This window comes from Haliotis rufescens, unplaced genomic scaffold (genome assembly GCF_023055435.1).
Source record: "Haliotis rufescens isolate VD_foot unplaced genomic scaffold, xgHalRufe1.0.p SCAF_11, whole genome shotgun sequence".
Lineage (NCBI taxonomy): Eukaryota > Metazoa > Mollusca > Gastropoda > Lepetellida > Haliotidae > Haliotis > Haliotis rufescens.
In genome coordinates, this window is record NW_025963791.1 from 1,715,409 (window position 1) to 1,859,587 (window position 144,179).

The window sequence follows — 144,179 nt, forward strand, 5'->3', positions numbered from 1 at the left end:
GTACAAAGACCATTCTCATTAAAAAATAATCATGTCATGCTGCAAAGAACAAGAGAAATACTAAAACATCAAACTTCAATGGTCAGAGAAACCTATACATAACAGCAAATATAAAACAATGTAAGAATAAAATTTACAGGTACAACAATGGGATTTTTGAAAGTGCAAAACAGCAAAAGCACATACCCGAATGACACGGTATGTTGTTGAAGCCAGGACTATAATGACACAGTAGGCTCAGTGCAGAATTCCTGAGTATGTCGTCAATTTGTTTTGAAATACAAAGGGGAGACAACTGTTAGTTTGGCATCAAAGTCAATGTGAAATGACAAGAAATCAAATCTAGTTCTAATCCAGCTGAAAACAATTAGATTATGCCTGAAACAGACAGTGATGCTATTTTAACATGGGTTACTTCAAAATGAATATACGAAATGTTTTCAGCTTTTAGGTTCAGTTCTTTAATCTTAACTATGAATCATAACCATTTCCAAAATACACCTTCCGTTTCATTTATGTTCTTTTACTGTGTGGGTGTGTAGTATATTTCAAGCATCAATAGCCTGATAAAAAGTAACATAAAGAAAGATGAACTTGTTTAAGTGACCATGGAGCCCAACTGGACAATAATACACAGAGACACAATGCACATACACAAGGGGACGTTATCACAATGCCTACTGTGAGTGTTAGTAAAACATGTGTAACTGGTGTATTTTACCACACTTCACCAACTGAGACAGGTGCTCCTTCAACTGACACATTCCTTAGAATCATATTAATGAACCTTCACAGGTATAAAAACATTCCTTTGTGACATCACAAACAAGGAAAGTTGATTAGGAGAGGGAGACATCAGCCTGACATCAGTCTTACATATGTCCACTTGGAATTCCTGTTATCAAGAATATCCCTATCACATAGATAAGAAAAAGAGGACTGGCAACTGACAGGCATATTATGAGGTATGATCTATAACTTATATTTTGGCACACATAGCCTCTTGGACTAAGAGTGAGTGAGGGAGGGAGTATTTCACACCAGTAATCAATCTCACAGTGAGTTGTGTTTTACACGGTTTGAACAGTATTCCAGTTATGAAGGGAGTTAGCTTGTCAGAGGCAAACCCAAAGTGATGCAGGTCTTATACCACTTTGGTGAAACCCACTAGCACAGGTATAGGGCAGAGTGAACTATAATCACAGCAAATCTGGGATTCCAACCTACATCATAGGTTTCTGGCACACCTCAGGAACACAACTCGAACAGAGAAATGTGGCGCCTTAGACGACACAGCCACCCGTGTAACTAAGTTTGGAAGAGTGTTCCAAAGTGTTATCAGTGGTCCATGGCAGCAAGTTAAATTGCCAGACAATCAGTTAATCCCAGGAGCAACTTCCAAGTTCTCAAAATGCTAAGCTGCCATTGTAACCACCTAACCCGCATGTGCCTGTTAGAGCAAGCATTAGGCGATGGGACCGGCCTCAGAACATTCAGCATGTAGCATGCTGGAGATCCATGTCCTGATGTGCCTGTTACAGCAAGCATTAGGTGATGGGACCGGCCTCAGAACATTCAGCATGTAGCATGCTGGAGATCCATGTCCTGATGTGCCTGTTACAGCAAGCATTAGGTGATGGGACCGGCCTCAGAACATTCAGCATGTAGCATGCTGGAGATCCATGTCCTGATGTGCCTGTTACAGCAAGCATTAGGTGATGGGACCGGCCTCAGAACATTCAGCATGTAGCATGCTGGAGATCCATGTCCTGATGTGCCTGTTACAGCAAGCATTAGGTGATGGGACCGGCCTCAGAACATTCAGCATGTAGCATGCTGGAGATCCATGTCCTGATGTGCCTGTTACAGCAAGCATTAGGTGATGGGACCGGCCTCAGAACATTCAGCATGTAGCATGCTGGAGATCCATGTCCTGATGTGCCTGTTACAGCAAGCATTAGGTGATGGGACCGGCCTCAGAACATTCAGCATGTAGCTTGCTTGAGATCCATGTCCTGATATGCCTGTTACAGCAAGCATTAGATGATGGGACTGGCCTCAGAACATTCAGCATGTAGCATGTTGGAGATCCATGTCCTGCAAGACCATTATCCTCTGGAAACAGACACATGTAGCACTTTGTACACTTGAGGCCTGGTCATACACAACAACCATTTTTCACAGAAATGACACAACTTCTATCAACATACAGCATTCAATGCAACATGTTATCTTCTTCTAATGTTTTATGGTAGAAGATGTACTGCACAGGAAAAGTCTTACAAAATAAGCATGTACAGATCACAATGTGCCATTGTCAGTTGAAAAGAAGAAGTATTTATAAGAGATTTCATTTCACCCTACAAGGAAAAAAACACATATAAACCTATAACCTATAAATAACAGCTCCTGCCTCACATTTTTCATAAATTCCTATGAAAATCTAAAATCTAAAAGCTAATTTTTTATGGCCTCAACACAATACAGGCACAGATGTTGTGGAACACACATGGAGCAGACACACAACAAGGGCGGAGCAGTGGGAAGCAGAGTAGATCAAGCTAGTGACCAGTAGGGTGATAACACCAGTATCACATGCTACTACTACTTCCTGGTGATAATTACTATATCACATGTCAAACAATCGTCCATAGTTCACCCTATAATCACAGAATATCTACAGATCAAATCAGTCGATGAGTGAGTTATCATGTTACATGACATAGGCGATATTGCCAACATACTGTGACGAAATACGAAGTGTACATTCTTTACACCTTATAATCTCAGGATCAGCTTAACACAGCTAAACTCTTACAAATGCACACTTTAAAAAATTCCAAACCTGAAGAACCTAATCATCACTCTTTGACCACTGATTAAGTCATCAAATGAAATACTTCAAGTGCCAACATTTCCAAGATCTTCATGAGAACTGAATCCGTAGTTTCCATTCTCCTGTGTTGTAAAATGGTAAAACGATAAAATTTCAGAAAGGCCAGACCAATATATTTTCCGTTTTACAGATGAGTCAAACTAATTGGCAAAAAAATGAGAAAAATGTAAAACATATTTCATTGAAACATTATTTTGATTGCATTTATGTTAAAACCTAAAGGGAATTAACCTGAAAGGAACTGTGACCAAAAAAACAATATTTTGCCCCTGGCTTATTGGCATTTTGACCACAAAAAGTCTGTATTAAAAACATTGAATTAGTCTGGATTTACAAAACTTTAATTATCACACTGTAAACTTGTCAACCACAGTTAACAAGTTGCTAAGATACACTTCTGTGTAAAACACAAGACAACACCATCAGTGAGTAAAACATGCTATTAAAGGTCTCTAAACCTAGCATCCCATACATATTTTACATCTACCCCAAGCGTACAATCATTGGGTCGACTGATACTATTACTGGTAGAAAAGTATAAAAATTTAACACAATGGAATGTACACAACAAAGCCAAGCTAGATGATATACAAAAATTGTACCAAAACAATTAAGCTTCTATCTTCAGCTTAAGCTACGAACACATATTGGCACTAGCAAAATATGCATAGCAAAATACACACCTTCAAACACACAATCTTTCCATACTTCACAGATCTTAGAAAAAGAACTCATTTGATTAAAAATCTTTGAATGGCATTTAGAAGTGATACACATAAGAGAGAAATTATGGATGTAAACTTTGTTAATATGAGGAACACCATGTTTCAGAGTATATACTTACTCCTTCATCATTCACCTGATGAAGGAGTAAGCATATACTCCAAAACATGTACCTCATAATGAAGAAGTTGACATTCATAAATTCTCTCTTCATTTGATTGAAGTCAAAATAGAATGTCCCAAAATATATTTCATAAGTGTATGCTTTGATGACGTTTTCCTTCATACAAAGTAAAAATAATTTTAAAGACATGAGGTTGGTTTTGTTTCCAATTACTTCATCTAATAGCCCAACAAGGAGAATTCCACTGTTTTTCATTCACAAAACAAAATTAAGCGTCTTTTCTTTTAATAAAATCTGATTAGCATGGACAAAATACCTAAGAAAATAGCGACTGAATGGTTTAAACATTTATGAAGTATTTCTGTTGCAAAAATAAACATATCTATTGCATCCTGGTGACTGACTAGAAAATGCATAAGAAAGCAAAAATCAATCGATGAATAATGAGGTGACTGTCACATGTCAAGTGTCCACTGATATAAAACCTTGAAAATAATTGGGTGTACTTTGCACCTGTCATAGGATCCTACCAAATACATTCATCCATACTGATAATAATAAGGATAATAAGGATAAAAATTAACACGACAGATCTAGCTTGACTGTATGAATATCAATGTCTAGTCAACAGTCAAGGTGTAAAGGACCCTTCATTGTATGTTCAAGAATCAGTGTTAGTACAGTGGGGTACAAAATCAATATATACCATCCAGGATATTTGTAGAGTGTCTTACATAAACACGGAAAAGAAATGGCTGGTAAATTGCATTAGCAAGAGTACCAAGGATGATGCGATGCTGGTGGCACACATTGCCGTGACTGCTGGCCATTGCATATTGATTAAGTGAGCAGAAGCTGTAGCACAATTTGCAGAAACTGCCTATAATGGTAAAAATAACAAACACAATTATAAACTGATCGACCCTATGACCAGCTGGGACAGCCTTGCAACACAGCGGTACTTGTTTACAATATTAAGTACACTACCTCAAGAATGGGTAATTACTGGAACAGAAATGGGGGGTCTGGCGGGATATATATTACACACAGATATGACTGAATGACAGATTATTGACGTTTGGTCTGTATCATATACTCACCACCAAAAGAAACGCAGGCCATAGAAACATATGGAAAAGTATGTATGTTAAGAAGAGATTTTTCCAATGTATACCACTTAATGACAAAACTAACAATCAGCCAAGTGTTACCACAGTCTTTGTCCTCATCACAATATGGTGCACGTGATTTATATGCTAATCCTGCACGAGACAAATGGTGCATCTGTTGGTTCACAGAAGTATGTTCATTTGTGCATCAACCAATCTTATATCTCTTGAATAGGAGTAACGCTTCATATACTAACCAACATGTAGGGTATTCGCATTTCTTTGGGCAGTGAGCATACCTGCAAGTTAGCAGGATTGGTGGGTTGGTTAGTTTGTTGTTTAAAGCCGCACTCAGCAATATTCCAGCTATATGACGGCGGTCTGTAAATAATCAAGTCTGGACCAGAAAATCCAGTGATTAATATCATGAGCATTGATCCACGCAATTGGGATCGATAACAAGCATCAACCAAGTCAGCGAGCCTGACCACCCGATCCCGTTAGTCGTCTTTTACGACAAGCATAGTCACCATTTACGGCAAGCATGGATTGCTGAAGACCTATTTTACCCCGGAATCTTCACGGGTCAAATTAGCAGGAAGATTGCTGAGTGTGGCATAAACAAAGAAACAAACAAAACATTTCTAAGTACTGTTAAGAATCAATTTCAAATGTAATTTTTCCACCAGATTCTGGCTTCACTCTGAACTAGGTGGTTCAAACAGTGTCGTCCAACTGGCCAGCAGGTAAGTAGCATGCACAGCTCTACAATGAAAGCCCTGTTAGAAAGTCTCTATATACACAACAGCAGCCCTAATACTGGCAGCACTAGCACAACATGAGTATTATACAATAGGAAGCTACAACATATGTTTAAGATACATACATAGAAATGACACACAAATTCGCAAATAAAAAACTAATCAAATCATGATAATCTATAAAAAAAAATATACACTTGAGAATATGTCAACCATGTACTTAAAATGTCAGAAACTTCAAATCACTTTGCACAATATTACTAAAATATCCAAATTAATTATCAGACTAATTATTTATACTTGTGAACTATGAAGCTTTAATGTCCCGTATTCAAGACCTTGTTTTTTAGCATTGCACCAACATTTCTGACCTTTACCTGTAAAAGCGACTTAGAAATAAAATATCAATGACAAAGGAAACTAAATTTCTGACCTTAACTGTCATAATGAAATCAACATTTATATGATTTTGTTAAGTACAATTTGACATTATTCAGAAATTTCCCAAAATAAAACAATCGACATGAAATGGAGGCATATCACTATGTTCACAACAAACACACTGTAACTGTAACGCAAGACAAACAGTAATTGTAGCTGTCTATAACTCTCAGCCATATTGAACAAAGTTAACTCTAGCAAATGACATGCACTGTGTATCCCCATACCCCCATATATTTCCAAACCACATCCATCACCAAACTGAGACGGCTCTGTTACACTATTCACAAAATGTCTTGATCACTGACAGAGACAATGACTTCTGAAGATTAACTCTACAGAACTGGGAAACATATTTATAGCAAGTCAATCAAGTTTATAAAGAGGCAAGTGAATGAAAGCTTGAACACAGTGAATACTGCCTATTGCTACATCAGCAAATTTGAAGCCATCACCAGCAACCATCAAAGAGAAGCTGATGTGAATGATTATTGTCCCTGTGCCATTTTAACCAAAACAATCCTGAATATTCCACCTACAATTAGAAATAAAGCTAGGCTACTGAGCTAATGTACCTAAAGAAGGTTTGAGGAAAATGCCCCATGCACAAAAAATACAAAACTGTAGACTTAACCAAGGAACATGTCTCTCAGTGTTTCCTGCCTCACGTGTATCTCTGTGAAGCTGAGAGAATACTGGCAATCCATCAGACAGCCATTCTACTGTAGCCACAGGTGCCATCACTTGAGACTGATGTTGCTGTGTGCAACATCCTAACAGAAATATCTTGGTTTCAATTTCAACAGTATCTAAGTTATATCCTGGCACGTCCATGTGGGAGCCGCTTTCAGCAATATTCCAGCAATATCACGGCGGGGGACACCACAAATGGGCTTCACACATTGTACCCATGTCGGGAATCGACCCTGGGTCTTCGGCATGACGAGCGAATGCTTTAACCACTAGGCTACCCGACCGTCCCTAATGTGGGAGAAAAGCCCAGAGTTGTGCAAATTGTCTATATAAACCCTTTGTGGAGACCCACGAGAAGGGTGGAGTACCGACAAACCAAGAATCACAGATGAGACAACAGTTTTGACCAATATGAACAACTTATTTAACTTCATGTACTTATCTGTATGATCAGTGGCAGAAACACACAATGTCACAACAATGTCCCACAATAATGTGATGACCTCAGTCTGTTTTCCACTCCACAATCACACACTTCTTATCCTGTGCTCTCCCAACTTAGAAACTGACAAAGGAGGGTGCTTATCAAAGCCATATACAATCAAGTCACAGCAAACAAGCTTTGTTCAAATGTCAAATAAAACATTTATGATAATAGATACTATGCAATCATATACCCCTTCAAGGCTGCTGTTTCTGTACAAAATCATTAATGGACACATATAAAATATGGATTATGTAAATTTTCTAAGTAGGGGGCACTTATAACAATTACTTGTTGATTGGTCAGTGGCATTGGTTGGAGCAGGTGCTTTTTACAGCAAATCTTGTATTCATTATGTCTTACATTTATGCAAATCTCCAAGCTGATACAGCATCTTCCGAAGAAAACAGCACATCACGTGTCCCACTACGTCACAGATGCATACCCCAACACACTATATACAAAGTGAGCAATTATTATGTACACAACACAAGACATACCAATTCAACAATAAACTGGACAACAATCATCTTTGGGTATCATCAATGTAAGTAATAGATAGCAGTAAACAAACAGCATGTTCTTAGGACAAAGAATCCAGGAACAGACTATGCATATACAGACATGGTAAAAATGGAAGAGTCCACTTGGAGGTGATTCTAGCAATGCTGAAGCTGGGTTTGTACATACACAAGGATTGTCTTAAATTCTTTTAAGATGTAATATGATGGAAGAGTCCACTTTCCAGCCATGCTGATTGAGGATATTTACATATTTATCTCCTATTTATGATATAAACTATCTCAACAGTAGATGGGGATACTCTGACATCCCCATGTCCATAGGAGTCCATGGGGAGTAGACAAGTCATTTTGACTTGGGACATATATATATATTCTAAACATATCTTCAGAGTCGAGTGGTTCTTCCAGATTTTTACAAGTCTGAAGACTAGTGGCTATCTCTAACCCTGTGTCATATATCTACTTTGTTGAAGAGCTAAGTGTGCATACATGAAGGAAGGTCACTGTAGCTTGGGCATGACAAGCTTCCTACATGAACCCGGTACTCTATTTTGTGATTTCTAAATGTGTGCAATGAGCATCTTCATATGCAACACATGACTTAGTCACCAACATGCTTGTCAGTCATGTTTTAAATCCTATTTATCTGTAGTACCTCATCAAACAATAAAAGTCTCAAACCTACAATGGAAGTAATCTTACAATCACTAGTTTCATAACTATCCCAATTATTATTCACACATTGGCAGTGAAACGTTGCTAACTCATACCTGAATACCAGTACATGAAGACAACAATTGGTTATCGACATTAACCAACATCACAAGGCCATAGTGAGTGAGTGAGTTGGGTTTAACGCCGCTTTTAACAGTATTCCAGTTATATCGCGGTGTGTCAGCTTAATGTGGGAGGAAAGCCCGAAGTGATGCAGGTCTCAGACGTTTACCACTTTGGTGAAACCCACGAGCATGGGTATGGTGCTGACAAACCTAGAAACATAATCGGGGCGAACCAGGATTCGAACCCACAATCATAGGTTTCTGGCATGCCCAAGGGACACAACTCTGCACAGCGAATCGTGGCGCCTTAGACGACTGGGCCCCCAACAAGGCCATAGAGAAAATAATTAATAGATTTTTATCCCACCTCACTTCACTGTCCCAAGTGCCTACAGATGGAGCAAATCACTTTGTGCAATGCCTTGTTTCTTTAGTCCATGGAATCATACAATGGTCAGGTATGGCAACATTCACCAATCAGTCTCTGCCCAGGAACAGTTGGATTAATAAAATAGAAAATAAAGTCAGCAAAATTCATCCAGCTTCAATTTTTTTTTTAAAGATTTGGAAGGAAAAGTAATACTTTATTTGTTGTGGCCCTTGTGACAATGGTTGGACAAAACAAAGTTAACTCATTGATGAAACATCAAGTTTATGCTGTTGTTAGCACGGTGAAAATGGTGAAGAATGATAGATCCATAGGACAATAATGGCTGTTGTAGACACAGCTGTTGGCACCATGTACTGTAGACCCGGCTGGTGGGCGCCATGTACTGTAGACACGGCTGGTGGGTGCCATGTAGTGTAGACACAGCTGGTGGGCGCCATGTACTGTAGACACAGCTGGTGGGCGCCATGTACTGTAGACACGGCTGGTGGGCGCCATGTACTGTAGACACGGCTGGTGGGCGCCATGAACTGTAGACACAGCTGGTGGGCGCCATGTACTGTAGACACGGCTGGTGGGCGCCATGTACTGTAGACACGGCTGGTGGGCGCCATGTACTGTAGACACAGCTGGTGGGTGCCATGTACTGTAGACACGGCTGGTGTAGGTAGATATGGTTCACACACAGATCCAGTTCTTCTCATCATCAAGTACATCAAAATCACAGTCTTATATCTAGCAATAAACTATAGGGTGCTGTACTTCACATTTCTGTAGACACACCCTCCCTGGAACTTCACAGAGTCAGACAGTCTTTTGTCTTTAAATATATAACAGATGGCCACTTGTTTCACTTGCTTCAACTTGTAGAATTCATAAGCAAGTTACTGTTAATAGTAAATTAAATGAAGCATTCATGACGGGTACCCAGGAGGTAGACATAGGAACCAATTCACGCTCTCATGGATTCAGTGATATAATTTGGACTGAAATGATACCCTAAGCACATGATTTGATATCATACTTTAAAACTATTACCAATAAAACTCTTTTTTCCCCAATCCTTTTCTGATGTCATGTCTTCATGTTGTATTAGCACCATTGCATGATCAGTCCGACTAACCAACTTGAGTACTGCGAAGCAGACGTCGGTGAATCACTTCAGCCTAACAAGACATGGGTGACACAATCACTGGTCCCTCGTGGCACATTGACATGAGCAAGTTATGAGCAGGATTCAGTATTTGGTGTCCTTAGGTCAGCAGTAGGCAGCAATCTCATGATGATGGGCAACACCAGATACTCATGAGGTTACAACGTCATCAGTGTCTTCCATCACAAACTATAGCTACATTACACAATGTTGGGTAAATCAGGAACATATCTTATCATGTCAAAGGACAAAAGGTGCAAAAGATTAAAGAAAATACTGTGATTTATGTAAGGTCAATAACTAAAATATGTCTAATGTAAACTATTCTTTACTTAATCTATTGAATTAAAAGTGTAAAAATATCTACATCAATATATGTTAGACAATGTAATGACTACATTTCTGAGCTCAAAATATATCTAACAATAAATTCAACCCATCGGATGGGTCAGTGTCTTTGCTGACATCCCATGACATCCCATGGCAGCCATGTGATCCCCTGTCTCCTGGCTGCCTCATGCTTCACTGGAGCCCTGCATGGCCCCGGGGTGGGGGGCCAGGTTGTTGTACTGCTGCATGCTGCTGTACCTCCCAGGGTGGTACTGAAAGTCATGTAAACAAAAGTACAGCATATATAACTTGCCACTATCCAAGCCATGCATGTTAGAATGCATACAGCAGCTATGCTCTGGTCAGACGGCCATGGAAGGCTGCAGGAGGGACAGGATAGCAGGGAGAGCATGATTGTATAAAATGAGGAAAACAAAGCCTTTTAAAATGTTTGGAAACAGAAGGTACTACAAAATGGTGAAAATGGACGCATCTGTATTTTATGTGTGTTTCTCACCTCCCTCCAACTACTTTTCATTTTAAAGCTGATCCATTGGTTGGAGTGAGTACACACCAACCCACCCAGCCAGTAACATGTTTAAAGAATTCCTTGTGACATAAAAACATCTGTGCTGTATTCTATCATAAGCATATTAACAGAGAGTAAGTAACTCTATCCAATGCTTTATTTTCCCTGTCTTTTAAGCACTCCAATATTTCATTCTTTAAAGCTCTCAACATCAACACCGCCACCATTATTGTAAATATCTTGAACAACTGACAATTGATTAGTTGTATTCTACTGGAGCATGGAGATGAGAACACCAGAACATTATAATTGATGCCTGTGAAAATGGAGTGTAAACCAGTGGTCAATAGCTAGAGCAACAGCCCACACTATTTGGGACGTCACATTCAGCCAGATCAGCAGTGCCATGGCCTCATCCACAACAGGCTTTGACAAACATGAGGCACTGCATGTAAATATTGGGCCCAGGAATCCACACGAAAAAGATAATTAAGGCTCATCATATTTTCAATTTATGAATCCATATACCCCTATTTAGAAACTGGACATGTCACCAAAATATGGAGATGACCATTTAAATTTGTGTCAGAGCCCTTTGTCTTTCTCGACAATAAAACAAGTTAAAATAAAATCATACAGGAAAATTAACCTTAAAAATCCTAGATATATTTTTCTTATTGAAATGAAATCTAACATATATGATGAAGTTAATGTATGTTACAACCACTTCATATATATGAAGCACAAGCAGTTCTTTCTTTCAGATCAGTCAGTAAAAGAACGAAATTCAGAGCAAATTACAGAAATAATTAATTAGGGTGATAGGCAAATGCAGCTACAAGCCAAGCGCGATGGGTGAAGCGCTACTGGTCATGGCACTGGTAATTGTCATGTTGTCATGATTTGGATGAAAGAGAGCGCAAGTGAGTATGGTTAACGCCACTTTTAGAGCTTTCCAGTAATTTTAGTTGGGGAAACCAGGAATGGGCTACATATGTGGCCAATGGAACCCAGGTGTTTTGGTCTGACATGTAGGTCCAAGTTATCCTCAATCTATCAGATATTTAAACAGGACTGAGTTTTTCAATGCTTATGGTTTTAAAAAACTGCTTTGGGTTTTAAAAAAAACACATCCTCAATTGAAAATAATGTATTACAGGAATTGCATTTTGACACTGAACCTCTTCAGCCAATGTTTCAAAGATCAATGTCACCTTTAATAAACACCTAACAGTCCTACTGTTTGCACAGGTAAGCACTAAACATTGTTATAAAAATAACTGTCAATGCCATAATTATCTTAAGACATGGGTGTCATCTATGTAGAGATACTTACTGCGGGAGGAGGGGATTCCCCCATTGGCAAGTTCAAGGTCGCTCCAGACTCTTCATTAACACTTCTGAAACAAACAGTTCATGATAAACATTTCATCATGAATTTGGCATTAACTTTGCTAATTTACTGGAATGTTATTGGTCAATCAGATGATTTGATGCCTGCAACACCACATAAGAATAAAGTTTGCCCAACTGAACTTACATAGAAAGCTATGGACTGTAGCAGCCTCTAGCTGTCATGTTATTTAGTGGAGTAAAACAATGTTTCCAAATATGTACATGTATCTGCATTTTATCTTCTGTAAATGATGAAAATGCCAACAACTCAGGCCCTTGGGCAAGTCACAATGCCTTATCATGTGTTCTTCATTAGCTAGCTACAAGAAGCATGAGAGACAAGAAACCAATTCCACCCAGGAATCCCTACACTGTGAACTACAACAATAGGATGTACCAGGTAGAGGTCAAGAATTTGGTTATTGGATACAAGTTTTAAGAAGAGCAACAAAAGCAGATGTCCCAAGACAAGCAATAGCAAACAAACACTAGAAGTAAATCATGAAATAAATGCGTCTCCAAAAGAATGCGACTGCTGGCCCCTAGCCAAAAATGTGACTCAATATGAATGCGACACCCCCTCCTCTTACTTACTTAAATTAGGAATTTAACGTGCGCTTTCCGACATATGCTTATTTCGCGCACGGATCGCCTCCTCTTACTTACATACTTACCTATATTGGAGATTTAACGTGCGCTTTCCGACTGTAAGCGTATTTTGCACACGGGCCCGCCCAGGCCATTTAATGTGTTTCCGAAAAGGGCGAAAGTGATGTTTGCAACCCAGGAGGGGGGGTTTGGGGGTTGCTTATATTGCGGTTTCGAAATTTTGAGATTAGATATAAATTATGCCATTTTTTGTTTGTTGACACTTTTAATTTCCGATTTTGAGATGGGTAGGTTTAAGCTTATTTCTAGGATTTTAAGGGATAGTTTAGCTGCTTTATCGGCGTTTTCATTGCCGTATATTCCTACATGGGCGGGGATCCAAATGAATACTATTTGTTTGCCTGCCTTAGTTAAGTCGTTTGAGCTTTTTAGTATATGATTTATTAGTTTAGGGCGTTTTTTGGTGTTTTTATTTTGGAGGGCTTGTAGTCCACTGAGCGAGTCGGTAAGTATTAGGATTTTTTGTTGTTTTTTAGATTGTTGATTATGAAGGGCTGAGGCCATGCCCATTAGTTCGGCCATGAATATTGATTGATTGTTTGGGAGTCAGTAGGATTGTGTGGCTTTAGTTGGTTGTGTGATGTGGACTCCAAAACCTGTGTGTTTGGAGATTGGATCTGAGGATCCGTCTGTGTAAATGTGTCCCCTCCTATTACTTACTTACTTATATTGGAGATTTAACGTGCGCTTTCCGACTGCAAGCGTATGTCGCACACGGGCCCGGCCAGGCCATTTAATGTGTTTCCGAAAAGGGGAAAAGTGAGTTTGTGCAACCCAGGAGGGGGGCTTTAGGGGTTGCTTATATAGTAATTTTGAAATTTTGAGATTTGGAATGAATGCCAAGAGTGGGTGGAGGACGAACTAAGGGAGCTGTGTGTGTTGGGTGGATGTCAGATAAGGTAGTTTTGGTTATAACATTTTATTTGGGGTTTAAATGCGACTAATTAGTCCTGTTTTAATTAGGTATATGCCTAAGGCTTTGAATATTTCTAATTTATTTTTTGGATTTAGGATTGATTCTAGTGTAAGTGCGGTTTTAAGATTTAGGGTGGTCTGTAGTGTTGTTCGGTGTGTTTGGTAGTGTGTGCAGTGAATGAGTACATGTTCTGGTGTTTCTTGTTGTTTGCAATGTGGGCAGTTTCCTGGTGTGTGTGGATTAGCTATTTATGGTGATTATTTAGTTTGGTGTGGCCTGTTTGTAATTTAGTAAATATTCTGTCGATTTTTTTGGATGGGTGTAGTATTTTTGGTTTCGTTAGTTTTTTTTGAGTACTTTCCTGATTTGGCTATTTGAGTTTTGGTATATATTTTGCCATTTTTTGTTGATTTTTTGTTTAGTGACACTTCTGATTTCTGATTTTGAGCTGGGTAAGTTTAAGCTTATTTCTGGGAGTTTAAGGGATAATTTTGCTGCTTTATCTGCGTTTTCATTTCCAAAGATTCCTACGTGGGCAGGGATCCAAATGAACTCTATTTGTTTACCTGCCTTAGTTAAGTTGTTTGAGCTTTCGAGTATTTGATTTGTTAGGTTTTTAGTGTTCTTATTTTTTAGGGCTTGTAGTCCACTGAGGGAGTCGGTAAGGATGAGGATGTTTTGGTGATTTTTAGATTGCTGATTGTGTAGTGCTGAGGCCAAGCCCATGAGTTCGGCCGTGAATATGGATTGGTTGTTTGGGAGTCGGTAAGATTGGGCGTTTTTGGTTGGTTGTGCGATGTGGACTCCGAAACCTGTGTGTTTTGAGATCGGATCTGAGGATCTGTTTGTGTATATGTGACACCAATTTGGCCAATTTTCGTGTATGTATGCCAGTGTGGTGGTTTTAGCGATGTTAGGATCAGTCTGTTTATTTAGTGTATCGGCTAGTGTTGTGTCTATTTTTGGTATTTTAAGTTTTGGAGTGAAGATATTGGATGATATATTGTTTAACCCGAGCGTGGATTTATATCTTACAAAAATGTCCTCTGTCAGGTTTACAGGAGAACCTTAATCCAACCTCACATTAATCCAATCACACAACAAATAGCCCCGCTTATTAGCGCTGAGTAGAGTACTTCCGCTAAAACAATACATGCGCGCTGGCTTGTGTCAAAGAACACAGACACTGTGTTATTGTTGATATACATGCAATGTTTAATAATGCAAGCACTTGCATTTTTCGCATTTAATTCACGCTCGGGTTAATTTCAAGATTTACAGTATTTGTTGAACCAAATTCACTGCTGTTTGATGCACTTAAGTTATGCATTGCTCTTTCGAAGTAAGGGAAACAAATCTGGTGTACATCAAGGCCTTACAGATAAAACATTAGTATACTTATCTGACACAATACATTGCAATTTCCTTCTTCAGCTAACTCTGATTGGTAATCAGATTGTTTTTAAACAGTATGTGGGTCAAAAGCATTGTATGCTTGTGTCGCAGGCCTGGAGCATGAAGGAGTGAGTGAGTGAGTATGGCTTTACACTGCTTTTAGGAATATTACAGCAATATCACGACAGGGGACACCAGAACTGGTCTACCCGACTGCCCCAAAAGCATGAAGGAAGATAGATACACAAGTTGCAGCTTTAAGGCATTCATATCACACACCCACATACACCCACACACTCTCCCACCCACCCACCCACCCACCCACCCACACCCACACCCACACCCACACACACACACCTCTCTCTCTCTCTCGCACGCATATGTATAGAAATAATGAACATTAGCATGATAAATATGTTTTTGTTATTCCTCTCTACCAAGCTTAGTATACATAGGGCATTTTGAAACAAAAGAAAGAAGAAAAAGTATCTAACAACAACCTATAAAAACAAATAGAAAATAGCACAATCTACACAACAAGCAACAGTAAAGAGACCCTGTATAACATAACGAGGCATGCAAACACCTTCACTCACTTTGCAGTGGTATCCTCTATCCAAAATGGTCGAGATCCTTGCTCGCTAGCTCTAAATCAAAGTTCAACAGATTCGCATGACTGATTTGCAATATATAATGATAAAACTAAAACTATCCTAAAAAGGTCAAATAAGAAAACATGCCACTCATAATCATCCAACAAAACAGCAACAAACTCTGGCCTGTGTTGTGCTCCTTACAAATACACCTATATTCACAGACGGAGTCGGTTCCACCAAGCACCATCACTGATGGCAGGCTTTTAACAGATCTCAGCTCAACATTCAAATAGATTTCAAGGAGAAAAACATGCTTCTAAGGACTTATTTTGTTCATCCCTAAAACTGAAACTTTCCCCCACGGTTTGGCTGTCAGTTTGTTAAATGGGTACCCGGTTTTAACGTTGCTCAATCTTGTAGGTGAGGGGAAATGGGGTTTAACGTCACGTCCAAGATTATTGCACTTATATAGCGACATGCATGTACGTGTGTGTGTTCGTGTGGCTGCTTGTACTAGTCCGGACTGATGCCGATTTATAGTGCTAGCTCACTGAGATACCATGCCGCAGTTTCACATGAATACCCCACTCAGACGGTACACTGACTCCGAGCCGACCAGTCCTTGTTTTAGCCCCTTAATGCTGAGCGCCAGACAGGGTAACAAGTACCATCTTTTAACATGTTTTGGTATGACGCGGTCAGGGATCGAACCCTGGACCTTCCGCTCTCCGGACATACGCTCTACCACTAGACCACGGAGGCGGTCTGCTCAATCTTGTAAGTGACAGGGAAGGAAACAAAGCTGTGAAATTATACTGATAATTATTTTTGTAAATTTTATTTAGGGAGCTTCATTCCCATGAAAACTCCAGCACTTCAACAAATTGTAAATCATGTACTTTCCACTGAACAGGCTTAAATTCAAGCACTTCTCAAGTTTGTATGAATCCTGTGATGGAACTGCTAGAGAGACCTGGGATATGTGCAGCACTATGTGGCGCCAAGCCTTCTGGTGGGATCAAGTTCGAAACAACAAACCAATGGCTGATGTGAGCATCGATCCACTCTCATCAGATAACAAGACAGCTATAGGTGAGATGTCTTCATCAGCGGTAACCAATGTAACTATTATCCAATTTCTGGAGCCATTCTGATCCCTGATGAAGAAACCTCCAACTATGATTCTTAGGATTAGCATGAGGTATGGGGTCGTTATAATACCACAAAATCCTAAAGAAAGATTTGGCAGAATGAAATAAATACTCAAGATTATCAACTAAGCAGTTTAACTGCAGAAAGGCACAACAGAACAAATCTTGCACCTTAGTTGCACAACTTCAAAAGCAAAAGGACTTCAAAAGCCCAGACAGAAACTGCAGACTACAAGGTTAAACAAATATTCCAAAAATAAACCTGCCAATGATATTTTGAATATCCAAATGCCACAAATATGAGTGAAATTGTTTCATTTTCAGTGTCAACTGAAAGCATGTAAGCTTTCACAATACACTTCCAGAAGGAAATAGTTTTGAACAAACCTGAGTATCGTCAGGCAAGTTAACCAAATGATACAGTTGTTGAGTTACAAAATTTGCTGCAATTGTACAATGGATTCCAAGTGTTGCATCAAGTTGTAGCAACATAAGCTGAATGTTGACAATAGCAAAGTGTACAATGTTCAGTGGTACTCACAAACTTCTCCGACCGAGGCTGGGGATGCTATTTCCCCCCTCCCTCTCGTAACTCCGCATCGTGCCGTAGCTCTCATACGGTGGGGGGCGTGGCAGGAAAGGATCAGTGTCATCCACAGGATAGTAGCCACGCCTACGCACAAAATAGCCTTGATCAAACACCTGCATATCATTTTATCACACTAAGAACAGGAAATTCAAAGTGTTATAATGTAACTACTTCACTTTAATTCAATATTCAAAATAAATTCATTTTTTAGAAATTGAAAACAGTTTAATCATGGAATTAAAGTTTACTCCACACAAAACAAAATTTGCACTTACATAAAAACAATTACTGAGTAAACAAAATAAAGGAACACATTGTAAAAAGACTAGTTTACTGTTAGATTCAACATAAATGCTTATTATTCATGACTTCAGACAATATAGGCACATCCTTCCATCTGATGTTCGTGATCCACTAGCATAAGTCAGTCAGTCTTAGTACTACCAGTATTGGAATGCCCACTCTTTGCGCTAGAGTAACACAAGTACTAGCAGCCTGTACAAAAACTTTTGAATCTACTAGTCCAAACTTGGCGACACGCAACTTTTTCTGTATTATTAGACTATAATCAGCTGAGCTTAGTTGAATGAACAGAAGTTTTCTAGACTCCGACATCAGACTTGATGTTTAAGTGGCAGACTGTAGAAGTGCATTGATGCAAGTGGGCCCAAATCATCTTGGGAGCAAACATGGCTTCTAATAACAGCTGTTCCATTACTTCTTTCCACCCGTATATTCCCTCACAATAATATGGAGGAACCCCTCCTCTACTAACCTTTTGCCAAAGTGTGGCCATGTGCGTGATGCAAATGCAATGGCAAAAGTGATGGTGAGGCCCACAATCAGAGACATCAAGCACATAAACGCCAGGCCAATCCTGATGACAAAACACACATTTCAACCTCAAATATTCCACTATAGCATATGACATATACTCTACAAAAACATAATGTAAATGCAATGCTGATTTCAAGATATTTTAGGGAAAATTATTTCATTTTCTTAAATTCTATGGCACATTTATATCATGATATCAGGCTAAAATACCCTAAGAACGTAGACACAATAACAAAATGACTCCAAAAAATGCATTAATACCACAAACACCTTATTACTGTGTTTAGAAACTGTAACATCATGTTATAAAATCTGACATCTCATAATTGTGAAGTTTACAGATATGATAGTCACTTTGTTGACTCCGCTACGTCACAGTCATCTGTCATCAATCAGCATGACTCCGCTACACCACAGTCATCTGTCATCAATCAGCATGACTCCGCTACACCACAGTCATCTATCATCAATCAGCATGACTCCGCTACATCACAGTCATCTGTCATCAATCAGCATGACTCCGCTACACCACAGTCATCTGTCATCAATCAGCATGACTCCGCCACACCACAGTCATCTGTCATCAATCAGCATGACTCCGCTACATCACAGTCATCTGTCATCAATCAGCATGACTCCCCTACATCACAGTCATCTGTCATCAATCAGCATGACTCCGCTACACCACAGTCATCTGTCATCAATCCGCATGACTCCGCTACGTCACAGTCATCTGTCATCAATCAGCATGACTCCGCTACACCACAGTCATCTGTCATCAATCAGCATGACTCCGCTACATCACAGTCATCTGTCATCAATCAGCATGACTCCCCTACATCACAGTCATCTGTCATCAATCAGCATGACTCCGCTACATCACAGTCATCTGTCATCAATCAGCATGACTCCCCTACATCACAGTCATCTGTCATCAATCAGCATGACTCCGCTACATCACAGTCATCTGTCATCAATCAGCATGACTCCCCTACATCACAGTCATCTGTCATCAATCAGCATGACTCCGCTACATCACAGTCATCTGTCATCAATCAGCATGACTCCGCTACACCACAGTCATCTGTCATCAATCAGCATGACTCCGCTACATCACAGTCATCTGTCATCAATCAGCATGACTCCCCTACATCACAGTCATCTGTCATCAATCAGCATGACTCCCCTACATCACAGTCATCTGTCATCAATCAGCATGACTCCGCTACACCACAGTCATCTGTCATCAATCCGCATGACTCCGCTACGTCACAGTCATCTGTCATCAATCAGCATGACTCCGCTACATCACAGTCATCTGTCATCAATCAGCATGACTCCGCTACACCACAGTCATCTGTCATCAATCCGCATGACTCCGCTACGTCACAGTCATCTGTCATCAATCAGCATGACTCCGCTACACCACAGTCATCTGTCATCAATCAGCATGACTCCGCTACATCACAGTCATCTGTCATCAATCAGCATGACTCCCCTACATCACAGTCATCTGTCATCAATCAGCATGACTCCGCTACATCACAGTCATCTGTCATCAATCAGCATGACTCCGCTACATCACAGTCATCTGTCATCAATCAGCATGACTCCCCTACATCACAGTCATCTGTCATCAATCAGCATGACTCCGCTACATCACAGTCATCTGTCATCAATCAGCATGACTCCGCTACGTCACAGTCGTCTGTCATCAATCAGCATGACTCCGCTACGTCACAGTCGTCTGTCATCAATCAGCATGACTCCGCTACACCACAGTCATCTGTCATCAATCAGCATGACTCCGCTACACCACAGTCATCTGTCATCAATCAGCATGACTCCCCTACATCACAGTCATCTATCATCAATCAGCATGACTCCCCTACATCACAGTCATCTGTCATCAATCAGCATGACTCCCCTACATCACAGTCATCTGTCATCAATCAGCATGACTCCCCTACATCACAGTCATCTATCATCAATCAGCATGACTCCCCTACATCACAGTCATCTGTCATCAATCAGCATGACTCCGCTACACCACAGTCATCTGTCATCAATCAGCATGACTCCGCTACACCAGTCATCTGTCATCAATCAGCATGACTCCGCTACATCACAGTCATCTGTCATCAATCAGCATGACTCCGCTACATCACAGTCATCTGTCATCAATCAGCATGACTCTGCTACACCACAGTCATCTGTCATCAATCAGCATGACTCCGCTACATCACAGTCATCTGTCATCAATCAGCATGACTCCGCTACACCACAGTCATCTGTCATCAATCAGCATGACTCCGCTACATCACAGTCATCTGTCATCAATCAGCATGACTCCGCTACACCACAGTCATCTGTCATCAATCAGCATGACTCCCCTACATCACAGTCATCTGTCATCAATCAGCATGACTCCGCTACATCACAGTCATCTGTCATCAATCAGCATGACTCCGCTACGTCACAGTCATCTGTCATCAATCAGCATGACTCCGCTACATCACAGTCATCTGTCATCAATCAGCATGACTCCGCTACACCACAGTCATCTGTCATCAATCAGCATGACTCCGCTACATCACAGTCATCTGTCATCAATCTGCATGACTCCCCTACATCACAGTCATCTGTCATCAATCAGCATGACTCCGCTACATCACAGTCATCTGTCATCAATCAGCATGACTCCGCTACACCACAGTCATCTGTCATCAATCAGCATGACTCCGCTACATCACAGTCATCTGTCATCAATCAGCATGACTCCGCTACATCACAGTCATCTGTCATCAATCAGCATGACTCCGCTACGTCACAGTCGTCTGTCATCAATCAGCATGACTCCGCTACATCACAGTCATCTGTCATCAATCAGCATGACTCCGCTACACCACAGTCATCTGTCATCAATCAGCATGACTCCGCTACACCACAGTCATCTGTCATCAATCAGCATGACTCCGCTACATCACAGTCATCTGTCATCAATCAGCATGACTCCGCTACATCACAGTCATCTGTCATCAATCAGCATGACTCTGCTACACCACAGTCATCTGTCATCAATCAGCATGACTCCGCTACATCACAGTCATCTGTCATCAATCAGCATGACTCCGCTACACCACAGTCATCTGTCATCAATCAGCATGACTCCGCTACATCACAGTCATCTGTCATCAATCAGCATGACTCCGCTACACCACAGTCATCTGTCATCAATCAGCATGACTCCCCTACATCACAGTCATCTGTCATCAATCAGCATGACTCCGCTACATCACAGTCATCTGTCATCAATCAGCATGACTCCGCTACGTCACAGTCATCTGTCATCAATCAGCATGACTCCGCTACATCACAGTCATCTGTCATCAATCAGCATGACTCCGCTACACCACAGTCATCTGTCATCAATCAGCATGACTCCGCTACATCACAGTCATCTGTCATCAATCTGCATGACTCCCCTACATCACAGTCATCTGTCATCAATCAGCATGACTCCGCTACATCACAGTCATCTGTCATCAATCAGCATGACTCCGCTACACCACAGTCATCTGTCATCAATCAGCATGACTCCGCTACATCACAGTCATCTGTCATCAATCAGCATGACTCCGCTACGTCACAGTCATCTGTCATCAATCAGCATGACTCCGCTACGTCACAGTCATCTGTCATCAATCAGCATGACTCCGCTACATCACAGTCATCTGTCATCAATCAGCATGACTCCGCTACATCACAGTCATCTGTCATCAATCAGCATGACTCCCCTACATCACAGTCATCTGTCATCAATCAGCATGACTCCGCTACACCACAGTCATCTGTCATCAATCAGCATGACTCCGCTACATCACAGTCATCTGTCATCAATCAGCATGACTCCGCTACGTCACAGTCATCTGTCATCAATCAGCATGACTCCGCTACGTCACAGTCATCTCTCATCAATCAGCATGACTCCGCTACATCACAGTCATCTGTCATCAATCAGCATGACTCCGCTACACCACAGTCATCTGTCATCAATCAGCATGACTCCGCTACGTCACAGTCATCTGTCATCAATCAGCATGACTCCGCTACATCACAGTCATCTGTCATCAATCAGCATGACTCCCCTACATCACAGTCATCTGTCATCAATCCGCATGACTCCCCTACATCACAGTCATCTGTCATCAATCAGCATGACTCCCCTACATCACAGTCATCTGTCATCAATCAGCATGACTCCGCTACACCACAGTCATCTGTCATCAATCAGCATGACTCCGCTACATCACAGTCATCTGTCATCAATCCGCATGACTCCCCTACATCACAGTCATCTGTCATCAATCCGCATGCCTCGTTACGTCACAGTCATCTATCATCAATCAGCATGACTCCGCTACATCACAGTCATCTGTCATCAATCAGCATGACTCCGCTACGTCACAGTCATCTGTCATCAATCAGCATGACTCCGCTACATCACAGTCATCTGTCATCAATCAGCATGACTCCGCTACGTCACAGTCATCTGTCATCAATCAGCATGACTCCGCTACATCACAGTCATCTGTCATCAATCAGCATGACTCCGCTACGTCACAGTCATCTGTCATCAATCAGCATGACTCCGCTACATCACAGTCATCTGTCATCAATCCGCATGACTCCCCTACATCACAGTCATCTGTCATCAATCCGCATGCCTCGTTACGTCATAGTCATCTATCATCAATCAGCATGACTCCGCTACATCACAGTCATCTGTCATCAATCAGCATGACTCCGCTACGTCACAGTCATCTGTCATCAATCAGCATGACTCCGCTACATCACAGTCATCTGTCATCAATCAGCATGACTCCGCTACATCACAGTCATCTGTCATCAATCAGCATGACTCCGCTACGTCACAGTCATCTGTCATCAATCAGCATGACTCCGCTACATCACAGTCATCTGTCATCAATCAGCATGACTCCGCTACACCACGGTCATCTGTCATCAATCCGCATGACTCCGCTACGTCACAGTCATCTGTCATCAATCAGCATGACTCCGCTACACCACAGTCATCTGTCATCAATCAGCATGACTCCCCTACATCACAGTCATCTGTCATCAATCAGCATGACTCCCCTACATCACAGTCATCTGTCATCAATCAGCATGACTCCGCTACACCACAGTCATCTGTCATCAATCAGCATGACTCCGCTACACCACAGTCATCTGTCATCAATCAGCATGACTCCGCTACATCACAGTCATCTGTCATCAATCTGCATGACTCCCCTACATCACAGTCATCTGTCATCAATCAGCATGACTCCGCTACATCACAGTCATCTGTCATCAATCAGCATGACTCCCCTACATCACAGTCATCTGTCATCAATCCGCATGACTCCGCTACATCACAGTCATCTGTCATCAATCAGCATGACTCCCCTACATCACAGTCATCTGTCATCAATCCGCATGACTCCGCTACACCACAGTCATCTGTCATCAATCAGCATGACTCCCCTACATCACAGTCATCTGTCATCAATCCGCATGACTCCCCTACATCACAGTCATCTGTCATCAATCAGCATGACTCTGCTACATCACAGTCATCTGTCATCAATCAGCATGACTCCCCTACATCACAGTCATCTGTCATCAATCAGCATGACTCCGCTACACCACAGTCATCTGTCATCAATCAGCATGACTCCCCTACATCACAGTCATCTGTCATCAATCCGCATGAATTCGCTACATCACAGTCATCTGTCATCAATCAGCATGACTCCGCTACGTCACAGTCATCTGTCATCAATCAGCATGACTCCGCTACATCACAGTCATCTGTCATCAATCAGCATGACTCCGCTACACCACAGTCATCTGTCATCAATCAGCATGACTCCGCTACATCACAGTCATCTGTCATCAATCAGCATGACTCCGCTACACCACAGTCATCTGTCATCAATCCGCATGACTCCCCTACATCACAGTCATCTGTCATCAATCAGCATGACTCCGCTACACCACAGTCATCTGTCATCAATCAGCATGACTCCGCTACATCACAGTCATCTGTCATCAATCTGCATGACTCCCCTACATCACAGTCATCTGTCATCAATCAGCATGACTCCGCTACATCACAGTCATCTGTCATCAATCAGCATGACTCCGCTACATCACAGTCATCTGTCATCAATCAGCATGACTCCCCTACATCACAGTCATCTGTCATCAATCCGCATGACTCCGCTACATCACAGTCATCTGTCATCAATCCGCATGACTCCCCTACATCACAGTCATCTGTCATCAATCAGCATGACTCCGCTACGTCACAGTCATCTGTCATCAATCAGCATGACTCCGCTACGTCACAGTCATCTGTCATCAATCAGCATGACTCTGCTACATCACAGTCATCTGTCATCAATCAGCATGACTCCGCTACATCACAGTCATCTGTCATCAATCAGCATGACTCCCCTACATCACAGTCATCTGTCATCAATCAGCATGACTCCGCTACACCACAGTCATCTGTCATCAATCAGCATGACTCCGCTACGTCACAGTCATCTATCATCAATCAGCATGACTCCGCTACGTCACAGTCATCTATCATCAATCAGCATGACTCCGCTACGTCACAGTCATCTATCATCAATCAGCATGACTCCGCTACGTCAGAGTCATCTGTCATCAATCAGCATGACTCCGCTACATCACAGTCATCTGTCATCAATCAGCATGACTCCGCTACGTCACAGTCATCTGTCATCAATCAGCATGACTCCGCTACATCACAGTCATCTGTCATCAATCAGCATGACTCCCCTACATCACAGTCATCTGTCATCAATCAGCATGACTCCGCTACATCACAGTCATCTGTCATCAATCAGCATGACTCCGCTACACCACAGTCATCTGTCATCAATCAGCATGACTCCGCTACATCACAGTCATCTGTCATCAATCAGCATGACTCCGCTACACCACAGTCATCTGTCATCAATCAGCATGACTCCCCTACATCACAGTCATCTGTCATCAATCAGCATGACTCCGCTACACCACAGTCATCTGTCATCAATCAGCATGACTCCGCTACATCACAGTCATCTGTCATCAATCAGCATGACTCCGCTACATCACAGTCATCTGTCATCAATCAGCATGACTCCGCTACATCACAGTCATCTGTCATCAATCAGCATGACTCCGCTACATCACAGTCATCTGTCATCAATCAGCATGACTCCGCTACGTCACAGTCATCTGTCATCAATCAGCATGACTCCCCTACATCACAGTCATCTGTCATCAATCAGCATGACTCCGCTACGTCACAGTCATCTGTCATCAATCAGCATGACTCCGCTACATCACAGTCATCTGTCATCAATCAGCATGACTCCGCTACGTCACAGTCATCTGTCATCAATCAGCATGACTCCGCTACATCACAGTCATCTGTCATCAATCAGCATGACTCCCCTACATCACAGTCATCTGTCATCAATCAGCATGACTCCGCTACATCACAGTCATCTGTCATCAATCAGCATGACTCCGCTACACCACAGTCATCTGTCATCAATCAGCATGACTCCGCTACATCACAGTCATCTGTCATCAATCAGCATGACTCCGCTACATCACAGTCATCTGTCATCAATCAGCATGACTCCGCTACGTCACAGTCATCTGTCATCAATCAGCATGACTCCCCTACATCACAGTCATCTGTCATCAATCAGCATGACTCCGCTACGTCACAGTCATCTGTCATCAATCAGCATGACTCCGCTACATCACAGTCATCTGTCATCAATCAGCATGACTCCGCTACACCACAGTCATCTGTCATCAATCAGCATGACTCCGCTACATCACAGTCATCTCTCATCAATCAGCATGACTCCGCTACACCACAGTCATCTGTCATCAATCAGCATGACTCCGCTACATCACAGTCATCTCTCATCAATCAGCATGACTCCGCTACGTCACAGTCATCTGTCATCAATCAGCATGACTCCCCTACATCACAGTCATCTGTCATCAATCAGCATGACTCCGCTACGTCACAGTCATCTGTCATCAATCAGCATGACTCCGCTACATCACAGTCATCTGTCATCAATCAGCATGACTCCGCTACATCACAGTCATCTGTCATCAATCAGCATGACTCCGCTACATCACAGTCATCTCTCATCAATCAGCATGACTCCGCTACACCACAGTCATCTGTCATCAATCAGCATGACTCCCCTACATCACAGTCATCTGTCATCAATCAGCATGACTCCGCTACACCACAGTCATCTGTCATCAATCAGCATGACTCCGCTACATCACAGTCATCTGTCATCAATCAGCATGACTCCCCTACATCACAGTCATCTGTCATCAATCCGCATGACTCCGCTACACCACAGTCATCTGTCATCAATCAGCATGACTCCGCTACATCACAGTCATCTGTCATCAATCAGCATGACTCCGCCAAGTCACAGTCATCTGTCATCAATCAGCATGACTCCGCTACATCACAGTCATCTGTCATCAATCAGCATGACTCCGCTACACCACAGTCATCTGTCATCAATCAGCATGACTCCGCTACACCACAGTCATCTGTCATCAATCAGCATGACTCCGCTACATCACAGTCATCTGTCATCAATCAGCATGACTCCCCTACATCACAGTCATCTGTCATCAATCAGCATGACTCCGCTACACCACAGTCATCTGTCATCAATCAGCATGACTCCGCTACGTCACAGTCATCTGTCATCAATCAGCATGACTCCGCTACATCACAGTCATCTGTCATCAATCAGCATGACTCCCCTACATCACAGTCATCTGTCATCAATCAGCATGACTCCGCTACATCACAGTCATCTGTCATCAATCAGCATGACTCCGCTACATCACAGTCATCTGTCATCAATCAGCATGACTCCGCTACATCACAGTCATCTATCATCAATCAGCATGACTCCGCTACATCACAGTCATCTGTCATCAATCAGCATGACTCCCCTACATCACAGTCATCTGTCATCAATCAGCATGACTCCGCTACGTCACAGTCATCTGTCATCAATCAGCATGACTCCGCTACATCACAGTCATCTGTCATCAATCAGCATGACTCCGCTACACCACAGTCATCTGTCATCAATCAGCATGACTCCCCTACATCACAGTCATCTGTCATCAATCAGCATGACTCCGCTACGTCACAGTCATCTGTCATCAATCAGCATGACTCCGCTACATCACAGTCATCTGTCATCAATCAGCATGACTCCGCTACATCACAGTCATCTGTCATCAATCAGCATGACTCCCCTACATCACAGTCATCTGTCATCAATCAGCATGACTCCGCTACATCACAGTCATCTGTCATCAATCAGCATGACTCCGCTACATCACAGTCATCTGTCATCAATCAGCATGACTCCGCTACACCACAGTCATCTGTCATCAATCAGCATGACTCCGCTACATCACAGTCATCTGTCATCAATCAGCATGACTCTGCTACACCACAGTCATCTGTCATCAATCAGCATGACTCCGCTACATCACAGTCATCTGTCATCAATCAGCATGACTCCGCTACACCACAGTCATCTGTCATCAATCAGCATGACTCCCCTACATCACAGTCATCTGTCATCAATCAGCATGACTCCGCTACACCACAGTCATCTGTCATCAATCAGCATGACTCCGCTACATCACAGTCATCTGTCATCAATCAGCATGACTCCCCTACATCACAGTCATCTGTCATCAATCAGCATGACTCCGCTACGTCACAGTCATCTGTCATCAATCAGCATGACTCCCCTACATCACAGTCATCTGTCATCAATCAGCATGACTCCGCTACGTCACAGTCATCTGTCATCAATCAGCATGACTCCGCTACATCACAGTCATCTGTCATCAATCAGCATGACTCCGCTACATCACAGTCATCTGTCATCAATCAGCATGACTCCGCTACATCACAGTCATCTGTCATCAATCAGCATGACTCCGCTACACCACAGTCATCTGTCATCAATCAGCATGACTCCGCTACATCACAGTCATCTGTCATCAATCAGCATGACTCCGCTACACCACAGTCATCTGTCATCAATCAGCATGACTCCCCTACATCACAGTCATCTGTCATCAATCAGCATGACTCCGCTACATCACAGTCATCTGTCATCAATCAGCATGACTCCGCTACATCACAGTCATCTGTCATCAATCAGCATGACTCCGCTACATCACAGTCATCTGTCATCAATCAGCATGACTCCGCTACATCACAGTCATCTGTCATCAATCAGCATGACTCCCCTACATCACAGTCATCTGTCATCAATCAGCATGACTCCGCTACATCACAGTCATCTGTCATCAATCAGCATGACTCCCCTACATCACAGTCATCTGTCATCAATCAGCATGACTCCCCTACATCACAGTCATCTGTCATCAATCAGCATGACTCCGCTACACCACAGTCATCTGTCATCAATCAGCATGACTCCGCTACACCACAGTCATCTGTCATCAATCAGCATGACTCCGCTACATCACAGTCATCTGTCATCAATCAGCATGACTCCGCTACGTCACAGTCATCTATCATCAGTCTGGACCTGGAAGTGTGTTGGTTGTGAGCGTGAGAGTGGGAGACATTGTGTCGGTACTTACATTGTTTTGTCACAGATGCCTTTGACAGATTTCACATAGTTGTTGTGGATGTGCTCACAGTTGACGACATCATTCAGTGCCGTCAGGTTACTCACAACATACTTCAGCTCCCGCCGCAGGAAGGCAACTGGTTGGCGAATCTAGCAAGGATATTTAGAATAGAAATTATCAACCAGTGGAACATTATTCACTTTCCAGGTTGTGACAGAGTGAGTGTGAGTGTATGTGTGCTCGTGCGAGTGAGCAAGGCTTAATACCACGTGTAACTTGTTGAACAGTATTTCATATCAGCTCGTCAGCATATCCAAGGGTCAAAGTGCTTAAGATCGTAGAAATTTACTACATTGGTGAAAACCAATGAGCACAACCTCATGCCACTAAACCAAGGATCATAATCAGCAGATCCTGGCACATCTAAGGGGCTCTACTCTGCATACCAAACTGGGAGCCTGAGACACAGGGAAATGGAAACTGACTCAATGTAAAAAAAATAAAGTGATATTACCTTATCTGAGATGTTGTATGGCTTGGCAAGAGCGACCGTCTTGTTGAGAGCTGATGTGGCCTGGGCCACCGCTTCATTGGCTTTAACTATGCTCTAGGGTACAAAAAAATAGATTTCTGAATCAATGTTTTACATATGGCATAAATACTGAATTATTAACATTATTAACCAAATACAGTTTCATTGAAAGATGCAGAATTAAACATTCCCTACCTCTGTGAATGGCTTGTTATTATCTGTACATGTCAAGTAAGCTTCAAGCACATCTAAAAAGGAAGATAGACACAATTATTAAATGAAATTATTATTATTTGATTATTAAATTATTATGAAAAGCTGATATGATCTGTATGTTTAATTCTTGATGTTATTTCCCAATATGTGGTTTCAACTTGAGAGTGTATGTATCAAGAATGAAGTATTAAGTTTGCTTGTCATAAGAATACATGTCTTATGTTATCCAGCTGAAGTTGAGTTATCTGCCCTTGCCATCTACTAAACCCTGGAGTGTGAGTGAGTGAGGTAGGTTTAACACCGCTTTTAACAGTATTCCAGTTATATCGCGGTGTGTCAGCTTAATGTGGGAGGAAAGCCCGAAGTGATGCAGGTCTCAGGTGTTTACCACTTCTGTGCAACCCACGAGCACAGGTATGGTGCTGACAAACCTAGAAATATAATTGGGGCGAACTAAGATTCGAACCCACAATCAAAGGTTTCTGGCGTGCCCAAGGGGTCCAACTCTCGAAAGCGAATTGCGGCGCCTTAGACGACTGGGCCACCCGTGGCCACCCGTGCCCCCCCTAAACCCTGGAACAAGTGTGAGCAGGAGTGTGGGGATGAACAGTATCTCAGTTATCATCAGGGTGGAAGACCAATCCAAGTCATGCAGGTGGTTACCACTTTGGTGAAACCCACAAGCACAGATATGGTGTGTCTAAGCCAGAAACATAACCAGGGTTTACCAGGGATCGATTCTCAGGCCCACTGCTCAGCAATTTGCAGGGCCATAGACTGGTGTTGTGCTGACAAACCATAGACCATAATCATGACAAATCTGGGGTTCGAAACCATTACATCAAACCCAGTACACCTAAGGGCAACAACTCTGCACAGCAACCTGCCATGCCAGACAACTTGGTTGCTCCAGACTCCTGCAGGGTTAAGAAACCCAACAGAAACAACATATAAAAAGATTTGAGGCCTAAACGTTTTTGTCCCTGTATTAAAAGAGATGCATTATGAAAAGACAAAATGACATGAGAAGGACCCTGTAATTGTGGCCATGAGCACAGAGATTTACAACTCCAGAATGATCTAATTAGGACCATTATGCAGAAACTGTTTGACTAATGATATCACTCATCAAGAATACATTTCCTTACACATTATCCTATTCATAGACAATGTGTACTTACCTTTCTTGACAGTGCCAGATACCGTCCTCCTGACAAATAAGTCAGGATCAGAACACAGATCTCCAGTGGCCTAAAACAGGTAAGAGCAGTTGATGAACAGCGTACCAGGGGTCTTCTGATTCACCAATATATTCAAGCATCACAAACTTATACGATACCTATTCAAGTTTTAATTCTGTATCGATTTTCAAATGTAATAGTTTTGCAATAACCCAGGACAACTTAGACTAGCATTTCCTTACCACCTATGACTAAGCTATATGTTAACTCTGATTGCACAACATTAGAACAAGCCTACATTAACCAGTGAAGGACGTTAAACAAAAAGTGGTTGATAACACAACCTTGTGTTAGTCGAGGAAATTTCACACAAAAACGGCACAAAATCAACATCCTAAAGCAGAACTAATCAAATAGTGTATTCGAGTTGAGTTCTGTTTTGGTAGAGAATAGTACTGTCAACATGGCTTGAAATTGTTTTTGCCACCAGTGACCACAAACAAGAGAAAAAGAAAATTAGCAAAATCTAAATGTATTTTACATTTGTATACTCATCCAGCATTGCTCCTTAATGCATCTACTGCATACCTTATGACAGAAATGAAGGTCTGGGCTTAAGCAAAACATTTTGTTCCAATCACGTCTGAAGCCAAAACCCTACATAGCCGCCATGTGACCAAAAGGAAGTGGTGACGTCACAGGATCTTCATATTACTGCTTGTCACACATAATTTCATCTGAAATTGTAGTGGGTAGGCAGGTCTGCCCTTAGATGTAGTAATGCAGGATAAATAATACAAAGGTAAAAAATATTAAGATTTTACATATTTTTTTTAACTTATCCTGCATTACTCCTTAATGCATCTGTATCAGATGGTACGATGTAGGGCATACCTTCAGATGTAGTCCTCAATATAGATAAACCCTCATAACACAAAGGTCGAGGAAACCATATAGCAGATCAGTACTACTCGCTCAATCCTGTCCATGGAAGGAAAACGAGTTGAGGGTGTCCAGGTAAAAAAAAGTAAAAGAAATTTTTACAAACCTGTAGAGGTTATGAATTCTCTGATGAAATCCTCCTTGGGGCACCTATTGCATTTTCCTTGCTCAAGAAAATCTACATGACATAGTTGTAACCATTTTCCTTAATAAAAAATGTTACTACCCAAAAATATTGTTTTTGTATGATATACGACCACCCTTACGGGGCCTCACCCTCCACGGCGCGTCAAGCCAGGGGGAGCAACTCTCACCCAAATCACTTTCCATATGTCAAATGCTGACGGAATGTGGGGAGGTGGGTGGCCGTGCCCAAAGGAGGATTTCATCAGAGAATTCATAACCTCTACAGGTTTGTCAAATTCTCTTGCAGATTAAATCCTCCTTGGGGCACCTATTGCATCAAGATAGACTCCTAAAGATAATATAGGAAGTGGCATCCGTCAGCAACAGGCGTAAATAAATACATCGTATTTGATTATTCATACAGAATAAAATATAGAGTTCAATAAATGGAACCAACCTTATCGTGAGGCACCACCATCGAAAGGCGGGGGCTAGAGACAGGGAGTGGTCGACCATATATTATGATAAAGCCTGTTTTTGCGGCTTGTCATAAGTTGAGAACTCAAAACACCCGCCCCCCCACACTTTTTTTAACAAGTGATGTAGGGGCGTAGATAACGAGAGACTATAACCTGCGCTGAGCTAGGCCAGAGGGTCCCCGAGGATCGAAGGAGTGCGTGTGCAAATACAATAATTATTATGGAAGACAGTTAGTTCGGGATCAGCTGACATTGCATGAATGTCGCCTACCCATCTGCCGGACGTTACCGCCACAAGGAACGCCGTCCTCCAGCTCAACAGCTGAAGAGAGAGAGACGACAGATCCCGAAAGTACCGTCGATGCGGCCAGGCCGTCATCTAGTCGCGACTGGAGGAACTCAAGCACGGCTTCGAGATCTGCAGAAAAGGGATCTGCAATCCCTCCATCGACACACCAGCGCACATAGCAGGCCCATCTATCCTCGTACTGAACGTTTGTCGAATCCCTCCGCGAAGCCAGTATTGTGTCTGCAACTCGTGCAGGAATACCGCTCTCTGGAGGCGATTCCAGACAGTGGCCAAGCCACCCACTGAATCCTGGGATTCAGGTGGAGTGCCCCGTTCTGGGATAGGAGGTCCGGTCGTAAAGGTAATAGAACAGGAGGCTGAGCCAGAAACCTGAGTATTACTGGAAACCAACTCTGCGCCGACCAAAGAGGTGCCAGGAGCACAAGTAGTCGCTCAGGCTGAGTGGCTAGCTGCGACAGGACCTTGGAAATCAGAGGAACTGGGGGGAATGCCCACAGAACTCTGTCCGTCCAATCTAGCTGGAAGGCGTCCGGTGCCACCAACCTCAGGAGCAGAACGTTGGTGTCTGGTGATTCACCCCAGACGCAAACAGATCCACCTGGAACGACTCGTATAACAGGGAGATAATCCCAAATATCCCCGGGTTGAGCCTCCACTCGTCCGCACGGACGTTGTCCACCCCCGGGAGATAAACAGGTAGCACCCTGATATCGTGAGAGTCGCACCATAGTAGGAACTGCCCCGTCTCTTGGAGAAGCGACGGTGATACTGTTCCCCCCTGCTTCCGGATGTAAGTCATCGCCGTTTGGTTGTCCATCTCTAGACGAACCACTTGGCCACGAAGCAGATCCAGGAAGCGTTGGAACACCAACCTGACCGCTCTCAGTTCTAGCACATTGATATGCAGTTTGATCTCCTGCTGGGACCATAGTCCCGAGGAAGTGTAATCGTTCAGAACGCCTCCCCAGCCGGAGAGTGACATGTCTGTTTGAACTGTGAGAGACGGAACGGGAGTGTCGAGCGGGAGCCCCCAGGACAGATTCCCGACCTCAGTCCACCACTGAAGGTGTGTAATGAGCCACTGCCGAGTCTCGAGCACAGTCTCGAGATCTTCCGAGTTCGCCCAAAGTCGACGGAGTGCTTGTTGAATGGGTCTCATTCTCTAGCGCGCCCCCCAGTAACTGGAGCCATGTACGAGCAGTGTGACTTGCGGACAGAAGGAACTGGGAAGTAACACTTCTGACCTTGGCAATGCGATCTTGTGACTGAGATACAAGTCCGCTCACCGTGTTAAAATTCGCCCCAAGGAAGACTAGATTCTGAAAAAGGCCCAGATCTGACTTCTTGAGATTGACTATCCACCCTAGAGTGATCAGAATGTCTATCACATCTTGTGTAGCTATCTGACTCAGGGATTGTGATAGAGCTCTTAGTAACCAGTCGTCGTGGTACGGATGGCAGAACCGACCTTTCGACCTGGCCACTTTGGCAGGAATCAACATCAGCTTGGTGAACACCCTCGGGGCCGTGGAGATCCCGAATGGTAGAACCCTGAACTGATAACACCTCCCGTCGAAAGAAAGCCTCAGGTATTTCTTGAACTCGGGGTGTATGGGTACGTGGAGATAGGTGTCTTTTAGGTCTATTGACGTTAGCCATTCTCCTGTCTTGACACCTGAGACCACTGAGCGCAGTGTCTCCATCCTGAAGGACGGTACCTCTATAAGTTTGTTCAGCCTTCTCAGATTGAGAATAGGCCTGAACCCTCCGTCCTGTCCCACGGGAACCGGTTCGATCGCAGCTTTCATAAGAAGTGCGTCGACCTCGGCACGGAGGAATTCCGCCTTCTCTCGGGTAGCAGGCACCGGAGTGTGCTTTATCCCGGAGAAGGGGGGCAGATGATGTTTCCACCGAGGCAAATGGCCATTCCTTAGAGTGGACAGGGTCCAGGAATTGGACGTAACTGTCTCCCATTCCTTCGGCCGCCTACGGGGACATCCGGCTTGAGGCAGTGGACCCTGGCTGTCGGCAGTTCGAGAACTGGCGACTGTGGGTCCACCGGGGGGCTCTTCGGGCGCTAATGGGCGCCTCGACCAGGTGCCTTGCCCCGGCCCCTGCCTCTCTTGCTCCTCCCGGCGCCCTTACCTGAAGGAAGCGGCTGCTTCCAAGCAGGTGTGGACTTCTGACCCGGCACGTCAGTGTAGGAGGAGTCAAGTGGAGAGGTCCGCTTATGCGGTTTAACGCTTAGTACCTCCAACAAGGCCTAAGATGGAAGCATACAATTGAGCGGCCTCTTGGACAACCTGCTGAGCCCCAGGGAAGAGGGTGGCACCCATCTTATACGGCAAAGCAAGGAGGTCTTTGCGTGTGGAAGTCGAGTATTTAGATACCGACATCCACAGCCTGCACATGCCCATAACAGCGCACATCATCTGCGAGGCACAGCTACGAATAGCGTCCCGCGCAAGATGACTGTGAACTTACGTAAGTTTCGCGGCCAACTCCGAAGAGTCGGCCGGCCCCTCTCCCGCTAACTCCCTCTGTACAGCAGACAGATACGCGGAGTGTACGGACACACGGAGCTGTTGGCATGCATTACGATATTGCTCCTCGAAGCATATGTAAGCAGCCTTCAACTCTGCACTGCACGCGGGAAAGGGGGGCAACCGCCGGCCCTGCTTGACCTTAGTCAAGTTGGGGGTCGAAGACCCCCCCAGGGTAACGGAAGTCCAAATGCATTCATCCACCACAGGTACCTCAAAGTCACCAGCGGGTACGGCTTAATAAGTTCGGGCAGGTCGAACTTCCTGCGGGCACCCGACAACAGAGGGTTAATGACTTCATGCACCAGGGAGGATAGAACACGGAGTCGCACCTGGGGCGCCTTGCTAGGAGCAAAAGCGTCCCCCAGAAGGCGGAACCCAGTCAGATCCGACTCTGGCATGGGCGCAGCCACCTGAGGCACTACCTGGACAATCCTGTCCCGCACGTGCCTCAACAAGGAAGCGAAGGAAAACGTCCCCAAGGTCTGAGTCCTCCCCCCCCTCCTCCATCCACTCCTCCTCTCTCGATTCCCAGCCGGGGTGTGTTGGGTGGTGGTGGGTGTTGGGGGGGGGGGGTGGTGGTGGTGGTGGTGGTGGTCTTAGCAGATCTGATATCTACCCCCGCCTTTAAGAGACCTTTAAAGTGAAGCAAGTCAACTTGTCTCTTCTTTTGGGCCCGGGGGGTAAAGGTAATGCATATCGGGCATGACCCATCGTTATGCCCGTCCTCCGCCAGACATTTCAGGCAGCTTTCGTGCCGGTCTTGGGGGGGAATGGTACCTGAACAACCCGTACACAGTTTGAAGGTCTTTAAAGAAGACCGTAATTTCTGAGGTGGGTGGGAAGGGAATTAAAGTGTATCAGTGTGATATAAAGATCGGAAAGATACATGCATAATTTGTGAAACTAGAAGCAAAGGCGTAATGTAGAATGCGATTTGTAACGCGATACTAATAGCCAATGTCGTAGTATAATTATAACACCAAAGGTGCCTCTTACGTGCTAAGTTGTAAAACCCGTAAAAAAGGTAAGTGTAGCTATAAATTAACGTACCACCTTGGGTTTATGTAAAGGAAAAAACTGTAGTCCAATGCTGTATGATATAACTAAACCCCAAGCCGTTTTTAATGGCCTTGGTGTTACATGTATCAGTCCGTGGAACTACAATATGGACGCCATTACGGCCATTTGAATTCAAATGTACCGTACACGTGGCGTATAATTACAACTCTATAACTTTACAATGCGAGGTATCTCATCCAAAGTCCTGACTATATTCCTGAGCAAGGGATCAGGCGGTCTAGACGTAGGGTGGGACCAAATGGTGTCCTTTCTGTCGACTATGGGGCTGGTGCTACCGCTCTCAACTGGCCCAAGGGATGCGACTCTGCACAGCTAATCGCGGCGCCTTAGGCGACTGGGCCACCCGTGCCCCCCCTCGGCTATGGAACATTCTGATGATCAGGTGAGCTATTTCCGGAGCTCTGCTTAGATCGAAAAGATCTAGATGAGCACTTGGAAGAGATGCCCCAAAAGTGGAGGACCAGTAGTAGTAGACACAACATGCAGAATATGAAGATCCTGTGACCTCATCACTTCCGTTTGGTCATGTGTCAAGCTGTGTTAGGGTTGGGCTTCAAACTTGATTGGAACAACTTTTTTCTTCAGCCCAGACCTTGCACAGCTTCATTCTTTCATAAAGTAAGCAATAGATGCATTAAGGAGTAATGCAGGACAAGTTTAAAAAAATCAATATTTTAACACAGGCCTTATCTTACTTCAAACTCCTTAAAATGCTCCTTACCATTGAGACTCCTATGTAGAATCCAGAAGCTCCCCACATGAGAATAAGGCAGCAAAGACTGCCCACAGCAGCTCTATAACAGAATCACCAGTAATGTGAGATCCTAAAAGTGACAACGTAGTATCAGTATCACCATCATGATCATCAGACCAGTACTGGTACCAATGCAGCTGTTGCTTCATCAGCATTCTCATTATTTCTGTTATTAACATCTACAACTAAACAGGTGTCCTGAGATGGCTTACTGCTAATAATATTAACTGTGTCCTCACGTGGCTTACTGCTAATAATATTAACTGTGTCCTCACACGGCTTACTGCTAATAATATTAACTGTTTCCTGACATGGCTTACTGCTAATAATATTAACTGTGTCATCACGTGGCTTACTGCTAATAATATTAACTGTGTCCTGACATGGCTTACTGCTAATAATATTAACTGTGTCCTGACATGGCTTACTGCTAATAATATTAACTGTGTCCACGTGGCTTACTGCTAATAATATTAACTGTGTCCTCACGTGGCTTACTGCTAATAATATTAACTGTGTCCTCACGTGGCTTACTGCTAATAATATTAACTGTGTCCACGTGGCTTACTGCTAATAATATTAACTGTGTCCTCACGTGGCTTACTGCTAATAATATTAACTGTGTCCTCACGTGGCTTACTGCTAATAACATTAACTGTGTCCTGACATGGCTTACTGCTAATAATATTAACTGTGTCCACGTGGCTTACTGCTAATAATATTAACTGTGTCCTGACATGGCTTACTGCTAATAATATTAACTGTGTCCTCACGTGGCTTACTGCTAATAATATTAACTGTTTCCTGACATGGCTTACTGCTAATAATATTAACTGTGTCCACGTGGCTTTCTGCTAATAATATTAACTGTGTCCTCACACGGCTTACTGCTAATAATATTAACTGTTTCCTGACATGGCTTACTGCTAATAATATTAACTGTGTCCTCACGTGGCTTACTGCTAATAATATTAACTGTGTCCTCACACGGCTTACTGCTAATAATATTAACTATGTCCTCACGTGGCTTACTGCTAATAATATTAACTGTGTCATCACGTGGCTTACTGCTAATAATATTCACTGTGTCCTCACACGGCTAACCGCTAATAATATTAACTGTGTCCTCACATGGCTTACTGCTAATAATATTAACTGTGTCCTCACACGGCTTACTGCTAATAATATTAACTGTGTCCTCACACGGCTTACTGCTAATAATATTAACTGTGTCCTCACACGGCTTACTGCTAATAATATTAACTGTGTCATCACGTGGCTTACTGCTAATAATATTAACTGTGTCCTCACACGGCTTACTGCTAATAATATTAACTGTGTCATCACGTGGCTAACTGCTAATAATATTAACTGTGTCCTCACACGGCTTACTGCTAATAATATTAACTGTGTCCACGTGGCTTTCTGCTAATTAGGCTAAATGTGAGGCTAAACTGATTTAAGTTTTTGTTTGACAGGATTTTCATGGTCATAATGCTAAAAGTCAGAAGGCAAAATAGATTGAGGTTAATTTCCGAAAGTCACATCTCAATATTACTATTCAATCAAACAGCATTATCATAATATTTTGTCCTCCAAAACCACAACGGACATAATGCAGACAGATAAAATTCACAAATATTCATTTTTTTCACTTTTCCAAATTTTTGGCAGGCCAGTTTGTGACATAAGAACATAAATTGGCACTGACCCTACCAGGAAAAGATTCCTCCTGATAACATGAAACAACATACCCAAACAAACAACAACCTAACACTTGCATATTTCAACCTCATATCTTAATGAAAACAAAATTTAGTATTACCTAAATAAGATTATCCGTAAACATATGTATTAACATTAAGAAGAAAGTAACTATAATACATACGTCACAAGAACACACTTGGATGACTTCACAATGCCAATAAGGAACAACAGATTCAGGAACACAAATACTGTATTCAGAATCAAAGTCGCAAGCCATCTGAAATTGAAAGACAGATTTTATGTAGTTCAAAAACATTTTCTCAATATTCTGGTCACAATGAAATAGTGAAAACAATAAAATAAAAACCTGAACAAACGGATCATTCGCAAGGTTATTTGTTCTACAGAATTGCGGGCACCATTTTCATACATTTCATCTTATGTTGGTTGTGATTTAAAGTGAGGCTCAGTAAATCATATTCAGCTTCAAAATAACTTTCCTAGAGGTTTAAAGCCTCCCTTCCAAGGTCCTCCACGTAGGAGCCTCAGAGCCACTGAACCCTCAATACGTATCATGGGTAAATAAGAGACAAACAGTATAACATGAATACATATGCCAGAGTCTTACACCAACTTCAGTTTCAGCAAATATCATAGCTGGGGACTGCACACAGTACCCATGATGGGAATCAAACCACAGTCTTTCATGTGCCGACCAAATGCTCTAACAACAACAATATCCAGCTGTCCCTTACCTCATTCATGTCCATGTTCATTTGGTTTGTTTCTCATAAATAAAAAATTACCATCCGATTAATATGTAAACAAAACATTTATATCCACCCAATCGCCAATTTAAATATAGATCATCCTGCCCTGGAAGAAAATATCATATTTTCTGTTCCATAAAGAAATCTACGCAGTATTTCATAGTAAGGATATTCAGCGGACAGTAACTCTGCCGAATGCGCTGCTTCTTCCCCGAGTAAAAGCTCACTAGTTAGCTAATTTGATCCACCAACCTGTAAAATTCTATGATGTCAATTTCTTCTTTGATGCTCTGCAGATTAAAGCCACCTGTGTCGTTTTGTAAAACCTTTATGTCCGTGCGGAATTCGGCAGATTTGTCAATAATGGTCTTAATCAAGAGGTGAATGGAAACCCTGACTGTTCCGTTCCCTATAGAGTCAGTGACATTCTGTAGCGCCTGCACACCACGCCTAGAGATCTGGCCCGCCAGGTCGTCCAGCACCGTCAACTGAAACACCAGCCAAGGACTGAGAACAGTACGAGAGATCCAGAGATCACAGGCACTCACATATCTTTGAATATTAGTTACAAAAACATTTCATATTGTTTCTTGGTTTATGGTAATGTAAGATTGTTGGCAGTGGCGGGAGAAATATATTTGAATGTGAAAGATGTGTTCTTCAAAAGATTATTTGCATATGCTGCCATGTGTGTAGTCCTAGTGAAGCTTGTCATACAGTTTAACCTATTGATGCAGTTTTTATGTGGTGAACATGTAAGTTTGCATTTGGTGGAACAATATGCAAATAATTACTCTTGACGAGGTTAATATGCCAAACAAGACCCGAGGACCCAATCCCTGAGATCATGTGACATGTCAATATTTGAGGTCAGTGTCAGTCACATGACTTGGGGGTAAACATTGAAAAGAATCACACTGAAATGGTATATTTAGAGACTTTCTGTATGACTGACATTAAGTTTGGTTGCGATATTGATTATTTGATTACTATAGGATAGCATCATTAAAAAAAATATTATTGTGTTATTTCGACCACCAACCTTATTTAGAACCATGTTTGTTTGTTGGACTGTTTGTTTTGATGTTGGGTACTCTAACACACCATTGAGGATTGAGGAGTTGTTACTCACTGTATGTTTAGCATTCTGCAGCGTCTGGTTCGTATCTGCCAGAGAGTCGGCAAGGTCATCTACACCATCATTCGCCTCCTCATTACCGTAGAAACCAAATGCTAGTGCAACACTGTAACCAGATTATCATCCACAAGTCAATATAATCTACCGTATTCGACGTAATAGGCGCCCAGGGCGCTCTCAAAATTAGAAATAGGGGGCTCTTAAGTCTTATTAGGATATTATTTTGGTGAAAAAAAAACCAGTTGAAAGATAAGTTTCATGGTTTATGCTGACAGCCTGAAACGTTTATAGACAGATATATTTTTCCAGAATTAAATTGCCCATAATTAAGGGTGCATATAACACACGGGTGTGTATCATACACGAATAAATAAGCCTTGTGTACATTGATCAATTGGAAGGGGTGCTAATTGGGATTGTTCACTTGCTAATATATTAGCAAATATCGCCGTAGGCGCTTATTAGAGCGGGGTGCTTATTAAGTCGAATACCATATTTCTCAACTTTGTTTCATAAGTATCTTCCCTTGAAAATTTAATATGTGCCCTTGCAATACATCAGATCCAGTTCATAAGAAGAACAATATTCACTATGACTAATTTGGCGACAAGCGAATATTATAGAATTTGCTAATTGTCTCATATTGAGACATATTCATATTTCTAATGTCGAGTTTACATGTGAATAATTTTCCCACAATCTGACAATTCTATCTCATTTTCCTTCTTTCTTCATTTTAACTTGCGATAGTGAGACTACATTCATCAGAAGCGAGGACATCATACCATCCCAGTGTGACCATCAGACCAATGAAGACCTTCAGACAGCCTGTCTTGCGTCGCTTCTTTGGTTTGTCTTTGCAGCACTGGACCACATAGTAGCAGGAGAAGAGAAGCAGGGAGATTATGCACCACAACACTGGCAGGGCTGCAAAAAATATCAGGGCCTGAAACAGAAAAAGTGAAATCTAGTTACATCTCATCCTGGATTATCCAGTGTATAAAATATCTTCATTATATTAGAATATATATCCATTCACCATCATGGCTTTATTTCAGAAGCTATGTCAGCATCACTTTCTCTCTTATCACTCACAAGTTTAGAACAGCATTACAATCAGAGTGCTCTACGGAACGCAAGTTCAGCATAGATCTACATTCAAAACTGCAGAACCATACGAGAGATTCTGAATACATGACACTTTTTCAGGAAAACAACTTGATTTACTCTTTGTTACTAATAATATAAGAAGTTGTTATCCATACAAAAATGTCATGTATTCATGTTCTTCCAACTTCTAAATGCCTATCAAAGACTTCATACAAGACAGTCCTTGATATACCGTATTTGACGTAATAAGCACCCCGCTCTAATAAGCGCCCACGGTGATATTTGCTAATATATTGGCAAGTGAACAATCCCAATTAGCACCGCTTCTGATTGATCAATGTACACAAGACTTATTTATTCGTGTATGATAGGCACTTGTGTGTTATATGCATCCTTAATTATGGGCAATTAAATAATAATCTAATAAGAGCCCCCTATTTCTAATTTTGGGAGCGCCCTGGCTGCTTATTAGGTTGAATACGGTATTTAATCAAATTAGGAGTAATAAATGAGCTTGGAAAGAAGCTTTCTTGAGTATATCCACAGGAAGGAAGTCCTTATGCTACCAGCTGTTACCAGTAGTATCCAACACGGTATGCAACAAGCTGAGTAGAGTACAAGTTGTATCACTGAATGATGGAATTAGGAACGGACAGGGTAAATTCATACTAAATTGACAGGCTATTTTTATCATGATGTCTTTTGTTAAAGGGATCCCTGAAGCTGATATTGTTATGTTTATGTGTCTTAAATTAACTTTATGTTATCATAATCCGGGTGACATGACAAACAAATAATTTTCCCTGTGCAATGTATGTACTGATAGAATGAAGGGACACACAGACATATTACAAGGAACGTTTATGTTAAGTTCCACACCAACTTTGAATTGTCATCCACGGAGTACATACAGGATACACAGGGATTTATAGAGGATTCCAAACAAAGTGCCCTTGGCAGGCAAATTGGGATAAAATTGGGATATTGTTTAAATTTGGACTCCTTATTTCCATAAACATGACAAGTTCTGAGGAACTGGGAACATTCTTAATTGAAATTAGAAATGTTTACTGTCATTTGCTGCAGACTTGAGGTCAAATATTGATTGCTGTTTTTTTAGACTAACCCTGAAGATAGTTTAACTGGTCCTTGGGAGTTTAAAGCTGGACTAACTAGACTAACTGAAGTAAAATCAAAGTAAGGATGGTAAAAATTATAGACCTTATATGCTACTCGTCATTGAGGACTACCATCACAGTCCCCGACCTCGTGCAAAGTCTTGTCTAGAAAGCTAGTAATAGTCTACAAATAACATTAAAATGATGCTTTCAGCCAAATTCAAGCTAGTAGACTCAAACATTTTGGCCCAGAGCGCCACCACTGAATAGTTAATTGTCCTCAGTACAATTGAGCAGTCTTGGGCTAGCAGACTGGTGTGAATTTCAAAGTCTCTAACCATATTCATGAAATTATTGTATCAAAGATTTTCTTCATTAGGTATTACATAAGATACCTGAAAAGCAGTTACTCACATTCAATTATGTGTGGACTTCAGAATAACCAGTAATGGTAGCAGTTTATAACTGACAATAAGTCTGTGTTTATATCTTCATTGTAACATTTAATCTGCTTAATAACATCATTGAATTAACTAAGATTGTAAGAACCACTTCACACTGATCCAATCAACACTAATGAGCTTTGTATAATTGACTGTAATTGGACCAAATAAACACAGGCTGAAAACAGAGGTAGTGCACTCATGCATGACTAAATACTTCTATTTATAACAGAAAAAGTAGTAGTTTATGCTTGTGACTTTGGGCTTATTCTAAATAGAAATAATCACACAAATTACAAACAAGACACATTTCCCATAAAGTGTGCATCGATGATTACAACCCGCCACATTCTCAAAGGAGACCGCAACAAAACGTGTGTATGTGTGAACTCGGTTTGTTGCAGTCTGCATGATTTACTGTGTTTGGTTCCATTGAAAATGTGGTGGGTTTTAATCATTACAATACAAAAGGGGATTGTGTCTTGTTTGTAATTTGTGTGGCTATTTCTATTTAAGTGTGTACATATTCAATTGCTTTGTTACTGTCCATGCTCTCTGGTGGTTTTCTTTGGTAGGCCTGTTTATACAGACTGATCAATGTCAGCCTTTTACATAATTCATGCCTAAAATCATGTTTCAACATATATGATATATGGATGAGTTATTTATTTCTCTGTTATGTTTTATAGCCAGCTTATTACGATAGTGTATTTAACATAAGCACCCTTCTAAAACTTGCATACTGATGTATAACAGTGATAATTCGGCAAACATCATTTTAGGTAAACACTAACTGGATATCCACATGAAAATATCAGATAGATCTAGTGACAGTTGAAAACTTTTGATTATTCATCATCTGTATATTTTAAGTTAAATGTCTTTTAGCATATTCTGATGACGTGATAACGTCTTCATTAACTACTGATAATATGGCACATTTAAAACAACCCTTATTTGATCACAAATATTACGGCCACACCATCATAATGACTTGTTAACACTTGTAGCATTATCATCAGTTGACAGCTGGTTGATCATAAAGATGAGCTATCGTTTCCAGAACAAAATCACCAAATACAGGAACAAACGTATCTGAACATAATTACGCCAATAAATAAAATTCATCATTATAGATCGTAGCCCATACCTCTCTATATGTTGGTCTTTCAGGGTCGAAAGTCGAGTTTGTATACTGAAACGTCAAATCTATGTGTGGAAACGAGTGGAAAAAGTCCACCAGCCACGTCTGGTGATACTGAGCTGTTGACATGCTGGATAACCTCTAGGCTGTGGTTATGGCACTGGGTGTGATGATTATACTGAAGCTTGCACTGCACCTAACAAGTTAATTACAGTTGATATAAACAGATGCTGTCAGGTGCTCTCTCCGCCATATTCATCACGTGAGCTCCGCATTAAATATGAGTATTACTTATTAAATATTGCTCCAAACGTATTCAGCTTTTAGATGCATATGTCCCAACTTTATAAATACATAGTAAGTTAAGATGAATTTTATTGAATTTATATATCCCGAATAAATGAAGCGATTGTAACGTGGGCGTCACTATTCGAGCTTGAGTCAGAGTGTGACGTCACGCGGGCTTTCCCTGCCGTAAGCTTGTAGGCCTACAGTATCGGTCGCTGTACGGAGCGCGACTTCCCGTGACGGGTCTCGGTTGGGGGTGCATTTCTGCAGGATTAGCAACCAATCTCGTCGAAAATTGCAAAGTTTTGCACGTGCAGAATAGTTTCAAGGACAAACTGCAAGCCTTTTCTATTGCATTGGATCCAGAACCGTTGCATTTTGGAGCGAGAGAAACTCCCTTTTTGAAACAGGTGTCTGTCCTCGACTCGTCAGCAACCAGGCACAAATATGCCACTACCAGGTAAGAGGTCAAACCAACATATCGGGTGCAGTAGCGCTCGTGCATCATCATGCATGCATTTTAATTGAGTATGCATGCATATCCCGCAACACGGAATGACCTACATCGCCTTGACCTGATAATGTAAACAATATAATAGAGTGTTTATTACTTTGTATAACAAACTTGCTGCATCACAGTCTCGCCGACTGGCGGACCACATCACGAAAGAGCAAATACCTCTCTCACTGTCTCTGTGCATTGGCGTTTGTGTGCAGGTAAAAGTTAAAAATATTGAGCTCCATTTAAATACAGCTGATTCTAGGCCAATATCATCCCAGTTTCCTTAAATTTGCATGTTGCCATTCATTGCTCTGAAAATCAATTCATGAAATGTAAAAGTGAACTTTGATCACATGTCAAACTATCCTTACTCACAGTTGTCAATTGATGTGAAGTAATTGATCTTCTTTATGTAATGGGTTCATGTGCTTATTAATTTATGCAAAGAATTTTGTGAACGTGTTCAAGACAATCTACTGTCAAAAGAACTGTTAAAATGTTACATATAAGTTTAGTTAAGCCCATCCAATGAAAATATAATTTGGTTAAAGTGTTTAGTAATTCTTTGTTCTTATTATCTTGATGAAATCTCTTGCTACTCTTTTCTTGATTGAAGCAAAAAAAAGATTAAACAAATAATTATTGTACCGTAATAGTATTTTATGTGACTGAAAAAACAACACATATCTATAAGATGATAATGCTGCAAGGTTATCTTTTACTTTGAAAAATATGTCGAAGTCACCAAGCTATGATTTGTTTTTTTAATTTTTAGCTGATTTGGAAAAGAGTGTATGTAAAACTATAAGCACTTTTTTATAGTCCAGTGTGTCAAATAGGTTTCTTGGCCACATTCTTTATATCGTTAAAAAAACAAATAAGAAAAATCAACATTTTTTCCATGTATTACATTCAACTTCCTTATTGGATGATATTTCATAGTAAAGTATAACTGAAATAAGATTTCTCTTGAAATCATGATGGCCAGAATTTTGTTTAGTTTAAGCAATTTTTATTCTCATGAAAAGGATTGGGCACAGGTTGTCACAACTTAGAACACCCTTTCCCATATATTTACATGTATGCTTATTTACAGTTAGTACATTAAATGACAGAAAGGAAATAGAGAAACATAATTATGTACATTAACATTGGTCACTCAAACCTTTTTGTTTTCTTTATGTATGTATGTACATTCCTAAAATTGGTTTCATTGATATGATTAGGGAAAGATGTCTAGTGTCTACATCACAAGTATCTTTCAAAATTGACAATAGCAAGTACTTCAATTCATTTCTAGCTAATTTGAAAAGATGGACTTTCAATAAAAAACATATTTGTATTTTCACATGGACTGCCACATCAGCATTTGGGATCCTTGTTTAAAACATTTCTAAATGAACCATTTTTTTATTCACTGTCACCATGTCTGAATTTTGTATGTATTATGTTAATTTTTCTGAGAAAACATGATAAATATTGTGAGCAGTAGATTTATCTGTTCTTAACTGGATTTACATCAAGAAAAGATTTCCATATTCCTGAATAGGAGATGTATTGGACAATTTAATAGAGGGTGGTATCAACAAGGATTCAGATAACTTTGTACGTAATAAAGGCGTGGTTGTATTACTGACAGTTCTAACATTGTTAAGTTTGTCCCTGAAGAGTGAGGTGCAATGTCTTTAAGGTATGACGGTGTCATATTGTTATATATTTTATAAAATTTACTTTTTCTCCTGCCCTCTGATAAGGGCTCCTAGGATGTTTCCAAATATTAAGTTTTAACAGAAGTATCGCTTGGTAAACCAGTTACAATTCTTGCTGCTTCTACTTGGAGTTTTTCTTATCGGTCACTCTGCTGTTTGTACAACTGTCCCAAACTTCACATGCATATTCAAAATTTTATAAACAATATATAAATCTTGTCCAACACACTGCGACTGAGCATAAAGCTTTCTCATTGAATGAATCATCTTTGCTGTATTTTTAATAATTGAATCAATATGACATGACCACTTGCCTGATGACACTATGACATCCAGGTATATTTGTCTTGACATTTCTGATGTTTTCATTATCCAAAAATAATTTCGGAGTTCGATGCAGCTCTTTTGTAGAAACAATTGATTCTGTTTTGCTGGGATAATAAAGAATTAGCCACTCTTGAGCCTATTCATTAATTTTGTTTAAATTGCTATTCATAGTAGTGTCTATATATTCATTGTTATTAGATAACATGCTGCCCAGGTATTTGTTGTCAGCAAATAACCTTTTTTGCACAGTTCAGTTTATCGTTTATATCATAAATTAACACAAGGAATAGAAAAGGGTTTTGTACTGGTACCTGTAGTAAACCTGTTGTCCATTGGTATCAGACAATGTGCCATTTAGAAGACAGAAGTTTATAGGTCATCTGTACAAGGTTAATCCAAGCTCATGACACTGACATTGTAAGTTTCATATTTCTAGTATCTCCAGAAAATCAAATCAGAAGGCCAATAACAACCATACTACATGTTTTAAGCTTATCCTTTTCTTCTTCCTGCTTATGTTATGCCAGTGAATGACCAGTTTAGTACTTAGGTCATTTATTGCAAGGACAAATGATTTTCCAAAATGTATTTTGTCATGTTTTTCATCTGTCGTTGTCTTTCGTAAACCTAAAGGTTTTCAACATTTCTGCTGTAGTTTTAAAGTGTTTACTGTCTACAAATACCCATCTTATTTAGATGATATGGAATATGTAGTTTTGTGTCTATTACCAGCTGATTATCATTATATTATGCGTGAATAAATGTGTAATTTAATTTGTCAGCATGGTCAATGTTTAATATCTCGCATGACTTCCACGGCCAACCGCAAATTATTTTTATAGTAAGCCCTAGACGACAGGCCAGTATATTTCCATTTGAAGAACTATGTTTCATTTCCCACATGTGCTATATACTACTCAAAACAAGTTAAACAACATCACTTTTTTTCATATGACTATTGTTTTATCTTTCATGGCTGATGGGTATTCGGTTGCAAAAGATTTATATGTGTATAAAACAGGGTTTTTTTTCAAAAGAAGTAACATTTGATTCCTATTATAGGTCATGGTGGTGTTGAGAAAGAATTTGAACAGAACCAGATACTATTTCAGACAGAATCCATATTTTACTATCATATTTGCAAGTATGTGTGGGAGTGGTTTGGCATGCATGTACATGTCAACATATGTATTTGTACATTAGTATCTTCATAATCTTCATAATCTTCATACCATTATACTTAGGAGATAAAGCTTCTTTTATTTGATGGTTTATGGAATATTTGCTAAGCAAAACGCATGGCTAGGTTGAAATGAAGTTTTGTCGGGGAAAATCAATGCTTATTCTTCTGAATTGTTTAATGCACAAGATGTTATAATTTTTACAGTAAATTGTACATGTTTGTTTGTTTGTTGTTTAATGCCGCACTCAGTAATATTTAAGTTCTATGATGCAGTCTGTAAATAATGCGGTCTGGACCTGACAATCCAGTGATTGACATGATGTATTTACTTCTTCAGAGAATGCTTTACTCAGTGTTTGCAATGGTCTGAGATATTCAATTGATCAGTCAATTATCACATAAGAAGGTGATATCCAGCAATTTCGATGTTCAAATGCGAGCCCCAGCTTTTTTTTGTACAAGAGTGTGTATCTACCACAAACACTGGAAATGACTTCTAACAGATATATGCATTGTCAACGTATTAAATCATATTCAATTACTAGGATTAGAATGAACCTTCGTAATAAAGACTGTCACATGTAAGAGGCTGTTTGGGAATACAGCTGTCACTTGTAAACATGGCTATTTGCGGCAGAATCATTACTGATTCATATCCTGCTGATGCCAATCGTTCTTCATACTGTCAACCACTGCTTTGTCTGGTCTGGAATCAGTTAATTACCGGCCACTGTGACATAACTGTCGTATTAATGACTGCTGTGTGGAACAGCATTAACTCACCTTCAGCTGTTAAGCAGGTGATAAGAAATTGACATGATGTTCTGATCTGAGAACGAACATATTAAGTAAATGAATGCTACAGTTGCCAGTATTAAAGCTTTACCTCAGTAGCTTGTAAATCTATATAAGTCTATTCCAGACAAATTAGTGGTTGATAGCATGAGGAACACTCAGCACATGATGCACCATCTCGCACATTGTGACCACACCCACTAATTTAGTTGATAGAACCTATCTGACCTTTACTGACCATGGCTCCTCATGGAGTTTTCTGTTGGAGAGTTGGATACTGAGTGCATGTGCTATAAATCACAGTGCAGCGGTAGAAACTAACAGTTTCAGTCCATCAGTCCACTAGTCCTCATAATGATAGCATATAGCAAAACCTTTAAAAATGTCAAAATTCTACTAGTCCTTAGGATACCTTTACTATTGGGCAGTTTGGCCAGGACTATAGGACTATTTCTAACCCTGCAGTGAACCAGCAATTTTTTTTGTAGTCCAAAGAACACCTTTGAAACGGCTGTGTCGCCATGGCCTGTTGCATTTCATGATTTTATCTAGACCGCCACGTTACTGCCTAAAGAGGATTTGCCACACTGTTGCTTATGAGAATTGTCAAACACATGAAGACTAAACTGTAGGGACAGTTGAGGTTGTTAACAGGTCAGGTGGTCATGTGACCTGGATCGTTTTATATGTTTCAGCATTTTGTGCAGGGACAAGATGGTTTTTTTGTTGTGGCATTCTTTCGAGCTCCTGTGTTGTTAGGTAGGTAGTTGAACTGTACCCATGGCTACCTTTGATTGCTATTTAGAATTGCACAGCGAGCTACTGAACTGGTAGGGAAGGGAAATAACTCCCCTGTCAGTAGTTGTATGAAAAAGGACACATTTGTGCTTATAAAAAAATGCTTTCTGATTGGTTCTAAAGCCTACACAAATTACAGCTTTTAAAAAATTGATATTTTTTTTGTGGTGGAAGGAAGTGTTTAAAGGATGTAAATAAGCTGTTAAGTGCTGTCCAATGACACATATCATCCATGACATCACTGCCCAAAATTGAATGACCTTGTATGTAAACATACATTTCCTTTGCACTTGAAACTAATTGGTTCCAAAAAATAACACAATAAACAATATATTTCAAAATGGCTTGCCACTTATTTTGAGTATTCATGTGATATAGTGGTGGAAATGGAGGAACAGATCAAATGGGCTTTTGTTCCATATAAAGTACCCTAAGTTAACTGTGGAGGTTAGGTAGGCTAGTGGTTAAAGCGTTCACTCATCACGCTGAAGACCCCAAGTGGGTACAGTGTGTGAAGCCCTGGTGTCCTGGTGTCCCCTGCTGGAAGATTGCGTAAAGCGGCATTAAACCACACAGACTCACTGACTGCCTGACCTTGTGCATATGAATCATTGATTTTTAACCTCGGCTGCAAGTTGGCCTGTTATACTGCCTTTTACTTTCGTCCTCATGCTTTCTTTTAACCATTCAGCAATTGATGAAGGTTGTGAATGTGCATTGTATTCAGAGATGATGACGACTGATTATCCATGATGTGCATTGCTTCAGCCAGTTAATGATATTTCACTATATCACTTCCGACTTCTTTATTATAGTGTAATACATCTAACAGAGGTGCATACAAATGTTGATCCAAGTGTTAATATGTGGGTGGTCTTTTTGTCCGGAGAGAGACGTATTTTGAGATTTATTAAAAATATGGCTGTTTGTCTGTAGTAAAAGTATTTAACCTTTTCAGAGATAGAGATTTTTTTTAGAAATCTCAATTATTTAATCACACTTTCAATATTAAAAAAACCAATTGGATTTTGTGCATTTTAACACTTGCCAAATTCATTCTTTCCTATCCATTGTTTCACATATATGTGGGGAAGTTAATCAACATGTTTGCAGTTTCGCATTAAAGTATAATTAAAAGCAGCGGTAGAAACTAACATTTTTGGTCCACTAGTCCTTATAATGATAATACATAGCAAAACCCTTAAAAATGGCAAATTTCTACTAGTCCTTATGATACCTTAACTATTGGGCAGTTTGGCAAGGACTATAGGACTAGTGCCAATTTCTAACCCTGAAAAGTATCTAACATTTAAAATATTTTAACCAAAAAGGTTAATCTGAAAGAAAGCGTAATATGTATGCTGTAGTGTGCTGACTTTTTTTTTAAATTGATAAAAAACATGTTCATTATTTAATTCCCTGAATATGTAACATGCAGTCAATCCATTGATGAGGAGGTCGTACAGAGCTGGCACAACATTGCACCACTACTCACAGTCCCCTTTGCCTTAAGCAGAGTGCAACCTGATGCAGTATTGGATTTAATTTCCTTCTTGTTAATATAAAACCCTGTTTCATTGATAATTTGTCTTTTAGTGTATGATCTTTGGCTTCACTTCACTGTGCCAATAGATTGACTTGCAGAAGAACACTACCATTCTCCACCATTTCAAGTAGTGCAGCAATGACAAAATCATAGATCACTATCAAAATAGCAAAACAGATTCTAGGAGTACCAAAAAAGTCGAGTAATATTGGATACCTCAGTGAATTAGGAATGTACCCTCTTACTTTACAAATATATATGTGCATGTTTAGATATTACCAGCGCCTGAGAGGCTTGGAAGGTGACAGGCTCTTATTCGATGCGTACCAGGAGGATATTCTCTTGGCCTCACAAAAAATATCCTGGACATCCTCGATCAAATATATGATGGCACACCTACTTCCCAAATCCAACAGTGAAAATGCCCCTTGCTCAAATTCTATGAAGCTCTTCAAACAAAATTTAGAAATATATTTCTCATTGAAAGTGACCAAGTAAACACTGATAACTCCCACAAACTTAGGCATCTAGGACTTATTAAAGATAAATTTGAACTTAAGTATGTTTCAGCTGTAAAAGGAAAGATCATAGATTAGCTTTAACCAAATTAAGACTCAGTTGCCATAATCTGGAGATTGAAAGAGGCCGATACACTAACACGCCTGTCGACCAGAGAATATGTAAATTATGTAACCTAAATAAGATAGAAGATGAGAAACACTTCCTTTTGTACTGTCCAAATTATCAGAATGAAAGGCAGATACTTCTTCGAACACTAGACCTCCAAATCTGCCAAAATGATAATAAAATCCTAGCAAATATCCTGAACCCCTGTCCTGAAAGTGCAAAATATGTTTCACAAACTATCTCCGACATGTTTATTAAAAGAACCTCTCTTATAGACAACGTCAAGATATGACCTTATGATTATTATGTCTTATCTGTACAGTATCAGCATCATTAAAAGTACACGCTGCCAGCCACCTCATGATATATATATATAAATGTTTATACACTATGAATGAAATAATATGTAATATATATATATATAATGTTCATTATGTATATATACCTCTCATGTTGATAGTTATATTTATTCCATATGTAGTTAGTTTGTACCCTGCCCTACGAGGGTGTTCCGTACAATAAAAATTCTTGATTCTTGATTCTAGCAGCTGATATCCTTAAGTAAATGTCTTGTTTCTCATGACCAGTGAGAAACAAGATGTTGGACAGACGGGTATTTTAAATGTTGAGTCCACCCTACCCATTTCCCAGCCAATTTCCTGTGAGTAATTCTCACCATCTCCACTCAACACTGGTACCCTCTCTAAGGTGTCACGATTAGCAATGCTGTGTTACGTCCCATGGGCACGCCAGAAACATATGATTGTGGGTTCGAATTCTGGCTCGCCTCAATTATGTTTCTTGCTTTGTCAGCACCATACCTGTGTCATGGATTTCAGCAAGTAAATAAACATCTGAGACCTGCATCACTTCAGGCTTTCTTCACACTCTGACACTCCATGATATGCTGAAATATTGTTAAAAGTGGCGTTTAACTCTCACTCTCCTCAACATGCTGAAAGTTACAAAAAAATATATAAACTACACAGCTTGTGTAAATGATCCCAGCAACAGTGCCATTAAAAAAATGTTCACAAAATTCTTATCTGATTTTGAACATGGCCAGTTTGAAAATGATATTTTGAACCATTTATCAGACAGTTATGCATAGATGAAATATACAGTTAGAAATATTACATGCAATAGCATGTGATTCATTTCCATGTTGCTTAGACAATTAATTTGTTCCATATTTTATTGTGAAATATTTCAATAATGCCCAGTTTGCCCTGTATTTAAAAGAAATGTTAAGATTGGACATGAGAATTTTCTGGAGGAATCACTATATCTGGGATTTTTTTATTGTTCTGTTTTTGTGCTTTCATCATGTTCATAGGTTCGTCAGTATTCAAGCTAAACCTCACTATAATAAAGCAATAAGAACAATTTTAATTTTATTATGATATTTTTGTATGCTTTAAAGTAATGTAAAACCTAAATCATGAAGGCTGAACTCCACCTGTCTGTGGTGTTGATTTCATCAGCTGGTGGTCATGTGTGTCTGAGTTGTCAGCCTCGTAGGGATCGTGTCTTTACAAGGTTTCAATCACACCATTAAAAGCAATGGTACTTTGTCCCAAGTCACTTCATATTCATTGTGTATAAAAAACGAAGCAATAGGTCAATACACTTGGTTAAGGTTCATGAATGAAATTCCTGAAGACCTTCTACACAGCTGTTAGGCCCAAATAACATGTGGAAATAAGTGTTGAGGAAGTGAATGCATAATATTTTTTTCCAGGAGTGTTTTCTCGCTCTTTAGGAATAAGAATATATGTATGTAAAAGATTATTCAAGGGAATTCCCTCTGCTAAATGTCCTTGCTAAAATATTAGCCAATGAAATTGCAGAATGTAGCCATATGCTGCTTAGTCATTCCCAGGCCTGAATGACTGGTTGGAGTTGACTGACTTTATCAGCCAATGAGAATACAGCTTTTATAGGATATGAACCAGTGGTCATGTGTTGTAGCTATGTCCTGAGTAAACAAGGCATGCTTCTAGGAAATAGCACTGGGATATTCACACACGACTGACAGGTTGTTTTGTTACTAGGCATTGTTTTCCATTTCTCTGCCATTTGGGAGGATTGTAGCTGGATCCACATAGATGCAGCATTTAGAAACTTCACTGGAGAGTTTGACGATTGATCCAAAGAAGGCAGGAGGCGGGATGAAAAGTCGTAAGTGATCTGTTTATCTGGTTGAGGTGGGGCACTCCTTGTCCTGAAAAGCATGTGCGGCTGGTCCCCACACGTGGAAGGACAACTTATCATCGCCCACATGGCTGCCGGGCAAGTATCTGGGTCACAGGGTCACGGTGGTGCGGTCAAGCAGAACATGAGTGGGCAGGGGAGCTGACTGAGGTCAGCTGTTAGCCATGTCTAGCCAGTGGTGACCAGTGACAAGCCCTGACTCATGCTCACTCGCCATGCACAAAGGTTCTAGTTCTTGATCGACATTGAGACGTGGGGGTGTTGGGATCTCATGATAATAATTACAGTTAGGTGTTGGTCCTATTTGTCTACTGGCTGACAATGGAGGGATTGGTGTATCAGCAGATCTAAGCATGTACATCTGTGTTTGACAGCTTGTTTATTTAGTGGGCATTCTGTTTGTTTGATTCTCTCCATGGAGTCTAAGATCTTATCTTTGTGAGAATATGTGGATGCATTTCTGTGGAACTGTTCTAATAATCTTGTTTTCATTGGGACAGACTGACACCATAATCATTCACATTCCAATCACAGTTAATGATGGGACTTGGTTAATATGCATGCATGATAAGTAGTGTTCATTATTAGCAGGACCCTGGGCTCCTTCGGGTTTGCAGTTTTGCAGTATTTTTATCCTGAGACCCCTAAGTCTTTTAAGATTAGGAACCCCTAAACTTGGGTAATAAATTAATGAAGATTAATTGTGATATGTATGATTAAGTATGACACATGTCAGATTAAAAGTTACAAAGCATGAAAAGAGAAACATTGAGTAGCTGAAAAGAAAATGTCTGAAATATTTTCCATGCATTTAAGATTGAACAGAAAATGAAGACAATCCAGTATCATATTGTTTTATGTTTCCAGTGGATATTTACACAGGCACTTTATTTTTACCATCATCTGGTTTTCAATGTATGTGTGTGTAGGTGCTATTATACCCTCAGTGTCTATATCTTACATTGACATATTGATGACATGGCCTTTGTAGTTTCATACAAACAAGTGTTGTCAGAGTCATGTTTGCCAGATTTGGTTGACAGTTTGTTTTCCATATTTTGGTGCATTGTTTAGTGTTGCACTGCACTCTCCCCCTGCCACAGCGAAATAAGCTTGACTGCAGGCCTAGTAAGGCCCCTTGTTGTCACAAGATAATGAAAGGGTTGATGCAGGGTAAGATTGTAAAACGAATTGGTAATTGAAAAAGTGTCCATTTGGTGCAATGAACTCTTTGTTGTTGTTGCTAAAGGCTGAATTTTCAATGAATTATAAACAGCTGTAGTGAAACCACAAGTGAATTATTTGGTGATACTGAATGTGTGGTTGTGCTATGACGTATGACGCAGTGTGGGCTGTCACAGCATGGGCCAGTGAACTGATTGAAACATTGGTGTGCTCCTGCTATCCCACGATTCTGCTGACGGTCAGCTGACAACGTGTTTCTGGCTGTTGGTATTCTTCCTGAACAGTAGAGGGTGGAGACTCTCACATTGGCAGAGAGTATGATAATGGAGGTTGCATAGTCATTGAAATAGTCCTGTGTGCTGACGAGTCATGAATGCGGTTCCTCAACTTCCCCTGTGGAATGAGAGGGGATTCCCGAATCTGCGTAGTCTAGATTGAAATGTGTTGGCAGCACTGCAGATTCGTTCCGATGACCCATATCAACAGCAAATGTGGGCCAGGCCATATATAATGGAGGTTTACTGGGTGTAGCTTTATAGGCAATTCCCCATATCAAATTGATACTTTGGAAACTAAAATTTGAATAAAGTAGGGATCATTCTTACTACTTAATGAATATTATCAAGGAACGGTTCACAATTTACAGAATGATGTCACTGGATTCAGATGACTCTCACTAATCGTACTAATTTATGCAGGGAATGAAGAAAGTTTGAGGCCAATTGAGTAATGATTATACCTGGTGTAAAAGTTTAGTCCTTTTAATTGTTACCATCTGTACTATATTATATGACCCAGTCAGTATAATAACTTTTATATTTGCATGTGTGCATGCAGTGTTGGAATTAGTTGCCAAAGTTCACTGGCTAGAAGGGCTTGTTAACAGAAAATGTTGCAAGTCCTCATCATATTTTGTTATCCCAAAACACTTCCAATAAACTAAAAAATGAAAACAGAATGATGCCTAATCTGACTTGATGATTTGTAGAAATATATATGTATTGACTAGAATTTAAACTAGACAGTCAGGTCAGCTTTACAGAAATGTTACTAGCCCAATTTAAGTCAGTGGCATTGGCTAGCGGGAAGGATTCTGGTAGCTTATTGGTCTGTTGTAGCCCTATCATGTCATCTTGCTGCATTGACCAGGTCACAAACTGGTTACATCATTAGAACAATCTGGTGACTTTTAACAGAGCATCAAGATAAGATTATATCTATATCTGCTTTTCCTTCTTGGAATGACCTATGGTAATATGTAGAATAGACAGTTGTAAACATGAATGGATGCTGTAACCCTTTATCAAAGATTTGGAACATTTGCTTGGGATGACAGATAATCTGTAATTTCTCACAAGTTTTCTTCAAAATGTGTCAGAACAGTAAACTGGGGAGGGGTTTTGTTCCCAAAAGTTATATATAACATGTAGAGTGAATAAGAGACCACTGATTCAACAGACTTGACATTAATTAAATCAGCAATCAGGTCACTGATTTGTGCTGTGCAGTGCAGTGCAGTGCAGCTTGTGTATACAGTAGCAAAGCCTCCGGAGGATCCAGGGATACAGACGAAGTAGCAACCTGATTCTTAGTACAGGAAAGAATCCGGGATTGTGTAGGGGAATCTGAAAACTAGAACAACATTCTTTGAGGCAGGTTTCATTATGTAAATATATTGCAAAGTTGTGTTGCAAAACATTAAGCTTGATTGGTTCTTATTTTGTTTGTCTAATCCCTCATTAAGATAGACTGAAAATAAATATTATAACAAGCATTCTTTCTTTTGAAATCAAGTGGGAAAAAGCATTGTTGGCTGTAGTAAAAATAACAAATCTATTTATTTTCTGTGTATTTCAGCATAACATAAGAGACTCTGGTAAACAAGCCCTTAACCATCAAAAGAGTAATACTGCACAAGTCATATATGACCATGCATTAACATGATAAAGTGTTTTGTTAGTGTCTCCACATCAAAGTGTAACTATTTACAGAGCAGTAACCAATAACAGTTGTTTTGTCGAGGCCCACTCCCCAATGACCTGTGTTTGTATGTTAACAAGTACAGATATCTATCTATCTGCTGTAGGATAACACAGACCTCATGTGCCGGCACTCATTGACACTTGACCTGGGTCATGTGACTTGCAGTTTGTGTACTTGACAGGAATGCAGAGCACCTTGCAGGTGTTGTGTAGTTTGTTACAGATGTCTAATTGATATGTCAAGTGTTCTTATTTGGTTTTCTTCTGAAGGATATTTGGTTTCTTGTTTTACAGAATCTCTTGGTCTGAGTAGGTGATAATGCAAAGACAAAAGAGGTTAAAATACAATTTGAAAACTGTTGGGTTGATTTGAAGTTAATTTCCTGAAGAGGACTTTATGAAAAACATTCAGTAAAACTACAAACAAAATTATTGTATCCCAACTGTGTTGATCGATGCTCATGATATCAATCACTGGATTGTCTGGTCCAGACTCAATTATTTACAGACCAACATCATATAGCTGGGATATTGCTGAGTACGGTGTTAAACAACAAACAAATAAAATTATGATTATAAAACAACTTGTTACTGAGTAAAAGAAGGATGTCATGATGGATTTATTGGGTAATTTGTATGCAGCGGTGTTGTGCTATGTTTTTGTTATTGTTTTCATGTGTATTTATTATAAGCATGCAACTCAAAATTAATTGGATGATGATGATTAATTATTATATTTTAATGCTCTTGAAATAAGAGTTAAAACAACAGGAATACCTTCAAAATTAGCATATTTTCAACTGAAAACAGTCTTTGTTCAGTTTTGTTACTTTTGCAAAGCTCATAGTCTGTCTTACAGACCCTGATACAAATATATCAACTACAGCCCATGCAAGTTTATAATGTTTGGCAAGTCTAGGTTACTGCAGTATCTGAAGAGAATCACTGGGCTCCCTTTTTATTATATTTTTATTAAGATAACTGAGCAACTGTTTTTTCTGTACGATATGTTCATTTCAGAGACTATATGTTAGTCTACAAAGCTCAAGAAATTGTTCACTGAAACAAGAAAAGAATTTGCACTGGCCAAAGTAAACAATTCCCATCCAGACATGTGGCTTAGCATTCAACCGAGCAACACAGGAAATTAAGAAACCATTCCCTGAAAAAGTTTGTATATATTTGTAGTCAATCAAAAGCTAGTGTTTCAGTTGATTATCAATGCATTAACATCAGTATTTCAGGTTCAGGTGGCCTTGCCAGTGTAGTGGTCATCATGGCCAGCAGTGCAATGCAACTTGTATCCAGCTTTAGTAGTCATTGAATAACCATGGTAACCTCGCCATGGTGAGATATAGTTCTAATTTTAATTCATATAATATATATGGGCACCTCCAGGTCGCATCCATAAACACAGAGAAATACCAATTGGAAGCTATTAATAGATGTATTGATGCCACATTGATGTTTCCAAGCTAAACTTAATTGTGTCTGAAATGATGCACACAGAAACATATTTTGGGAGTCATTAGATGTCCTACTGCGTCAAATACAAGTAGTTTCTTTGTGAGTGTGGTTAAATTTACATGCAGAAACAGAAGATATTATATTGACAAGAGAGGGAGATTTTCTTGTGCAACAACATGTTTTGGTAATGCTTTTATTTCCCAGATAGTTGTTGGTGTGCCTATCAATGAGAGGAACTAAACATGTTGACTATACCTAGAACTGCTATCTTCCTAGCAACTAGTTGTACAAGGATGTGACGTTGTTACTCATAACGTCTTGTCTTCATGTCAGTTTCTTCGTAATCTCAGTGCAACAAACACATTGACCTCATAACCATTTGGCTGTTGGTGAATGTCATGCCTGGGATACCAAAACTTTGTACATGAATATATGTTGATGTATATTTCAGTATAATATTTATTGTTGTTTTACTAATTTACTGAAGTAAAACATGTAAAAAGCATGTTTAATTTTGTATGCTATCTATTGGATGTTCATTGTTATAGTAATAATCAGCATCAGCTATGTCTGCTCATTCGTGACAGTCAAGTTTTGTACACTCACATCCCAGTAGGGAGTTAACTTTTTCTGTTGGGATGTCTTCCTGCTCTCTTTTAAAATTCAGTTTCTGTAGAAATTTTCATGTAAACAAGTTGTATGATGCTGAGGTTCGTGTGGAGCAAAACTAGTGTTGTTAGTTTTATTTTTTGGGAACTTTAATCACTTTCATGGCAACAAGTTGAACCTAGTTTTTTTCCCAGAAATTACCTCCAAACCAGTTTTTCTCCACGGCACTTTACACATACCCCTAAGTATTGAATGTTTAGGGAGCATGCTAAGGACAATGGATAAGTCCTTGCAAGTTTATACAAAACCAACTTTGCTTCAATGGTGATCTCTGAACTCAAAATGTTTCGTCCTGCACTACCTGGTAATTAATAAGTCCACACCAAGACTGGCAGTGGCACCAGACTAGGGGGCATTGACCCTCTTGACGTCTGATCAGTAGAGGTGTAACGATACAGGGGTCGTGATACGATACGTATCACGATACAGTGTTTACTGGTACAAGCTAAGCCAAGTTGATGTCTTTCTGCTCTCTAAAAGATGTGACAAGTACAGTTGAAGAAGATTTGATGTGTTTATTTACTGTTATAGCAAATTGTCAGCAATACAGTATGTTTTACTGAAACAACAAACTGGCTTTGAAACTGTTAAAAGTATTTCGTGTATTTTCTTGAGTATAGTGCGCACCCCCCTCTAGCGGGTTCAATATTTTGGAAGAAAACAAAATTTGAATATTATGCGCAGAAAAAAATTACACTGTACTCCTTCAGCGAAGTGCGGCAAACGAACGGGTGATGAGAAACTTCGTCAGTACAAATTCGAAATTTGAGATAAAAAATCACCAGACACGTTGATTTACCGTTTAAATTGTATTTTTTGTTCAGCTAGGCATTGTTTTATATCCAGGGATTAAGATTACCTTGTGTATTTTCTCGTAAACTAAGCTGGACACAGCAATCAGCTGTACACCCGTTTTCTTGGAATCTACCGGTGATTCGGTCAAGACACACCAAATGATATAACTTTACAGGATTTTAATGCAAGGATCAGCAAAAGTTGTATCTGAAACTATTTTTTTTATCAGGAATAATATATTCCAATATCTTGTTAATTTAGATGCAGCTTTTACTAAACATATTAAAAATAATAATAACCCTAAGCGAAGCAGCTGATCGCTATTGCCGGGTATTATTTTTTACATGCAACCAGTCTGACAAGTCACCGTCAAGGCTTCCGTGCACGTGATCGCTTGATCGCGAGAATTACGTGTTGACATAGAATTGTCCAACAAAAACAAATATGACTTTTAACAAATCAAAGTATGGCATTTAGGATATATGTATCTATTCTCTGTCAACTAAAGTTTGTTTCAAGGCATCAATGGCGGTAATCTGACCGTGGTTGCTGTTAATAACGGTGAGTTGTGCGATCTTCCGATCGCTTCACACACGATTTCGCCGAAATTAATTAAAACAATATTAAAAGGAATTTTGAATAAAATTAATGAAATAAGTTACAAACAAAAGTCCAGATATACAAAGAACATTTTTTATAGCCAGACAGTGTAATTACATGAATAATTTGCGAACCTCAGTATGGATTTGTGGACATGGTATTTCCGGTGTTACGTGCTCACGGTAATGTCTTTCCATGGGGGAAAAAACATCAAAACTCATTATTTCGTGTATAATGCGCACCCCCTTCTACACAGCTGTGTTTTTTGGAAAAAAGTGCGCACTATACTCAAGAAAATACTGTAAGTAAAACTGTGTTATGAAAATATCGTATGTATCGCGATACATGCTTTCCAAATCGATGCATCGTATCGTGGGCTGTGCATCGGGATACAATACTGTATCGCCGTATCGTTACACCACTTCTGATCAGTATCATGAGTAGTGTCGCATCCTTCTCAAGAGACAAAAAGCCATGATCCTTTTTTATTGCTGGGCCATTGCTTAGCTGATTATGCATATATCCATAGGTAATTTGGTATGGGATGAGTTTGTTGTGGGACGCAACATAGAACTCATTATTTCTTCAGGAAATGGATTTTAAGGTTTAACCTTGTTAACCTTTAACACAACAAAAGGACATGCCAGTGGAATATTTGCTGCATGAAGGCATGAATTACAAACCTCCATCATATAGCTGGAATATTGATGAGTGAGGCGTTAAACAATAAACAAACAAAAACTGTTAACACTTCTGTGATATGACTTTGTGCTGTATGCTTTAACAGATAATACTTGCTGGAAACTACAGATAAATCAGCTTAAGTGATTTAAATGGTCATCCGTTTATGTGGGCTTGCACAAGTAAATAGGTTCTGCTGAAAACTCTCTTGCATTACAGTGAAGTGCAGTGCTGTGTTATCAATAATTCAGATATTGTGCAGATGAACATTAAAATGTTCCCTGAAACCTGTCCCCATGGGATTCCTGGATAGAAACAGTGTCTAGACCACCACCACCCCATGTGTTGTACACACCAGCAATGAGTTTGTGTTGCTGCAGAGGCAGCTGTGTAAAGTAATCAGGGAGGACCGCCTGTTGTCATCAGGTGTCATCAGGAGACAGGTGTCATCCCACTGCGCTAATCATTGCTCACACTATTGACCACCAGTTTGCAAGTTCTAGACACAGGCCCCAGCATCCATTTATATCATGCAGAGTTACGGTGGGTCAGTTGGTTTGAATCCCTGATTTGGCCTGGTCCTGTGGGGATTCCAAGTTAGAATATGCTTGTCATAAGAGATGACAAAATGAAGTGAGTGGTCGGGTCGATTGTTTCCAGGTCGTCCTTATAAAGCTAGAATGTTGCTGAGTACAGCGTTTAACAACAAACAAGTTTCAGTTTGTCATCACTACACCTGTGCTTGTGTAACCAGAGTGGTGAACATCTACGACCTGCCTCACTTCGGGCTTCACTCCCACATACCACAGACGGAGAGCGGAAGGTCCGGGGTTCGATCCCCGGCCGCGTCATACCAAAAGACGTTAAAAGATGGCACTTGTTGTTACCCTGTCTGGCGCTCGGCATTAGGGGGCTAAAACAAGGACTGGTCGGCTCGGAGTCAGTATACTGTGTCTGAGTGGGGTATTCATGTTAAACTGCAGCATGGTATCTCAGTGGGCTAGCACTATAAATCGGCATCAGTCCGGACTAGTACAAGCAGCCACACACACAAACACACGTGCATGCACGTCGCTATATAAGTGCAATAATCTTGGATGCGACTTTAAACCCAATTTCACCTCACCTCACCATACAACAGACATGCTGGGATAAACTAAATACTGTTCAATGCAACATTAGCCCCAACTTACATAAAGCTTCATAACTCATTATAGCAACTTATACTCTGACTGTGGTTAAGATGCACCTGTTTTCAGTGCACTTGTACTCATTGATTGTTTGCTCAGACAGCTGCTGTTAAGCTGGCATGTACGTAAATGGATGGGAAGATGTCATGTGACAGTGACATATTGATTGATTCAATTTATTCAGCACAAGGTACACACTAGAAGTCACAGCACCATAACTACATTTGCCCTATTGTGTGTTTCGTATGTCGCCGATGATGATTCTACTGGTTCTGTGGTTGCCGTTTCTTCATAGTGGGGTGGGTCAGTTGTCATTTGTCACACATATGGCTGGTGTTTGATTCCTCACATTGCTCTGAACAAGGTAAAGTCAGTTTTTAGCTCACCTGACCAAAACTCAGCTAGGATTACATAATGATGTGTCTGTCAAGAGTATTACTGGAATAGTTGGCAGTTAGCTCTTTCTGACACTGTTTAGTGTCAACTAAACGTGCTCTGCAGATTTTACTAATTTGGTTTTGTATGAATCAAAATACTGACATTATTCCAGGTGCCACTTTGAATTCTAACAATTAGGTTGTTGCTATTCTGCATTATGCACATTCCAACTCCTATAAGTATAACCCCCCTTTACCTCAGGCGTCCACTGTAAGGTGATGTTTGTTAACCCCTTTACCTCAGGGGTCCACAATTAGGTGATATTTGTTAACCCCTTTACCTCAGGGGTCCTCTGTAAGGTGGTGTTTGTTAACCTCCTCTACCTCGGGTTCACAATAAGGTGATGTTTGTTAACCCCCTTTACCTCAGGCGTCCACAATAAGGCGATGTTTGTCCACCTCCTTTACCTCAGGCGTCCACAATAAGGCGATGTTTGTCCACCTCCTTTACCTCAGGCGTCCACAATAAGGCGATGTTTGTCCACCTCCTTTACCTCAGGCGTCCACAATAAGGCGATGTTTGTTAACCCCTTTACCTCAGGGGTCTGCACTAAGGCGATGTTTGTTAACCTCCTTTACCTCAGGGGTCCACAATAAGGCGATGTTTGTTAACCTCCTTTACCTCAGGGGTCCACAATAAGGCGATGTTTGTTAACCTCCTTTACCTCAGGGTCCACAATAAGATGATGTTTGTTAACCCTCTTTTATCTCAGAGGTTCACAATAAGGTGATGTTTGTTAACCCCTTTACCTCAGGGGTCCACAATAAGGTTGATGTTTGTTCAGTAAGGTACTGGTGTAGGATGTTGTTGACTTGTTTTGTACAACCTCACCTTACCTAGTGAGTGTTTAGATGATCAACTAGACAGCCTGCCGTCACCTAGCAGACAGTCCCTTGGGATCCTTGAGCACAGTATGTCATAATCACCACAGGAAACTGAAAGTGGCTGCATCTGGTTTCCAGAAGGACTGTTCACTGGTTCAATCTGGAGAATGATCACGGCTGGGGAGACCGCCTCTCACCAGTGACCTGGTTCATTGTGTGTCAGCTTGGCCTACTGACCTACTTGACAATCCAGGCCATTACACTGCAGGCACATGTACCTGTGACCACAGCAATAGATAACTGAAAAATTATAAAGATGAAGATTTTAAGACTTTCCAATTTCCTAATTTACATGTGGTATACGTAAGTTAAAAGTATTATGTTTCTGGTGGTTTGGTTTGGCCTAAGATAATGCAACAGCATAGTTGTTTTTGTTGTTTTTGAAAATCTTGCTGGCATGATTCACAAAATCTGACCTGTAGGTAAATCTTCGTATTTTGGCGGAAAAACATAGTTGTATCAGTTATTAGAAAGCCCTTTTTGCAGAAATACATAAAAGTGCAGTAGAGAGCACTTGTCAGCCTAAAAGCACGCACTCACGCACGCACACGCACACGCACACGCACACGCACACGCACACGCACACGCACACGCACACACGACTTGCATTCATCGTCATGTGCAGTTTGTACATTCATTTGGGGGGAAGGAGGTTAGATTTACTTTCCTTTAGTTTCAAATCTAGAAAATAAATATGGTCACAGGGGTTGAAAATGACAGTCCTGAAAACAATTCTATTATTATGAATTTGTGCAATCCCCCACTTCAGTGTTCGAAAAGAGTGCCTGCCCGTTGGACCGTGACAGGTAGAGCTCAGGCAGTAGTTTCAAGTTAATATGGGTCTGTATGGCCTTCAGTAACTTTTCTTCTTGTTTTGTTTTGTCACAATACAGTGTTTTAAATGAGGACCAGAAGAGCTCAGTCAGGGCCTGCAGTTTCTGAAGTCTGTGCTTCATGATGGCAGCCTGGCAATTATTTTTATTTCAAACACTGTCCCACTTGAACTGTTTAGACCATGCCTCATTGATAATTAATAATTAAGGAAATACTGTCATCTTTAGTATTTTTACATGTTATTACAGTGTTAGAAATTTCCACTGTCATAGTTAATGTAGGACTAGTAGAAATTTGCTTCTTTTTAAGGGTTTTGCTATATGTTATCATAATAAGGACTAGTGGACTAAAACTGTTAGTTTCTATAACAGTTGTTTTCAACTGGTAGTCTAAATAAAAAACATAAATATTTAAATATCAAATTAATTACAAGCTATTCGAAAGTGATTGTGAAAGTAGACATTGGTCCTAAGGCTTTTTTCATAAAAACCACAATTTAGTGACGAGTATTTCATGACAGAATGTAGCCATGGTTCTCCAGGCAGCAACACAGGGAATATGCTTCGTATCATCTGTAGCTTGTCTGACAATTCATTCACTTTATTACTTGGGTGTGGGTGTGAAACAGCAAGCTCACTAGTCGGAAGCCAAGAGAGCAGAGATTTGCTCATATAAGGCCTGCATACACTCCACTGCCAAATATAGCCACGAATACTATCAACCAGGGTAATGGTTAGAAATAGCTGAACAGGGCCTTAGGTCTGAGAGCAAGGTATTAATAGCAGACTGATAACACAATTATTTCTGTACTGCAAAGCGAAGAATGGATAATTTAATCTGTTTGTCATGTGGCTATTTTAACAGTCTCCCCAGATATGACTTTGTGGAGAAATTATTACCAGAACTTGCAGGGATGTATTTCTATCTGGCTCCAGAGAAGGTCCATGAAATCTCCTTGATTTTGGTTTCGTCTAAGGATCTTTGCAAGTTCTTTTGGACATGAACAAGGAAGTTGAGGGACATTTGAGTGGGAAGGAAGGAATGAATAATGGAAACCCATTGTATGTTACCTTATGCAATGAGGCAGCAGAAATGGGAATTTGAATCTTTACTTGATAGTCTGATATGATACATAATGATATGCAATGAAATAATATTTCAATTTTTTGCATATCTCTTGTTCTTTTATAATTGAAAACCATGAAACGTTTTTCATCCAAACTTGGTACATGTATTAACATGGTGCTTTTGCTATTGATAGGGCCATGGGGATTTGTCGTCTTCTGATGACTCTTGTATCTACCAAGGAAGGAGACATTTGAAATGTCTGGGTTCATATTGAAGTGAGTGAGTGAGTATGGTTTTACGCCGCTTTTAGCAATATTCCAGCAGTATCACGGCGGGGGACACCAGAAATGGGCTTCACACATTGTACCCATGTCGGGAATCGAACCAGGGTTTTCGGCGTGACGAGCCAACACTTTAACCACCAGGCTACCCGACCGCCCCGTTTCTTAGTGTTTTTCAAATTGTCGATTCTTCTTCTCATTGTTAACATAGCGAACCACATCATGGTTGTTTGTTATTGGCAGCTGCTGTAGAAAGTACCCATGTCCTTAAGTGTATATACAACGGTTCAAAATTACAGAAAACGTGTCTATTTTTCCGTTCTTGCTGACCTAATGTTAATTCATTGGACATTCAATACCTGTGTAACATCATTATCGTAACATTTAAATGACAACAAAATAAGTACACACTATTATTAATATCAATTTAATTTTCCACCAACCGTACACCAGCCTCGTGAAGATCTGGGTTAGCATGGTTAGATTTGGTCTTCAGCAACCAATACTAACGGGATCGGGTGGTCAAGCTCGCTGCATAGGTTGATGCATGTCATCATATGCCTGTGAATTCGCTGGATTGTCTGGTTCAGACTTGATTATTTACAGTCCGCAGTCACCCAGCTGTGCGGTGTTATACAACAAACAAAGAAACAAGTCACCTCGCTGTAATGAATTCCCAGAGTCAATTATTGTCATTAACCGCAGTGCATTTTTTAATTCCAATAAATACGGTTGAAACAATGCAACATACATGTAAAAACGCACGCACAGTGAATATCTCAGGCAACATTGTGTGTAGAAAACATACTGTCCACGTGTTTTCAGAATTTGAAAAACCAAGTTAACCAATGGAATTTATGCCCGGGTAAAAATATTTGCATAAAGCGAATTCCGACCTGTCGATAACAGACAAGTACGTAAACCATCTGTCTAGTCATTGAATAAGATCATGTTTTCTTCCCCATTTATATTTATACTTGATGTTATTATTCTTGCAATTGCTATAGTGTAAATTATAGCTTATGCAACATATTGTTGCCATAACACGCGCAATTGAACTTGCTACAAACACCCGCCTGAAACACATGGTGCTCTTTGTGATGCTGATGTATCCCATAATTATTATTGTTCGTGCTCACTAATAAATGGAGCTGTTGATGACATCTGAACATGATTTCAGAATGAACATATATATATTTGGTCAGACTAAATATTTCATAAAGCAAAGAAACAAGACAACAGGCGTACGGATTTCTTCCGTTGACTTTTATTTCTAACATCCTCAAATAAACGATCGAAACGATATGCCTTAACTGTTCCATGACGTGGATGAAATAACTAATCAGCTGCTACCGTATTTTCTTGAGTAAAGTGCGCAATTTTTGTCCAAAAAACACAGCTATGTAGAAGAGGGTGCGCATTATACACGAAATAATGAGTTTTGATGATTTTTTTCCCCCATGGAAAGATATTACCATGAGCACGTAACACCGGAAATACCATGTCAACAAATCCATACTGAAGTACGCAAATTAATCATGTAATTACACTGTCTGGTTATAAATTTTTTTATTTTTTTTGTATATCTGGACTTATGTATGTAACTTATTTCATTAATTTTATTCAAAATTCCTTTTAATATTGTTTTAATTAATTTCGGCAAAATCGCATGTGAAGCGATCGGAAGATTACCACTATTGACGGCTTGAAACGAACATTAATTGATAGAGAATGGATACATATATCATAAATGCCATACTTTGACTCGTTAAAAGTCATATTTGTTATAGTTTGACGATTCTATGTCAACAGGAAGTTCTCGCGAGAGCCTTGACGGTGACTGGTCAGACTGGTTCTAAGTGAAAAATTATTTTTTTAACCGGCAATAGCGATCAGCTGCTTCGCTTAGGGTTATTATTATTTTAAATATGTTTAGTAAAGGCTGCATCTAAATAAACAAGATATTGGAATATATTATTCCTGATAAAAAAAATTAGTTTCAGATACAATTTTTGCCGATCCTTGCATTAAAATCCTGTAAAGTTATATCATTGGGTGTGTCTTGACCGAATCACCAGGATTCAAAACGTGTGTACAGCTGATTGCTGTTTCCGGCTAAGTTTACGAAAACATACACAAGGTAATCTTAATCCCTGGATGTAAAACAATGCCTGGCAAAACAAAAAATACAATTTAAACTGTAAATAAACATGTCTGGTGATTTTTCATCTCAAATTTCGAATTTGTACTGACCAATTTTCTCATCACCCGTTCGTTTACCGGAATTCGCTGAAGGGGTAGATCTACGGTGTAATTTTTTTCTGCACTTGACATTCGATTTTTTTTCCAAAATACTGAATCCCCTAGAGGGGGGGGGGGGGTGTGTACTAAACTCAAGAAAATATGGGTAATTGATATAGGAAATGCCCACAAACATTATGTGAACTCTCAACATCTACTGAATGTCGTTTTGAATGGTAGACCATTCATTGTGTGCTATGATGAATAGATAAACCACTAAACTCGTTAAGTTCACGTAATAATTTTCAAACAATCCTGATAGTGCAACACGTCAATTTTAAATGACACACATTCAAGTACACACACGTCTTCCCATGTATCCACATTCACCTGCTAACCGCACAGGCCGCGGACACCTAAACGAGCCTCCTGGTGGTAATGAAGGCCGGGAATCAACCAAGCGCTAGCCGTGAAGTGACACCAATACACAGGATATTCAAAGTCCTTTTACACGCGCTTCAGTGACTTTGCCCACGCACGCAATAAACCGGGTCCTGCAGTAGGAATTGAAAATCCACATCCCAAAGAGGCCACCCTGACTGTGTTCATATTGAAATTCAGGTCTTATTAGATTAGACATTGGAAGCTGTTTATAACACAAGCACAGTGTGTTCAGGCATGGCATGACAACCTCAAAATAACTGCTCTTCTGTAGTTGGTTACTGACGTAATAAGTGCCCCGGGTGCTTAGAAAATTGACAAAGGGGCACTAAGTAAAACCATACACGTTACATTTGTTTTCATAGATTTAGCAAACTTATGGAACAAATTTAATTCAAATGCTGAGTAAGTTAAAACTTTTCTGACAATAAATACCTTCTAATCTGTAATTTACCCCAAAAGTGTGGATTATCATGTAAGTTTCCAGTCTTGGTGGGATATAAAGATTATATACAGATTGGTCTGTAAGTTGGTCAGGGGTTGCTGATTGTTATTATGTTCAAAACCTTTATCAAGAAAAGCAGTGGGAGATCAGTAGGTGTGACCTGCTCATTCGGATATTTCTGCAATATGACTTGATTTTGGGTGGTTTTAAATTTTACGGATATTGAAAGTACTGCTTGCTCTTTTGTCCAACACTCACCTCACTTTGAATGTAAGGGTTTTGTGTTCACAAGGAAATGATTCAATTTATATAAAAAATATAGCAACTCTATTCCCCGAGATTATTGAAAGAGGGTACATGAACTATATTGTGTGTCATGCATGTAGTATATTGCTGCACAAACTCCTGGCTCATGGGCTTTCCAGGGGAAGTAGTCTCCAGTTTGTGCTGCTTGTTACAACAGCTGACTTGGGAGGAGCGGATGGCCAGACTCTGGCTCATGGGCTTTCCAGGGGAAGTAGTCTCCAGTTTGTGCTGCTTGCTACAACAGCTGCCTTGGGAGGAGCGGATGGCCAGACTCTGGCTCATGGGCTTTCCAGGGGAAGTAGTCTCCAGTTTGTGCTGCTTGTTACAACAGCTGCCTTGGGAGGAGCGGATGGCCAGGCTCTGGCTCATGGGCTTTCCAGGGGAAGTAGTCTCCAGTTTCTGCTGCTTGTTACAACAGCTGACTTGGGAGGAGCGGATGGCCAGACTCTGGCTCATGGGCTTTCCAGGGGAAGTAGTCTCCAGTTTCTGCTGCTTGTTACAACAGCTGACTTGGGAGGAGCGGATGGCCAGACTCTGGCTCATGGGCTTTCCAGGGGAAGTAGTCTCCAGTTTCTGCTGCTTGCTACAACAGCTGCCTTGGGAGGAGCGGATGGCCAGACTCTGGCTCATGGGCTTTCCAGGGGAAGTAGTCTCCAGTTTGTGCTGCTTGTTACAACAGCTGACTTGGGAGGAGCGGATGGCCAGACTCTGGCTCATGGGCTTTCCAGGGGAAGTAGTCTCCAGTTTGTGCTGCTTGCTACAACAGCTGCCTTGGGAGGAGCGGATGGCCAGACTCTGGCTCATGGGCTTTCCAGGGGAAGTAGTCTCCAGTTTGTGCTGCTTGTTACAACAGCTGACTTGGGAGGAGCGGATGGCCAGACTCTGGCTCATGGGCTTTCCAGGGGAAGTAGTCTCCAGTTTCTGCTGCTTGCTTCAACAGCTGCCTTGGGAGGAGCGGATGGCCAGACTCTGGCTCATGGGCTTTCCAGGGGAAGTAGTCTCCAGTTTGTGCTGCTTGTTACAACAGCTGACTTGGGAGGAGCGGATGGCCAGACTCTGGCTCATGGGCTTTCCAGGGGAAGTAGTCTCCAGTTTGTGCTGCTTGTTACAACAGCTGACTTGGGAGGAGCGGATGGCCAGACTCTGGCTCATGGGCTTTCCAGGGGAAGTAGTCTCCAGTTTGTGCTGCTTGTTACAACAGCTGCCTTGGGAGGAGCGGATGGCCAGACTCTGGCTCATGGGCTTTCCAGGGGAAGTAGTCTCCAGTTTCTGCTGCTTGCTACAACAGCTGCCTTGGGAGGAGCGGATGGCCAGACTCTGGCTCATGGGCTTTCCAGGGGAAGTAGTCTCCAGTTTCTGCTGCTTGCTACAACAGCTGCCTTGGGAGGAGCGGATGGCCAGACTCTGGCTCATGGGCTTTCCAGGGGAAGTAGTCTCCAGTTTGCGCTGCTTGCTACAACAGCTGCCTTGGGAGGAGCGGATGGCCAGACTCTGGCTCATGGGCTTTCCAGGGGAAGTAGTCTCCAGTTTGTGCTGCTTGTTACAACAGCTGACTTGGGAGGAGCGGATAGCCAGACTCTCTTACAGGTCATCATGTTCATATTCATTGTTGCTCATGCTTTCAGTCACTGGTTTGGCTGATCCATACTTAATCGGTTACCGGCTGCTGTGATATCGTAGGAATATTTACTTCATCATGAAGACATTCACTGGCTCTTAATCATGTTCATAGATGAATCGTTTCTTATTGCTTGGATAACAGATCTTACTTTCAGCTGACGGTATCATCAGTCTCTTTAAGATCATATCTTAGTTCTCACTACTGCTAAACTAGGATCTGAGGACATCCCATTGTGGGTCATGTCAGAGTGACCTTTCATCTGACCAGAGCATCACTTACCAAATCGGGAAAGTAACTGTCGGAATAAGTTTTCTATTCATGCAACCTCCAAATTGTTTACTCGGGTATTAATGAGTTACTGGCTGTATGACTGATTCCATTTAAAAAAAACGAAAACATTGTTTATCTCATGCATCAATGGGATAAACATTTGATATGAAAAAGACTTCTCATAGCCCATGGGAACTACGAGAGATGTGTAAGTCATGACTGAATTTTCATTTGTTCAGTTTGGAATGGAAGTTGCCAGTTTGAAATTTATGCTCTAAAGCTTTAGAAAGCTGCCATCTGATTGGCTATGGTTGATTTCTTGTTAGTCACTTCATTGGTTGGTCCAAGTTCATGAATGACCTATGATGAGGTGTCCTCAGATCTTTGTTTTGCGGTAGCAAGCTCAAAGAACTGATTCTAATGAGATTAAAGGAATCAGCAGTTGTATTTTAACCTATGGCCGGGTACCACTATATGGTTCATTTGGAAGTCTGTAGGACAGTGTACAGGATGGTCAGGAAAATAGAAATACAGTCAGTGTTTGTTTATGTTGTTTCATCATGTTTAAATCCAGTAAATAAGGGAAAACAGGTTATTCACCTGCCAAGTTGCCAACGGCAATCTCATCTGAGCCAAGAAATCCAAGTAGCTTCATATTTTTCAAGAATTATCAGTGTTGTCAAAAGTATATTTTAGAAGAGGAGGTTTTTGATATGCAATATATATGATTATATGACCTGAGGTGAAATAGAGCCCAGCCAATCATTGCCAATAGCAGTATGCTACCTAATGTTAAGTGTATCTTAAGGGCTAGTAGACATTCTGGCATTTTCCCCTGTGTTCCTGTGTGTATTTTTATTCCTGCTAGTACATGCTTCAGGTTCTGCCCCTGCAGTGTAAACAACATAAGTTAATGGGAAAATAATCTGTTTGTTGCTGAGTTATTTTAGGCTTACTTTTTTTTAGAAATTGTTGTTGAATAATGATAAGAGTGTCCAGTTAGTTTTTCCAAGACTTCAGCCTTTTAGGGTTGGCAAATCTCATTATGATAATGCTTTGAATCTCAGTAATCTGTTAAATACAGATGAACACAAAATATATTTTTATTTTCGTTTAAACACACAGGTATTTCCTGTTTTGCAAGGATGGAAATGTAGTCTGAATAGTGATAACATATAGCAATACCCCCCAAATGTCTTTAATTCTGCTAGCCCAGAAGACACCTTTAACCACCTTGTCCAGGTATGTTGTAATTTCCATACGTGGTATCAAATGAGGAAATACCAGTGTACAATTTATCAAAGGACCCAGGTAGAGACAATATGTTTTAGATCCATTGTCGGTATTAATGTCATGAATACAAGATGTGCATCTTCCAGGTTTCAGGGATCTGTCAGACAAGTGACACAATTCGCTGCAGAGTTTTGTCCCTAGTTCCAATGATTGGGTTCAAATCCCAGATTTGCCCTGATTATGTTCTTGGTTTGTCAGTCTCATACCTATGTTTGTGGATTTCCCAATAGTGGTAAATGTATATGACCAATTTGACGTTGGGCTGACATCCCATGGTGATGCTTGTCTCATGCATGTTCCTCTTGTTCCAGGGAGGGCACGGCTTCCTAAGATCACCCTGCCTGAAAACCCACCTGCCAGTCCACAGTAAGTCATTCATTTTCTATTTTGTTCATGACATGTCTATATGTGGACCACAACGTGAATGTGCATCAGGCAATGATTAAAAATATACAATGTAACCCTGTTTACCCAGACAGTACCAGTGAAATTGTCTGGATAATCAAGTTTCCAAATTAACAGATTATGGTGCAGAGTATGATGTCCTGTTGTTCTGTAATATGTCCCCTTAAAGATCTTCTAGAAGAAGGTTTTTTGGGTTTTTTTAATAATGAGGTTTCATTGTATTGGTTTAGTAAATTACCTGTACCCTGTCATCAAGCTACTATTGGTGTATAAATTGAAAACATTATGAATACTTTTCAATTTATTTCCTTCAAGATCTTGTCAGTCAAATATAATTATTCACGAGCAGTGTTAAATTGTTTGTGTTAGTATTTGTGCTAGAGCTAAATGTTGCTCGTTATCCTTGGTTAGAACATGTCAAATATATCCTCAGTATTGTCCTTATTTACAAAGACTTGTATCAAACATTGAACAAATACTGCAGGGTACTTTATTACAGACCTGTAGAGAAAATATGTCAAGCTCTAAAGGTTTATATCTAAATAGTAACACTATGTTATGTCATTATTTTTTAGTATAATTTACTATTTCTTCAACATATACTTCCCAATTTACAATTCCACACAAGTAACCATAATTTACCTATGGAGACCAGCCAATGGCTATTTCATATATAAAGAGAGAAGATAGTTAGGGATAGGTTTCACTGTTTCTTTTATAGATGAAGCTTTTCTCCAACAAAGGGGGTTTGTATGTACTACAAAAATATCACCACTGGCCTAATATATTCACAATAAAAATGGTTTGATGCACAAAAATCTGTGTGGTCTGAAAAAAACTTGCTACATAGAGAATCTCACCCGAGTGTCTTTTGATATCAAATATATCAACACGAGTTGATAAAAGTGGAAAAACACCGAGGCTTGCCAAGGAAATTTTCCACTTTTATCAACGAGTGTTGATATATTTGGTATCAAAAGACAGAGGGTGAGATTCTATTTATCATCCATCATCATTCTTCCAACTTTTTCAGTTTGTAGACAGTAATAAGCAGTGTCTAAAGTGTAAAAAGTAATGCTTACAGCTTCAGTAGCAGAGCCATTAGTGATGTCATTTGATTGTGATGTCATGGTAACAATGACATCACAATGGTCTGCAAAGCATTGTGATGCAATTTTATTGCAGCGATATCTACAGTGTAGATATCGCTTGATCTCACCCAAGGATATCTCCTGTGGGAGCCAGTTTTGGATGAGAAATTACAATAAAAAACCTAGGTACTGAAGCTTCTGTAACTTGCATGTTGACTGTATATGGTCACTGTATGTTTCCTCATATACCATGGTTGGTGATGGGTTTATTTTAGCAATAACTGGAGGTGAATGTGACACTTCCAGTGAAAATCAGAAAATGGTCATGATATGACTGAAACTAACTTCATGACACAGATGAATTATCAACTTTAAGATAAGTCCTTGTAACAATGTAGCAGGTTTATGTTTGTAAATAGTGATTTATTTTAGTCCTATGTGTGGGCATACTTGCTACTGGTCAATTTTGATTCCCTTACATTTGAGAAATGATGAGCGTGTGATGTGGAAGAGGATGGTGTCAAAGACAGATAGTGTGATACTAGAGCAAGAACCTATGCCAATGTTCATTCTATTTGCGGGGCGGTCGGGTAGCCTAGTGGTTAAAGCGTTCGCTCGTCACGCCGAAGACCCGGGTTCGATTCCCGACATGGGTACAATGTGTGAAGCCCATTTCTGGTGTCCCCCGCCGTGATATTGCTGGAATATTGCTAAAAGCGGCGTAAAACCATACTCACTCACTCACTCACTCATTCTATTTGCCAATAAGTTGGTGACAAAACAGTGGGGTCAGTTTAAGGATTGGGGATCATTGTCTTTGGGAGCTGAGTCACTTTTCTTTGAATATATGGTCAGTTTCAGAATGCTGTTAGACTCACCAATCTTCAGAATCATGATGTCTGCAACTTAGAGAAAATGTGGTACTCTACCAACTTGCACTTGATTAACCACTGTCTTTTTTTTTTTGAAATTGTGAAATTGTATCAGTTACAAGATTGTTTTTTAAAACCTTGACCAAATGGTAGCTTTGTAGCTTATTGTGGTTATGGTGGACAATATGTAGGGTTGAATGAAATGGTACTGAGAATAAAAATGTATCCATGGTGTGGGGGTATGATGGTTTATTGCCAGGAACATGAAGTATTTAGTTATCGCTTGTTGTTGCTATGAGATACTGAGAGGTAATATTGTTGTTGTTTTCTCTTCAGGCCTCCTCGCCCTGATTTGGATTCCACAGCAACTTTGACGATTGGGGATAAGACAGTTGAGTGCGATGCCACAGATCTCGAGCCAATCAAACTGTTGGGCCGCGGCGCATATGGCGTCGTGGAGGAGATGCGTCATAGACCTAGCAATACCATCCTAGCCGTTAAGGTAAGGCAGCTTTACACATGTAGCAGGTTTTTACATAATGCAGTAATTTTTGTCCGAATTGAATCCTAGATTTACCCTTATTTCACTGTTTGGTCAGCATCATACCCAGTGGTAAAAGTTAATGACTTTCCAGGTTAGAATTGTTCTCCGGTTACCAATGCTAAAGAGGTGATAAAAATGTGACTTGGCTTATTGCGTGTCTTCATATCGAATCCTGGTTCGCCCTGATTATGTTTCTAGGTTTATCTGCACCATACCCATGCTCGTGGGTTTCACCAAAGTGGTAAACATCTGAGACATGCACCATTTCGGGAGTTCCTCTCACATTAAGCTGACATACTGTGATATAACTGGAAAACTGTTAAAAGCGGCGTTAAACCCAACTCACTCATTCACTCACTGACTCAGCTGGGATGCTGTGGTATAGCTGGAATATTGACTGTGGTGAAAAACAGCAAACAAACGAAAAATATAGATTTCTACCCACATAAGCTGACACGCTGTGTAATAACAGAAATTCTGTTCAAAGCTGTGTAAAAACTAACCCACTCATTCCATTACTAGAAACTCAATGTGCATATTATTGCTGATAAGGCATTAAATATATTGGTTATAAAACTGCATGACAACTTTCATGCAAAATCGCAAACAGAAATATGTTAGTCTTTCTGTCTTGTATATCTACAAATACCATTTTGTGAACTACAGGCAGTGATGTTTTATTTCAGCGTATCATGGCAACTGTAAATAACCAAGAAACAAAGAGGCTGTTGATGGATTTGGATGTGAACATGCGCAGTGGCTCCTGTCCGTACACTGTGCACTTTTATGGAGCGCTGTTCAGAGATGTACGTACTCTTGTTGTCAGAGTGATTTTCAAGTAGTGACGTTCACCATGGAAATCCAGGGTCTTTGTCATAGCCTGATGTTGAATGTTAAAATGTTGTTGAAAATTGAGGGGATTGTATGATTGGTGTACATTGTTTCAGGGGGTTGTAGCATCTGTGTACATTGTTTCAGGGGGTTGTAGCAACTGTGTACATTGTTTCAGGGGATTGTAGTATCTGTGTTACATTGTTTCAGGTGGTTATAGCATCTGTGTTCATTGTTTCAGGGGGTTGTATTATCTGTCTTACATTGTTTCAGGGGGTTGTAGCATCTGTGTACATTGTTTCAGGGGATCGTAGTATCTGTGTTACATTGTTTCAGGGGGTTGTATTATCTGTCTTACACTGTTTCAGGGGGTTGTAGCATCTGTGTACATTGTTTCAGGGGATTGTAGTATCTGTGTTACATTGTTTCAGGGGGTTGTAGCATCTGTGTACATTGTTTCAGGGGATTGTAGTATCTGTGTTACATTGTTTCAGGGGATTGTAGTATCTGTGTTACATTGTTTCAGGGGGTTGTAGTACATGTATCTGTCTTACATTGTTTCAGAGGATTGTAGTATCTGTGTTACATTGTTTCAGGAGATCATAGTATCTGTGTTACATTCTTTCAGAGGATTGTAGCATCTGTACATTGTTTCAGGTGGTTGTAGTATCTGTGTACATTGTTTCAGGGGGTTGTAGTATCTGTGTACATTGTTTCGGGGGGTTGTAGTATCTGTGTACATTGTTTCGGGGGGTTGTAGTATCTGTGTACATTGTTTCAGGGGGTTGTAGTATCTGTGTACATTGATTCGGGGGGTTGTAGTATCTGTGTACATTGTTTCAGGGGGTTGTAGTATCTGTGTACATTGTTTCAGGGGGTTGTAGTACATGTATCTGTCTTACATTGTTTCAGAGGATTGTAGTATCTGTGTTACATTGTTTCAGGAGATCATAGTATCTGTGTTACATTGTTTCAGAGGATTGTAGCATCTGTACATTGTTTCAGGTGGTTGTAGTATCTGTGTACATTGTTTCAGGGGGTTGTAGTATCTGTGTACATTGTTTCAGGGGGTTGTAGTATCTGTGTACATTGTTTCGGGGGGTTGTAGTATCTGTGTACATTGTTTCAGGGGGTTGTAATATCTGTGTACAATGTTTCAGTAGATTGTAGTATCTGTGTACATTGTTTCAGGGGGTTGTAGTATCTGTGTACATTGTTTCAGGAGATTGTAGTATCTGTGTACAATGTTTCAGTAGATTGTAGTATCTGTGTACATTGTTTCAGGAGATTGTAGTATCTGTGTACATTGTTTCAGGAGATTGTAGTATCTGTGTACATTGTTTCAGGAGATTGTAGTATCTGTGTACAATGTTTCAGTAGATTGTAGCATCTGTACATTGTTTCAGGTGGTTGTAGTATCTGTGTACATTGTTTCAGGGGGTTGTAGTATCTGTGTACATTGTTTCGGGGGGTTGTAGTATCTGTGTACATTGTTTCGGGGGGTTGTAGTATCTGTGTACATTGTTTCAGGGGGTTGTAGTATCTGTGTACATTGTTTCAGGAGATTGTAGTATCTGTGTACATTGTTTCGGGGGGTTGTAGTATCTGTGTACATTGTTTCAGGAGATTGTAGTATCTGTACATTGTTTCGGGGGGTTGTAGTATCTGTGTACATTGTTTCGGGGGGTTGTAGTATCTGTGTACATTGTTTCGGGGGGTTGTAGTATCTGTGTACATTGTTTCAGGAGATTGTAGTATCTGTACATTGTTTCAGGAGATTGTAGTATCTGTGTACATTGTTTCGGGGGGTTGTAGTATCTGTGTACATTGTTTCGGGGGGTTGTAGTATCTGTGTACATTGTTTCGGGGGGTTGTAGTATCTGTGTACATTGTTTCGGGGGGTTGTATCTGTGTACATTGTTTCAGGAGATTGTAGTATCTGTGTACATTGTTTCAGGGGGTTGTAGTATCTGTGTACATTGTTTCGGGGGGTTGTAGTATCTGTGTACATTGTTTCGGGGGGTTGTAGTATCTGTGTAAATTGTTTCAGGGGGTTGTAGTATCTGTGTACAATGTTTCAGTAGATTGTAGTATCTTTTCACATTGTTTCAGAGATTGTAGTATCTGTGTACATTGTTTCAGGAGATTGTAGTATCTGTGTACATTGTTTCAGGAGATTGTAGTAACTGTACATTGTTTCGGGGGGTTGTAGTATCTGTGTACAATGTTTCAGTAGATTGTAGTATCTGTGTACATTGTTTCGGGGGGTTGTAGTATCTGTGTACATTGTTTCAGGGGGTTGTAGTATCTGTGTACAATGTTTCAGTAGATTGTAGTATCTGTGTACATTGTTTCAGGGGGTTGTAGTATCTGTGTACAATGTTTCAGTAGATTGTAGTATCTGTGTACATTGTTTCGGGGGGTTGTATCTGTGTACATTGTTTCAGGAGATTGTAGTATCTGTGTACATTGTTTCAGGAGATTGTAGTATCTGTGTACATTGTTTCGGGGGGTTGTATCTGTGTACATTGTTTCAGGAGATTGTAGTATCTGTGTACATTGTTTCAGGGGGTTGTATCTGTGTACATTGTTTCAGGAGATTGTAGTATCTGTGTACATTGTTTCAGGAGATTGTAGTATCTGTGTACATTGTTTCAGGGGGTTGTATCTGTGTACATTGTTTCAGGAGATTGTAGTATCTTTGTACATTGTTTCAGGAGATTGTAGTATCTGTACATTGTTTCAGGAGATTGTAGTATCTGTACATTGTTTCAGGAGATTGTAGTATATGTGTACATTGTTTCAGGAGATTGTAGTATCTGTGTACATTGTTTCAGGAGATTGTAGTATCTGTGTACATTGTTTCAGGAGATTGTAGTATCTGTACATTGTTTCAGGAGATTGTAGTATCTGTGTACATTGTTTCAGGGGGATGTATGGATCTGCATGGAAGTGATGGAGACATCACTGGACAAATTCTACAAGAAAATATATTCCAATGGGGACAAAATACCAGAAGAAGTCTTAGGCAAGATAGCCTACTCAGTAAGTATAATGATACTCATATATTGTTTGAGACATGTTGCTCTTATATATGCTCAGTGTCTTCTTTTCCTCTCATTTGGTAGAGACCGATTTTCATAATACTTACTTAAAACAAAGTTTCCAAAATAAAGTATAGATTAGTATCATCTGAGATACAGCATGCATCAGATTGACATGTACAGCATGCATTGAGGAAAGGGAAATGACTTGGAAGTTACTGAACAAATCTATGGCTTGTGGCTTGTGAGAGTGTAATTGTTGTGTGTGTCCCCTGCCAGGTGGTGCAGGCCCTCCACTACCTGCACACAGAACTCAAAGTGATTCATCGAGATGTCAAGCCATCCAACATCCTCATCAACATCAAGGGAATGGTGAAAATATGTGACTTTGGCATCAGTGGCTACTTGGTAGATTCTATAGCACGGACAAAGGATGCTGGATGTCGACCTTATATGGGTGTAAGCATGCACTTGATTGCACTTGTCATTATATACACCTCGCTTCAATTCCTATTATGGATAAAAGTGTGAGGCCCGTGTTCCCAACCATGTCTCCAGGGATACAGGTACAAGAGCCTGAGACCATACTCATTCCAAGGGCGTAGAAATACATTATGCTTGTGTCCTGATGTCAGTCAGCTCAGTGGTACTGTAATTAACCTGTGATAGTGATATCTTTAAGTGGCATTAAGCTGCAGTATCAATAAAGAAGGAGTTAGCTTGTGGATTTCAAACTTCCCGAGGCTAGGGAGTTAACTTGCTGTTCACCTTTCCTAACTTTCTTGGTTCGACCATAGCGCCACGAGCTGCGATTACAGGTTTTGTCCCTTCTATGTCCCTCCTATTGATCAGTCAGATTCCACCTCTCATATCACTTGCATTTGATTCAAACAAGATTGCGACGACCAGTAAAGACAATCTGATTGATAATCAAAATCTATATAGTAATAAAGTTAACTCTGTCTTCATATGATAGTGAGTAAAACGGTGTGTGAGTGTCTCAATTCTTTACTGTACTTTTTCAGCCGGAGAGGATAAACCCCGAACCCACGAATCCTGACTATGGTATCAGGTCGGATGTTTGGAGTCTTGGAATTACAATGGTGAGTTGGCCCCTGTTAATAAGAGACAATAAGCAGGTTCATGATGGGAACAATGAAACGGATACCTACTGTAGCGAAAAGTAGAATCGGTTCTAAAGACAGGTCGAGTGACACATTGGTGACATCTATTTGCATTTTGTATGAAAAAGAGGGAAACAATTTCGGCTGTGGGCTGTGACTCTCTAACTCTCCCAGTTGCAGACATTGAGCCCAGCAGCTCAGGCGTGTAATTGGTGACTAAACTGAGGATCTGGTTGTCACCTTGTGGAGGGATATAGCTGGGATATTACTGACTGCAGTGTTTAACTCTTCCAGATTGAGATTGCAACCGGCGTGTTCCCCTATAGCAAGTGGAAGACTCCGTTTGAGCAGATCAAGCAGGTGGTGATGGAGGATCCCCCCAAACTCCCCCCAGGACAGTTCACCCCTGAGTTCGAGGACATTATAGTCAAGTGGTAAGTAAACACTTTCCAACACCCCTGTGGATGCATGAAGGTTAGGTGCTACAAACCTATCAAAAAGTTCAACTTCGATATGACCTAATAATTGAATTACACAATATGGGGAATGTCAAGATTCCAAGAGCTCAAATAATTTGGTTCCTGCTCCATCCTGACACACAAATTTAGAATGCCACAGACGTTTAAGACTCTGCCAAATGACTTAGTTTCAAAATAACCAGGAAGTGTTGTTCACCTTTGTTATGATGTTAGTACTGCGGTACCATAACAATATTTTGTACAATGATAAAATGATTTGTCAAAAGAAAAATTAAGCATTGCATGTAATTTTGAATGTTCTTTGGCATAACTTGTAAAATCTAGCTAAAAGAAAGTTGTTTGAATATACAATGCTTCCCCAGTATGATGGGTAGTTATGTCCTATATTGTCATTCGTGCAAATTATGATTACTAATTTGAAGGAATTACTAATTTTGAGACCCTAATTATCAATGATAATCCTCTGTGTGTGTCAAAATGGGTTGGCATCTCTGCATACATACTCTGTAATAACATCACATTTGTAATCAGTTATTACCAGGGCAAGGCTGGGCCTGTTTTTTTAAACCTCAATCCACACGGTTGTGCCCCTGAGCCGTACCAGTATCCTCTGGTTTGACACCAAGATTCACACTGATTACGATACTTAGTCAGCATTGTACTCAAACTTGTGGACTTAACCAATCTCTATCACTTCAGCGTCCACCCCGCCTTAACTTGGCCACCATTATGTAACTGAACTATTTCCTAAGCCAGCTTTACATGTGTATTTCAGTGTATAATGTGATTTTGATGGGTTTCTTTCCTTCCAGCCTGAAGAAGGACTACAGGGAGCGGCCGAACTATACGATGCTTCTGGATCACCCATTCTGCGTCCGTGCCGCAACGAAGGAAGTGGATATGGCTGCCTATGTTGGCTCAGTTATAGAACGCTTCGGGGATTTAAATGAAAGTGTAAGATAAACTGTAGCTTACCGTATCGACATCCGGAGCCATTCCATGCCAGCTGTGGTGGTAAACAGACCACATATCTATTTATTTGTAAGATACTCTCCTCCCTTCGACAAGGTCGGTGATGGCATCAAGTCCTGTCACTGCGGTCACATTGGTTGGAGTTAAGGACGTATATTGAAGTCGGGGAGAAGAAGAGAATCAGGATCAACCTTAATAGTTTCAATATCAGCAATTAATTAGTTTCCCATATGCAAAATTTGTACATTTCAATTAGGCCAGTATTGGAGGGAGCTGGTGAGGTACACGATGACCGTTTCAAGGTGGAACTATTACGGATGTAATGATGTTCTCATTCATGCCAGAGCGATAGCTGAGTAGCATGCTGGGTGTGAAACCATCTCCACTTGGATAATCACATAATTATTTAATTGAAAGGTTATGTATCTTAACAAGGAGACAGAATTGGACCCTATACACAATATGGCGGTATTAGTGCAGTGACAGTCCCCCGCAGACCTTCATTAGTCTGTACAGACACATTAAACATTTCTCTCTTAATAATAGGGCTGAGATTAATGTTCGTGATCATAGGGCATACTGAGTAAGTTTGATTTCTACAATCATGGTTACGTTTCACAGTAAGTGTGCAGGCAGATAGGGCCATTGGAGATATTATTCAAAATGAGATGTTTTAATGTAGTGTGGTGTATTCTCTGTACTATACTTCTATGGTACATACTTCAAGTCTAGTTCAAGTTTAGATGTGTTTCATTACAACTGAAGTCACACTCACTTGTTTCATCACCAACCCGAAATTGTGATAATGTTGGACACACAATAAAGAGAGATATGATTTGGGAGCTATTCTTGAAATTATTTCATGAGTGATTTAACACAGCAATAAACAGGGGAGATACTTTCAATGGTATGAAAAATGTTCGAAAACCCCCAACTATTTCTACTAATTGGGAGGCTGGGGAAAATTCAGTTGATGAAGACAAGGGTTATAAGATGTGATATACTGTCAAAGCCAGTTGATCATCAGTTGCAAGGGACGGGCAAACCAAGTTAAGAAGCCCACCTGTTAACTTCAGAATAATATCACATCTGTGATGGGGAACTTGTCTGATGATCATTCATGACCCCATGGAATTGAGAACCTGCTTCAGACTTAAAGATAGCTTTGTACTTAAACAACCCTTTTCATTTTGGGTTTACAGAATTGATTGACCTGAGCCAAAGGCAACAATTAGAAAACATTTTGAATTATAAAACAAAATAGATGTTTTTAGCTACTTCTGCATCTTTGAAAAGATGAAATCCTACAATTATAAGCTTTCAAGTGTTTATGTAGTAGTTAATCGGATACTTTGTAGAAAGTCTCTGGACTAATACTGGAAGTAGTATCAACCAAAGTTGCTAGCACTTTGTCATCCTTCCTCCAGACTGGGAGAATCCAACTTGCCTGTTTTCTTAAGTTGGTTTGCCTGTGCCATTGAAAGGAAACCTAAGTGAATCGTGTTTCATGAATTTATGTTTCCAGTAAGATACAGTATCCTGCATTACTGTGTATGATGTTGAAAGTGTCTTTCATGTTGGTATGGATAATTGATTGTTGGAGAGTTACCTTATACACTGTTGTTGGTAGAGTCTTCAACTCTATAACACTGTTTACCTCCTCAACTTAGGAAGGAGTTAATGTTTGTATTATTTGGTTTACAGATATGCCCCCGACCCCAACAAAAATCAGAATTGTGGATTAAAATTGGAATTTTAGGAACAGTACAAATTTCCTATTGTCACATTAATTTTGATAACTGAAAGTAGTTTAATATAGGAATGAGTCAAACTCTTTGATTGTCATTCAAACATCCCATCACAGATATTGTATAGCAATTTTTGGTCTTAGTTTCTTCACCCTAATGACCTTACTTTTAAGATATCACTTTAAATAATAGAAAATGCCTAAGATAATGAAAACACTTTCACAAAGTTTTTATTATGTATACCCTTAAAAATCAAACTTTAGCAAAATATTTTGCAGAAGATACCAAAATTAAAGCTCTACTTAAAAGATGAAATGTACAATTATGTTAGCAATTGAATTCTAAGGTATCTTTTTCATGCCATATAGTTAGGTGATATTTTGAGTGTAAGTACTGACAGAGTGTTTATGCCAGAATTGTGTATTTTCTTGGTTTACATGGACATGATGTATATCAATGGACGATACCTGTGATTACTTTTTCAGGAAAAGAGGCTGATGAAATGAATTCCTCTAAATTTTGAACTTTTTAAATATATGTTTTAAAGCTGATTCTGTTCCTTCTACAAGGAAATAGAGGCATGGCATCACATACTTCTCCTGACATGTATCTTAGTAGATGATTTCTTTTGCTCATGATAGAAGGGGCACAGGTTGTACAAAGTTGACATTTTCAGATGAGGTACTGTGTTTCATGGATCAGAGAATATGTACATCAGTAACAGCCCTATTCCTTTCATTGTCCATGTCTAAAATTGATTATTTCTCAGCTGATTGGTTGGCATGAAATGTACATGGCACTGGCTTCCTTCATATGGTGGTGGAATATATAACTATATGTAACAAACACTTACAGATTCATGTCTTACCCCGATAGTCGACATTGTAAAGCAGTTGGGGTGGTTGTTGGCACTGGTGCCTCTGCATCTGGAAGTTCTATACCATAACTGGTCTCCAGTCAAATTTAGTCGCAAGGCAGAATCTCTAACTTATGTGTCGTCTCTTAGCAGACAGTATTACCATGGACCAAGGCTTTGATATTTATATCTGGAATCGGCAGGACCGATTTGCTTTACAATACTTCCTTCGGTCATGTATTTGTACACGAGACGTGGTGTGGTCACATCACGTCTTATGGGTAATGTAATCTTCGTATGAATGAGGACAGGGTTGACTCATGGATGTCAACTTCTTTATTTTTGTCAGTGCGACATTTCAGTACTTTCCTTGAACCTTTATCAAGCATTTGTCAACCCGGTCTTCATTGTGACAACTTTGAGAGTATTGAATGGAGTTGCCTTGTTGTAATAGGTTCCCTCATCACGCACAGGATCTGGTGTCCATTAGACATCATGGGTACAGTCTGTGTAGCCCATTCTTGGAGACGCTAGTAAGAATATAAGGCTTCAGAGCAATTATATAAACCAATCTCCCTGGTGATAAAGGTGGGATTATTTTTCCTATAGCCTGCATATCATTGTTCGAGCAAGTGCTAAGAAAAGCAACCATTTCATCCTTTCCACTCCGTTATATTATTGCAAATGCTCAGTTGAGTTGACTCAGAAAGGGAGGGATGTCCAACAATCGGGGTGTCCCAATCTCCCATGTTAGAGGCAGGGGATGAGACCTGGTGCTAACAACCACCTCCGACGGAATGTGGATCAGTGGTCCGAGCAAACACTCTGAGGATGTTACTGTGTATGAGTTGTCTCCCTTCAAAATGTGCCAAAGATGTGTAGATTACACTGAAACACTGACTGCGATTTTGAAAATATGTACATATTATTGAAGTGAGGACAGATGGATTGTAGCAGTGTACACTGGTCCTTGTATGCTGTTGGTTGTACATAGAGTGTGTGTAGACTCAGAAATGTTAGCTGCTGCCAAAAGTTGTGGTATATATTCAGACTGAGAGTGATGGAGTATGCATGGATGTGAGAAAGGGACGGTCACACATTAACTGTTATCTATGCCATAATTTATGAAAACAGAACAAGTGTAAATAAATATACCTCAAAAGATTTTAACTTGTTTTTAGTGCTCCATAGCAAAGATTTTATTGTATCTATACCAAGGTTATTGATCAGTGAACATCCTATGATCTACAGAAGCTAACATTGTGTCAAGATTATGAAATTATTTCTGTTGTCATGGGCTGTGGTCCATCGGTGCAGAGTGCAGCTGAAGGACATGTTAGTATTCAGGCAATAGCATTCACTTAAGAGCAAAAATGTTACTTTGTTTTAAACTTTTATCTGTACAGTCTCAATTGAGGATTCATTGTCAGGAATATGTACAGAAATTTCTGAAAATAAAAATACTATATATCTGCAATAATGACTCATTGCTTATTAGTTGATGCATGAAGAGGATTATGTATCAATTGTGACTTGGGTAGTGTGCACTACCTCTTTATCAATTGTGACTTGGGTAGTGTGCACTACCTCTTTATCAGTTGTGACTTGGGTAGTGTGCACTACCTCTTAATGAATTGTGACTTAGGTAGTGTGTTTGATATATTTAAACAATATTAAAATTATTTTGTTGAAAAACAATTAACTTAACTGTTCTCGCCAGTCATCTCATATTTCCATTTTTTTGCTTGTTAGCTACCTTCAGACATTGTTCTTTCCATGTGATCCAAGGCAATATCATTTTTTACCAGTTCTCTTTGCTTCTTGTATCATGTTTGATCTGTTCTCTGTTATTCAAATAATACATGTATCTTACAGGGATGAGACAAAAAAAAGCCACATGTTAGGGTAAACCTAAAGATCACTATAGTTAAAGTCTATTTTTCTTAAGGAATCTTGAAATCTTGAATGATTATCTTGTGTTTCAACTAGAATTGTTTGGAAGTACTTTCCAAAACAGAAGCAGCCCCGTCACCACCATGTACAGATTATTTCCCAGGTCTCAGGATTATACAAGTGAACATGCAACAGTAATTACCAAAACATACAACCATGTTAAACAATAGCCTTGACCTTTGATGGACACAGCACCAAAATGACTTTTATCCCCCAGGTATGTAATTCAGGGGGATATGGTTATCGTCTTGTCTGTCCATTAATAATAATTTTTGTCTGGATCATTTCTCCAAAACTAGTAGGTATTCTTTCATGAAACTTTGCACACACAAACACCAGGTTGTCAACAGGTGCCTTTTGCTATTAAGGGATTTTTTTCTATCAGTACTATTTTTTGCTGTTTTCACGACAACAAGTTTGACTTTGACACTGGGCAGATCAAAATTCACCATTGAAGGAAACCAAAGTAACAGAAGGGAAATGTTTAGTGTAAACATTTATATCTATATCTATTAAGCTGTGATATAACATTTGATAAGTTTAATGTGAAATGTGAGCTTCAGTAACAAGTGATAACTACAGTTGGTAATGCAACAGATTACAGCATAAGCCACGGACCAATTGTGTGACATCCATAATGACTAATATCTTTTAAAAAAAGGACCTGACATATACCTCACTGTAAAAGAAAGGCATGTCAAGTTTATTGTTTGTGAAAAGCTCAAAATAGTAATTTGTGAAAAGAAATGTATACAAACGTAAGGAGACGCATTGAAGAAACACTGTTCACTGTTTACATCATACCTTTTGAGCACATCGTAGGAACGCAGTCGTTTAGTCTCGTTTGACATTTTTTGCAAATGGATCGCAAATCACATGCCAAAATGTGTGCATTTTCCCCATTGTCCACCAAAGCTTTTCACGCTCAACTTTGAAAAAGTTCAGGAAACAAGGCTGGATTAACTGAACTTCAGAGAGGCGTTGCCATTGAAATGCTACAGGCCAATGTCATTTGTCTACCATCACCAGGACCCACTTGCACAAAGCGATCTTAGCGCTAAGATGATCATAACTCCCATACTTTAACATAGGCTTACAATAGTCATAGCGCTAAGATCGCTTTGTGCAAGTGGGCCCAGATTGGTCCCAAGGCATCAACAGACAGCGACATCAAAAGTGGCAACAAGTTGTCTTGTCAGACAAATTAAGGTACAAGTTTTCTCAAGCCGATGGGGGCATGAGAGTGTGGAGACGATGTAATGGTTGTTATGCCAACTGCTGTTCTTACGGGATGACCGGTGGGGAGGAGGAAGCATCAGTGTGGAGAGAACATAATGGCCGTTACGCTAACTGCTGTGTCTTACGGGATGACAGATGGGCAGGAGGAAGCATCACAGTGTAGAGACAACATAATGGCCGTTACCCTAACTGCTGTGTCTTACGGAATGACTGGTGGGGAGGAGGAAGCATCACGGTGTAGAGACGACGTAATGGTCGTTACGCTAACTGCTGTGTCTTACGGAATGACTGGTGGGGAGGAGGAAGCATCACAGTGTAGAGACGACGTAATGGTCGTTACACTAACTGCTGTGTCTTGCGGGATGACCGGTAGGGAGGAGGAAGCAGCATCACAGTGTAGAGATGACGTAATGGCCGTTACGCTAACTGCTGTGTCTTGCGGGATGACCGGTGGGGAGGAGGAAGCATCACAGTGTAGAGACGACGTAATGGTCGTTACACTAACTGCTGTGTCTTACGGGATGACAGATGGGCAGGAGGAAGCATCACGGTGTAGAGACGACGTAATGGTCGTTACGCTAACTGCTGTGTCTTACGGGATGACCGGTAGGGAGGAGGAAGCAGCATCACAGTGTAGAGATGACGTAATGGTCGTTACGCTAACTGCTGTGTCTTGCGGGATGACCGGTGGGGAGGAGGAAGCATCACAGTGTAGAGACGACGTAATGGTCGTTACACTAACTGCTGTGTCTTACGGGATGATCGATGGGGAGAAGGAAGCATCACAGTGTAGAGACGACGTAATGGTCGTTACACTAACTGCTGTGTCTTGCGGGATGACCGGTGGGGAGGAGGAAGCATCACAGTGTAGAGACGACGTAATGGTCGTTACGCTTACTGCTGTGTCTTGCGGGATGACCGGTGGGGGGGAGGAAGCATCACAGTGTAGAGACGACGTAATGGTCGTTACACTAACTGCTGTGTCTTACGGGATGACAGATGGGCAGGAGGAAGCATCACGGTGTAGAGACGACGTAATGGTCGTTACACTAACTGCTGTGTCTTACGGGATGACAGACGGGCAGGAGGAAGCATCACAGTGTAGAGACAACATAATGGCCGTTACCCTAACTGCTGTGTTTTGCGGGATGACTGGTGGGGAGGAGGAAGCATCACAGTGTAGAGACGACGTAATGGCCGTTACCCTAACTGCTGTGTCTTGCGGGATGACCGGTGGGGAGGAGGAAGCATCACAGTGTAGAGACGACGTAATGGTCGTTACGCTTACTGCTGTGTCTTGCGGGATGACCGGTGGGGGGGAGGAAGCATCACAGTGTAGAGACGACGTAATGGTCGTTACACTAACTGCTGTGTCTTACGGGATGACAGATGGGCAGGAGGAAGCATCACGGTGTAGAGACGACGTAATGGTCGTTACACTAACTGCTGTGTCTTACGGGATGACAGATGGGCAGGAGGAAGCATCACAGTGAAGAGACAACATAATGGCCGTTACCCTAACTGCTGTGTTTTGCGGGATGACAGGTGGGGAGGAGGAAGCATCACAGTGTGGAGACGACGTAATGGTCGTTACGCTTACTGCTGTGTCTTGCGGGATGACCGGTGGGGGGGAGGAAGCATCACAGTGTGGAGACGACGTAATGGTCGTTACGCTTACTGCTGTGTCTTGCGGGATGACCGGTGGGGGGGAGGAAGCATCACAGTGTGGAGACGACGTAATGGTCGTTACGCTAACTGCTGTGTCTTGCGGGATGACCGGTGGGGAGGAGGAAGCATCACAGTGTTGAGACGACGTAATGGCCGTTACCCTAACTGCTGTGTCTTGCGGGATGACCGGTGGGGAGGAGGAAGCATCACAGTGTAGAGACGACGTAATGGTCGTTACGCTTACTGCTGTGTCTTGCGGGATGACCGGTGGGGGGGAGGAAGCATCACAGTGTGGAGACGACGTAATGGCCGTTACCCTAACTGCTGTGTCTTGCGGGATGACCGGTGGGGAGGAGGAAGCATCACAGTGTGGAGACGACGTAATGGTCGTTACGCTAACTGCTGTGTCTTACGGGATGACATATGGGCAGGAGGAAGCATCACAGTGTAGAGACGACGTAATGGTCGTTACGCTAACTGCTGTGTCTTGCGGGATGATCGATGGGGAGGAGGAAGCATCACAGTGTAGAGATGACGTAATGGTCGTTACGCTAACTGCTGTGTCTTACGGGATGATCGATGGGGAGAAGGAAGCATCACGGTGAGGAGACGACGTAATGGTCGTTACGCTAACTGCTGTGTCTTACGGGATGACCAATGGGGAGGAGGAAGCATCACAGTGTAGAGACGACGTAATGGTCGTTACGCTAACTGCTGTGTCTTACGGGATGACATATGGGCAGGAGGAAGCATCACAGTGTAGAGACGACGTAATGGTCGTTACGCTAACTGCTGTGTCTTGCGGGATGATCGATGGGGAGGAGGAAGCATCACAGTGTAGAGACGACGTAATGGTCGTTACGCTAACTGCTGTGTCTTACGGGATGATCGATGGGGAGAAGGAAGCATCACGGTGAGGAGACGACGTTATGGTCGTTACGCTAACTGCTGTGTCTTAAGGGATGACAGATGGGCAGGAGGAAGCATCACAGTGTAGAGACAACATAATGGCCGTTACCCTAACTGCTGTGTCTTGCGGGATGACTGGTGGGGAGGAGGAAGCATCACAGTGTAGAGACGACGTAATGGTCGTTACACTAACTGCTGGGTCTTGCGGGATGACCGATGGGGAGGAGGAAGCATCACAGTGTGGAGACGACGTAATGGTCGTTATGCTTACTGCTGTGTCTTGCGGGATGACAGATGGGCAGGAGGAAGCATCACAGTGTAGAGAGAACATAATGGCCATTACGCTAACTGCTGTGTCTTATGGGATGACCGATGGGCAGGAGGAAGCATCACGGTGTGGAGACGATGTAATGGCCGTTAAGCTAACTGCTGTGTCTCACAGGCTAAACAGTGTGAAGAGAACGTAATGGCCATTACGCTAACTGCTGTGTCTTATGGGATGACCGATGGGCAGGAGGAAGCATCACGGTGTGGAGACGATGTAATGGCCGTTACGCTAACTGCTGTGTCTTACGGGATGACCGATGGGCAGGAGGAAGCATCACGGTGTGGAGACGACATAATGGCCGTTAAGCTAACTGCTGTGTCTCACAGGCTAAACAGTGTGAAGAGAACGTAATGGCCATTATGCTAACTGCTGTGTCTTATGGGATGACCGATGGGCAGGAGGAAGCATCACGGTGTGGAGACGATGTAATGGCCGTTACGCTAACTGCTGTGTCTTACGGGATGACCGATGGGCAGGAGGAAGCATCACGGTGTGGAGACGACATAATGGCCGTTACCCTAACTGCTGTGTCTTACGGGGAGGAGGAAGCATCACAGTGTAGAGATGACGTAATGGTCGTTACACTAACTGCTGTGTCTTACGGGATGACAGATGGGCAGGAGGAAGCATCACAGTGTAGAGACGACGTAATGGCCGTTACGCTAACTGCTGTGTCTTGCGGGATGACTGGTGGGGAGGAGGAAGCATCACAGTGTAGAGACGACGTAATGGTCGTTACGCTAACTGCTGTGTCTTACGGGATGACCGAAGGGGAGGAGGAAGCATCACAGTGTAGAGACGACGTAATGGTCGTTATGCCTACTGCTGTGTCTTACGGGATGACCGGTGGGGAGGAGGAAGCATCACAGTGTGGAGACGATGTAATGGCCGTTACGCTAACTGCCATTCGGTTTTGAAGCGCCAATGGCTACCTTATAGACGAATGTCAACCAGAACAGTGAGGAGTCGACTGAAATCGACAGGATTCAAGTCCAGTGAGGGTAATCAAGCGTCCCTTTGGAGAATTTATTTCTCATGGTGTTTGGCCCGGAGAGCTTCGAATGTGAGGACTTGGAGAAGAGTCCATTGGTCCGCTGAGATCCGGTTCCTGCTCCACGTCACAGATGGCCGATTGAGGGTTTAGATGCATAAAAATATGACCAACACACTCTGGAACATAAGACCTACGTCCCCATATGGTGGAGGGTTGGTAATGGTTTGGGGTTGCTTGTCACACATCTTCCCGAGGCAAGGGAGTTAACTGACAATAAACGTGGAAACGTATCAATGTATTATGTTTTGGCCAAGGAACCTCAATTGGTTGCCAACTCCACCTTTTCGGTAGAATGGTCTTACCAATTCTTCTATACGGAGGTGAAGTATGGGGGTTTGAAACTTTATCTATAATAATATGAAACGTGCCCAGTTACGTTTTCGAAAACATTTAACAACACTTCGGACTAGTACCCCAGATTATATGGTTAATGGCGAACTCGGACGATCTTCTGTAATAAATGTAGTTAAGATCAGAATGGTTTCTTTTTGCAGAACTCTTATCCGGAAGATCATTCAAATTATCTTTTATATAACGATAACCTTTATGAAAGACGCAAACATAAATGGATAACCTTTGTAAAACAAATCTTCGACGATCTTGGCCTATGTTTCGTTTGGCATTCACAAAGTTTTCAAAGTCCAGATGATCTAAAGAATATGGTTAAGAAAAAAATAAATGATATGAATTTACAAGGCTGGGAAGACAAACAAAATAAATCTTCCAAAGGAGCAATGTATACCATAGTTAACAAGAGTTTGCCACTAACGTGGCTATATCCCCTGCCCCTGTTGCAGAATTATGACATAATTAAATCTAAACAAACCCTAACCTTTTTTAACCGAGGTGGGACTTGTCATGGAAATTGTTAAAAAACAAGAGTTTGGAACCTAAGTCCATCTTGTTGCCATGGAAACGTACAAAATAAAAAATTCTAAAATTTCTAAATAGCAAAAAGCACCAGTTCAGCATGTACCTGGCAGACCTGCAAAGTTTGATGAAAAAATATTATACAGTTTATGAGTTATGCTCCGGAAACGAACCCTACCCTCACAGAACCTAAGTCCATCTTGTTGCCATGGAAACGTAAAAAATAAAAATTTCTAAAATTTTAAATAACAAAAGGCATCAGTTCAGCATGTACCTGACAGACCTGCAAAGTTTGATGAAAAAATATTAAACAGTTTATGAGTTATGCTCCGGAAACGAACCCTACCCTCACAGAACCGAAGTCCATCTTGTTGCCATGGAAACGTAAAAAATAAAAATATATAAAATTTCTTAATAAAAAAAGGCACCAGTTCAGCATGTACCTGACAGACCTGCAAAGTTTGATGAAAAAATATTAAACGGTTTATGAGTTATGCTCCGGAAACGAACCCTACCCTCACAGAACCTAAGTCCATCTTGTTGCCATGGAAACGAAAAAATAAAAATTTCCAAAATTTATAAATATAAAAGGCACCAGTTCAGCATGTACCTGACAGACCTGCAAAGTTTGATAAAAAAATATTGAACGGTTTATGAGTTATGCTTCGGAAACGAAACGTGACGGACGGACGGAGCCCGTTTCTATATCCCCCACCGGGGGATAAAAATGAGTCCCTGAATTTCGAAAATTATTTAAATATGAAAGTTACTATTTGGCGAGGACCTCCATACCACAATCTCCCAATTGAAACTGGAAGATGCAAAAAATACCTTTAACTGAAAGAAAATGTCTATTTTGTTAATCATTTGATTTAGGTGATGAGTTCCACTATCTATTTATCTGTCCACTTTTTCAAAATGAGAGAAAACAGCTACCGGGTAATTAGAAAATAAATATTTTTACATTTCACCAAATATGCATAAAATTCATTTGCTTTTTAACAGTAAAAGATTAGGAACACTTAGAAAATTATCCAAAATTTGTAAAATTATATTGTTGCTACAACCCTGTCAGTATGTTTTTTAACATAACCATTTCCTATATCTTTTATCTCGATTATTGATCAGATTGTCTTCACTGGCGCCGCCGCCATTTTGTTTGAAGTTAAGGCAAGCGATATGAGAGGTAGAAGCTGATTGGTCAAAAGGAGGGACATAGAAGGGACATAACTCGTAATTGCCACTGGTGGCGCTACGATTCGAGCTCAGAAATTCCAGCGGAGTTCAGCAAACTGGACTTTAACAGTCAGTTAACTGCCTTCCCTCGGGAAGATGTGCCGTACCTCTAATGCCGTTGGTAGCTGCCTGAGTGTAATAAAGTTCAGTTCAGGTACATTCTTAACGTCCTGCAACCAGTTGTTATGACATATTTCGACAACCACCCACTCGCCACCCGACCTGTCTACATGGATGACAATGCTATGCCACATCGTTCCTGAGCAATATCAGCTTTTCTCCAGATATTTTTTTTCAGCTACAGCTACAAAACCAGTTAATTTTTTTAAAATTTATTACTATGAACTTTTATTAATAAATTGTTTTCAAGAATTTTCGGGGACAAATTATCAACGACCACTGGGTTCTAGAGATCATCTGGGAAGGCTACAAACTCAAGTTCCAACAACGACCAGAGCTGGTCAGAGCACCAAGAAAGCTGACTTCATCTAACAGATCACAAGTTGTCACCGGCTTCCAAGGTGATTCAGACGCTAGACGTGAGGGCAATTCAGGATCAAGGAACTACACATTGCAGTCCAGGTTTCAATTCCCTGGTTTTCTTCATTCCCAAGAACACAACAGATATGAGAATGATCATTGATTTGAAAGTGCTCAACAAGGATTTTTGAAATCCTAAATTTCAGATGGAATATCTTATTTGTTTACGCAAGTTACTTAAGTAGGAGAGTGTGTAAGATCGATATAGATGATCGACTGGTAATAACCAAGGTGTTTCATGCTCATTCCAGTATTGTTTACCTTTGAAGTTGTTGATGTACCTGGTATATTGGATTGGACGGGCAGGTCAATGTTATTGGGTGGGGGGCTACTTCAGATTTGGTTTGTTTTTGGCACACACCTTCAGCTGACAAGACTGTGATCATGTTATTCTGTTCATTTAACATCCCTTTTAAATATTTTTCTTCTAATGCCGCAAAGTATTGTTAATGAACATGTAACTGAGAATGTGCCTCTTGGGATTGGGTGCTTTGAAAGATTACATCCTATTGCAGGCATTATGCAAGTCTATTTTCTTTCTGATTCATCCATAAAACTGGAAGAAATGCAAAACTAAATGTCCTCCCCCATCAAGCTGACACACTGTGATCTATGAAATACTGAAAGTGAAATACTGTCAAACCAAACTCACTGACAAGCAGATCATATCAAACCCAAGTAAACCTAGATCAAAACTGGACAAAGTTCATGTCAGTGTGTAATGTACTAATGTTCCTAATGTATCCTGAAGCTAGTAGAACTTTTGGCCCCTATAAGGGTGCCCTTGTGCCAGTAAACTTTATAGGCTAACTTCTAACTGCTGTTGGAGTTATATAAATAATTATACATAAATGTCTTGAACACATTCAGACGTCATTATATCAGCTTCATTACTTAAGTGGTTCCCGAGTTGAAGATATATGCACAAGTTGTTGATGCCACTGATGGACATCAGACAAGTTCAGTCAGTGGTGCTGAAAGTAAGCAGCCCCATCAAAGCCTTTTCCTGAATACCCCTACACTTCTTCCATTGCTGGTGATTTTACGTTAAGACAAGGTCTCCAGCAGCCTATGCTTGTCATAGAAGGCACCGTTATGTATAAGATGGTCAGGGTGAGTGACCTGGTTGATTGCATGGCATCATAGAGCAGCAGTGATGTTCGTCACTATCAATCACTGGATTGTCGGGTCCAGACTCGATTAATTACAGGCCATCAACATAGCTGAAACATATCAGACTTAAAAACAAACACACAAAACAAACATTTCTGTTGCTATCACCATCACTAAGCATTCGAAGAATAGTTTTAAGTCAATGTCAGGAAGTGGGTAAATTGCCAATCAATTCCATGCAAGCTGATTCTCACAAACGGCTCCCGGAAATATTTTGTTTGAAGCTGGAAATTAACTATCTCTATGCAAGGGCTGCCGTCAGTATGCCGACTTCATAATCTAATTTTGAGCAACTTTTCCATGGGACAATGCTGTATGAATATTTTAAAATATTTTTAACCGTGTCATGGTCAGGAGTCTCTTAGTGAACTGTCTTTCTGCAGGCAATATTACAGCAGAGGGGCATAAAAAAAGGGCAATGTGAAACTAGAAATAGGGTTTCCAGCACAAAAAGTGTTTGTTTGCATTTAACTCTGCAGTTAACAATATTCCAGCTCTTCGTTGGCAGCTTGTAAATACCGTATTCGACGTAAAAAGCGCCCAGGGCGCTCTCAAAATTACAAATAGGGGGCTCTTATTAGAATTTCACTTTGGTGAAAAAAACAGAGTTGAAAGATAAATTTCGTGGTTTATGCTGACAGTCTGAACTGTTTATATACGACAGATACATTTTTCAAGAATTTAATTGCCCATAATTAAGGGTGCATGTAACACACGAGTGCGTATTATACACGAATAAATAAGTCTTGTGTACATTGATAAATCGGAAGGGGGGCTAATTGGGATTGTTCACTTGCCAATATATTTGCAAATATCCCTGTGGGCGCTTATTAGACCGGGGTGCTTATTACGTCGAATACGGTAATTGTGTGGCCAGATAAACCAGTAATAGATATTATTGGGCTACAACGACATGCAATCAAAGTCAGTGAGTCTGACCAGCTGATCCACAAAGTCGCCTCTTACAACAAGCAGAGGTTATTAGACCTATTCTAAGCTGGAGTCTCCGGAATGAGCGTGTTGAGTTTTGCATAGTTTTGAACAGTATGTGTGATGGTGACAGACCAAGTATCATAACAGCAGCAACTACATGCATAAAAAAAACAGTAACACTGATCACATGGTAAGACTGATTTTTATTATGATGCACTTTGCAAAATATGAACTTTAAAAACAAATCAGATGATGTTACATAGCTTTTTACAATTTCAAAGTCCACAAAAGCACCAACTATAAATGATTAAAGAAATTTTGATGTAAGAAGTTTACTAGAGTAAACTCCTAGTCAACATGGTAGGACATAAAAGCATAAAAATGGTCAAGTATCAAGCCATGAAAAACTAACAAATATGATGCCATCAATGGTACTTGTACAAAATATGGATTTATTCAAATGTTCAATGATGAATTCAAACAAATATCAAACAATATTCCTTCCAAAGCAAGATGAAACCAATACTTACAAATTTGTGATGGTCAAAGTTCAGAGCTTTACAAACATATTTCCACATTATTCAAGACATACTAATTTTTCTGCTCTGTATCTTGTAATGATTAATTTGATATCAAATAAATGCTGATTCTGAGAATAACATGAATATTTAATAAGAACCTGTAAATCTGATAATTCCAAATATATTCAGTACATTTTCCTCGAAGTGCAACAATTTGTATCAAAGAACCGCAGCATGTCAATTATGTCTCTGAATATTAATGGGTCAGACGCAATAGTTGTTTCCCTTCAATGTTAAGTTGCTAGACACAAATTGTTATGATGATGAGTTGTGGATCATAACCAGCACAGTATGTAAAAAATAGTTTAGAACTCTCTTCTGTGGTACTTGTCTGGGTCATAGTACGAGGTGACAACAACACGATTTGAGAACTTTCTTCCTGTCAGAGCTTGTTGTGCCTTCTGACAATCAATCACAGAGTTGAACTCAACAAATATCTGGAATAAAACACAAACATTTCGTCATTGTGCAAAACAATTTCCTACTTGGTTGTGCAATTTTAGAGATATTATTATTTACAAAATTGTGAAAGAAAATATTAGAATTAATATTTCTCATCGTAAATATATTTCGTCTTTTCTGTTGATAAAAAACACTGGATGATGTATATGCATAAATATACCTTGCCAAGTCCTGGGATTTCTACCCCTTTTATTGGTCGTGGAATCTCAATACTGCGGACAACGCCATATTTGCCACACTCTTCTCTTACATCTTCAACAATATCTGCAAAGGAGACACACAGAGACATTAAACAAGGATGCTAATTCCACAACATCCCAAGAAATGTTTGGAGGAAATTTACCTGTATCAACCTCTGACAATCATACATCTGCACTGTATGCGGCCCAGATGAAGCTGGGCCTCCTGGTTCAGACTTGAGTATCCCGAACACATTTATTACAAAATAGGCACTATCAAATATACAACATTTAGCAGTCTAGGATAAATCAAATAGCATTTGACCTCAGGCATAATTAGACTACAAGCTACCTGTCTTCTCATATTTTGTCCAGCCTCGAGACAAATTGAAGCTTCATTTCTCAACACCAAAATTCAAAACTAAACATCTAACTTAAACACGAAGAGTGATTGTAATTTTCAGCTGCAGTTCAGGTACAGATTACAGCTACACCTAAGAAGCCTGGGTCAAGCAACCAGAAGTTGATAGCATGACAATGTCAATGACACACAAACAGAGAGGTCACCCACTGTCAAAAGCCAAATCTCACTTTAGACAGCTCTTAAAAGCATCAGATACTAGGGACCTTCTGCTTAGGAATCCCAGATATAAGCCCTTACCTTCATACTCCTCCTCATCCTCAAGCTCCTCTGCCAGAATCATATTCATGAGGCACAGAACCTCTGTGGCTGGGCCAGCACCTTGGTTCAGGTTCAACCCTGGTACCTGCAACTGTACTGGCGCCTGCAACATACACAGTAAGTGCATCATATATTTAAGCTTCACAAACAGAACCTTTAATATTTACTTATTCTTAGCATTGGTTATTAAGCCTACTTGTAGCAATAGTTATATTGGGAGATAAATATTGTTTCAAAATCTGCCCCTGCAAGTCAAGTAGTATTTTTCAAAGGTATAACGTTAAAAATGACACAATTATGGGGTCCTACATATAATACTGCCAAAAAGCCTCAGACCGTAGGAACCCCACTAAATTGCCATTACACTGAAAAATGTAAAACTATTCACAAATGTTACATAGCTAAGTGACAAATTGTAAAGAACAATGAAAAATGAAGCATTGTTCATTTCACTATAAAACATTGTTCTATCATAACATTTCTGGAGATTTGAATGTGCTCTCATATTGGACGTTATTTTCGAGAGAGGTGTCTAGTAAGTTGTTCCCCATAGCTGTGGCTGGGCTACACAGATAAGCAAAGAGGATGTAAGATTGCATCTAAAAGTGTGAGATATGACAATCGGTATTAGGAGAAAAGGTACAGACAATTGACATGAGGATTGAGAGACTATGCAAGAAATTCTTAACTTAACCCCACGTGTTCGTAAAAGGGACTTGTCCGACATTTCTGAGGTCAGATTCTATTCAGGGAGTCATTATTAAAAATTGGGTAAATATTTTTAATGCTTGTACATTTCATCAACATCCTTAAAGATACTGTATATAATGCTGATATCTCATGTAAGAAATAAACGACCACAATAACATGCTGCAGGGAGAATATACCACTCGATGCTGTGCCTTCATGGTTTATTCACCCGGCAGTGTTTTATTGTACGCTAAACAACGACCACAAGTCGTTTATTTCTTATTTTGAATTTGCATTTCCTGCCTATGCATGTACTCACATTCTGTGCATTCTTGGCCCCAACACTTGCCCGCTGTACAATTAGTTTCTTGTCTCCGAGCTGCATGCCATTCAGTCCTGCACATGCCTGCAAATAAATGAATGAGTAAATGCAATCTTACACCCTCGCCAGTAACATTACCATCACTGCTGTAACACAAGCAAGTGCTTGCCATCAATCCCAGTCTTCTGTGTCTGCAGCTACCATGTCCACCACCTCGCTTCATCACGCTGCTAAGCAAGACAGTGTTAATCAAATACATTAGTTCATCAAATACAAAGGTAAATGAAATGAAGTTGCTACCTGATCGGTGATGTTGACGTCCACATATTCACAGAATGCATATCCCTTCGATAAGCCAGTTGCGCTGTCCTTCACCAGGTTGAAAGCCTTCAGAGGTCCAAAGGAGGTCAGCAATTCCTTTACCTACAAATCACAGAAAGATAATATAACACAGTGTTGGCCAATAACTTACAATAACATCTTAGAAAAGTAGTCATAAGTTAACAAAATAAGTTAACCATTTGCCTACATAAATGTAAATTTTAATTAATTTTCTTTTTAAATTTCAGATACTTTCATAATGTCCCTTATTAAATCAAACTCATATATCACATTTACTTGAAATGAAATGTTTCTGTGATAAACTTGATAACAATGTTGTAAGGGATCATAGCTACATAGATCATATATGCAATGATCATGTGGGCTATACTTACATAGAACCTGGTCACTAGCTTACCTAGTGGGCCTGTTTGTACCTGTCAAATCTTAACTAATCAACATGTGCATGCCTTGAATTCACCCCTTAACCATTTATCTGGGTGTTTGTTCTGATACTTTCCAACAATATCTGAACCCGTTATCAAAAATATCCTACTCACTGAAAAATCAGAACTACACTACAAGATAATTATCATTAATCAATTATGCATGCATTACCAAACTTGTCAAACTATCTACAATGCACCAACACATTTCATACTAAACAAACAAATTGTGACTTGTATGCAGGAACATGCAACTTTTAAAATGTCATATCTAAGAGTTCTTAAAAGTTAGATATAATTAAGAAAAACATGGTTCAGTGTGTATCCAAAATTTGTTTTAGTCAGTTCTGTTGAACATGTAACAACTTGCATGTTCCTGTAAACATTCAGTTTGAATGTAACAGAAGACTGTCTGAAATGACACTACACCACATATGTGTGTATTATACACAAGAAACCCTGGCGACATAGCCATTCACACAACAAGTTCATACACTTCATAGCCATGTAAGTTACTGAAGAGAACTGCTGAATATCGACAAGTGGGATACAAACTTACACATGAAAGTGCAAAAGCTCTGAGGGTCCCCCATAGTCAAAGCACTTTCAAACAAAAATGTAACTTGCCTGTGTCTTGGTTGGGCACATATAACAACAGTTTGCTCATGTTAGGAAGAATTGTAAACGGTGGGGTTTTCAAGCTCTTCCCCTAAGCTAGGGAATGAAAGGGGGAAGAAAACAGAAGAACAGATCAGTACTTGTGTCATTTGCATATATCAATCACAAAAACTACAGATCTGGAACAAGTCATGATCAAGAGTGGAAATGGCACCTCAAAATACATTTCCTGTCATTTACTTATTTTCTTAAACAAGGCAAAACAGTTCTTGATGAAAATAGCTGAATTACTCCAGTTGCTTACAACGAACACGGAAATACTGTACTTCATTGTAACAATCTACTCATATAAATTTGCAAATAATTTGAACACAACCGAAACATAAACATAACCTGCAAAAGATTTTGAGCTGAAAGAGACAGCCTGAAAAGAAGACTGCAGCTGCAGCTGAAAAAGAATCACTGAAACAAAGAGCCTAGGCTAAGGTGCTCGCAATTTGGAAATTTGGAAGAATCTGTTTTGAACAGCCAAAATTAGACACAAGCCAAACCATAATCACTTGTCTTGCTATCATATCATCAAGAGAACCTGTCAATCCTATGCCTATGGGAAGTTAGAAAGTAGATCTGTTCCAAACACACCGTGTTTGCAGACCTGTGAATCTAATTGCTATGACATTTCAATCTTAGGGTTATGGACTTAAATTTATTTGGGGTCCTAACCTGCTGGAGTTTCCTATTTAGTCTATTTTTATCGAAATCATGACATGTTGATCTGAAAAGAAAAGCCGAGTGCCATCTTACTGATGTAAGATACCGGCCCTGAAACAAACTTGACCACACGACCCTGAGAGCTTCTTCCCTATGCAGCAACCAAGACACATCATCAACACTTGCCCCCACTTGGTGTGGTGGATGCCTGTAACCAACACCAACATGGCACTGGAGAGGGGGCAGCAAACAGACTGATCACCAGTCTACATTTACCTCAACCAATGCCCCCTCTCACTTCTGCTCCATCAAAACATACCTGGTCCTCGTTGAGGTAATTTGGCAATCCTCCAATGAATACTTTGTGGGCTGAGTCCTGGACTACTGTAGAAACAACACCTGTAATAGAAATCATTTTTAGACTGCAATTGGTTACTTATCATTAATGGTGGGCGGTATATCGGTAAACTGAGGTTAACTCTTTCCACAATATCAGCAACAGAAACTAACAGTTTGAGTCCGCTAGTCCTTACGATAACATATAGCAAAACCCTTGAAAGAGGTAAATTTCTACTAGTCCTCAGGTTACCTATTGGGCAGTTTGGAAAGGATTATAGGACAAGTGCCAATTTCTATTCCTGAACATGTATCACAAAATCATTTCCTTATGCTCGTCAGATTGGCGATTTCAAATGGCGATTTTTATCATACCTTTAATGTTATACACTTGCCAAATACCCGAAGCAGGCATCCAGAGTGTGAGTATTTATAGAATGAGCATTGAGTATTTTGGAAAAAAAAGAAAGAAGACTTTTCAAGCATTATGTGCAGAAAAAATTACACCATGTCCCTTCAGCGAATCAGGTATCAACTAACAGGTGACAACAAACTTGGTCAAAACAAGTTGATTTCACTGTTATCTTATTATCTATATCTTATATCTATTCATGTTATCTTAGTTGCAGCTTTTGCTCTTTAAATTTAAAGGAATAATAACCATATGCATAGCACTTTGGTACAGCTGATCGCTATTGTCGGATATGTTTTATGTATGGAACAAGTCACCTCAGAGGCTCCTGCGCTCACGATTGTTAAAAGTTAATGTTGACAAATATACCAGTCAAACTACAACAATTATGACTTTTAACGAGTCAAAGAATGGCATTTATGATATATGTATACATCCATTCTCTGTCAACTACATTTCATTTCAAGGCATCAATGGCGGTAATCTCACCGTGGTTGCTGTAAATAACGGTGAGTTGTGCGATCTTCTGATCACTTCACACATGATTTCGCCGAAATTAATGTAAACTATATTGAATGAAATTTTGAATAAAATTAATATAAATACATTACAAAGATAAGTCCAGATATACGATAAACACTTAATATAACCAGACAGTGGAATACAAGATTTAATTGCATAATTAAGTACGGATTAATTGACATGGTATTTCTGGTATTACATGCTCACAGTAATGTCTTCGCTTGGGGGATGAAAAACCCATCACAACTCATTATGGAATGCATAATGTGGAATGATAGAGAGTCAAGCAATGAGTATTAGTAACTATTACAGTGTTCCCCTTTACTGGTAATTAACAAGTTGGTTTTTTTACCGGTAAAATTAGGCTTGGACCGGTAATTCATGTGACTGTCAGTCCCTAAGGACCGGCAAAAAGTATCTTATAAATCTTTGTTGTTGAACTAAAGATTGGTAAAAATCAATAAATTATATTTTTCAAACAAAGTCAGCTTGTCTGTCATCATCAGGGTTTCCCTGTTGTCTATTTTTAGTGCAAGGAAATAATGTTATGTCTTGCCTCGAGATTAAATATCTATTTGTAGAGACTTATTCTCGAACCAAAGTGAAATGTCATTTCAAACCAACTTCTCCGAGATTATCCAACATGGCATCATCAAAGATGAAGTATTAAAGTTTTTTCAGTGGCAACTGCGAGAAACCCTACAAACAAACAAATGATGAATTTGGAAAGTCAGCCAGTTATAGTACTGACTGTGATAGTGGGATTAAAAAGCCTCAAACTGCTACAAATGGTAAAACGACAAAAATCAGGAAATCTCAAGATGACTAGTTGAATTTAGATGGTTAAGCCACGAGTCCGAAGCAGAGAAAATGTTTTGTTGTATATGTGAGGCAGCAGGGAAGCTGAATGGGTTCACCAAGGGATGCATTAACATGCAAAAATTGGATATACAAGAGCACAGAGACAGTAAGAGTCACCATGACTGTTGTTTTTTTTAAAGTAAAATAAAACAAGAGTCATCAGAAAGATGACATATCCCCCCGGCAGCTGTCTGTAAAGTAACCACAAGCATATGTGCTATTCTGTATTCTGTATTTTTTTTTAATGCAAACAAATGACAAATTACAAGAAACAATGACTAAACAAGCGTACAGTCACAAAGTCATCTATATCCCCCGCCCATTTTCAAACGTTATTTTAACACGTATAGACATGCAATGTTTGGCAAGGAAATATTTAACAGTTTATTTGTTTTTACTCCATAAGTGAACCCACCCTATATCAAAACTTAAATCCATCTTGTTGCCATGGGAACGTAAAAAATAAAAATTTATAAAATTCCTAAATAGCAAAAGGCACCAGTTCAGCAAGAGTCTGATAGACATGCAAAGTTTTGTTAGAAAGTTTTTAATTGGTTTTGAGTTATGCTCCCGAAACGAACTCTACCCTATAGAACCTAAGTCCAACTTCTTTCAAAAAATTTAAAAAAAATAAAAATTAGAAAAATCCCAAAATATCAAAAGGCACCACTTCAGTATGTGCCTGATAGCTCTGCCAAGTTTCGATCAAATACACGAATGGTTTTGGAATTCTGCCACGGAAAAGGAAATGATTACAGACGGACAGACAGACTGATCGCTATATCCCCCCGCATTATATGCAGGGGGGGATGAGAGAGATATGTCCTTAGATAGCGAAAAATCGGATGACCACCTAACCGTGATGATGAGAACTGTATTATATATGGCAAAAGAGAATATTGCCGCAGATAAATTTTCAAGCCTTATTGAATTGCAAGAAAAGAAACAGCTCATTATAAGGGGTTGAAAACACCCATGGGGACAGCATGGAAGAAATGGAAAGCACAATTACCGAATCTACCACAGAACATTTGAAATATCGGTTTGATTCTTGACGAAACTGTCAACATTACTGTTGAAAAATATCCTGATAATTATGCTCCTATGGGAAATGGCGGCAAAGCAGAGACAATATTTCTGGGAAACTATACTGTTCATGGGGGATCAGCAGAAATAATAATTGCAAAGATCAGAAAGGGGATGGAGGAATGGGATCAGACGGAGCGAGCGTTTTGACCGGCATCAGGAGTGGTGTTGGTGTTGGACTTAAAACAAGCGATTGTCCGTGCTTTGTGCATGTACACTGCATTGAAAATCGTGTTGCCCTGGCGTCGCAGGATGAGCTAAACTATCAAAGTGCATATTGTTTTACTGGACAACAATCAATGAGATGTACAAACTGTACTAGTATTCTGCTACACGGTATGACAGATTAAATGAATTTTCTATAGTTTTGAACAATATAGAATTCTCTAGTGTTAAACAGCCCTGTACAGTAAGGTGGTTTTCGCCTATTTGTGCTGTTCCTTCTACAAGATTGGATTGGTCAGCATTAGTCATTGAAAATTGAGGAAGAGGAGCCCAGCCTAACAACAAAGTGGCGGTGAATCTCACAGAAAAGAAAACATTTTCATTTGTTGCGACTACGTACATGTTGTCTGATGTCCTGACGTACATTGAAAAACTTGTCATCGTCTTTCATAAGGACAACCTGAACCTAGCTATGAAACAGCCAATGGATGCACTCTGTACACTCACCTGGCACAGCCACTGACGGAGTTTCAGCCATCCCTGGGAGGGGCTGGTAGTCTCTAGGGCGACGAATCTTCAATGATTGCCCTTGGAAGTTGATGCCATCGAAAGCCATTGCTTGTGTTGTTTCATCCACTGATCGGAACTGTTATACAATGATAAACATTTTTTTTTTATCTCATCTTCAGTTTTCAGTGGAATAGAGCAGTGAATCAGTTTTTCCCTGCAGCATCACAAAGTAAGAAGTCAAAGGTAGGACGTTTCATAAAACCATCATGGATTGGTGCACATTTCTTTCATATTAGTTATTTAGTTATCTTTTGACAAGTGTTTTAGATTCATCAGCTGTTCATTGTGACAAGACTTCCTTAGTAGGAGATAGGTGTTAAGCATGTCAAATATGGTCCTTTGATGTAAGATCTGAATGTGCAAATAAAGCTTCAGCTTCATGAAATACCACACTGGTACATGCATCAATATCAGTTGAGTACCACAGTTAAGTGATTTTGCTAGAGAAATGGCAATAGGACATGTTCATGATTTGATCAACTTTTCATTCTGTTTTATATCCTTACCAAATTTGAAAAAAATCTTCAGGACACTGTTAATGTCCTAGAAAATGAACCTAACTTAAAACCTGCAATGACCCTATGCATTAAGTACAGGATTCGAAATTCAAGATAATGAAACTTTCAAATTTTCTTGTTGCCCACGGCAGCAATGACTAACCTCTAAAAATGCAAAGTTTTTGTCCAAGTTAATCTGTACAGCAATAACTGGATTTCCATCAGCCTGTGCAAGACCAGTAAGTTTCATTTGATGATTGAAGAAATCCATCATGGCTTCCTGAAAAAAAGAAAGAGTTTTCATTATTTCAAGAAAATAGTGGGCAACAGGAATGTTCCACTACAGTAAGTATGACACAAAAACATTCTCCTTATGAAAACAGACAAAAAATAATGTTACTGCGAAAAGACACAAGATATAAAAAAATATATATATTACCAATAATAAGCATGTTAAAGATAACTATGGAATCTTCAATTAATACGTTTTAACAACTATTACCAAAACTTAGAAAGAAGGCATACAAACCTCTGTCACACCAAATGGTATGTTGCCCACATAGAGACGTCTAGCCTGCCGACTGATAGCACTGCCAGCAAAGGGTACGGTTGTGTTTGTTAATGTTGTACCACCGGGTGCCACTGCTATTGGAGCTGGCGGCATGGCAGGAACTGAGACTAGATAAAGACAAACCTAACATTAACCAAGACAGTTTTTCCCAGAACTGCAGAAAAACAAGATCTACACAGTTCCCCTAACAATGGAAACAGTGATGTAATACCAACCATTTGCATGAAAGAGAAAGAATGGCTGAAAATAGATGCAAGCAAAATACATTTAATCCTGACAGTCTGTGGCCAAATCAAATTTGAGTCTTTGATTCCGAAATAGTATTTTGGCATAATATTTATTACATTATTGTAAGTAGGTATGGAACAGTGTCAACTGATGTTACTGGATTAAAGAAAGACTCAAACTTCAGACAAGTAGCTTAAATTGTAGGCTGTGCTAGTTACCACTAAAGATGTAAGTATTGCTTTCAAAAGTGAATGAGAGTGAATGTAGTTTAATGCCACAGTTAACAGTATTCAAACCATATAATAGTGGCATGTAAATAACAGTCTGGAAAAAGCAAACCTGTCACTGAAATCATTAGCAAATATCTACATTTGAGCAAAATGATCAGCTATCAGGTACGTCGGCAGGCATGATCACCCAACCCTTTTTAATCGTGTAAGCACTGAATACTGTGGCCTATTCTTTGCAATTCCCAAAGGGGGTTTCAAAAGTAATCTTGTGACCAAGGAATCTATATCTTAAGTCAATTGCATCCGTTTTCATTATCACTTGACATGATTTTGCTACAGTCTCATAATCTGCAGCATGTTCTGAGGACAATCTTTGTTGTGTTACCTGGTTGGAAAGGATCTCCAATGGGATTTGGGAACTGTGAAGGCTCCAGCTTGGGGAGAGCAGCAACTGTAAATACATCAGCATGTTCAGAGAATACTCTGGATAAACTCAGCTTCTACTAATATATGCAGTACACATGACTATGACCTATCAAACAATATTCCCATGAGGACACATAAATCTTATTTGATTTAGTTGTCTTCCTGAATTATTTTGTTGGGTTTTGTTTTTTAACCATTTCTGGTGTGTGAATAAACATGTCACAATTAATGAGATGACAACATTCATGTTCAAGAGGAAACTGACCGGTCTGACATTTTCAAAACCTTTTAAAAACATTTTATTTAACCAAGTCCACACAAAGAAGCCATAGTTTGTTTTTCTACACATACGACTGTTAACATATCTGTAGAGGTAGATCATTGTACATACCTGGAACTCCTGGTACATTTCCTGTAGGCAAAAAGAATATCATTTTGTATTAACTGTCAAATATGAATAGTGAGTAAGTACAGTTTTACACCACCTTTAGCAATATTAAGTAATATCACGGCAGGGGACACCAGAAAAATCAAATGTGAAAAAGAATTCCTTCAAGTTATCCATGACAATCAATAACTATAACAGTAAATAACTATTTGTTCTGATAAAATATAAGGCAAACCCTTTGAAACATGCAAAACAGTAACTTGGGTAGTTTGAGTAACTAGGTCATATGGAATTATAAGGTGAGATCACGCAATCATATATATGAAGAATAAAACTTCAAGGACTGAATAGTAACAAAAAAACCTGTGTGGTACCATCAGCTCAAGATTATCACATGCATATAATAGAGATTTGTTTTTGTCTTTGACCCATTTCAAATAGATTTTTGAAATGACATCCATTCGTTTTACCTTGCATGGCTTTGTACTGCATTGGTGTGATGTGCTCAAACCCAGGTGGGGGAATGTCCCAGTACTTGTATGGCTTCTTTCTCTTCCGAGTCTTATCCTTTGGGGAACGACTACAATGATACATTCAAGTTTTATTATCAAATATAATATGGAGCTTAAAAGTGACATCTTTATGTATGCAGCATCATGATCATAGTCACTGCAGTGAATAAAACAACTGAAGATAGACCCATATATCCTTAATCAATGCTCAATCTCTTATATTTAACAAAGGTATAATACTCATCATATTAATATTATACTTTATCATAATACTTTCAATATATATAATAGAGCTCACTCAGTCACTGATACTGGTTTACAACAACATGCAAACTGAAATAAAAAACATCATTGAAACTAAAAAGGTAACCCTAAAATATTTTCATTTTGTTCAAAATGAATTGCTTTGGGGTCGATCGTTACAGTGGGAAGATATAATAGTTAATACTGTCTAAAAGTGCAGGGTGGCTAATGTTTTCACAGGAACATATATAGCTATATACAAATTTACTTCTGAGAACTGAGAATGTTAAAGAATGATCAAACACTACAATTAAGTTGATCATTTAATACTTCAGATACAACGATGGATTGTCTGGAAAATATAACTAGATTTATGAGCAACTACCCACACCAATTATACAATGTCATACAAGTCACAGAGCCTAACCACACCAGCCCCATCTTACTAGCATGAGGTACTGGGGATCTATTCTGACTCTCAATCCCCTTAACATGACTAGACATGCACATGAATCTTTTTCCAAATTTACTTATTCTGTTTCAAAGAAAGCTAAATATTTTTTTAAGAGTGTAAACCATCCTCGATTATCCAGCGTAATGTTATATCTCCATTCCATTATGAAGTACATACCCTCGACCCTTACTGCACCAAAGCTTCTTTGCGGAAGTGACGTCACCATCTCCATCTTTCACTGGTGAGCTTGAACTCAACAACCAATCAAAATGACTCTTCTTAAAGAGTTCAGCATAGATCTACATATTTTATGTTTCAAATATATGACCTCACTATGAATCATAATGAATTTCTAACTGAAATAGATGTGTTCTTGAGTATTAAGACAGGGGGAGGGAAGAACTCAATTCAGCCATGCTGCCAGGAGTTCCCATTTGTACTTAAGATATCGCTATCGTATCATCAGTGATCATATCTTACTAACTCCACTCAAATCGAACATTTTGGGGGTCCTGGGTACTTATATTGGAATGGAGATACAATACGCTGGAAAATTGAGAATGAGTGTGAACACCAACCTCCTAGATTTGCGACGACGATCCTTCTCTTTTCGATCTTTTTTTTCTTTGCTTCCCGATCGTCTCCGTCTTGGTGATCTAGACCTCCTCCTCTCTTTCTCACGTGGTCTTTCCTTTTCATGGTTTGCTTCAAAGAAAATGACAAATGAAGAAACCAATGATGAATGAGGCATGTAATACGTCCACCCCAAAAGCATAGAAGACTTCAATGTTCATCAAGTGCACAATATTAATTACTCCTTTAAAATTGACCATGAGGTTGCAAAAAATTCAAGGAACTACACAACCAATCATAGATCTATATAATAATAATAGTCATTGTCACAAGCACTTTATGCTGGTGATGGGAATCAACTCCTTAATTTTCTACTGATATCAACTGATCAAACATTTATCAACAAGCTCCAGGAAATTAATGATCATGTTTCACAGATGTATTTGCAATAGGGCTGCAACGAATACACTATGAGGCGAATACAATCGTATCATGAATATAGGGTAACGAATACAAATATTGATTCATGAATACAATAACTAGTCTGATGTAGCAGCTGAAATATTATTTGTTTTATTTGTTATATTCATGATATTCAGTGAAACGTTGACAACATGAATTATTTGATATGGTTTGTTAATAATTAATATATTATACATTTATATACTGCACTTATCCAGGTACTGGTATCTGCTCAAATGCTACAATGACCAGTGACCACAATACTGTCAAACTAAATGTTATAAGAGTGTTGTCTTTGAAGAAAGCTATGCATATTATATGTTCTTATATTTTTTGGTACAGGGTATGTAAACATGCAGATGCTTGCATATTAAAAAATATTTAATTCTAGTGGCCACGAATAATGAATTCAATTCATCATGTTCATGAATGGATTCGGTTCGATTCACCGAATACGTGTGTGAATCATAACAGCCCTAATTTGCAAGTCAGGTTACTTTAGCAATGAATAGCATTCTCTATGTACTCTTTCATCAAAAGAAAATGTCTTCTTTCTTTTCACAATTGTTGTTAATTTGACTCTGATTTAACAGTTTTGCAGTAGAGACAGGTGAGTCACACTACCCACTAGATTGGAGATAACAGCATATCAGGGTATATGTCAAATGAAATATTATCACCATAGTAGATTTCGTAACTCAATTGATGTTTTGCAATATTTTGGGTGAGAAACCTATACAAATGTTTGTAATTTGAGAAATTGTTTTATGATCCTTTTATTTTACCGTCGTTCTTGTCGGTTGTTTATCTAGCTTTTCACTGCTTATCAGAAATTATTCATCATGTGTATTGAAGAAGGTATTATCCAGGAATACATGCTATCAAACATGTGGATTAGCATTTTGTTACAATTATGTGTTTAATAATCCAATTTTGCCATACAAATGATCATTTAAACATTCTCATAATTGAACAGTGCAGCACAACTTTTTGCCACTTCAAAACTAAATACTAGAATAAATTTGACAATAATGGTTCAACCAGAAGTGTACTCTTGGTTATCTTGAAAGTCCAAACAGGTTTTCAGTTTTTGGAAAGGAGTGCATACTTCATGGGAATGAATGCAATCATAGGCCCTTTTATGTTTTACCATATTTACGGCCAAATGTTCAAGGTAATGTATAGTATACAGTCAGGTTATCTTCAACATTTGTAGTATAAAGGTGATTCACAATCGGAACATAAAATGACCTGTGAAGATCAGGGGAAAGAATAGGTCTTCAGCAATGGTTCTTACAACAAGCACAGGTTGCTGAAGACCAATTCCAACCTGGAATCTTCATGGGACTAGAGAGAGTGCGTTTGATTTTACACTGCTTTTAGCGATATTCCAGCAATATCACGGCGGGGTACACCAGAAATGGGCTTGACGGGTTGTTTACCAGAAAAACCCATATTCCCCCTCCAACAGTTATACATGTTGATTGCCATATTGCTATTGATAATTATAGCCTATATATTTGAGGGGGGACACGGGCGGAAGTCTTACAAGAGACCATATGTGACCTACCTCATTGCAGGTTAACACCTATACTGACCAGAGAAACAAATAGTTAGCTAGAATTGTGTCATCATTACGTGGAAATTAATATTATAATGAAACCACTGGTCTACTTAATGTAGTAGCAATTCGACGTGAACTGATTTAATAACTCCTGCGTCCGCATGGTTGGAAAGGCCCGAAGTCCCTGAAACAATGCCGCCAGTCTAAGGGCACGAATTCGAATGTCGATTAACACAAAAGACGTTGAAAGATAGTCGTGACGATTGTGCAATAACTTATTCTAACTACCAGATCTAGGTTCTCCGGGAAACTGTCCATCTTGAAAGTATTCTTGATCAGCCATGGCTAAAATTTGAAACTGAAATACTTCACGCTTATAACTCTTTCAGGAAAGAAAATGGCGTGTGCGAAGCTTCTAGTCTCGCGTGGAAAAGTAAACTCGTTAGCATAAACATGTTATAAATTTTGCCTTTGATAGCGTTTGAATAAATGCGATTTATAGTAATATATTTTACAAAATATTGCCTTAAATAGTATGATTTTTTAATGTTTTTAGCCAACCAAATATTGTTTTTGCCTAATATTGTCCTGGATTAAGAGTATGTGTCTGAAGTGCTTCCGTTTCCTGCATTGCTAGCAGACGCGCACCTGCTGAAACGTGTACAGTTTTTTAGCTATAAATATGGATCCCATTAAAGAACTCGGAGAAAGACTGCGTGAAGCAGCATGTATTGGTGACATAGACACTATACAAAATTTAATCGAATCCCAAAGAATTGATATCAACAATGCAAATAGCATGAATGGTTGGTAAGTGAAATAAGAAATCTAGCTGGTGTAAGACCACACATGATTGTTTGGCAGCCAATAATATCATATTCATATCGAGTATACTCATGACTTTTGCTGCAAATACTGCAGTTCACTCATAGATAGAACCTGAATGACAACCATCTCTTCATAAGTCAGCATTTTTTGTGCAATAAAATGTGTGTACAGGGATTGCCATCCTAATTTGCTTTTAAAAGGAGTGGTTACTGTGGAGATTGTAAATTGTGAATAATGAATTGACAAACTGTCAAGATAAATGCAGGAGACGTTTATTTTGTTTTTTATAAAACTGTTGCTGATACATAAAAGCCTCTCATAACAACAAAACATCACATGAAAACAACATTGTGTGTTAGTTGTACACGTGGACTGACTGTTGGAAATTTAATGACAGCTTGTCATTTACCAGTTTGGGGGAGGCAGGCCAGAAGAGAGTGAAGGAAGAGTCCCTAAAAGAATGATAGTTTCTGAGTGAGGGTTATGAGAAAGAGAAACAGAAATATATAATTTTTTAGAGGCTCATGAAAACAAATGGATACCCTAGTGTTATTTCATGATTAAGATAATATTAGTTGAGTTACCCTTCACATTAACAAACTACATCATTTTTCATTCTTGGGGAAAGCTCATGGGCAAGCCTGAGATGTGACATACTTAAGTGGATGGTAATTATTGTTTACATACCTCTGTTCCATAATCCCTGTGACAGACATGACTCATAATTAGGAAATTATTGTTTAGTGTACATCATTTAGGGTCTGTGGGTTTTTGGATGTATAGCAAAGAAAAAGTGATTATTTGGTAGATTCTCCATTATCTAAATTTTTATTTCATTTAGAAACCTGAACACTTTTAACTTCAAAATTTGTTTGATCAGTGAAACACAGTGAAAATTTTGAAATTATTCTACATTGTATTATTGTATCGTCTGCCATGAAATGTGAGTGACATAGATTTGAGTAGTGTCTGTGTCCCTCTGTTTTTCCTTCCTTCCTGTGGGGACCCTGGGTAGAATATGTCCCCAACACACCATTGCTAGTCGTAAGAAGCGACTGAATGGATTGAGTAACTAGGCTTGGTGACTTGGTTAATGGTGTGTAAACGTACCCCTACAACATGGTTGCTGCTCATAATATTCATCACTGGTTTGTCTGGTTCCGACTTGATTATTTACAGGATACCATCATATTTCTGGAATATTGCTGATCTGCGACACTAAACAACAAACAACACACTAATTAGTGATAATGTGTCATGTTGAGGATCAGGTGGTTAAGACATGTGGCCTGATTGTATGATATCAAGCCCATCAAAAACTGTTGGAAATGTTGTTCCAATTTTTTTTAAGGTTTCTTAATTGTACAAAATACATCATTATGCATCATGTAAGTTTGCTTCTTGACACCCAACAGGACTGCCCTGCATTGGGGAGCCAAGAGAAACCATGTGTCTGTTGTGAAGTATCTAATGGATCATGGTGCAGACCACACTATCCGAACCAATGAAGGACAAATCGCAGAAAATCTTACTAACAACCAGGACATCAGACTGTTGCTTGGCGGTAAGGGACCAGTTATTTATGATAGTGTTAGTGTGGGTATGTGGTTCGAATAGTGCCCATGGCAGGTAGATCTCTTGTCGATCTCATGGTATCAAAACTGTAGGGTCCTTAAATTTAGTAAAGACCTGCAGCTTCTCAAGTCTGTTGATCCTGATGGCAGCCTGGCAATTGTTTTTATTTCAAACACTGCATGGGAGACATACACATGTTTGTGGAAGATCCTGAATCTTGTCTTTTCAAGGAGGGTTATGAATCAAATGACATGGAGGGTGAAGGCGGGGGCATCATCCAAAAATATGGCAAGCATTAGGGGAGGGTTAATATTTTCAATATGTTAGTGTGTCAAAACCCTCTGAACCCCCTGGTTAACATGTTTAAGTAATAAAGCTTAATGCTTAGGCTCTAAACTGTAAGTTATCACAAACAAAGAGCTGTGAGAAAGCCTGAATTTAGTAACACATCATCACTTAGATGTTTTGTTTTTAAGTTTTAGAACAAAACCTGAACAATGAGTTCTGATCTTTATTTGATTTATTTTAATATACATGTATTTATATACCAGTATGTCTGTTCCTTCTAATCCATCCATTATTTCTCATTTAATAGTTGGGAAAATAGGCATAATAGGATTGGGGTTGGCTAAATTTATATAACACAGGAGTATGTGAAATAAGATACCTATATTTTCTGTTGTATGGTTTAACCTTTTATAGTTAATGAAAACACATGACATACAAACTTGCTAACCCTTTCATTTATTATGACGGTCATTTCCAGCTTCAGGAGATGTGCCACAGAGTCAGTCTAACCTGCCCATCACTCCCAGTTATCTACAAAACCCACCCTTTCCACACAGCAAGAGCAGGAGTGTGGATTCCAACCACACCCTCATGGCCAGCACTCCAGTTGTCACTAACCATGCAGGACAGGGAGACAATGGTCAGACCACTCTTTCCTTATCACAGCGATGTCTATATTAGTGTTGTTTATAGCTGAAGCAGCTTTTTCCAGCTATTTGTAGTGGGGAAACGGTGCAGGAAGGTCACGATGCGATACATATCGTGATATGCATATTTGCGTCAAATCACATGGAAATGTCTTGACTGAATATTTCAGAGCAGGTTCAAAAGGAGACATTACCTGGTTGACACATGTTCGTTGTGGCTATTTTTAGTAGTGAACACATTTTGCAATTTTTGACTGACAAAAACGCAAGGGGTCATTAAAAGAGCAGTAATGTATTTTAGCAAGTGTATCGCCTTGTATTGATACAGAAAAATAATGTATCGTGTATCATATTAGCGATTGAAAACTCACGATGCACTGGTGCACTGATGTATCCTTTCACCTTTAGCTATTTGCAGCTTTAATAATACAAGTACAAGCATATTCTGATTAGTGTGTTTGTATGTTTAGATTGGGACCATTTATTACTATGGGCAGTGGGGTAGCCTAGTGGTTAAAGCATTCACCCGTCATGCTGTGAAGTCTATTTCTGGTGTCCCCTGCATGATATTGCTGGAATATTGTGAAAAACCATACTCACTCATTCATTAATTACTAGGTTTTGTTTATTTGGGTGGCTTTGCTGAAGATTGGTCTACAAAGCAAACAAAATACACTAGAATTCGGGGTGGTTCATATGGCATAAACATTAAGTCTAGCAAATTCATGATGTATTTGTTTCTGGGTAAGTATTGTGTGCTAAAAATGATTTGGTATCTCTTTACAGAGCTGGTCTTTAAGGCTCGCTTGGCCAATTCTGATGACAGAGACTTTATTGAAGTAGAGCTGGACAAGAATATGCTGACATATGAGGCACTACTAAATTTGTTGTGTGCTGAGCTTGGTGTGGAAAGAAGACTTGTACACAAGATCCGCAAGTTGCCCGACACCGTTGTTCGAAAAGATAAAGATGTCCGTCGTCTTGTTGATTTCCAAGCCTTGGAACTTGTCCTCACAAACAAGGCTGTAAGTGCATCGTCCCGAAACTATGGATATTCAGGAAGTCCAGGCATCAGATCAGAACAAATTTTGTACTGATTTGTGAGATTTGTTTTTACATCTAAAAATGTACAGAAGAATTGTTTACAAAACATTTACACCACTTTTGAGGTGTATAAGGGTTTTTCATCCCTAATAGCCTTTGTCACGAATGCGTATCAGTGAGTTTTATCAGTTATATGCACTACTAGTTTTGCTTCAAGTAGCTGTTATTCCTCTCATGCTGAATAGATATGCAGTCTGAGCCAAACTCTTCAGACTGAACTAATCTATGGGTGACTTTTGTAATTGTTTTAACTGTTACTATGTGGGCTATCATGTGCTGAGCTTTCAATACGGAAAAAAATAACTCAGGCTTCAGACAACTGGCTCAAGTTGGAAACTGAATATGGGGCAAGAATGGTGTAGACCACAAATTAAAGAAGAAACTATTGGACCTTTAGCTAGGATATGTTTGAAACTGAGAATAGTCAAATTTACTCCTCTTGTTAAATGGGAATAGGAAATGTGATACTGTCTCATTTATGAAGCACATCTGTTTCTAGATTGGGGCGGTCGGGTAGCCTAGTGGTTAAAGCGTTCGCTCGTCACGCCGAAGACCCGGGTTCGATTCCCGACATGGGTACAATGTGTGAAGCCCATTTCTGGTGTCCCCCGCCGTGATATTGCTGGAATATTGCTAAAAGCGGCGTAAAACCATACTCACTCACTCACTGTTTCTAGATTATTGAAACAATTAATAATGCCATTTATTTAATAGTCATCTCCTCAGTAGTGGTTAATATTATAAGAATGTTGACTGATGCTATTATCAAAGTGCTGAAAATAGTACTGGCATGTGTTTTCACAGAAAAGAGGGTTCTTTGTAGCTAATTCGAAAAGGTCATGTTAGAAATATTGTTGTTTTTAAATGATTGTCTTTCAAATGTACCTTTGTCATCAATTCTTTATATTAACTGTTGTACAAGTTTATTGCTAATTTTACAGCTTATCACTTTTCACAAACGAGTTCTGTTTGTATCTGGCTGACTTTTAATGTGTTCAATTCATGTTTGTTTTTGCATTGTTTGACAATATACTTGTAAAACTAATCAAGGTTTAGAATTTTTGCAATCTATTCCACTTTTGTATCAGACTTACAGCATTCTCAAAGTGAAACCAACACAGAAAATGGTTTATTTGTCTGTTATTTTGCCAAGGGTCAGAGTGCTGAACCCTGCCAAGTCAGTCAATCTCATTAAAATGAGGTCTTTTACACCAAGTTTATGCATCTAATACTAATACATGTCTAATTGCAGAAAATTAAACTCAAATTTTAGTATCTTGGATTTGTAAAGGATAGCTCTCTTGTAGATTTTGTTTCTTTTGTACTGGAGATATCAAACAGACACACAAGATGCATCACATGATAGGGACACACTTTGAGGCTGATTTCAGTTGCAACAAGCAAATATGAACAGAGTTATATCAGAAATGAAAGAGAAAAAATTAATTCATATTAATGTATTGTTATCAAAATGTTTTCATGAGAATAATTACATAACAGCATAGGCATACTGGGTCTTCTATATGGTAGCAAACAGTGTTTTGTAAGCTGATTTACTTTGCATGGGACACTTTACACTTTGTTACACTTTGTTAATCAGCTGAATTTCCATACACCACTGAGTTTATAGTATTTATGAACATATTTCTTTTCATTTGAAGAATATCTTCATGGTGTTGTTTTTATTGATAAACTGCATCCCAGTTTTACCTATTATTTTTTTTATTTGATGTCTGCACTGATCATACAAAACTGGCAGCCATGACTAGTCACTGGCACCAATGCTGTGATGAATGACTCACGTCCTCATATTACAATGACTACTTAATTTACAGTCCTATTTTGGATCCTGTTCACATGAGTTGTCACACAGCGGTGTCAAACCTTGACCATGTTAAGTAAAATTGTGTTTTATGTTATATGTCTGACATGTGTATTGTATATCTAACACATTTGAAGTCAAAGTTAGATGTCATTATATTGTGTCATGTAAAGAGGTATTTTAGTTGTATTCTGTTAAAATGTGTGTTGTTGGTTTTGGGCAAAATGTATGCATGTCTTTCTTCCCACCCCTGATGCTTCCATGAGCTTTGATCAAACCCTGTGATGTGATCTAGACCGATTACAAGTAATTTTGTGGTTCTAATTGTGGTTCTTTATTTAAAAAAGTGTATATAGTAGGCTTTTTTAAACAAAAACAAATGCAACCTGTTAAGGACCTGCTGTAAAGTTAGTAGTACTTGACGTATATTTTCATGAACCAAGTATTTTATTTAATCATTGAAAATGTATATGGGTCAGAACATAATATTTGTGTTGGTTCAATAACTGGAAGCATGTCTCTTTTCCAACGCCTCACAGCCCACACTCTAGTAATTTCTTTACTGCATGGGGAGAGGGGCTCTGTTTGCCTATTGGTCTAAGGATGTGTGCAGAATTATGTCCCTTTACCATGACAGGATCTTCTGGTTGTAGATATGAATCCCAGATTCATACTCTTAGCATCCTTAGGTCTGTCAGTACCATTCCTATGCTCCTTTTTTCCCCTGTGATCTGCGTCACAATGGGCTTTATTACTCACTCATACAGGCCAACTGCTTAATAACAATACACCGTTATTAAACAGTGTTTAATAACATCATGTGTAGACAGGATTATTTTGGTCATCAGCTGGTCATTTGAATGGGTAGCTCTGTGCAGCTGTACTCTGCAACATCGACTCTACTCCTAGATGGATAGACCTGTGAAGATCCGGGTTAGAATAGGTCTTCAGCAACCTATGCTGGCTGTAAGAGGTGACTATGCTTGTCGTAAAAGGCAACCTGCAGCATCGGGTGACCAGGCTCGTCGACTTGGTTGATGTATGTCAGCGTATTCCAATTGCTTGGATCGGTGCTCATGATGTCAAGCTAGACTTTAAAGCTAGATTTTCTGTTGAATGCAGATTTTGGTGCAGAACTTGGTTATGTTTGTGTATATAATTCAATTATGAACATAAATTTAAAATTGCTATTTTATCGTTTCCCATATTAGAAAGCTGCACACTTTATAGCCAGGTCAATCCTTGAGAGAACAGTCTATGGTTGAATTATCAGTTACAAATGTTGTATTCCTACGCCACCCTTATACCACCAGCTATTTTCAATAATTTTCATAATAACACTCATCCTTGTTTTTATTACGAGTGTATTTCAAAATGTGACTCACTTTCCCTCGTTAGAAACATTTGTATATACACTTCTAATAAACACAATATCTAACAGGGACTTGTTTAGTAATCTATATTCCTTCCCAAATTCTGCATTGTGCTGCTATAATTGAAGTATAATAGCTACCCAGTAAGCAACATTCATCCAAACCTGCTTCTTCATTGGTCACATGTCCATGGAATATAAGATGAGTATATTTTTATCAAATTACCATGTATAGAATAAAAGAATAATCCTTTCCAAAAGATCACCACCAAGTTCCTACGGTTGTTTAGTGATGTAAATAACTTTAGGATTCCCGGGTGACATTGTGAGTATGGATAGGCAGGATACCTCGATGGCATCAGCTCTCCCTGGCTATCATTGCCTACTCCCACTGCCGACCCCTAGTGTCTGTACCATGTCCAATGACACAACAAGGCTGCTCAATGGCATCACTGGTAACAGTGGGGTATGCACACTCACACTCACAACTGTATTTCAGACACACTGAGTGTTAACCTGTATCAGTCCATCCATGAGTTTTTGTTAGCTCACCTGACTTGAAAGTCAAGTGAGCGTATGTCATTGTGCGTCTTTCTTCATCTGGTTGTCCGTTATGGTCGCCCTTCCATTGTTCACTTTTACATTTTTGACATCTCTGAAACTGAAAGGTTGATGGAGCTGAAACTTTGTATGAATGATCCTACCTATGGGGTTTCTAAAACATGCTCACAGTATTCCAGTGTAATTTTCAGCATGGCATCCGATATTTCTTCATGAATGTATTTTGCACATCTTATATGTGTAGTGTTCAACACTTTTTTTAAATCCTGGATCTGCCTCTCGATATTTGTGTTCTTGGATTAAAATCACTTTTTTTGTGGCTTAAAATTCTTGTCATGGAGGTAGTATTTCATGTTTTGCCAATATTGAAGTCAGATTGTGGAGACTTCAGTTTATGTCAAAGCAGTTTCTCTTACATTTCTTGTTCGATGTAAGGGGTGCTTATATCCTTCTGGTAGTGCAAAAAGAAATGATGGAAAAACTGCTTTGGCAATATAACAGTACCTTCATGTTCTTGGCCCCTTACTTTGTATTTTTGTCATGACTTTGTTTTAGTATTTCACGAGTGGTTATTGTGATGAGCAGCATAATAGTCATGTTTACATATCTCAGGTTTTGCATAATGTTATGCTTCTATGAAAATTGTTAGGATTCTGTTATTTTACTGCTTTGCTCCATTATTACTTGCACCAGCATAGGTGAAACCCTGTTAGACTGGACACCCTGCTATCCAACACAATTTGTGTTGGGGATATATAGACTAAGAGACATTACTTTGTACCCAGCTTTTTTATCCCCCGCCCCAACAAAGTTCGCGGGGGATATAGAAATGGGTTCCTTCCGTCTCTCCGTGTGTGTGTGTGTGTGTGTGTGTGTGTGTGTGTGTGCGTGTGCGTGTGCGTGTGTGCGTGTCGAGTGTGTATACCGAAATCGTTTCCGGAGCATAACTGAGAAACTGTTAAATGTTTCTCTACGAAACTTTGTATGTCTATGTCAGACTGGTGCCTTTTGCTATTTAGGAATATTTTAAAAAATTATTTTTTACGTTTCCATGGCAACAAGTTGGACTTAGGTTCGTTAGTGTCAAGTTCCTTTCCGGATTGAATTATCCACATCTATGAGACACATGCTGAATTTTTGCCTTGCTATTTATGAATTTTAGAAATTTGTATTACTGGGCATTATTGCCAGAAATATTTCCTTGCCAACATTGCATGTCTATGTATAAAGCACATACTGAACTGGTGCCATTTGATATTGAGGAGTTTTAGAAATGTTTATTTTAGAATTTCCATTGCAGCTATTTGGACATGGGCTAAGAGAAATGTTGGGTCAGTTACCTGTTTTGGGACCATAACGTGTTAAAATTGGCGGGGGGATATAGATGACTTCGTCGACTGTATGCTTGTTTAATCTGGAAATTGGTAATCCAGAAAATGTCACTGAGTAGGGTACAGTCAGGTTTTACAGGGTTTCACCTATAGTTGTGACATGACAATGGTTGACTGATTGTCCTTGCCATTTCTCAAAACCACCCCAAGATGAAGATATATTCCCACCTTTTTTCTTTTACTTTATACATTCTTGACATACTTTTATATTACAAATCACATTGATCATATTACAAATATGTCTGTAGGTATCTATCTCAGTAAAAAAAGTGATTTCTGATTGCTTCCATTATAATATAAAGAATCAAAATATATCAAACCTCTGTAATGGTTTTTATGATTACCGTACATGAACATGATGATATATTATTGTTATCAGGTATCAAGTTCGGTTGATTTTCAAAGTTCTATAATGATCTATCATTTAAGGGAGTCATGTGAGCTACAGTGCCTTGGAAGTGTCAATAGAAGGTGGTGTCAAATGAATCCTGAGCAAATTTTGACAGCCCTGTCTAAATGAAGGATGAATGGTTTCTTAAGCCAATCAAAAGTCCTTGATTCGGAAATTTGCTTTTTAAAAAGAATATCCACACAGAACAAATGTTTCAACAAGTGGTACTCCCTTTTGATGTAGATGCTCAGCAATGAAATAATATATTGATAACAATATAATGGATCTGCCTTATTATTTACTTTCAGATTTGGTCATTTAGGGTTTTTTTAAACCGTGTAGTGAAATATTGATTACCTTTAAAAGTGATGACTCCTCCCCTATAGGCCTACTTTGAAATTTGTGTTTTTCTACATTCTATATTTTTGTGTCATTCATGAAATATTGTACCAGCTGATCTGCCCAAACAATAGTGTGTTAAAGGGAAGACACATAGTTTAGGTTGTGTGACACTTTCTAGATGACATCTTCATGTGCTTGTGAACTTGCTGCTTGTAAATAATGTAACTGGAAACATTGAAGCTGAATCTCTGGGGTTATAAAGATGTGTGATCAATATACCCAGTAGTCATGGCACAAGATGAGGAACATGTACTTATGGGGCAGAAACAAAATACAAAAACACAGTGAACAGTTAATATCTGATGTCACTACATGTCTAAAAACCTACAATCATCGTCAACAGATATGGCTGTTCAGGTCAAACAAAGGACTCCCAGTATGTTCCTTTTTTACTGTCCATAAGTATATATATATTCATTCCCCGATGGATCCTGCTGACGAAAAGTAAATTTTATACCTAATGGGGCAAATAAGATGTTCATTTGTCATTTCATATGTATGTATGTGATTTAAATAATATATATTTGTAGTGAAGTGGAATGCATAATCAAAACTTTGAAGATGAGTAACAGCTTTGTATTAACATACATAATATATGTATATCAGGTACAAGAGTCAAAGCGAGAAGGGTCTGCTTCCTGTTTGCTAGTAGATCTTGATGTTTCAATTTTATTGTTGTTCAAAAGTGGTCAATTCTGCATATTCCTGCATTGCACGGTACACTTTGTGGTCTGAGAGAATTATGACAGTGGATTTTGCAGGGGATGAACTCGCAGCTGAAATGTAAACATTGCAAATAAACTCTGTTGTAAAAGTACCAGTTTGTTATATTCCAGAAAAAGGATACTTCATAATGGAGACCAGATCCATATTCCACCAGAATAAGGTTCTGCTGCACTGCTTTGTTTAATCTGCATGATAATACAGCAGCCTGTAAATAATGAAGTATGGACCAGGGTCACCATGAGGTATGGACAAGTGACACCATGAGGTATGGACCAGGGACACCATGACGTATGGACCAGGGACACCATGACATACGGACCAGGAACACCATGACGTATGGATAAGTGACACCATGACATATGGACAAGTGACACCATGACATATGGACCAGGAACACCATGACATATGGACAAGTGACACCATGACATATGGACCAGGAACACCATGACATATGGACAAGTGACACCATGACGTATGGACCAGGAACACCATGACGTATGGACAAGTGACACCATGACGTATGGACCAGGGACACCATGAGGTATGGACAAGTGACACCATGATGTATGGACCAGGGACACCATGACGTATGGACCAGGAACACCATGACATATGGACCAGGAACACCATGACATATGGACAAGTGACACTATGACGTATGGACCAGGAACACTATGACGTATGGACCAGGAACACCATGACATATGACACCATGATGTATGGACCAGTGACACCATGACGTATGGACAAGTGACACCATGACGTATGGACAAGTGACACCATGACGTTTTGACAAGTGACACCATGACGTTTTGACAAGTGACACCATGACGTATAGACCAGGAACACCATGACATATGGACAAGTGACACCATGACATATGGACAAGTGACACCATGACGTATGGACAAGTGACACCATGACGTATAGACCAGGAACACCATGACATATGGACAAGTGACACCATGACGTATGGACCAGTGACACCATGACCTATGGACCAGGGACACCATGAAGTATAACAACACTGCTGGGGCACATTGACCAGCAAGCGTCCAAGTCACAGAGCCTGGAGGCTTATCCTGACATTAGTCGGCTCTTGTGACAAGCACAAAGTAATAGGGTCCTGTTTTGATTCAGCAGTGCTGCAAGGCGAGGTGAGGCAAAAATGGGGATGGTCCATAACGTTAAGTTCAAGATTATTGCACATATATACCAACGTGCATGGATGTTTGTTTGTTTTGTACTAGTCGGGACCATTCCAAGTGTATAGTGCTGGCCGACCTAGATACCATGCTACACTCAGACACAGTATACCGTCTCAGAGCCAACCAGTCCTTGTTTTATCCCCATAATGCTGAGCACCAGGTAGAGAAACAGCATGTACCATCTTTTAACGTCTTTTGGTATGATGAGGTTGGGGATCGAACCCCTGACCTTACGCTCTCTAGGAAGATGCTCTATCACAGAGGAGGTCTATTGTTGCACAATAGACATTCGTGACCAACTCGTGTTATTCCGGGTCAAGCCGAATAGCGACTCGTGCCCCTCTCATAGCCATTTTTGCGACCGGGTTCCGTCTTAGCACAAACGGCATACCTAAAACAATTGTCAACTCGTTGCCTAATGGTTCACATATATTTCCCCATATATTATATATATTTCAGATGCAATTTAGAGCACATCTGGACATGCAGAATTATACAGTATGATTGAACACATTTAACAGTGTCTTGGGTATATTTTTAGATGCAAGACATATGTAAAATCAAAAATTATTTCTGAGGGATTCTTTGATGAACAACTTGAAATCAAACGCGCATTCTGATTGGTTTGTCGTATTTTTGTACATAACATTCATCGATAGGGGGACGAGTCTTCTTACAGGTTACGGAAAGGGGCAAGTGGTGACGAATGGCACAATAGAATCATCTGTGTTTAAACTATTGCAACCTCAGTAGTCAAAATGCCAAAAGGGTTCACCCCTAAACAGCAGTTAATTTAAGGGACAAATCTGAAGACAATAGCTATGTACAGAGATTTATTCCATTTCATTTTAGGCAGTCAGTTCAAGATTTGGTTTTCTGTTTCTTCTTCGGTTGCTTGATGCCAGATTTTACTGTCTTTTGTTTCGGTGCCAAACTCTTTGACTTAGTTGGATTCTTTCCAAACTTCTTTGAAGTCTTTGCTTGAGCAGATTTAAACTTTTTCTTCTCAGTAAGACTGTCTAGGTCAAGGTCATCATCTTCAGCTACACGCTTGACTTGAATAATTTTGACATCACCAAATTGAGAGACCTTGACCTTGGCTCCGAGAATAGTTGTAAGTTCTTCCGGCTCACTGTCTACAACCTTCCTCTCCTTGGGTGGCAAAACAACATCTCCATCATCTAAAAATAATATGCAAATAATTGATTTTATATAGAAAGCATATTTGGCATTAATCGTATCTTAATAATCTTTACTAACACCAGACATTTACATATTTCAGAAAAGAAACTACATGTAGTTTCATTTACAAAACCAAATTCCTTGAGCTTGATTACCTATTCATTTGGGATTAACCCCACAGGATAAAAAGATAATTCCATATATAGAAAAAGGACAGTTAAAAATATTGTTCTCATGATTCTTTTTAAAACTAATTCTTTAGGGAGTTGGATAAATATCCATAGAAGTACATCTGATTTAAGCTGGTAAATGTTTATATTAATTTTTAATTATGTACACTGTGTATATCAATGATTTTAATGAATTTAATAAATTTACTTTTCACCTGACAACTGTCAAGATTGCTGCCCACTTGTTATTTATTAATTTGAAGACAAACAACTGACATGACTGATGTTCATTTTATCTCTTCTGATTTGAGACACTAAGTGACATGGCATGGTTTGATCAAAAAGTTGGAATCTGATACAAAAATAAAAGATAGGGATTGAGGCAATTATAGTGGTGGGTGGGTCATGAGAAACCAAAATTTGATTTTTACAAACCTAAAGGAGACATATTGTTTCATTCAAACCATACACCCAAACTGTAGTAATGAACGATGGCTTACATCAACATGAAAAGATGTTGAATGAACATTACCTGTGCTGAAATACAAGGGAACAGACATCGACAGTCCAGTCTTCATGTACATGCTCTTTATGTTGATTGGTCCTCCTGGAATGCCTGCTGCAAGATGATTGGCTGCTGAGATAACATTGTCCACCACATGTTCTATCTTCATCTCTGAATGTGCAACTGTGGCCATGCTGTGAGATGAGATGAAGAGATAATAATAATAATAATAATAATAATAATAATAATAATGATAATAATTTCTATGTCACTAAATTCCATTCACGAAGGCTTTAACCAGTAAGCTACCAGACTGACCACGAGACCTAGTAAATCCAGGGTAAGTATACATATGTAAAAAATATTTAGATTTTACTAAAATATTTACTTATCCAGCATTACTCCTTAATGCATCTGTATCAGACGGTATGGGGGTGGGTATACCTTCCGATGTAATCCTCAGTATGGAGAAACCATTCATAAGACATACATGTCAAGGGAACCATATGGTGTGTTAAGCACCGATCAGTATTACTCGCTCAATCTTGTCAACAGAGAGAAAACAAGAATTGGGGATAAGTCCAGGTAAAACACAGTAAGAAGAAAATAGCGTGAGCTAAAATCTCAAAAACTGAATGTCTGAGCCACCAGGTGCGTAGTAATGGTGCTGCTGTTTGGTATGCAAGTGTAGGAGGTACTCAGCCAAGAATTGAGGTGACGCTGTAGTGGGATCGTGACTTTACACCTTACAAAAGGTTGCAAATGATTGCCACTTATCATGAAATAGCCCCCGGGTAAATGGACGGTGTGTCAAGGCAATGTCTGAGCCAAATAGCCCTTAGCACCCAGCGCTCTTTTAAGATGTACCAAGCTTGCAGACGAAATCTGTCTGGCATTGGTTGTGGTAGTTTGCTGTGGGGGTGGATAAAAAGGTTTGACCACTGTCAGGGGTAGTGGATTTTTTTCTGTGAGATTTCTGAGATCTACAAACCTCCTCGCCGGCCACCAGGGCATGACCAAATCAGAGGAGGGTGGTTCATGGTTGCTTTTATTTTGTGTATCACCCTGAGATGTAGTACAGGAGGCGGAAAATCATACACTTTTAGCCCTTTCCGGGGGATGCTGAATGAGTCTACCACCCAAGCCTGCGGATCAGGGATCGGGGATCAGATGTGTTGTGAAGAGATCGATTTTGGTTTGACCGAACCACTGATGCAGCAGTTGAAACGCCTCTGTGTGGAGTTACCAGTCTGTTACCAGTCTGAGAGTGCGTTGCCCCTCGGTTGCACAGGCACCATACCACCGTGCTGTTGTCGTGGAGATTGCGAGTTTAGTGTTCCGTAGGCGCTCCTGCCAATGTGATATTGCCAGAATGAGAGCCTCCAACTCAAGTACTTAGTGCGCTGGACCACAGCCCGTAAGGTGTCTGGTCCTGTAGATATGCACCCCTCCCTCTAGGGAGGTGTCTACGAACAGGTGTAGTGTTGGGGTTAGCCCTGATAAGGAGACACCTTAAGATGTTCAAATCTATCATCCACCAACTGAGTTGAGTCCTTAGGTGAGATGGTAGAGTGATGGCTTCATACGTTTGATGTAAGGCACCAGGAACTGTTGTATTGGCGTAGGTACAGCCTCTGCTTGTCAAATCTTGGGCTGATGTGAGCAATCCTAACAACACTTGCCACTGGTCAAGTGTGTGGGATTGTCAAAGGGCAGGTGACATATGGCAAAGAATCTTGAACCATCTGTCCCGTGGCACTGACAGAAGGTCCTGATCTGTCTTGAACAGACCTCCTATAAACTGGAGTGGGTAAGAAGGAAGCAATTCCCACTTTGCCTCGTTGACCATCCATCCCAGTTGATACAGTAAGTGCCTGGTAAAGTCCGGATGGAGAACCAGGGTAGCCATGTCGGGATGATTCAGGAGACAGTCGTCTAAGTACAACTCAGGGAGCATGTTGAAGAGTGACTGACAACTGCAGCCATTTTCCAGCTGAGCTGCTAATTAACTCTCAATTAATCTTGTACATGGAATAAATCTCAGTCCTATTCAAGAAGGGAGATGAATAAATGTGCGTTCATGAGATGTTTGACTCACAATATGTCATCATGCTAGAACCTACTAACTGAATATTAAAATTTAAGATATTTAAAGGAGAAATGGCAATAAATAAATTGTTCAAAATGGCTGCCGTGGCTAATGAGATCGAACCTCTTGCACAAATGGGGATGAGGTGTTAGAGAAGGGTCATCATTGGTTGATTGTCATTCCATTTTGAAAAATAAAAATGTCTGAGTAATGGCCATGGTTGCTCTTGCACAAATTAAGGTGTCATCATCGGTGGTAACAAGCATGACAAGTATCAGTTTCACTGGTCCTGTAGTTATGGAGTCCCTGGTGGCTACAGAGTACACACACTCACCCCGACGCCCCTCGTCCACTGATGTAGCACTGAGAGTTATCAAGGGCTTCCTGCAGCTCCTTCTTCAGATTACTGGCACCCATGTTCACACCAATCGGCAGTCTGGAAAAAGATGGCAAAACTCTTGTTAGCTACAGTCAATAATGCTACCTTCACGTTGTTGGACTGTAACTGGTTTGGAACAGATAGGGAGTGGTTGGCTGTGCCAAAAAAACCCTGGCTATGCCACAATCACATGTCACTGGGAGTCCATCTTTCCCCGAGGGTTCTATTTGTTCATTTGTTTGCCGTTTATCACCAAACTCAGCAATATTCCAGCTACATAATGGTGGTTTGTAAATAGTCTGGACCAGACAATCCAGTGATTGACATCATGAGCATCGATCTACGCAATTGGGATACGATGACATGCATCAACCAAGTCAGCGAGTCTGACCACCCGATACCGGCAGTCGCCTCTTATGACAAGCATGGGTTGTTGAAGACCTATTCTAATACGGATGTTCACGGGGGGCCGAGGCTCTGCATCTTGTTAATAGTCAAAAGAGTAAAGCTGTTTGAATCACTGAAACTAACTGAAGCTGGATGCCCCTTTGATTTCAGTGGTATTTCTATTCTTATCATGATACAATGTTCGAAATTAAGCACAAAAGTCAAAGTTCCTTGTCATAACCCTAATATTAACAAATGATTAAGATTTTGGTGGTGATTTTGGCTCCAAAATTTTAAGTTTACACTTTAAGTTCATTTAGCGTCTTTTTGTTTAGTTTATATACCTTTCAAATGAGTTTTGAGTTGGATTCATTTGATATTTTCATGCTGTTGTAGTAAATATCAAATTCCAGTTTGATTATTGTGATTGTGCAAATTGGTAAGTATGGATTAAACATCAAGGCATGTAAGAAGTGCAGGGTCTGTCGTTCCTACATGTCAGTCAATGACCCTCCTCCTGCTGGTGCCTAGTGCCAAGACATCACATATATGGCATGGACTCTAGATGTGATCTGTGTGAGGATTACCCAGCACACCTGTAGCAGATAGCCTGCTTCTCAACTGATGTTTTCGCTAGTGGAAAAGTCGTCTCTTCCCAGCTTCTAAAGCCCCCAAAGTTTCATAAATGTTGGTTATTGTACCAAATGATACATGCTAGTTTGGCCACAGGTAGCATTCAGGGAATATGCATGGTTTAGCACCCTTGACATCAGAGCAGGCCACACCATGATGGGGCTTCACCAATAGAAACTACATCGGACTCTTAAGCCAGAGACACATTCCGGACATGTTATCCTGCTATCCATGTTGAAGAGTGACTGACAACTGCAGCCATTTTCCAGCTGAGCTGCTAATTAACTCTCAATTAATCTTGCACATGGAATAAATCTCAGTCCTATTCAAGAAGGGAGATGAATAAATGTGCGTGCATGAGATGTATGACTCACAATATTTCATCACACCAGAGTATTCAAAGTGTGACAGGATTGTATCCAGGAAGAAGAAAAGATGTGGCATTGAGAATCAGGCTTCACTATAATGAAGAATGTGGTACACGGGGAGCATGTTGAAGAGTGACTGACAACTGCAGCCATTTTCCAGCTGAGCTGCTAATTAACTCTCAATTAATCTTGCACATGGAATAAATCTCAGTCCTATGATACAAGAATGAGATGAATAAATGTGCTTTAATAATACTGAATACATCAATACTACATGTTCTTAACATCCTATATCCTGATCATGAGAAATTGGGAACATTGAAACAAGATGGTTGCGACAATTTAAAAATTATTTTTAATTCCCCTGTATATATGTTTTTAAGGAAGACTAGGCTTGAACCAATCGGCAGTCCTATCATCTTACTCAACGATAGAAATTGGCACTAGTACCATTGTCCTTGCCAAACTGCCAAATTGTTACCGGTAAATTATCATAAAGACAAGTAGAAATCTGCCCTTTTTAAGGTTTTGCTATATTTTATCATTATAAGTAAGGGGTTAGGAGTAGTGGACTAAAACTGTTAGTTTCTGTTGCTGGTACTAATTGTTAAAGTTATTCAAAATACCAGCTGACTGCAGAGTCAAAGTTTGTAATGCACACCCATCTAGCCGGCACTGATCACCTTAGTTACACAGACTATGTCTAAGTCCCACACATGATGCTAAATAGGATGTTTCAGCCATCAATAAGCCTGGAAAAGAGCAAAATCTATCAGATCACCAAATCTCATGTTTTCAGTTATATGCTTTACTGATGCACAAGGATCTGCCGGTCATTTTAAACAGAGGCCTGATTATTTTATGTTGCGTAACACAAATGATTAATCATGAAAACTGCATGTCCTAACATTCCTGATGTATCATCTTCTGTCTGAGAGTGACTGACAACTGCAACCATTTTCTGACTGAGCTGCTAATTAACTCTCAATTTATCTCGCACATGGAATAAACCTCTCCCCAATGCTGAAGAGAGATGAATTAATGTGCGTCTGAAAACGCAATCTCAACACAAGCCAGAAAGTGTTTATTTGATCGTACCCGTCCAATAATAAACTATAATGTAAACATTTCATCACCACCACCACCACCAGTGTCATGAACTATCCAGACTTAGAGTGTGTCCAACTGCTTATTGCAGTCATTACCACAAACACTGATTACATAAAGGGAAGCATCTAACACAAAAAATAAAAACTCAAAGACTTCATATCTTTCTGATGTTTGTCTGCATGAAATTACATAATACTTCTGAAACACATTTTAGAAAAAGAACTCTTGAAGTATTATTGGCAGGGTGGAGTTGAAAATATTTAAATGAAAGAAATATGATGTTTGGACAAAGTTGGAAGTTTTTTCTGAATGACAACAGTTGTTCCCTTCCCTACTGTTGAGATTTTAACATACATGAGAAAACAAAATGGACAATTTTCAAATGCAACATACATACAAAAAACTGCCAAACAAGTTCTGAACAGGAAAACTGTGTTAAATCGTGTAACATCAATCTCACATGACCAGCAGGTCACCTATCCAAGAGCTATCAATATTCAGCATCCATTGGGCTCACGTGATCTCAGTTTATGGTCTAATCATGACAAGCACAAGACACAGGGGTCATCATCTTCCCAGGAATCTTGGCTTGCATGTCGAAACATTGTCTCAGTGTCTCAACTACTAACTGTATAATTCCTATTGGAAGGTGATGCATAGAGCCATCTTACGGAACAAAGATTTGTTTTGTTTGTTTGTTGTTTAACGCCGCAGGCAGCAATATTCCAGCTATATGACTGTGTTCTTAAAAAATTTTTTGTCTGGACCAGGCAATCCAATGATTGACGTCATGAGCATCAATCTTTGCAATTGGGATACAATGACATGCATCAACCAAGTCAGCAAACTTACAACAGCTCTTACAAGTATGGGTTGCTAAAGACCAATTCCTAGACTGGACAGCCTTTAACTATTCTTTGTCTGAGAGTGACTGACAACTGCAACCATTTTCTGACTGAGCTGCTAATTAACTCTCAATTTATCTCGCACATGGAATAAACCTCTCCCCAATGCTGAAGAGAGATGAATTAATGTGCGTCTGACACTGAGTGCTATTTATAAACACAGAGCATGGCTTCCAGCAAGCAATAAGCCACTTATCAACAAGGACATCAGGGTCAAGGTATCTTGGGAGGCAAGTAAATTTTCTCCTTGTCATAGTTAGCTTACGCATATAGGTTACACCATGAAGATCCTATGTTTACCTGTTAAAATGCTCAGTTCTACACAGATGCGGACATACTGGGCCAATTTACCCATGTCGCTGACATTTGTCTTCATTGAAGAGTGCTTAGAATTCTTACCTCCTCCTGCCATAGAAGGCTTTGCCGAGAAAGTCCGGAAGTAACCGAATGACACATTTATCTGCCAAAAAGACATCAAACCGGTCAGAGAGTATCCTCTTGGCTTCATAAGGTTTGTACTCTGTTTTCAAAGACTTCAAAGGAATAACCTGCATAGAAAACAATGCATGCATGATGCAGTTTCATAAATTATCACAAAAGAATGAAATATTGTAAATGAAGTCAATTGCCAAAGAGAGGATCAACAACGGCAAGATTTAATGTAACATAGTTGATATTGACATTGTACATTATCAGTAATCATAACTCCATGTCAGAATGATGAGATCTGATTGGTCCATGTGATCTTGATAAAATACTATGTATCCCATCTTGGAGGAAATAAATATCTCAGCGGGAGAATATATCTCTTATACCCTGCCACGGACAAGGTAGGCTGCATGTGGATTTCTGAAAAGCAAAATAAATCCTTTATACCCCGCTTCGAAGCCTAAAGCTGCACGCTTTTTCCGAGTTAACCTCAGCTCAATCGAACAGCTGTTATCTCAATCGAACAGCTGTTATCTATCAATTTTGAATTTGTTAATGTGTGGTGTGGTGTGGTGTGGTGTGGTGTGGTGTGGTGTGGTGTGGTGTGGTGTGGTATGGTAGGCTAAAGTATTTTTTCATATGTACATAACTTTTAATTACAATTTATCAGTTAGTAGTAACGTTGTATGACCCTGTTACCATTCTAATTAGTTTATTACGATATACATTATAAGAATATATAATTAGTTAGAATATGTTAGTTACATACAGTATGTTCATTATCACTTAATAATTATATTAATATATTTTGCATCCGTGTATATTGATGTATTGCACAGATATGTGTGACACATTGTACAGATACGTGTGACGTATTGTACAGATATGTGACGTATTGTACAGATACGTGTGACACATTGTACAGATACGTGACGTATTGTACAGATATGTGTGACGTAATGTACAGATACACGTGACGTATTTTACAGATACATGTGACACACTGTACAGATACGTGTGACGTATTGTACAGATATGTGTGACGTATTGTACAGATAAATGTGACACATTGTACAGATACGTGTGACACATTGTACAGATACGTTCAATTTCAATTTCTTTATTCAACGTACAGGCCTATAGTACAATCATGATTACAGGAGCAATTGGTACAATCATATATTTTCCAAACTTGATTTTCTTTGTATAAAAGCATGATATATGTACATAGAAAGATTTCTTATGGTTTCAATGTTGCTAGTTGTCAGTAATAGTTTAAACTTAAATGTACAATGCTTTATATGAAAATATTTTGGTAAATATACTTTTCTTAGTTCATCATAATGCGGACATACTAGTAAAAAGTGATACTCGTCCTCAATTAATCCTAGGTCACATAGTGGACAGAGTGACAGATACAGATACGTGTGACACATTGTACAGATACGTGTGACGTATTGCACAGATATGTGTGACACATTGTACAGATACGTGTGACGTATTGTACAGATAAGTGTGACGTATTGTACAGATACGTGTGACGTATTGTACAGATATGTGCAGTACTGGATGATGTAAAAAAAGTGATATTTTTTTAAGTCAAGTGATATCAATATTTCAAAAATTCAAAGAGTAACTATAACAGGTTGTATATATTTATTAGATTCTACATTATATTTGCTTATGTTATTTCATTGTTTCAGACTGACGTTTCAGGCTGTACATGCAATTCATAACAAACACCATCAGCTTCACACACCCCTACATCTGTGTGTGATTATTTGACATAGTATATCAGTTACTACTATTGGCCAACACAAGCAGGGCTACATGGTGCATGCGTGCGTGTGCTAATGCTGATTTTATAGTGCTAGCCCAATTAATTCCATGTCACAGTTTAACATGGATACCCCCTCAGATACAGCATACTGACTCAGAGCTGACCAGTCCTTGTTTTAGCCCCTGAATGCAAACCACCAGGCAGGGTATCAACAAGTACCTCCTTTTACGTCTTTTGGTATGATGTGGACAGGGATCGAACCCATAACCTTCCGCTCTCGGGCAGATTTGTAACAAGAGTGAATACATGGACAAATACATTAATCACAAAGCTACCCATTAGTTTCCATGCATGAAATAAGATTGACAGAGCTACTGTGAAAATGGGCCCTGTGTAAATGGTACACAAATACACCGTGAAGCAATGTGCATGTGTGTTGTGTTGCTAGCCTACTCCTTGTTACTATAAAAACATGGAAAATATAAAAATTCAAATACCTCTGTGACAAAGTTGATGTCATGTTTGTCAAGCAGTTCCTTGTAATGGTGGATAGTGGGATCAAAGTCTCGCTTCTTCTTGTTCACGTCTTTCACAAACAAACACACGTCCATTGTATCTCTCATTAAGGAGTGTGGCAACTTCCTACAAGACAAATCCATTTGAGTGATTACAGGACTGTGGTCTGGGGCATGGAAATGAAATTTAACCTTCTAATCTTAGGAAATGTTGTATTCAAAAGAGTTGCACATGTTGTAACACTTGATGAAATTAATGTAATGTTTACAGGGTTTTACGCGACACAGAAATGTGTGTCCAGTTCAATGCATAGAATGGACACAGAAACAAGTATATATTGCGTCCTTTGGGGCTTATATTAATATTCATTGTACCAAATTCATGACAAGGAACATAAAGTTTCTGTAATTAAAGTAATAATAAAATCTTACAGTACAGTAAACTAAACCATTTAAATACTTTACAGGACGCTTGAAAATAGTAATTTGGGTCTTCTTGGTCCCGAGTTTTCTAGGTCAAGGAAAAACCCTGTGTCCACCAGTTGCAATGAATGATTTTATAAACATTTCCAAAAAGTGAATAAATGTAACAATATATTTCACAAGATATGTACACAGCCATCTGGATGGCCTAATGCAAAATATCTCATAAATAGTGTTGTGTTATTTCACTTTAAACTTTACTGTAAGATGAGGGCGTTTACTGCTGCTTTTACCAGTATTTCAGTTACCAGTAAGTCACAGCATGTGGGAAGAAACATAAGTGCACAAGTGGTAGGTGTTTACGACTTAGGTGAAATCCTTCAGAACAGGCATTATAAGAATCTGGGACTCAAACCCATGATGTGTAGACCCTATACAACTTACAAGTGAAGTGTTTTGTTCTTGACATTTGGAACTTTCTTGAAAGTAAACTGCAAATGAATTTTCTCTGCTTCATCAATGAAGCTTGCCTTCTTTGTGTCTTTGAGTAAATTAAACAATGCAGCCACCGCCTTCTGCACCTGAAAAACACAGCACATACAAATGACATACTGAAAATAGATGAAAGTATAGATCTGTTTTGCAAGTGTAAGTGAAAATGGCGGCAACATTCCAGCTTTATCTCAGTGTCCTGTACAGAACGTAACTGGAGTTAAAAGCAAAGTCTATGACTGGTATGACGGATAGCAGACCAATACAGAAGCACAATTAATTTGTATGCAAACAAAGTAATATTTCCCATGTATTCAGGGTGAATTTGATTATTTTGGTGAAGAATATGCATTTGTTTCTGTTTTTTAATGCCGCAGCCACTGACTCAGCAATATTCCAGCCAAATAATCGAGTCTGGATCAGACAATCCAGTGATCGACATCATAAACATTGTCCTACGCAGTTGTGATATAATGACATATATCAACCAAGTCAGCTAGCCTGACCATCAGATGCTTTTCCTCGTCTAATACGACAAGCTTAGTCGCCTCATGACAAGAAGTTGGCGGTACAAATTCTGAGCAGGGATTTTGGCTCAGAATAATAAAATCACGACAATTTGAGCTTCTGAAGACACCAGCTCCAAAAGTATGGCTTCGATTTTCTTCATCTTTGTCTCACTGTGTAGCTAAATGTATTGGCTTGAAATGAGTGTTTAGTTTTATAGGGCTATTTACCATGATTTACAGTGGACATTGTTGAATTTGTCCTCGAACGAACTTAGTGAGTTGGCCTCGTTACACCCCTTTCCTTTTACACAGAACACTTACACTGGGTGTGACCATGTATCTTGTAGCTGGTATATTTGGCCTTACAAGACCCTGTGTTACCATCATAAGGCTAAGGTACCCCTCTTCATTCAAACCCACCTTCACAATCCTTAGGCTGGCACCGCTTGCTGATCAAACACCCATTTATGATCCTTTAGAGGGTTAGGCACCTATTCACAATCCATTGGGTTAGTTGTAAGGTAGGGCCTGGGTTAGCTATCCCTTTTAACAAATTAATGTGTCTTTTTGGCCTATCTCTAGAATACCACAAACTTTTCAAACATGACATACCAATGACATTATTTGTAGTATTTTCTTGCCAGTCACACCGGTGAAACAATGCCCTGTGAGTGAGTATGGTTTTACGCCGCTTTTAGCAATATTCAAGCAATATCACGGCCGGGGTCACCAGAAATGGGCTTCACACATTGTACCCATGTCGGGAATCAAACCCGGATCTTCGGTGTGACGGGCAAACACTTTAACCACTAGGGTACCCGACCGACCCACAATGCCCTGTTATGTCAGGGGTCATTGAGTGTGAATAAGCTCTGCTCAGTGACCTATCATCTCCACACGCAATAGCCTTGAATAAGCCCAGCAATGTTGAGAGTTTTTAATATTTGTTTACTAAATATAGCCTGCGGCAGTGCATTTTATAGCAAGTGCTAGTTTATGAAAGCACTTTTATTGTCAATATATTTTTTATTTCGTTTTTTTCAAGTGGTTAAAATGATTATAAATGGGAACTTATACACATACATTATTTTTTTTTTTCATTAATTTTCCCTATTTTCCACAGGAATGCAGTTTATTCAGTATATTTTATTGGCGCCAAACACATCCAAATGTCCCCGGTGTTTGGGGATGTTACCCTGAACTCTATCCTTAGCGCTAATTGGATCCCCTTTACGATCATTAGGGTAAGGTACCCATTTAGCATGTTTAGAGGCTATCATAGATTCTATAGCGGCTCCTAATATTCTTCACACAAAATTGTCGAGAAAGCAGGATGAAATGGTTAAGTGTCGAATATTTTGGCTACTGGAAACTAGGGCTGCAATGAATACACTATGAGGCGAATATGATACGTATCACGAATATAGGGTATCTAATACGAATATTTATTCATGAATACAACAAGTCAGCAGTTGATGTATTATTTATCATATTCCGTGACAAATACAGTGATCGCTTGCTACAACACTACCTTGGGGGTCCAAATAATTGGTGATCGTTATTGACAATCAGTCGTTTAACTGGGGTGGAGTTGTAGATGACCTACAAGACAGACGACTGCATGACATGTATATATTCCATTTTGCATATCTTGCTTTGATAAATAAGAGACAACTTCAAGTAAAATTCAATTCACAAGGGGATACAATTCACCGAATAAGCGAGTGAATCGTAACAGCCCAACTGGAAACTGTCCTGGAACATACATACAAGCCACTTTCACCCACTGTTTTTTCAGTAATGATTCAAAAGTGGACTCACCCTTGCGGCGTCACTACCCATGCTTAAAATTATTCCGAATGTGCCAAATGGCATTGGGATCACTCGTAAACGTCAATAGACTAAAGTCATAAAACATCATGCCCACCTGTGACCTTCGTAAGTGTCCATCACCTATTTCGTTCAGTTCCGAAACGCACAGGCATGACTAGGTAAATTTGCACTTAGTTTCACAGTGTGAACGTAACTCAGTCGGTTAGCTGTCAGGTTAACAATCCGAAGGTCACAAGTTCAAATTTGACAGATTCTCACAAAAACTGGTTGCTTGTCTTTAAGACAACAGCGATCGTTGTGGTACTGTATTCTTAAGGTGCTCCATATTTTTGTAATCATTCCGATGAAAAAATGGCTAATGCACATGCGCATAGAGGTAAACAATTTGGTGCTAATGACTAAGTAAACAAGCACTCAATATTTCTGATAGCGTCTGTGGTCCTGTTGAAGGGTGTTGGCTAATTAGATTAACTCATTAGGCTGGCTTCAAACTGGCAATGTGAGTTCGATCATCCACATGGTGCTAATTGAAATCTGAAAAAGTGCACACGGTAAGGTTTACAAGGCTGACCCGTGATAGAATACGTCTTCAGCAACCCATGCTTGCCGTAAAAGACGACTATGCTTGTCGTAAGAGGTGACTAACGGGATTGGGTGGTCAGGATCGCTGACTTGATTGATGCATGTCATCGATCCCAATTGCGTGGATCGATGCTCATGATATATATCACTGGATTGACTGGTCCAGACTCGATTATTTACAGACCGTCGTCATATTGCTTGAAAATTGCCAAGTGCGGCATTAAACAACGAACAAACAAAGCTTGTCCCTTTAAGCTGATGTTGGATGATGGGTTCACACCATTCAATCATGTTTTATTACATTTTACTTATTTCTAGGCCATTTTATTCTTCCTGTTAAAACAAGTTTTCCAGAATCACCTTCACATTTTAATAAAAAAAATTTATTAAAATGTCATATTGTTAGTCCAAGGCCAGGAATGTTTAAAAAGTCAGTTGTTGAACAGGTCTATAGGCCTACAAGAGATTTGAACCATTTCTTTTAAAAAACGAGTTTCATTATTCAGCTGATTTGCAAAACGTCTAAATTCGTCCAGGCAGTTCATTTCATTTTCCAAATAACATAGCATGTGGCCTACAATATACCTCACATTTGTCACGAATTCTCCATACCGAGAATATGACAACACACAAAATCCATACCTTAGCTTTCTCGAAGTCCATTTTCCCACGTGGGTTCTAATTTGTGTGGACACTACTTCCGCACTGAATGTATTAAAGTCAAGGTCGAATGTGAAGTATATTTGTGGAAATACACATGTGACAATTTGTATTTCTGTCTTCTTAAAACCTTACCTACCTTTTTATTTACACGCATAATACATTTTCAAAAATATATACATATCGTAAACACTGTTTTCTGCGGAGCTAGAACGTTATAAAATGGAGGACTGGCCATCGACTGTGTGTGAAAACGTGCGGCCACGTCGGCATTCAACGTTGTAATACTGTCATGGTTATCAACAGTATCGATGAGTCTGCCAGTTGATGACTACGAAGAAGATATGATTTCTTCAGGTTACCCGTCCACTGTACACGAGTGGATGAAAGCTATTCGTAGGCCCACACCTTACAGGGTGGGCAATGCTCGATTGCACCTGAAAACACGAACTGTCATATACGCCGCGCTGTTTTCAACTGCTATTTTTGTGTTGTTTATAGTATTTATTCCCCGGCCTGCTCCTGTCACTCCGAAATGTGATGAATTTTATTCAGATAAATATTATTTTTCAAAATATCCATTGACAGCACCAACAAGGACAGAACATGGAGCGACATATTCCATTGGTCTGATCACAGATCTTGATACAGACTCCAAAAGTAAAGATAAGAAAGACACATGGTTCAGTTATTTCAGAACCGGCAACTTTACCATAAGTGACGATAACCGACATATCAATGTGAAACTGAACCAGCCTGTGGTGATCACTTCTACATTGTCTCAAGGCGGACGTGGCATGGAGTTGTCGGAATTAGTGACATTTAATCAGAAGTTGTATTCTGTTGATGATAGAACAGGAATCATCTACGATGTAACTGACAGACATGAAGTTGTGCCTTGGGTTGTACTTCCAGATGGAAATGGAAAACATAATAAAGGTGCTCTGAATTTTTTACTGCTGTAACTACACATTATTCAGGTCATTCAGGTCTGTTGCCTGTCATGGAGGCAGTTAAACTGGATCAAGTGGTCAGGCTTGGTTGATTACCTGTCATCATATCCTGATGACATGGGTTATTGCCCATGACATCATCCATTGGATTGTCTGTCCAAGACTTGATTATTTACAGGTCACCATGATACAAGAGGAATACTGCTCACCTTAACAAACAATTTTACCTAATTGTCTGTCCAGTTTCATTTGGCATGTTGTAGAAACTAGTTTATGGTGATGGTGTTATTGCGAAAGGCCCCGTACATCAAACAGCAAAAACAAACAATATATTTTCTACAGAAGAACTGTTTGATGATGAACCTAAATGGTTGTCTAACGTGAACATTTATGGTATATATGTGCCTTCCTTAAAGGGCCCTGCCGTGATATTGCTGGAATATTGCTAAAAGCGGCGTAAAACCATACACACACTCACTCCTTAAAAGGTGTTCAAGAGATCTGATTTCGATATTCCATAATCCTTATTTGCTTTCATTTATAGAATCCTTTCTTTACCCTTCTGGCATACAATATTGTTACTCTACTCTAAGACTCTAATCACGAAACTAAAACCTGACCACTGCAGTTGGCGGTACAGAGCTGTGTTCCTTAGATGTGCCAGGATCATGTCATCTTCACAAGGCAAGGGAGTTAACTGACTATAAAAGTCCAGTTTCCACCCTTCCCGAAAAAAGCTTGAATTTCGTGGCTCGTTTGTAGCACCACCAGTGGGTATTACGAGTTATGTCCCGTCTATGTCCCTCCTATTGACCAATCAGATTCCACCTTTTTGTGTCAAACAAAATGGCAGCACTCAGTCAAGACGATCTGATTAATAATCAAGATCTATGTTGTAATAAAACAGGTCTTAACTTGCTAAGCATGCTAAGTGCATCAGATCAGTTGTGCATCTTGCTTAAAAACATGAAAAGATTTGGAAAATATCTGTCAATGGCCATTTGACAGTACACGATGCTTATAACAAAAACATCCATCACTTCAGGTATGCCTTCTGCACATTAGGCTGACACACCACCATGATATAATTGAAAAACTGTTCAAACTCACTCTCGCCAAAAGTCTTAAGTCAAATATTTTCTTTCGTTCTGTTAAACTTTTTGACAGCCAATAGGTATGAGGAACATTTGATGAAATAGGTGAGAATAAAATGTTTTAGCCTGGTGAATTCCAAAGTATTTGCCAAAGAACTGTTTTGACTAACATTGCCTAATTATCAGAATGGCATGTTTTACAGGATTCAAGTGTGAATGGGCTACTGTAAAGAACAAGAGGCTGTATGTAGGTGGCCTGGGGAAGGAATGGACCACCACAACAGGGGAAGTCAAGAGCCTGGATCCTCAGTGGGTCAAGTCTGTTGGTGTTCTTGGAGACGTTCAGCATCACGACTGGCATGCAAATTACAATGCTCTTAGAGCCCAAACTGGAACTCTTTTACCAGGTACATATTGCAACAGCACTACACTTTCTTGTGCAATCAACATCTAGATGATACTAGAACAAGAATAGATCTTAAAAGTACAGTAAACGTTGTGTATGACAAACACGCTTATGACAAACTGACGGCTGTAGCCAACTTTTTTTTTGTCCTGGCCATAAGGTGTATATTTTATCATATAGAATTGATGGATATAACGAACAAGCTTACAACGAATACAACGTATATAGCGAACTCACTTTGTGGTCCAGTGTGTACTCTGTCAATGACAATGTTTATGGTTATTAAGAACTGTTTATCTCTGAGCTGTTCATGTGACACCAATCTGCCTACCACAACAGCGGCCATGCGCGACTGACAATAAAAAATTGAAAGCAGGTGATTCAGGGCTCCAGATAATTTTTCAGCATCAGGATTGCATATGTAATCAAGGATTATATCCTACCTAAATATTATCTTGGGGGAAGTATAGTATAGGATAGGATTAAACACATTGGTATGGGTTCAAATTCACTAGGGAGAATCATCCTGACACTAGAGAATTTCATCCCCGGGATAGAAATAGGGTAGGATAATATTCACTCTTACACATACTCCATATTATTTCAATGTTGGAGTACTGGCAAGAATAAAGAGTATACTTAGAGTTCTTTAATGTAATTTAATGGATTAGTCTTGTATTTCATTTTAGATATGCACTACAGCATTGTTCCTCGTGTAAACAGGTCATTAAACAATAAATAATACTTTTTTAGTTGAACATGTATGTCTATTGTCCTAATGCACAGCCCCTCTAGGGAGAAAAATCGAGTATTTTCAGCTAAGTCAGGTAAATGAACAGGCGATAACAAACTTGGTCAATACAAATTTGAGTGTGTATTTTTAACTAATTTCTCGTAAACTAAGCTGGAAACAGCAATCAGCTCTACACACGATTTCTCACAATCTACTAGTGATTTGGTTAAAAATTACCCAATAATATAACTTTAAAGAGTTTTGATGCAATGATCAGAAGAATTGTACATTGTACCTGAAACTATAAACATGATTAATTTAGATGTGTATCAGGTTATTCTAGTTGCAGCTTTACCATGTTTACAATAATTATTTATGGTAATAATAATAACCATAGGCTAGCACTTTAGAACAGCTGATCACTATTGCCGGATATTGTTTACATATGGAACAATATAACCAGTCACGCTCGTGCTTGCGAAAACTCTATGTTGGCATATAACAGTCAATCAACAACAAATATGACTTTTAAAGAGTCAAAGTATGGCATTTATGATATATACTGACCAACAAAAGTTCCTGTGACATTGAATAAGATTTAATGCAAAGTTATGTTTTTTACCAAATCTGAAACAATTTCGGTTTGCAACAGATAAAAGACTCTTGTAAGTATTCAAATGGTTTAATTTGCCATACTGACTTCAGAAAATGTGTGATTTCATAAAAAACATGAACATGCCAAAATGTCAATTTACAAATCAATAGCATGTGTGTCCACCTCTGGTTGTGATGCAAGCAACACATCTTCGTCTCATGGAATGGACCAGGCGTTGCACAAAGTCCTGTTGGATATCTGTCCATATCTGCTGGAACATGTTTCAAAGTTCCTGGAGTGTCTGTGGAAAACATGGTTGACGTCGAAGGCGCCGATCCATCTCATCCCACATGTGCTCGATTGGTGAGAGATCAGGGGAGCGAACTGGCCAGGGGATGACATTCACGTTGTTTTGTTGAAGAGAATCATGAACAAGTCGAGGAATATGAGCCCGGGCGTTGTCATGTTGAAAGGTAATGCCTGGGCCATGACGACGCAAAAACGGTAGAACAACAGGGCCGATGATCTTGTCGCAGTAGCGCTGTCCATTCAGATTTCCCTCTACCACTATCAAACGGGTCCTCTGTCTTGCTGCAATCCCATCCCATCCCATACCA

General features: G+C 39.7%; 6 protein-coding genes across 9 annotated transcripts in view; 3 read left to right on the forward strand and 3 right to left on the reverse strand.

The window, feature by feature from the left end:
- Positions 1 to 9,073: 9,073 nt before the first annotated feature.
- LOC124144570 (protein tweety homolog 1-B-like) lies at positions 9,074 to 45,115 on the reverse strand. Of its 2 annotated transcripts, XM_046514046.2 has the most exons (15): positions 44,861 to 45,115; positions 41,825 to 41,985; positions 41,034 to 41,145; positions 40,154 to 40,389; positions 39,313 to 39,408; positions 37,392 to 37,464; positions 31,188 to 31,257; positions 29,986 to 30,038; positions 29,773 to 29,865; positions 29,268 to 29,407; positions 18,421 to 18,522; positions 17,598 to 17,729; positions 15,906 to 15,956; positions 12,271 to 12,334; positions 9,074 to 10,677 (listed from the first exon to the last, which is right to left on the reverse strand). In XM_046514046.2, exons 1-15 carry the CDS (start codon positions 44,981 to 44,983, stop codon positions 10,591 to 10,593), a joined length of 1,593 nt encoding a protein of 530 aa, XP_046370002.1. In that variant the 5' UTR covers positions 44,984 to 45,115; the 3' UTR covers positions 9,074 to 10,590. The 2 variants fall into 2 exon arrangements, with proteins under 2 accessions (XP_046370002.1, XP_046370004.1); XM_046514048.2 differs by lacking the exon at positions 15,906 to 15,956.
- A 221-nt stretch (positions 45,116 to 45,336) lies between these two features.
- LOC124144569 (dual specificity mitogen-activated protein kinase kinase 6-like) lies at positions 45,337 to 86,977 on the forward strand. 2 transcript variants are annotated; one of them, XM_046514045.2, is made up of 9 exons: positions 45,337 to 45,602; positions 73,846 to 73,900; positions 76,239 to 76,404; positions 77,133 to 77,252; positions 80,206 to 80,322; positions 80,601 to 80,780; positions 81,347 to 81,424; positions 81,740 to 81,879; positions 82,737 to 86,977. In XM_046514045.2, the coding sequence occupies exons 1-9, from the start codon at positions 45,590 to 45,592 to the stop codon at positions 82,885 to 82,887; spliced, it is 1,020 nt and encodes a 339-aa protein (XP_046370001.1). In that variant the 5' UTR covers positions 45,337 to 45,589; the 3' UTR covers positions 82,888 to 86,977. The 2 variants fall into 2 exon arrangements, with proteins under 2 accessions (XP_046370001.1, XP_046369999.1); XM_046514043.2 differs by lacking the exon at positions 45,337 to 45,602 and adding an exon at positions 54,583 to 54,810.
- Positions 86,978 to 97,586: 10,609 nt separating this feature from the next.
- On the reverse strand, positions 97,587 to 112,959 carry LOC124144567 (splicing factor U2AF 50 kDa subunit-like). 2 transcript variants are annotated; one of them, XM_046514040.1, is made up of 15 exons: positions 112,804 to 112,959; positions 110,495 to 110,621; positions 110,094 to 110,168; positions 109,178 to 109,287; positions 108,711 to 108,731; positions 108,279 to 108,344; positions 107,394 to 107,542; positions 107,028 to 107,144; positions 106,305 to 106,443; positions 102,735 to 102,814; positions 100,620 to 100,742; positions 100,317 to 100,403; positions 99,287 to 99,410; positions 98,607 to 98,710; positions 97,587 to 98,421 (listed from the first exon to the last, which is right to left on the reverse strand). In XM_046514040.1, exons 1-15 carry the CDS (start codon positions 112,856 to 112,858, stop codon positions 98,290 to 98,292), a joined length of 1,509 nt encoding a protein of 502 aa, XP_046369996.1. In that variant the 5' UTR covers positions 112,859 to 112,959; the 3' UTR covers positions 97,587 to 98,289. The 2 variants fall into 2 exon arrangements, with proteins under 2 accessions (XP_046369996.1, XP_046369997.1); XM_046514041.1 differs by lacking the exon at positions 110,094 to 110,168.
- Positions 112,960 to 113,115: 156 nt separating this feature from the next.
- LOC124144568 (ankyrin repeat domain-containing protein 40-like) lies at positions 113,116 to 121,615 on the forward strand. The gene is made up of 4 exons (XM_046514042.2): positions 113,116 to 113,325; positions 114,759 to 114,907; positions 115,685 to 115,846; positions 116,640 to 121,615. Exons 1-4 carry the CDS (start codon positions 113,198 to 113,200, stop codon positions 116,948 to 116,950), a joined length of 750 nt encoding a protein of 249 aa, XP_046369998.1. The 5' UTR covers positions 113,116 to 113,197; the 3' UTR covers positions 116,951 to 121,615.
- A 4,035-nt stretch (positions 121,616 to 125,650) lies between these two features.
- LOC124144566 (ribosomal L1 domain-containing protein 1-like) lies at positions 125,651 to 139,917 on the reverse strand. Its single transcript, XM_046514038.2, has 7 exons — positions 139,764 to 139,917; positions 136,150 to 136,286; positions 135,265 to 135,409; positions 132,958 to 133,106; positions 129,111 to 129,212; positions 126,715 to 126,881; positions 125,651 to 126,011 (listed from the first exon to the last, which is right to left on the reverse strand). The coding sequence occupies exons 1-7, from the start codon at positions 139,782 to 139,784 to the stop codon at positions 125,692 to 125,694; spliced, it is 1,041 nt and encodes a 346-aa protein (XP_046369994.2). The 5' UTR covers positions 139,785 to 139,917; the 3' UTR covers positions 125,651 to 125,691.
- Positions 139,918 to 139,994: 77 nt separating this feature from the next.
- Positions 139,995 to 144,179, forward strand: part of LOC124144565 (soluble calcium-activated nucleotidase 1-like) — a 9,083-nt gene continuing 4,898 nt past the window's right edge. The window contains exons 1-2 of the mRNA XM_046514037.2: positions 139,995 to 140,720; positions 142,032 to 142,235. Of these exons, the coding sequence (XP_046369993.1) occupies positions 140,093 to 140,720; positions 142,032 to 142,235 (832 nt within the window). The 5' untranslated portion in view covers positions 139,995 to 140,092. The remainder of the gene's footprint in view (positions 140,721 to 142,031; positions 142,236 to 144,179) is intronic.

Excerpts from the sequence above, each read along its gene's own strand:
- LOC124144570 (XM_046514046.2), bottom strand. The coding sequence starts at position 44,983 with ATGTCAACAGCTCAGTATCACCAGACGTGGCTGGTGGACTTTTTCCAC. Across the intron at positions 39,409-40,153 it reads GACATCATAGAATTTTACAG|ATGGCTTGCGACTTTGATTC; the intron begins GTTGGTGGATCA and ends TTTCAATTTCAG. Across the intron at positions 37,465-39,312 it reads TCCAAGTGTGTTCTTGTGAC|AGCTGCTGTGGGCAGTCTTT; the intron begins GTATGTATTATA and ends ATTCTGTTATAG.
- LOC124144569 (XM_046514043.2), top strand. The coding sequence starts at position 54,738 with ATGCAGCATTTAGAAACTTCACTGGAGAGTTTGACGATTGATCCAAAG. Across the intron at positions 73,901-76,238 it reads AACCCACCTGCCAGTCCACA|GCCTCCTCGCCCTGATTTGG; the intron begins GTAAGTCATTCA and ends TTTTCTCTTCAG. Across the intron at positions 81,425-81,739 it reads GGAGTCTTGGAATTACAATG|ATTGAGATTGCAACCGGCGT; the intron begins GTGAGTTGGCCC and ends TAACTCTTCCAG.
- LOC124144567 (XM_046514040.1), bottom strand. The coding sequence starts at position 112,858 with ATGGCTGATCAAGAATACTTTCAAGATGGACAGTTTCCCGGAGAACCT. Across the intron at positions 110,622-112,803 it reads TCCCGGAGAACCTAGATCTG|CAAACCATGAAAAGGAAAGA; the intron begins GTAGTTAGAATA and ends TTTTCTTTGAAG. Across the intron at positions 98,422-98,606 it reads AAATCCCAGGACTTGGCAAG|ATATTTGTTGAGTTCAACTC; the intron begins GTATATTTATGC and ends GTTTTATTCCAG.
- LOC124144568 (XM_046514042.2), top strand. The coding sequence starts at position 113,198 with ATGGATCCCATTAAAGAACTCGGAGAAAGACTGCGTGAAGCAGCATGT. Across the intron at positions 113,326-114,758 it reads GCAAATAGCATGAATGGTTG|GACTGCCCTGCATTGGGGAG; the intron begins GTAAGTGAAATA and ends GACACCCAACAG. Across the intron at positions 115,847-116,639 it reads TGCAGGACAGGGAGACAATG|AGCTGGTCTTTAAGGCTCGC; the intron begins GTCAGACCACTC and ends ATCTCTTTACAG.
- LOC124144566 (XM_046514038.2), bottom strand. The coding sequence starts at position 139,784 with ATGGACTTCGAGAAAGCTAAG. Across the intron at positions 133,107-135,264 it reads ACATCAACTTTGTCACAGAG|GTTATTCCTTTGAAGTCTTT; the intron begins GTATTTGAATTT and ends TTTTCTATGCAG. Across the intron at positions 126,882-129,110 it reads AGTGGACGAGGGGCGTCGGG|CATGGCCACAGTTGCACATT; the intron begins GTGAGTGTGTGT and ends CTCATCTCACAG.